This window comes from Taudactylus pleione, unplaced genomic scaffold (assembly GCF_031769625.1).
Source record: "Taudactylus pleione unplaced genomic scaffold, aTauple2 ptg000309l, whole genome shotgun sequence".
NCBI classification, from domain to species: Eukaryota; Metazoa; Chordata; class Amphibia; order Anura; family Myobatrachidae; genus Taudactylus; species Taudactylus pleione.
Window position 1 is genome coordinate 6,239,913 of NW_028284710.1, and position 144,179 is coordinate 6,384,091.

The following is a 144,179-nucleotide window of genomic DNA, read 5'->3' on the forward strand; positions in this document are numbered from 1 at the left end:
TTATACAGACCCAAGTACAGTATACATACGCAGCGCTTCCGGTACCAGATGTTAGGCATCAGCAAGAAACCCCTCAGTCAGCATTCAGCACGAAGACAAAAGACCCAGTGTTGGAGCACACATATTTATACCCCCCCAGAATAGACAGGACAATAGAGAAGTTTGCTGCTGATGTCATTGGTTCCCAGGGGAGAAGCATCTGTTACAAAGCATTTAACAGGCTGGTTCAAATAGACTCTCCCTGCCTCTAACACAGTGTTGGCTAACCTTGACACTCAAGCTGTTGTGGAACTATATATCCCAGCATGCCCTGCCACAGTTTTAGCATGCCCTAATAGCAAAACTGTAGCAGTGCATGCTGGGTTATGTAGTTCCATAACAGCTGGAGTGTCAAGGTTAGCCAACACTGCTCTAACAGCTGGGTGTCTTTCCCTTCTCGTCCCCTGTAACATCCTAACAGTTGTTCATGAAATATACATTTTGTTGCTTGTAGCCTCTGCGATCCATAACTCGAGAATGCATGATGCGACCTCCCCTCCGAAAACACTGCAATACTGTAAAAAGAGTACGCATCAGTACAAAACCAAACACGACTTGTTTAGCATGTATAAAACCTTAGTTATCAAATATCTTTATTTCACAGCGTTTATATTAACTGAATAAACTTAAATCTTATATCTTAAAGCTAATGGAACCTTGTAAGTGAATATGTAATGTGTGAGTGTACGGGGTTTGATATGAAGACACTAGTTAACTGGGGACAGATGCGTGCGCATTTAGCTACTAAACGGTATTTTTATTCGGGGGCTTAAGCATAATGTGTGTATGTAAAATGGTGAAAGATGCAATCGCATGATGCTAATAACTGTGCATTCGCTACTGGGCGTCATGTTAGCAGCTCCATTGTGCGTAATGTGCGGTGTTTATGCATGAGATTCCATCTATGATGGACTTAACATATTTATATATACATACATACATACACACACATATCATTCCTTACTCATAGTTTCAGACTTCAATGCAAATGTGATCTCCAGCTGTGAAACTAAACCATCCTGTCTGGGTATGAAACTAAAACCTGTTTGGATTCAGACAAATCCAATTGTGCAGATCAATGCCTGGATTATATTACAATTGCCAACAGGGATTCCCAATTTGTATGTAAAACACTTACAGTTTCTGGTACATTGTCTATTCTATTTAGATTATCAAAAACATTGCCATTTGTTCTTAGCTCGTGAGTTGTAACTTAAAGTGACGCTTGTCGCAAAATGGCGTCTTGCAGATTTTTGTTTCTAAAATGGAGTCTAGCTGCCATTCGCAAGATGGCGTCACGCACGCTTCAATTTTAAACTGATCTTGTCTCAGCCAATTATCCAGCTTTGACAGTCCACCCTTTGATAGCGAACAACATGCTATCACAATCTGCTATTAGAATTTAATTTAGGCTTACATTTACATATTATTTAGTGTTATTATGGGATGGCACAAGGTGGTTCCTAATCCATCAATAATGTGTCTCTGGGTGGGGACATAAAACTACTATTATACGCTCACCGCGGATCTTGGAAGAAGATGTGAAAGGTGTGGGAATGCACCAGTCTTATAAAAGCAGTCTTGAAGGGGAATTGAGAGTTTACATTATCTGAGGTGTTCTTATATATAACATTTCAATAATACATTCTATGCATGTCTAAATATAATACATCAAACGATAGTATTTCCTAGTTTAGGGTTGTAATGCAGTTCTATATTTACCTCGGTATACATATTGTCATTACTGACCATCATCATAGTTTCATTCTGATGTTTTACTCTGTTTTTACATTTTCCACACTTCAACACAATAGGAACACACCGGACACATATGCCAATTATTATGACAATCAGTATAAGGATTAAGAATTTGCCTATGCTGGCGATCACTTCCTGGACCCATTCCCCTAGGCCTGAGAACCATTTCACTGGGTTCAGCCATGAAACCCATGCTTCTATCTTCTCCCCTACTTCAGCCACTGAAGCGTTTTGGTTCTTACGAAACTCCCATTTTAGCTGCAGAATTTCATCCATCTTTCGGTCTATCACCTCCTTGGGGTCGCTGGTATCATTGGTGACATAGGTGCAACATTTTACTCCAAATTGGGTGGCCAATGTTATGCAATACCCTCCAGTAACAGCAGTTAAATAATTCAGCACTAGCCTGTGTTGCACTAATTCTTTCTTGTACATTTGCAATTCTCTCCCTGTATACCTGAATGTGTCATCGTACATCTCGGTGATATTATCTATCAATTTAGCAAGTTCCTAGATATATCTAAAATTTAATGTACCCCGAGCGATCCTGGTGGGATCCAATGCGACTAGAACTTGAAAGCCAGTTGTCTCACTAATTAACTGAGCGGCTTTATGCACATCACCAGGTATCATGTTTCTTTTGCCTCTGTGTTCATATTGCGTGTGAAGATATGGTGATGGTATGTTTTTTTTCGTATACAAAGCATTTCAACATGTGTGAGGGTCATAACTTCTGGAAGTATTCTTCCCAAATAACATAACAATTACAATACTAAGACTGGTCAGACACTCCCCTGGTTTGGTATAGCACTCCTCCTCCTGACTCCACTCCATCAGCTCTGCCATCAGCTCACATTTCCTTTATCGGTCCTCCATCACAGACACTGGGTATCCCCAAACAGATCATCATGACAGAAACTCTGGAAAAACAGAACTAGGATGACCACAGCAGACCACTCCATTGCTGGAAGCACTGATCTACACATTTTTTTTAGCTCAGATATCTCACTGTCACCTTTTTAATCCTTCCGGTACAAGCTCGCAATCAACAGGTCCACGTTATCGTCCTTGTCTCCGCCTTGTATCTCCACCGATTGGTTAACCTCCCTATAGTGAGTGGAATGGACCCACGTATCTTCCTTGGCCACCCTTTGAGGATGTTGTATCGTCAGATACGGACCTTTCCACCGATCAGTCAAACAACCTGAGCTAAAAACAATTTAGATCATAACAAATTCTCCAGGTTGACATCATGACAGCTTGCATTAAATATGTTAGTTAATAACACTTTGAATTTCTGTTATTCACATTCATCTTCGTGAGACCCTGCACAGTAACCTCATTATCATATTTTCACATGAGGCTGCCTATTTGAACAGTATTTCCAAGGGGGGCAAATAAAGGAAAAGACAGTCTGGGATAATCTTAGTGTTGTTACCCATCACCTTACACATGTTCTTGGAAACGTCACCTGTAAAATAAGTCCCCCCATCATTTTTAATAATTCTAGGGATATAGTATCTGCATACAGGTTCCTGCAATTAAATCTTGTTATTAATAGCTACTGCTCTAAATAATGCCTGGGCCACTGGGTTGGATAATATTCCGAGTCGTCGACCTTAGCCTGGCATGGCTGCCGTTTATCCTAATCAACCTTGTGTCCTGTGAGTGGGAGACAAAGCACAACAGTTTAATATGATTTAAACATGACCTAAATACAACAATAAATCGTCCACATTCTACACTAGAACAGATCCATCGGCAGGTTGAAAAGATTGTAAACAGTCATATAAGGCCTGGGAGAAGATACTGGGGTTGCCTATGAACCCATGGGAAACCCGTGTTCATGTGTGATATTCTTTATTTTGCAGGACTTACTTATGTGTCCCGCTTGGTTGCAGTTAAAACATGTTTTTGAATGGGTTAGATGAAAGGATTGTTGTGGGAGTTGAGCAAGAGGGAAAGGGGGTGGGTATGGGTAAGGATATGGAGGATAAGGGTATGGTAGGAGGTATGAAGTTTGTGGGTAGTATGAGGCCTGTGGTTGTGTATGATATGTGGGGTAAGGATGTGTTTGCTGTGGTGTGGGATTGGTGAGGATGTGTAACCGTTCAGGTGCAGGTGTGTCTGTTGGCTGTGATGTTATTGTCATTCCCTCCATAGCTTGGATACTGACAGCCATTAGTTTTTCACTCTGGGTCTCTCTCTCTTCTTTGTGATATTTTTATCATGCTCTATGTCAGATTCTATGAGTGTATTTATTGTGACTCCCCTTCAGCCAGGTTGTGAGGTCTGAACCCGGGATTTTAAACTCTCCTTCTGCTTAATGGTGAAAATTTTGTTCCAGTTAACTAGTACTGGAAAATATATACCCAATTGAGTTACAATGCGGGAAATGTTACCTTGGTTTACTTGGTTAGTTAAGGGAACGTCACCATCCAATACACAATCCGTGATAAATTTTGTCACGTCGGTATTGCGTGGTAGACAGGCCCTTAACACCACACGCCAATCTTTATTAGTGGGTTCATGTGAACTACCCAAATTTCTCAAAAATCTTTGACATTTGGCTAATTCCTTTTTGGGATCGGGGAAAGCATTTATGATGGAATTTAGTTCTGCTCTTGTCCAAGGACAATGCATTACTACTTCCCTCGTGGGCACTATACCGTTCGCATCTGCATTTCCATTTGGAACAGTTATTGTCCGAATGGGATGCAGACCGGTAGCGCTGCTACCTTTGACCTGGTTACTTGGCTGGGGGTTTAGTCTGCTGCTGCTGCGTATGGTATGAACAACTTCCTGCATTAACATTAACACTTCCCTTGCTGTTACCGATGGAGATGGTGGCACCACTCGTGATTGTGGTGATGCAGCATCTATCATTTGCACAGCATGGGAAATGGCAGACATTACAATAGGCTCATCATCCACATCATAAACATTTTCTTTATGGTCGCTTAAGAGAGGGTACAAATTGCTTGTTACATTTTTATGGGTATTTTTGGTAACTGTACTTGCACCTCCATCCACATAAGGTGGGGGAGGTGAGCGTGAACTGCTGGCAATACTCTCCACGACGCTACCTTGTCGCACGGTTGCGCCATTTTGCGGCTCGCCCGTATTGCAATTTAGCGCTGCGGATGTATTTTCTGGCAATGTCCTCACGACGCTAGTTTACCAATTCTGGGAAACGGTCTAACACTCTTCCTTGTCATATTAAACCATAAATCACAATACCTTATTGCATAAGTACCGTACTTAGTATGCATAATACGACGGGCCGATCTGATCGGCGCCTCCATTAGCAGCACATCATTGTCTAACATCTCTACTGTTTGCGTGGCTCCCATTCTGAGACAACTCCTACGCTTTTCAATAAAGATTTAAACTGGTGAAAGACAATCAAGATACTTTCACTTACCTGTGGACGATTTAAGTCGGCGGCGCCCACACACCTGGATAAGATTTGAAAAAGGCAACTTCCACACCAGAATAAGATTTAGTAAGGCAACTTCCACACCTATGAGAGTTTATATGTCGGCTACTCCCATGCACCTCTCTACAACAAAGACAACATGTACACCTGCTACGGTGTATAGAACGGTAAAGCTACTTACCGAGCGGCTAGACTAACCCTTGCACCTAGCCCTTAAGGATCATACGATACCCTTAACTTTGTTCAACAAATATTCACTGTTACACACTTTTTTCCTGCGCAGAAAAATAAACATTAACCCAGATATTGGTAACAATTGAAAAAATGTAAACCTCAACGGCTTTGTTTAAACACCATGGCAGCACAACCGGAAATACGTATACGCTACTGTGCGACCAGCCACATAAAAAAAAAATGCGACTACCACACAACCGTATAATGACTTTTTAACTGCGTACACAAAAGTGCGTCTTTTCTGTGCGCAAAACTGCAACTCAGCCGCATACTCAATACTGCGGCATCCCTTTAAACGCTAGGTTCTATCAACAAAGGAAAACAAGCTTTTTCCTTTCTTGTCCCTGGATTCTAGTCAGCTTCCTTTGCTCACATGAAAACGGATAGCGATTTTTCAGCACAAAGCGGTTGCAGGAAAACCCTGCATATGGCCACTCCACCCTTTGCTGAGATATTGATAGCCGTATGTGCCATGTGAGTAGGTAAGTGACTTCACTCAATGAGCCCCCATCTGCTGATATTAAAATTGAACCTCTATACACACCTTCCTATATAATATCCTGCCTATACCTTCTAAGGATGACGCTAATTTGCGTTTGTAGTCATACAGTAAATAAAGACTTAGACCTGGAATCTGTGGTTCCAAAGCACAAGTATTATTCAAGTAAAAGTACAGTCAGTTACACGCAATTGATCCAGACACAATTTAGGTGCAAAGGAATTATACAGACCCAAGTACAGTATACATACGCAGCGCTTCCGGTACCAGATGTTAGGCATCAGCAAGAAACCCCTCAGTCAGCATTCAGCAAGAAGACTAAAGACCCAGTGTTGGAGCACACATATTTATACCCCCCCAGAATAGACAGGACGATAGAGAAGTTTGCTGCTGATGTAATTGGTTCCCAGGGGAGAAGCATCTGTTACAAAGCATTTAACAGGCTGGTTCAAATAGACTCTCCCTGCCTCTAACAGTTGGGTGTCTTTCCCTTCCCGCCCCCTGTAACATCCTAACAGTTGTTCATGAAATATACATTTTGTTGCTTGTAGCCTCTGCGATCCATAACTCGAGAATGCATGATGCGACCTCCCCACCGATAACACCGGAATACTGAAAAAGAGTACGCATCAGTACAAATCCAAACACGACTTGTTTAGCATGTATAAAACCTTAGTTATCAAATATCTTTATTTCACAGCGTTTATATAAACTGAATAAACTTATATCTTAAAGCTAATGGAACCTTGTAAGTGAATATGTAATGTGTGAGTGTACGGGGTTTGATGTGAAGATGCTAGTTAACTGGGGACAGATGCGTGCGCATTTAGCTACTAAACTGTATTTTCATTCGGGGTCTTAAGCATAATGGGCCTCATTCAGAGGCGGTCGGAGGATGCAAGCGGTTGCTCAGATACTGGGCGGCCACTTGCATCCTGACCGCCCACCTCTGTTGCGGTCGTTAGGCTGTGGGTTAACACCCACAGCTCTAATGACCGCTCCGGTGATGGTCGCGATGGTCAGAGACCATCGCGACCATCGGGGCTTACGACGAGACCCTAGGGTAGGGTCTCCCTTGTCGTAAGCCCCGGAGAGCTTCTGGCTCTGTCAGAGCCGGAAGCTCTCCACTGACATCACTAATGATGTCAGTGGGGCCGCCCCCAAAGGGTAGGCGTTCCCATGGGAACGCCTCTGTTTGGGCTGCCACCCCCCCGGCCCACCTTCCAAATGGGGCGAGCTGTCAATCAACATTGACAGCTCGCCCCCTTTGGATCGAGACCCGCTATGACCAGCGCTGTCGGTCATAGCGGGTCTCACGCATGCGCACGATGGCGCCGGCACCATCGTGCTCATGCTCTATGGGGGGCCATCGACCCGGTCCGAGCACATCGGCGCTAGCGATTGGGTCTGAATGACCCCCCATGTGTGTATGTAAAATGGTGAAAGTTGCAATCGCATGATGCTAATAATTGTGCATTCGCTACTGGGCGTCATGTTAGCAGCTCAATTGTGCGTAATGTGCGGTGTTTATGCATGAGATTCCATCTATGATGGACTTAACATATTTATATATATATATATATATACACACATACATACACACACATATCATTCCTCACTCACAGTTTCAGACTGCAATGCAAATGTGATCTCCAGCTGTGAAACCAAAACCTGTTTGGATTCAGACAAACCCAATTGTGCAGATCAATGCCTGGATTATATTACAATTGCCAACAGGGATTCCCAATTTATATGTAAAACACTTACAGTTTCTGGTACATTGTCTATTCTATTTAGATTATCAAAAACATTGCCATCTGTTCTTAGCGCGTGAGTTGTAATTTAAAGTGACGCTGGTCACAAAATGGCATCTTGCAGATTCTTGTTTCTAAAATGGAGTCTAGCTGCCATTCGCAAGATGGCGTCGCGCACGCTTCAATTTTAAACTGATCTTGTCTCAGCCAATTATCCAGCTTTGACAGTATTATAAAGGATATATATATTTCAGAAATGGCTTTACAGTATGCCAAAATTGATTGCATTAGATGAATAGAGCAAATGGCTACGTGACAACTAGCTTGTGTAGATAAGCTTCCTGGACAGTGTCTGCCCTCACTACAGGTGGTCTGGCTCGAATACACACCTACATTAGCAGGCTTCCTGCAATGACATGATTTCAAAGACTAGAGTGTCATCTTAGGTCTGTCTCTTGTAGCTGGGCTATTTGCATTTCACACAAGAGACTGGGAGAATAAAGAATTTTTCTTTTGAATCCTGGGACAGGTGGGGAGGACTGCTGACAGAGTAGGCATGTGGAGCTATCTGGCTCAGCATGTCACACTGCTAAGATGTTCACTTAGTGAGAGTTAAGTGCACCCTTCCTCATACACACATTAATACGTCTTTATATGAAACCCCGAATACTCACACATTACATATTCACACATAAGGTTTAATAAGTTTTAAAGTATATGATTTAAGTTGGTTCAGTTAGTTTAAATGCTGTGAAATAAAGATATTTGATAACTAAGGTTCTATACATGTTAAGACAGCCGTGTTTGGTTTCGTACTGATGCGTACTCTTTCAACAGAATTCCGGTACTATCGGTGTGGAGATCGCATCATGCATTCTCAACTTATGGACTGCAGAGACTACAAGCAACAAAATGTATATTTTATGAACAACTGTTAGGATGCAGCATGGGGAGGCGGGAGGGAAAAGACCCTCATTTGTTAGAGGCTGGGCGAGTCTATTTGAACCAGCCTGTTAAATGCACTGTAAAATATGCTTCTCCCCTGGGAACCAATGGCATAAGCAAGAAACTTCTCTATTGTCCTATCTATTCTGGGGGGGTATAAACATGTGTGCTCAAACACTGGGTCTTTAGTTTTCTTGCTGAATGCTGATTGACGGAGGTTTTCTTTCTGAATGCCGGGATCTAGTCCAGACGTGCTGCGTATTATTGATACTGTTTGAACAGCATCGATATTAGAGAGATTTGATTGCACAGACCAGATTGCCCATACCTCCCATTTCAATATAAAATAACTTTGTCACACAGAAACAGTTTGCGGTTCCAACACACACAAAGATACTATATTGTAAAAAGGGTATAATCAGCCTTAATCTATACAATGCAGCTATATACAGGATAAAGACAAAGATACAATTACCAATATTTCGCCATGCGGTCTGGATCCTAGACTAACAGCTGTCCATCAGGATTGCTGTGTGTTTCTTTAGGGTCAGGCAGGGAAAAAGGAAGCAAAGAAAAGGGGCTGGGATCCAGACTGCATGGCAATTTATAGGTGTACAATTACCTTTGAACATAAGCTGAATACTCAGAAGGGTTCCCTATTGGCCCTTTATTACTGAGTCACAATGGTTGTTGCTATTCATTTGTTAGTAAATGGTTGACGTCACTGGAGGTTGAACTGTTAAAAAAATCCCTTTGTACTAACATTTGGCATGCAAATCTACAGGGGAGGTGTACAGTGATTTATACAGTATAGAGTATAATTCTTGGCAGGTCTTCATAACTCGATAGTGATCCCTTCCATATTCATTCTGTTGGTTTCATATTCCTGTTGAGACAGATGGAAATCGGTAGATACTACTCATGACCCATTTATCTTATTCCTAATCCCAGATATCATATAACTGCTATTTAACATGTAACATTCATTGTATACCTTTAAAACACATAGCATTGTGCGTATCTCAGTCAGTTTAGGGTTAAATGGGATATAAGTTTATTGTAAGGAAAGGCTGCTATCCGTCGGGGTAAGGTTTCCGACAATAATACTTAAAAGCTGGCTATGCAATTGAAACGCAAAACAGTATTTAAACAGTATTGCTGTACTAACTTTATGTGTTTATGTAATGTAAAAATGGCGCTTAACTGTTGTGAGCACAGAAGCATGGCTTGCCATTCACAATATGACGAGTTGCGGGGGCATGGGATGCGTGTGCATGTATAGCGAGCATGTGCAATTGCGCGTGCGCAAGTGCATGCGCAAATGCGGCGGGAGCCTGTGTTCGCATAAAATGGCCGTGGACGATCAAATCGTCCAATGGATGTCGTGTTGCGATTCGTGCGCAATTAAGCGATCGTAACCAATTTATACGGTTTCGACAGTGCACCCTTTGATAGCAATTATACGCTATCACCATACGCAAGCAACAATTAATAATTGGTTATCTGATTAGCCATACTATAAGACATTAGTTAATGTTATTGTTATGGGATGGTATGAGTTGTTAATTTACCCATCAATGAAGCGCTCTTGGGGGAAGGGACATAAAACTAGCCTTATGTGCACACCACAGGCCAGACTGAAGAGGTCGTGACCATATGTTAGATGTGGGAATGCACCTAACCCATAAGGATAATTTTGAATTGTGTAGAGACTTCATTTTAAGATGTTTTGAAATAGCATTAATAACACTTTTATGCACTGCTTAACAAATCCAAATCACATCATTACAAGGTACCTGTTCTTATGGGACTTCTACTATCATTCGGATCTTATTTCATGTGGACACTGTATTATAAAGTATTGTTCAATGTTCTTAACGATATGACTCCGTGTGGTCATTTGAATCGTTGAATAATGCGCCCCTGGGGACATAAAGTAGCCCCTCGTACACATACCACGTGGACTCTAAGTCGAGGACCAATGGGGAGCTAGTGTGGGAAAGCACCACTCCATGGAGAGGACAACCTTGGAAGAAAGGGGAGATGAAGACTACATTTAAACTAGGGTGTTCTAAAGAAACATTGACAATACTTTATTATACATGGCAATATGCAAGCAAACATTAGATCATACTCTCTAATTCAGGGTTATAATGTAGGGTATTAGTTACATTAGTATTCACAGCATCATGGGTAACTACCATCATTATTTCATTTTCCTGGTTTCCATTGGAACAACCTTTTGCACACTTTATAGCCGCTGGAACACATCTGATACATATGCCAATTATTAGGATGACCACCAACACTAGGATCAGGAGTTTCCCTATACTCGCAATCAGTCCTTGGACCCACTCTCCTAGACCCGAGAACCATTTCATAGGGTTCAACCAGGAGAACCACTCTTCGACCTGTTCCTCCACTTCAGCGATTGAAGCATTATGGTTCTTCCGAAATTCCCATTTCAACTGCAGAATTTCATCCATTTTCCGGTCTATCACCTCCTTGGGGTCACTAGTGCTATTGGTGATATAAGTACAACATTTAACACCAAACTGGGTGGCTAGGGTTACGCAATATCCAGTGACAGCAGTTAAATAATTCAGCACTAAACGATGTTGGACCAGCTCTTTCTTGTACACTTGCAACTCCTTACCAGTGTACCTAAAGGTGCCATCATATAGCTCGGTGATATTATCTATTAATTTTGCGAGATCTTGAATATACCTAAAATTTAGAGATCCCCGAGCAATCCTGGTGGGATCAAGTGCAACTAAAATCTGGAAGCCAGTCGTCTCACTTATCATTTGAGTGGCTTTATGCACATCACCAGGAATCATGTTTCTCTTATTTCTGTGTTCATAATGCGTATGAAGGTATGGAGAAGGCATGTTCCTATGGACATCAATCATTTCATTATGTGCAAGAGTCATGACTTCAGGGAGTACCTTTCCCAAATAGCATAGTCCACTGGAACTTGGAGAGAGCCATTTATACGCTTTTCTACCACAAATATAATATACATCATCTGGGAGGATGAATGGGATGGAATGTTTCATGATACTGGTACACATCTTTTCTATGAATGATCCCATCCCTATCTCCTCCATTTGGCTAATACAAGTATCAGGTTGTATGATCTTCGCACAGTACCCGGGTGGTACTCTTCCAACCATCACTTTAACATTACTCCGCATATACCTGTACCTATAGAATTTCCCACTTGTAACAATGTTGTATAAAAGTGCTGAGTCTATAGATACATTATCGGCTCTCAGTGAGAAGGTCATTGTCTGATTAATTCCTGTGACTTCCCAATTCCCAGGTTTGTTGGGATTGGTGAAGTTGAAACATAACAGGGATTTATCTACTTGATATTGGTGGAGCTTCAAATTAGGGGAATCGGATATGTTAAATTTTCTGTCCACCGGTTTGCCTCCCTGTAAGTCAATGACTTCAGAGACCTTTAAGGGGAATGGGACTAACCCTACATTATGCTGTCCTTGAGGAACCTGGGAGCATACCCAACATTCGGTTTGGTTCAAAACCTTGCCTACTAGGGAATGGTAGTCCTCTAACGGATGCTCGCCCAAGTATAAATTACTCTGGGTCTGACATCGTAGGATGCATTTATCATTGACTACAGGCCCACAATTTGCGCATATACAATACTCTTCAGACAATAAACCTTCACACTGCTTCCGAGATTCCAAGAGAGCAGATCTTTTAACCATTACAGTGCTAATATTGGTCAGGTACTGGCCTTGTTTTTGCAGCTCTTTCTCTCCCAGCTCCTCTCCACCGACACCACTACCGATCCCTCTCTCCATCCTCCGACCACCAGCACAGAACCAGGACATCCCAAAACACAACAGTATGATATGAACTCTGGGAGGATACACAAAAGCAGTTACAACCTGAAACCCCATCACCATACCAGGTCTTACCAGCCTTGTTCAAGTGCTACTGATACAATTAGTAGCTTTCACGGAACAGGCTTGCAATCGACAGGTCCAGGTTCTCTGTCTCTCCCCTGGTCTGGTTCTCCTCAGGATTTTTGACCTTCCGACAATGGCTGGAATGGACCCAGGTGTCTCTCTCAGCTACTTTCACGGATGTTGTACTTGTCAGTAGCACTTGGTATGGTCCTTCCCAACGGTCAGTCAAACAACCTGAACGTAAAAAGTTTTGGATCATAACATACTCTCCAGGTTCAACATCATGACAGTTCATTTGAGGCATATCAGGTGATAACAGTTTTAGTTTCTGCTGCTGCTGTTGGAGCTGCTTACTCATCCCTTTAAGGTACCTCACAGTAACCTCGTTGTTACTTTTCAAATCTTCCTGAGGACTTATAATTAAATGAGGTTGCCTCCCGAACAGTATTTCGAATGGGGAAAGATTAAGAGGGGATCTAGGGGTGGTCCTGATACTATGGAGCACAAGAGGCAGAGCTTCTGGCCATCCCAAACCAGTTTCAGCCATGATTTTACTCAGCTTGTTTTTAATAGTAACATTTACCCTCTCCACCTTGGCACTGGCCTGCGGTCGATATGGGGTGTGAAGCTTACTATTAATACCCATCAACTTACACATACATTGAAAAACATCTCCGGTAAAATGGGTACCCCTATCACTTTCAATTACTCTAGGGATACCATACCTACATACAAACTCCTGAACTATTTTCTTTGCCGTGAATGCAGCAGTGTTGGTAGCAGCTGGGTATGCCTCTACCCAATTAGAGAATACTTCTATGCAAACCAAAACATACTTCAAGTTCCTGCAGGGTGGTAACTGGATGAAGTCAATTTGTATGACCTGGAAAGGGCCGTCTGCTGGAGGGATGTGAGATGGTTCGGTGGGTACAGTTTTTCCTATATTCTTCCTTAAGCAGGTCAAACAGGACATTGCCCTCTTCTCTGCTTGGGAAGAAAAGCCAGGTGCATACCAGTATGCCTTCACTAACTTACACATACCCTGCTTACCCAGATGGGTCAGACCATGTGCTGCTTCTGCTAAGCTTGGGTAGTATGCCTTAGGAGCTACTGGCTTCCCTTGTCCATTTCTCCAGAGCCCAGAGGACTCTTGCTCACATCCCTTGGATCTCCAGCTTGCCTTTTCCTGATGGGTACACACACCTTGCATTTCAACCAGTTTCTGCATGTCAACCATTTCAAATACCAACACTTTATAGATTTGATTAAGTTTTAAACCTGCTGCCCATTTGGCAGCTTCATCAGCCCTGTTGTTACCCAATGATACTGGATCATCTTCGCAGGTGTGGGCTTTACACTTAATGACAGCTACTGTCTTGGGTAGCTGTATTGCCATCAACAGTCGTTTTATGTGATGTGCATGTGCGATTGGTGTGCCTGCTGCCGTTAGAAAATTTCTTAGACGCCATAGGGCCCCAAAATCGTGCACCACCCCAAAAGCGTACCTGGAGTCTGTGTAAATATTGGCCGTTTTCCTTCGGCCAACTCACACGCTCTCCTTAGTGCCACGAGTTCCGCCACCTGCACTGAATGGGGTGGACCGAGTGGTTCGGCCACTATAACGTCCTTGTCATCAACCACAGCATAACCTGTACATAACTCACCTGTATCAGTACGTTTATGGCAACTCCCATCCGTGTAGAACGTTAAGTCTGCATTTTCTAACGGTGTGTCATGAATGTCAGGCCTAGCTGTAAAATTTTGATTTAAATACTCCATACAGTCATGCCTATTAATTCCTGTACCAAACTCACCTTCTACCACTGGTAACGATTCACCTTTACCTTCCACCCTTTGTGCATCATGAGGCACACTTGGTAAATATGTAGCAGGGTTTAAAGTATTACACCTCTTTATAGTAATGTTGGTCGGTGCAATTAACGCTAGTTCCCATTTAGTGAACCTAGCGGAGGAAACGTGTCTGGTCTGGGCCGAATTTAACAGGGCAGAAACAGCATGTGGTGTATGTACAGTCATGTCATGGCCTAACACTACATCCTCACTCTTTTCCACTAAGAGTGCGGTTGCAGCTACGCTCCTTAAACACGTTGGGAGTGCTCTTGCCACAGCGTCCAACTGGGCACTGTAGTATGCTACTGGTCTATTGGCATCACCATGTTTTTGTGTGAGAACTCCTGCCGCACAACCAGCAGCCTCCGTACAAAATAAATCAAAGGGTTTCCCATAGTCTGGAATCCCCAATGCAGGTGCTCTTATCAGACTGTCCTTAAGATTAAGGAACGCTTGCTCTGACTCTACAGAGTGCAAGACACGGTCTGGTTTTGTGGAAGATACTAACTCCTGCAGTGGTAAAGCCAGAATGGAAAAACCGGGTATCCATGACCTGCAATACCCACACATGCCCAAGAAGTTACGGATCTGGTGCTGGTTCTGCGGTAGTGTCATGGTCTGTATGGCGTGGATTCTGTCCGCTGTCAGATGTCGGAGGCCTTGGGTAAGACAGTGTCCCAAGTATTTAACCCTGGTCTGGCACGGCTGTAACTTGTCCTTAGCAACCTTATGCCCTGTGTGCGAGAGGTGAAGCAACAAAAGTTTAGTATCATTTAAACATGACATAAATGAATCAGAGCATAACAAAAAATCGTCTACATATTGGATTAGTACTGATCCATTGGCAGGTTGAAAAGACTGTAAACAATCATGTAAGGCCTGGGAGAAGATACTGGGGCTGTCAATGAAGCCCTGGGGTAGTCATGTCCATGTGTACTGTATGCCTTTGTATGTGAAGGCAAATAGGTATTGGCAATCAGGGTGAAGGGGGACGGAGAAGAAAGCGGAGCATAAATCTATTACCGTGAAATGGGTTGCGGTTGATGGGATTTGCATAAGGATGACAGCTGGGTTAGGCACTACGGGAAATTGGCTTTCTACCACCTTATTAACCCCTCTAAGGTTCTGTACCAGCCTGTACCCCCTCCCACCACTCTTTTTCACAGGAAAGATGGGACTGTTGGCTACACTGGCTGTACGGACTAAAATTCCCTGTTGTAGTAAACGCTCAATTATGGGGTGAACCCCTAACTCCACTTCTGGCTTTAATGGGTATTGGGGAATTTTAGGAGCGTGTCTACCATTTTTCAAGTTTACCATGACGGGAGCTACATTTGCCATTAACCCAGTGTCCTGTCCATCCTTAGTCCAAAGGAAACTAGGTATTTGTTCTAACATTTCATGTACCTGAGCTGAACCCTTGTCTGATGTTATGGTGTGCAGCATTAACCTTTGGGGATTGTCTAGCACATCCCTTACCTCGTGTGCAAACCTTCCTGGGACATCCATAAATATCCCGTCAGGGGTACAATAGATAATACATCCCATTTTGCACAATAAATCTCTTCCCAGGAGATTAGTAGGGGCCATTGCTGCCAGGAGGAAAGAATGCCTGGCATGCAAAGGCCCAATGGTAATCTCCGTGGGTTTGGTTAAAGGGTAATGCTGTACACTACCTGTTACACCCATTGCTGGTACTGTCTGGTTTGTTATCTGTAGATTTTCAAGAGATTTTAAAACAGACCTGGTCGCCCCTGTGTCTACTAGGAAGGAACGTTCAGTACCAGCTACATTAACCTTTATTACCGGCTCTTCCCTAGTACCTCCCGTTATCCTGACTGCCTGCAGACTACAGGTATGACCTAACCCCTATAGTTGGCTATCCTCCCCCAGCAAGGCATTTGCAGCAACTATGTGGGCAGGATTTATCTGGTAGTTCTTATGGTTACGAGATGCATCAATACGTTGCTGCATGTGGGGTTCTTGAATTATGACTCTACAGTCCTTCCTAAAGTGTCCTACTTGGTTACAGTTAAAACATTTCTTAGCTGATCTGTTGGGGAAATTTTGTTGAAGTCCGGGAGGAGGGGATTTTGAGTGTGGGTATGATGGTTTTGGGTGTGTGTGAAGAGTGTGTTGTGGTCTGGTGTGGTATGTGTGAGGGAATTGTATGGGTTGGGCCTGCGCAGGATGGTAGGTGTTTAAGACTTGTAACTGTGCAGGTGGATATGTGTCTGTTGGCTGTAAGTGCATATCTTCTAGAGCTCGAATGCTAACAGCCATCAATTTCTCGCTCTGAGCTTCACGTTTCCTGGTGATATTTTTGTCATGGTCTATTGCAGTTTCCCTGAGCGCGTCAACTGTTATCCCTCTCCAACCAGGGTGTGAGGTCTGAACTCTGTCTTTTAGACCGTCCATTAGAACAGTGATGACCATTCCCCGATAGTGCGTGCTATCAATGTTTTCGATCCCAGTGTACTGAGTGATCGTCTGTAGCCCACAATTAAAGTAATCTTCTGCAGGTTCACTTTCCTTTTGTTTAATGGAGAATATTTTACTCCAATTAACAACTAACGGGAAAAATATGGCTAGTTGGGCAACTATACGGGCAATGCAATCCTGATTACCTTGATCAGTTAAGGGGATGTCTGCATCCAGAGTACATGCTGTGATAAACTTTTTCACATCTGTACCTTCTGGGAGACATGCTCTTAACACCACTCGCCAATCCTTGTTGGTTGGCTCATGGGCATTGCCTAGATCCTTTATGAAACGCTGACATTTTGCCAGATGTTTCTTGGGGTCAGGAAATTCAGACATAATGGAATGTAGTTCCGCCCGTGTCCAAGGACAGTGCATCGCTACTTCCCTTGTGGGTACGACACCATTCGCATCTGCGTTCCCATTAGGGACAATAATTGTCCTTACAGGGTGGATGCCTCCCACCTCTATACCTTTAAGCCTATTACTGCAGCGAACGGTATTAGTAACCTCCGCTATTGAAACAGTTGGTTCTAATACTTCCTGCACCCTTATTAAAGGAGCCTCCCCCACCATGGGTTCTACTAGGGCCTCCCCCCCATGAGCTAAGGATCCCTCCCCCCCTCTTGATGCTATAGGGGCAGCTACTTGTACTTGCTGGGAAGGGACATTTAATAACTGCACAGCATGGGATACAGCAGACATTGCTACAGGATCACTTTCTGCATCATAGACATTTTCCAAATATTCACTCAGGACCGGGTACAACTTACTTGGTTCAGTTACAACATTTTTATCGTTTTTGTTATGTGGTAATGTATCATCACCGCCCACCACATAAGGTGGCGGAGGTGCGCAAGCGCGATTTGCAATACCTTTGGCAATGCTACCGTGCCGCAAGTTTGCATTTCCCTGTGATGCGTACGCTACGCTGTGTAGCGTTGCGTGCGCATCACCCCTAGGCATCCATGTGGCTCCACGCGGTGCCCCATGCACGCCATTAACCCATGTGCGACTCTCATTCAGCCAGAGTTTCAAAGAATCATCATACTCCACTCTTTTCTTTAGGGATTTCACTCTACATATGTGATCCCTAAGGTTATTTAAAATCTCCATATTAAAGCTTCCAATCTTTGGGAAAGGTTTCTCACTCTTACCCGTCATCTTAACCCACACAGTACAGTGCGTCGTTGCGTACGCACCATATTTAGTGTACATTATATGAAGAGCCGACCCGGTCGGACCTTGCATACACAGCGCATCGTCTACCATCCCTGTTGACTGTTTTGCGCCCATTTTGCGAAAAAAACAACAATGATGAGACCGGTGGAAGAATTAACCGATAGGCTGCCTCCACGCACCTATTCTACAGTTAGCTAATATCTAAAAATAGGGAACACAGCAATACCTACTAAGGCAAGCACAGTACCACCTATAATAGGGAACACAGGAGTTATCTAGCTATAGATAAAACCACAGTAACCACCTATTGTCCTTTTGTCCCCGCAACCAGCCTCAGTCAGAGATGCCACACTCGTATGGTCCGGTCGCAACACTCAAAGGCCCTAACTGACCGATGAATATTACAACTACACTGGAAGCTATATTTTATCGTTAACTCTCTTTAACGATAGGAAACCAGGAGGATCCCCTCTGCCAGTATACCTGTTATGTATACCCTATATTTATTACCTAAAATAGGGACCACGAAGGCACAACCTATTTAACAATCTCAATCATACACCTTACACACTTCTATATTGTGGCCAAATAACAAAAATAAAAAAAAAATACCTTTCTTTTGATTAATAGCCTTTTGGAGATTACAGCCGTATCAATATGACGTATTTCAGTCTTGATGATTTATTTGAATTCTAACAGAAATGCTAGTCACATGCTTCACTTGCTATTGTGCGATCGGTTACAAACAATTAGATGTAATCACTACACATGGCAGGAAGTGGCCGTACATCCGGTCGCACGCACTATGCTGCGACTGTTTGCATGTGGTGTACACTAAAACCTTTGTGGCGTTATTGTGCGATCGGTTGCGCATGCAATGCGCGGCCGTTCTACAACAACGTGGGCAAGCACAAATCTCTCTCCACTATCCCAGATTCTAATCAGCCCTCTCTGAATTCGCAAACTGCGAGTCTCCGTCTCTGAACAAAAATAGGAACGCAGGAAAAAAATCTGCGGGCGCCTTTCCAGTCTTTTGTTCCAAGACGAGGGGAGCAGTTCAAAAACACAGTGATGGGTGATATCCAACTCGGTGAGCCCCCCATTTATTGATACTGTTTGAACAGCATCGATATTAGAGAGATTTGATTGCACAGACCAGATTGCCCATACCTCCCATTTCAATATAAAATAACTTTGTCACACAGAAACAGTTTGCGGTTCCAACACACACAAAGATACTATATTGTAAAAAGGGTATAATCAGCCTTAATCTATACAATGCAGCTATATACAGGATAAAGACAAAGATACAATTACCAATATTTCGCCATGCGGTCTGGATCCTAGACTAACAGCTGTCCATCAGGATTGCTGTGTGTTTCTTTAGGGTCAGGCAGGGAAAAAGGAAGCAAAGAAAAGGGGCTGGGATCCAGACTGCATGGCAATTTATAGGTGTACAATTACCTTTGAACATAAGCTGAATACTCAGAGGGGTTCCCTATTGGCCCTTTATTACTGAGTCACAATGGTTGTTGCTATTCATTTGTTAGTAAATGGTTGACGTCACTGGAGGTTGAACTGTTAAAAAAATCCCTTTGTACTAACATTTGGCATGCAAATCTACAGGGGAGGTGTACAGTGATTTATACAGTATAGAGTATAATTCTTGGCAGGTCTTCATAACTCGATAGTGATCCCTTCCATATTCATTCTGTTGGTTTCATATTCCTGTTGAGACAGATGGAAATCGGTAGATACTACTCATGACCCATTTATCTTATTCCTAATCCCAGATATCATATAACTGCTATTTAACATGTAACATTCACTGTATACCTTTAAAACACATAGCATTGTGCGTATCTCAGTCAGTTTAGGGTTAAATGGGATATAAGTTTATTGTAAGGAAAGGTTGCTGTCCGTCGGGGTAAGGTTTCCGACAATAATACTTAAAAGCTGGCTATGCAATTGAAACGCAAAACAGTATTTAAACAGTATTGCTGTACTAACTTTATGTGTTTATGTAATGTAAAAATGGCACTTAACTGTTGTGAGCACAGAAGCATGGCTTGCCATTCACAATATGACGAGTTGCGGGGGCATGGGATGCGTGTGCATGTATAGCGAGCATGTGCAATTGTGCGTGCGCAAGTGCGTGCGCAAATGTGGCGGGAGCCTGTGTTCGCATAAAATGGCCGTGGACGATCAAATCGTCCAATGGATGTCGTGTTGCGATTCGTGCGCAATTAAGCGATCGCAACCAATTTATACGGTTTCGACAGTATGTATACTGTACTTGGGTCTGTATAGTACCTTTGTGCTAAATTGTACACAGATCATAGCGTGTAACTGACTATACTTTTACTTGAATAATACTTTGTGCTTCGGAACCACATGTTCTGAGTCTGGAGTCTCTACTTATTGTATGACTGCGTACGCAAATTAGCGTCATCCTTAGAGGTTTATAGGAAGGATTTTAGAAGGTACAGGCAGGGGTATATAGAGGTTCATTTTAATATCGTCAGATGGGGGCTCGTCGAGTGAACTCACTTACCTACTCACATGGCACATACGGCTATCGATATCTCAGCAAAGGGTGGAGTGGCCATATGCAGGGTTTTCCTGCAACCGCTTTGTGCTGAAAAATCGCTATCCGTTTTCGTGTAAGCAAAGGAAGCTGACTAGAATCCAGGGACAAGAAAGGAAAAAGTTTGTTTTCCTTTGTTGATAGAACCTAACGTTTAAAAGGGGTGCCGCAGTATTGAATACACGGCTGAGTCGCAGCTTTGCGCACAGCAAAGACGCACTTTTGCGTACACAGTTAAAAAGTAATTATACAGTTGTGTGGTAGTCGCATTATTGTGTATGCGGCTGGTCGCACAATAGTGTATACGTACTTCCGGTTCTACTGCCACGTGTTTAAACTAGGGTTGTGCACCGGCAACTTTTCGTGTTTTGTCCTCATCCTCCTCATTCACCGATTCCTCACCCTCTTCAGTGTTGTGTACATCCTCATCCTCACAGAGTTTTAATTCGTCCCAACTGGAATCCACCACCACAGGTCCCTCTGTACGTTCTGGAGGCTGGTCTCCCTGGAAGAGTTGATAATTCATTTTTATGAACATCATCTTCTCCACATTTTGTGGAAGCAACCTCCTACGCCTTTTGCTGACAAGGTTCCCGGCTGCACTAAACACTCTTTCGGAGTGCACACTGGAGGGGAGGCAACTCAGGTAAAATAGAGACAGTTTGTACAGGGGCCTCCAAATTGCCTCTTTTTCCTGCCAATACATGTACGGACTGACTGACATGCCTACTTGGATGCTGTCACCGATGTAATCCTTTAACAGATAGACGCACGCTTGTCGCTGCTGCTTTGAGGATGCAGGTGCGGCTACAGCCCACACAATTCACAAAGACAGGGAAAAAAAGAATTTTTATTTTTTGTGGAGCGCACTTTGAGAGTTACACCACCCTTTGACAGACAGACGCATGCTTGTCGCTGCTGCTTTGAGGATGCAGGTGCGGCTACAGCCCACACAATTCACAAAGACAGAAAAAAAAAGAATTTTTTTATTGTTTGTGGATCGCACTTTGAGGGTTACACCACCCTTTAACAGACAGATGCACGCTTGTCGCTGCTGCTTTAAGGATGCAGGTACAGCTATAGCCCACACATTTCACAAAGACAGAAAAAAAAGAATTTTTTTGTTTGTGGAGCGCACTTTGAGGGTTACACCACCCTTTGACAGACAGACGCACGCTTGTCGCTGCTGCTTTGAGGATGCAGGTGCGGCTACAGCCCACACAATTCACAAAGACAGAAAAAAAAAGAATTTTTTTATTGTTTGTGGAGCGCACTTTGAGGGTTACACCACCTTTTAACAGACAGACGCACGCTTGTCGCTGCTGCTTTGAGGATGCAGGTGGAATCTAGACGGGATTTGGAACCGGGGACACACTACCTCCATCAATTGTCTAAATCCCACTGCACTAATGGCGGATACCGGACGCACATCTAACACCAACATAGCAGTCAAGGCCTCAGTTATACGTTTTGCTTCAGGATGACTGCTGTCGTACTTCATCCTCCTCGCTAGGGACTGTTGGAGGGTCAATTGTTTAGTAAAATTAGTGGTGTTCCTACTTCCTCTCTGGGATGATGAACAACTCCCAGCAGCAGCAACAGCACTAGGAGGAAGTGGTTCTTGATCTTTCCCTATTTTATTTTTATCGGAGAAAGTTTGGTCCTCCATTTATGTTATATTGACATATACGTGCGGCTAAGGCGCACACAAAAACAGAAAATATTTTTTTTATTTTTGCTGGAGAGTAGTGCACTTTGTGGATTACACCACCCTTTAAGAAATGAGCCAGCTGGCTCTTTACTTATGGGACACAGGCGCACGCTTGGCGCTGCTCCTTTGTTGATGCACGTGCAGCCACAGTGCACACAATTCACAAATACAGAAAATATATATTTTTTTTGTTTGGAGTGTACTTTGGGGGTTACAGTACCCTTTAACGGACAAGCCAGCCGGCCCTTTACTAATGGGACACAGGCGCATGCTTGGTGCTGCTCCTTTGTTGATGCACGTGCAGCCACAGTGCACACAATTCACAAACACAGAAAATATTTTTTTATTTTGTTTGGAGTGTACTTTGGGGGTTACAGCACCCTTTAACGGACAAGCCAGCCGGCCCTTTACTAATGGGACACAGGCGCACGCTTGGCGCTTCTTTGTTGATGCACGTGCAGCCACAGTGCACACAATTCACAAACACAGAAAATATTTTTATTTTGTTTGGAGTGCACTTTGGGGGTTATAGCACCCTTTACCGGTCAAGCCAGACGGCCCTTTACTTATGACACAGGCGCACGCTTGGCACTACTTTGTTGATGCACGTGCGGCTACTGTGCACACAATTCACAAACACAGAAAAAATATATTTTTTTTGCACTTGGGGCAGCACCCCTGATAGACAGAGCACCCCCTGGACAACACTACAGCACACCTTTGGGACTGGGACACTGCACAGGAATTTGGAGTGGACACAGCCCCTATGGACAACTGACTGCACAACACAGTCCAGCCAGCCCCTATGGACTTTGGAGGAGTGGACACAGCCCCTATGGACAACAGCAGCACAGCACAACACTACACTGCACAGCCAGCCCTAACTCCCACCCTCCCTCTTCACTGTCCACAGCCGAGTGAGAAAATGGCGCCGACGCGGATACCTTATATAGAATCCAAAACCCGCGAGATCCGGAAGGCGGGATGATGTTTTGCCTCGATTTCAGATCCGAGTCAGGCGGGAAAAGTCGAGCCTGACTCGGATCGGCCTCGGATCGGGAGGGCTCGGGGGGGTTCGGATTTCAGAAATCTGAACCCGCTCACCCCTAGTTTAAACAAAGCCATCGAGGTTTACCTTTTTCAGCTGAAGACAGTTTAATGCATTCACATAAATTCACTTAACTTCATAATTATTTTAAAAGCAATACAGAAGTATTTTATTTTAAACTTAACAGTCCTCCCTGTTGTTAATTATCTTAACACCATAATTATCAAAATTAAAATACTTCTTTCTTTGTGAGATAGAAAAAGGAAATTAGAGTATCATAGGAGATAGTACTATACTTGAGTGCCTACGCCTGATTCACTCCCGAGTCATTGAGATGGTGAGGGGCACTCCATCTCCCTCAGGTTATAGTAAAAGAATAGAAGCGACAGTGGATGTGACATTTCTTCATTCATCCTCATGGTTCCCAGAGGAGGTGCTACCTTTAGACTAAGTTCCTGGTATGTGTGCGTGCAAGAAATAAGCAGAAAGAGGGGAATAGGAGTATGTATATGTATCCTGGGACTGAAGTTTCACTCATTCTTGTTACTGGGATATATATATGTACCCAGTTTCAAAATCAACTGCTGTGTTGGTGCACTATGGCAGGTTGGCACCTAACCCTGACATGCATTAAGACAAATACTGTTTTAGCCCATCATTACAGTGTAATATATGTATAAACCCTCTGGCAAGAACTTGATTCATCCTACTAAAAGCATTCTAGTCAATACATTTTATTCATACTTTCTGGTGTATCCTAAGATGATTCTATTTCTTTCCAATGTGGTTATAATTGTCAGTAATCTTAAAACAACACATTCCTCCAAGATGTTCACATACACTTCCAACTTTAGTAATAATTTAATCAATAGCTACCCTGTTTTGTAGTATTCCTTCCCTTAGATCCTTAAGTTCTTGAATTACGAGTGATATCAATACTGGTAGCATTTATTATTCTAGCTAATCCACATGCAATGCTCTTGATAACACTGTGGTTGCACACATTGAGACATGGGAACTCTAAATTAAATTTTAAGCAAATATCCTATACTAAACTAAAACAGAAAAAATAAATAAGATCTATAATCCGGAGATAACAACCTTTTACATTGTGTTAAATGTTGTAGAATTATGACCAGTGGCGTAACTAGGGTATTTGGAGCCCAGGGCAAATTTGAAAAGGGAGCCCCCCCCCACACCATCCAGATATGGCGCGCGGGGAAAAAATGGGCGTGGTCACTTAAAAATGGGGCGTGTCAACATGACACACCCCTTTATTTTCACGCTGAACATTCCTATCCATATGCACCTTAACCCCTGTAGTACCCCTTATACAGTACCCCCAGTATGCAGTTGTGGTCCCTCTTATGCAGGCCCATAGTAGTGCCCCTTATACAGTATCCCCAGTAGTGGTCCCCCTTATACAGCCCCCAATTAGTTCCCCTTACTCAGTGCCCCCAGTAGTGGTCCCCCCAAATGCAGTGCCCCCACTAGCAGTCCCCACAATGCAGTGCACCCAGTAGTGGTATCCCCTTATGCAGTGCCCTTTATATAGTGCCCCCAGCAGTAGTCCCCCCATGCAGGTTTCCCAGTAATGGTCCCCCTTATGCAGGCACCCAGTAGTGATCCCCCCTAACTAGTGCCCCCTGTAGTGGTCCCCGCAGTGCACCTAGCAGTAAGCCCCTTATATAGTGCCCCCAGCAGTAGTCCCCCCCTCCCATGCAGTGCCCCCAGTAGTGGTCCCCCTGATGCAGGCTCCCAGTAGTGACCTCCCCTATCCAGTGGTCCCTGTAGTGGTCCTTCCTGTTATTGCCCCCAGTTGTGGTCCCCCCAGTGCAGTGCCCCTAGTAGTAGGCCCCTTTTATAATGCCGCCAGTAGTAGTTCCCCCCCCAAGTAGTGGTCCCCAGTTGAAGTTCCCCCTCCCGATTAAGTGCTCCCTGTAATAGCCCCCCCAGTAGAGGTCCTCCCAATAATGGTGCCCCCAGTAATAGCCCTCCCCAGTAGAGGTCCTCCTAATAATGGTGCCCCCAGTAATAGCCCCCCCAGTAGAGGTCCTCCTAATAATGGTGCCCCCAGTAATAGCCCCCCCTAGTAGAGGTCCTACTAATAATGGTGCCCCCAGTAGTAGCCCCCCCATTGTGCCCCCACCCCAGTAGAGGTCCCTCCAGTGGTAGCCACCCCCGTTGTGCCTCCAGTAGTACTGACAGGTTTTTAAAAATATATATATAAAAACATACCTGAATCCACGCTGCTGCTGCTCCTCCAGTCCACGACGACGCTCCCGCCGCCGCCCGCCAGTCCTCCCGGGCTGGCGCGCTCAGCATAATGGGACAGACGTCATGACGTCTCACCCATTACCCACTGCAGGAGCCGGGCAGTGGGTGCTGCAGCAGTCAATAAGAGTCTATCTGACTCTCATTGGCTGCTGTTTAACACACGCATCGCCGCCAGCGCTGGCGGCAATGCGTGTGTTATGCACAGCCTGAGCCCGCCTCCTGGCGCTATTGGGCAAGCGCTCAGGGGGAGGGAACGGGCTCCGGTGTGCAGCACAGGACCGGCGCTGGAAGCCTAGCGCCGGTCCTGTGTAAATGTGTAGCGCTGACTGCACTCATTGCGGTCGGCGCTACACTGGTGGCTAACTAGGGCGGGCCGGACCGTGGCTGGTGGCGCCCCCCACGCCGCCGGTCCCACAGCGCCCAGGGCACGCACCCTGCCCGACCCCCCTAATTACGCCACTGATTATGACATTGGTGTGAGCTGTAAGAAATGTCAGTTTCCCTAGATAGCAAGCCATATGAATCTATCTTGAACTTCCCCTGTACAATTTTTTTCAGTATTTTCTTTTTTTTCTAGAGGCTGAAACTAATTGCCTCCCAGTAATATTCCACCAATGTTTCTGTTATGCAATTTTGTGTTATATTTTGTTGCAGATATTACATAGGCATTTGAATTTCCTAGTAAGTCATAAAGGTAACTTCATGAAAGTGTTTCTACCATAAGTACCAACTCTAGCACTCTAACTGTTGGATTGTACTGGTTTTCTAAATCTTCATAATCAATTATTGGAGTAATACATTTTAATTTAATATTTACATATACAATAAGGAACTATTGGTAATTATACTGGTTATATCATATATCTATTTTCTATTGTTATGTCCTGGTGAAGTGGAAATGAGCAGTGTCAACAGTCACATAGGAATCATAGGTGGGTGTTGCTACCTGGCTTACCACAGCACTCGACTCCAGATCTCCAGGCATTCGGGCAATTACTACCATCCATGTTACTAAAATCAAGCTTATCATAAAATACGGTCCAATGATCCTTTATCCTATTTCTTCTTTGTGGGGTTCGGGTTGAGCAGGACAGCCTCACCTGCCCCACTCTCCTCTATCACCCCATTACCATACCAGGCCATTTCCTTATTCACTGTTTGAACAGTCCCTCCAAAGCTGGGTCAGATTAGCCTCCTCGTTAGCTTCGTCTTGTAGAGAGCTGACGTGTACAGATTCGGTTACCCTCTTACAGTGCGAAACATGATCCAGGTAGGCTTCTCAGCATCCTTTTCTGCAGTGGAGGTGATCAGGAACACCAGGTACGATCTACAAAGGAATCATACAGAAATTACGTGCTATTAGAATCTCTCCAGGCTTTAAATCATGACAGTTCATCTTCTGGGAGCAATATGTAAGTCATTTCCCAAACAGTACATTAAATGGAGGCCTAGGAGTAACCCGGATGCGGTGCAAGACTATAGATAAGGCATCCACCCACTTCATTCCTGTATCCCTCGTGACTCTTGAAACATGAAATTATTTTATGGTGGCAATGGTTCACCTTATTTTTTCTCGGCTTGGTTCCTGTAGGGACTTTAATTAATTTATTTATTTCATTATCCTAACATATTCTAAAATGCTTACCCTGTAAAAGTGTACTCTAATCAAATGTTATTTTAAGTTCTTGGACAATCTTCCCTGTACACAACATCTAATATATTTCACATATCTATAGGGTGGATGCTGTATAAAGTAAATCTGTATTGCCTGGAAAGGTCCTTGTGAAAGCTGGATACAGATGTATATTGTGTAGTTCACATCCCTTGTGCCTTTCACAAGAATATTTCCTGCTGTGAACAAGACTGGTACGCATGTTCCAGCTTTTCATATGTTACAGATGTGGAAATCTGCAGTGGCACAACATTTACAATTTTACGGACCACATCTTGCTCTGGTGTACGTCTCATAGCGGCCTCTTTAAAATTCATGCATGAGTCTTCATAACTAGTGTGTTTGCACTGGTTCTTTTGGCAGTAGTAGTTTTCACTAGATATTGGGCTATACCTGTAGAGTATAAGAATGATAAACAAATACAAAAAAAATCTATCCTTGACGCTACTTAATCCTATGTTCATCACATTCGATCCCTCTTGGTTTCCATTCTCAAACTCAGACTTTCTCTAGTATCCCAACCTTTGTTCAGACAGGTTTGTCACCTTCCAGATCCCTGTTATCCAGTCATCTCCATTCCATTCCCTACAGTTCATCTATACTTCACATACTTTATCTTTTTTTCATATCCTTCTTGGTTCTCGATTATCCTCGATTATCCTCCTCCACCCCTTGTGACACACGTGGCACACAAACTATAAGGTATTTTTTAGCAGTCATACAAGATCAACAGTAAACTATTCTACTTTATACTTCTACACAGTCCCAATACAATAGGTAGTTTAAACTGTTAATAGATGGTTATATGTCATCATGCAGAAAGCGTTAACATTTACTTCAGTTCTGTGGAAACAAAACAATAATGTTAATGTTTTTGAAAAGGGCATATAACATGTTTTTTCTCTGGCGTAAAGTTGGAAAAAGAAACCTTGATCATGATCATATAAAGGAAAAAGAGAAAAAAAAATAGCGCTTAGGTTTATAACGCTCCATGGAGGCTTTTAAATACATCTTAACTATAGGTACCTTTTAAAACACCTTAAACTTAACTCATATAGGGGCCTATTCATTAAACCTAAAAATTTGATGGAGATAATTAGGTTTAGAACTTGCATGGACTTCTACCTAATTATAGGTGGAATTCATCATTCCACCTCTCCATAAGTATCTATTCCGAAAAGCTGTCATTTTTGCGATGACAGCTTTTCGGGAAATAGATACTTTTCCCTGCCTACACTACCTTATCACATCTGGAAACAGTGCTGCACATGTGCTGTTACATCTGTAAAACCAGCGTATGCGCTGCACTGCCTACAGATGCGTTAAGGTAGTGTACCCTCCGACCTCCCCCTCGACTTACCTGTCCGCGCAGCAGCCTCCGGCTCCGTCCTGCTGGTCTGTCATGTGGTTTCCCAGCAGACCACATGACAGATTAGAAAAAAAAATTTTTTTTTTCTTTTTCTAAACTTTCTTGTGCTCTGCTGGGTAGCACACATACGTCCGACCAGCCTACGGAGCAGAGTGCTGGAGGCACTCCTCGGGGGACCTGCACACATGGATACAGGTAAGTCGTTTCTGCTATTCGCCACCTCACAGTGGCGAATAGTAACTGCACCAAATTCCGAAAATTCATAATTTTCGGAATTTGATGAATACCACAATTTCCACATCCCCATACTAATGTATGGGGAGTGTGTAAATTAACGCAGGGGAACTTAGCAAGGAGTTATCTGTGATATCTCCTGTGCTAAGTCTGTTCATGAATACCAAAATAACGTTATTTAAGGAAAATGTCCTTAAAAACGTTATTTTAGTGTTGATGAATAGGCCCCATAGTAACATAAATAGTGTATGGACATCAAACATATACATATACTATATCTGGGTTCAACAAACTTAAACAAAAGTTTTAGAGGGGTATGATTCTAGTATCTGGCTACATTTCTATATTATTATCATGTGTTATGAATGTAACTCAACAACTCCTTTGGATTGCTTTAATCTAGCCACTAATTGCTGACAATAATCACAATTTAATTGGTCAGGTATGTGGTCAATAACTATATACCAATAAGTTAGAGAATGCAAAATGTTAACAAACCCTGGTGGTATTATAGTCTGAGTGGGCCCTTGAAATGTCACATTATTAACTGTTGTTTCTTTAACAATTGAATTACGTAAATCTGTTCCCCGTGGGGTTTTCCAATGAGCATGACCTATTATTTCAATGAAAGCATAACAGGCAGGTACATGTGGAGATTAATGAAACGGTAAATGTAGATATAAATATAGGCTTTGGCATACCTTGTGTACAATTTCCTGGCATAGTACCTAACCCTACAGCGAGTAATGGAGGGACACAGCTAGGCTGGTCTCTACTTCTAGGCCTACCCGATACTACAGCTAAAGGAATGTGTGGCGCTAATATATGAGTGCACTCAATGTCGAGGCAAGGATGGCATATGTTTATACTTTGGTCAAGTGTTGAAAACAAATTTACATTTAGTGCTGGAAGACAGGTGTGTGCAGTAAATGTAGTAGCATACAAATGTTCATGTTTTGTTCTATACGTCAGAAATCCATTTTTGGATTCCACTACGTAGCAGCAGTACTCGGTGGACCGTGGGGTCCCCTGTTTTGGTACCTTCCTTTAGGGACAATGCCATAGTACCTAGAGATGTGTCTTTGTTCTGTAGTGTTATCACATTTGAGAACATCCAAAGTAGGATTGTGCCCGTTAGGTTGTACTTGGCACTTTTGTAACTTCAATATTTGTAATAGGTCAAAGTGTTGCTGTTCTCTTTGTCTGTGCATATTAGCTATGTATTGCATATTTATTTATTTATTATTTTTTCATCTACAGTGCTCATTTTCCATTGACTTAGTTACCTTTGACACATATCTAATATTTGCAAGTGTTTCTTTGTATACTTATATTTTACTATATACTTATATTTTACTATATCCAGTATCTGATTCTCAAGGTATTTAATAACTAGTGGGTCAAAGCTGCCCATCTCAGGGAAAGGGTGTTCACAGTTCTTTGTGATGGAACTCCATTCTTGCACATTTTTTCACACAATCATCACCATATTTACCAAGCATACAACTAACAGCCATCCTTTCTGGACACTTTGAACATCCAGTCCCCATTGTCACACTTGACACCAAAACAATAATATATCTGATTGCCTCAGCCAGCCGCTATCAGATTATTATACAGTCAGGTGCATAAATATTGGGACATTGACAGAATTTCCATATTTTGGCCTCTATTCACCACCACAATGGCTTTGAAATGAAACAAACAAGATGTGCTTTAACTGCAGACTTTCAGATTTAATTTGAGGGTAATTACATCCAAATCAGGTGAACGGTGTAGGAATTACAACGGTTTCTATATGTGCCTCCCACTTTTTAAAGGGGACAAAAGTAATGGGACAAACTAAACAATCCTATATCTAACTTTCACTTTTTAATACTTTGTTGTAAATCCTTTGCAGGCAATTACAGCCTGAAGTCTGGAACACATAGACATCACCAGATGCTGGGTTTCATCCCTGGTGATGCTCTGCAAGGCCTCTACTGCAAATGTCTTCAGTTCCTGCTTGTTCTTGGGGTATTTTCCCATCAGTTTTGTCTTCATCAAGTGAAATGCATGCTCAATCGGATTCAGGTCAGGGGATTGACTTGGCCATTGCATAACATTCCACTTTTTAGCCTTAAAAAACTCTTTGGTTGCTTTTGCAGTATGCTTCGGGTCATTGTCCATCTGCACTGTGAAGCGCCGTCCAATGAGTTCTGAAGCATTTGACTGAATATGAGCATATATTGCCCGAAACACTTCAGAATTCATTCTGCTGCTTTTGTCAGGAGTCACATCATCAATAAATACAAGGGAACCAGTTCCGTTGACAGCCATACATGCCCACGCCATGACACTACCACCACCATGCTTCACTGATGAGGTGGTATGTTTTGGATCATGAGCAGTTCCTTTCCTTCTCCATATTCTTCTCTTCCCATCATTCTGGTACAAGTTGATCTTTGTCTCATCTGTCTATAGGATGTTGTTCCAGAACTATAATGGCTTTTTTAGATGTTGTTTGGCAAACTCTAATCTGGTCTTCCTGTTTTTGTGGCTCACCAATGGTTTACATCTTGTGGTGAACCCTCTATATTCACTCTTGTGAAGTCTTCTCTTGATTGTTGACTTTGACATATATACACCTACAACCTGGAGAGTGTTCTTGATTTGGTCAACTGTTGTGAAGGGGTTTTTCTTCACCAGGGAAATAATTCTTCTGTCATCCACCACAGTTGTTTTCCGTGGTCTTCCGGGTCTTTTGGTGTTGCTGAGCTCTCCGATGCATTCTTTCTAAGAATGTTCCAAACAGTTGATTTGGCCACACCTAATGTTTTTGCTATCTCACTGATGGGTTTGTTTTGATTTTTCAGCCTAATGATGGCTTGCTTCACTGATAGTGACAGCTCTTTGGATCTCATATTGAGAGTTGACAGCAACTGATTCCAAATGCAAATGTCCAACTCCAGACCTTTTACCTGCTTAATTGATAATGAAATAATGAGGGAATAGCCCACACCTGTCCATGAAATAGCTTTTGAGTTGACAGTCCCATTACTTTTGGCCCCTTAAAAAGTGGGAGGTACATATAGAAACCGTTGTAATTCCTACACCGTTCACCTGATTTGGATGTAATTACCCTCAAATAAAATCTGAAAGTCTGCAGTTAAAGCACATCTTGTTTGTTTCATTTCAAAGCCATTGTGGTGGTGACTAGAGGCCAAAATATGAAAATTCTGTCAATGTCCCAATATTTATGCACCTGACTGTATATATATATATATGACACCCCTCTCCTGCTTGCCCCAGTCGGTGAATCTAACAGGAATCTATATCTGCGCGTCCACAGATCTTATAATCTACAAGTCTTTAAATACCTCACACGTATATGCAGTACTATCTTGACTGTAACAGCAGCATAAATCCAACCTTTTGTACCCATATACCATAAAATCCTCAGTGAATTAATACAGTCACGCACATATCATCACACACAGAACAGTGAAGGAGCTTCCCCTGGCATAATATGTATGAGTCAGAGTAAACAAAGGCACTCTCGTGACATCAGTAACTTTTAAATGTGGAGTATTGTTAAAGCAGTTTTTTTTTTTTTTAAGATAAAACAGATTTTTTTCTTATATACCATATTTATATTACATACATTTGTTGCAGTACAAGCACTCACCCAAAACGGGTTCATTTTTCCTTGCCAGGAACGATACACATATCAAGAGTCTCCCGGTCGGCAGAAAACATAAGACCCAAAACTTACCAAAAGGTTGAATATATGAAAATATATTACCTAAATGCCCGGGCAGGTCCACCCCTTCTGCCGACAGGGAGAGTCAGCTGCGATATGTGGATTGAACCTGGAGAAGATCCCGGACGAGCCCCCACTTGATAAAATCACATAAATTCACTTAACTTCATAATTATTTTAAAAGCAATACAGAAGTATTTTATTTTAAACTTAACATCAACTTGTGGCGTATGGTGTATCTTTGACCGGTATGAGGATGATAGAAACTATCTCCCGGAATCAAATATCTGCAAGTAGTGCACATACATCTTATGCATCCTGTTTTGCTTCTAACATTAATATCTGCCTTGGGAACACTGCTCGACATATCTGTTTTTACCAAAATATCACGGATGCTGCGACCACGTTTATAGCATGACATAATTCTAGTATTTTGCAACTTTAATTCTGGATCTGTTTGAATAATGGGCCAGAGTTTTTTTAGAGATCTTATTGATACATCCACTATTGTGGTTAAACTGGTTAACCCAGGGGGTGAATGGAGATTTATCTTTAGATTGTCCGTTTAAGGGTAGTAGTTCTATCCATACTAAGTACCCATTTTTTAGTATAATCAAGATGCTTACGATCATAACCCCTAGATATAAAGTTAGAGATCATTTCTTCCATAAGGAGTTCTGGTTGTACATCATCTGATGTTATGCGTCTAATTCTCAAAAGTTGAGAGTATGGAAGGACCAGAATCAGAGGTTTTGGGTGGCAACTATTGAAACTTAATAAATAATTTTTATCAGTATCTTTCTGAAACAGGCTAGTACTAATAATACCATTTGTAATAGAGATCTTGACGTCCAAAAAATGTACATAATCATCACTGATATTCATAGTTAATTTAACAGGACTTGAACTCTCATTATGTCTGTCAATAAGATCCATTAGAGCTTGTTTGGACCCTTTCCAAAATAGAAGCAAATCATCTATGTAGCGTGTGTAGAATACAATATTATCAGCGACCTCATGATTATACTAAAAAACGGGTACTTAGTATGGATAGTACTACCCTTAAACAGGGACAACCTAAAGATAAATCTCCATTCATCCCCTGGGTTAACCAGTTTAACCATAATAGTGGATGTATCAATAAGATCTCTAAAAAACTCTGGCCCATTATTCAAACAGATCCAGAATTAAAGTTGCAAAATACTAGAATTATGACATGCTATAAACGTTGTCGCAGCATCCGTGATATTTTGGTAAATACAAATATGTCGAGCAGTGTTCCCAAGGCAGATATTAATGTTAGAAGCAAAACAGGATGCATAAGATATATGTGCACCACTTGCAGATATTTGATTCCGGGAGATAGTTTCTATCATCCTCATACCGGTCAAAGATACACCATACGTCACAAGTTAACATGTAACTCTAGTTTTGTTATCTATCAAATTATTTGCCCTTGCGATCTTTCCTATGTAGGGAAGACCGAGAGGGCATTTAAAGAACAAATGGCTGTACATAGAAGCACCATTAGAGCTGCCATCAATGGTGGCAAGTGTGAACAACCTGTAGCGAAACATTTCGCAAATGAGAGACATACGTTATCTTCACTTAAATACCGCATGATTGATCATATACCGCCATCAATTAAGAGGAGTAATAGATCAAAAAAATTGCTCCAATGTGAGGTACAGTGGATATTTCACTTAGGTACACTAACCCCTAAGGGATTGAATGAACAAATTGGCCTTGGTGTATTTTTGTAATTATTATATTTTTTGTACATTAATCTTTTGAATTATTTCTGGGCCATTCTAAGTATACATTAGTTTGTATCCATGTAGATGAACGATCTGCTGTTTATTAATAACCCTATAAATGTTATGCTGGATTGATTCGTGCTTACTCATTATATGTAAATATCAGTGTGTGAAATAATGTGGATACGATTTTTACTTATGCAGATAGCGTACATATGCCTAATAGTTAACAATGCACTATTGTGTATTTGATACTTTGTCATATGCTTATGCTTTGTCCGTATGTATCTATTCCCGCATTGTAGCGTCCTGTCACTATGGTGCACTGGTAGCGTGACGCGATTACATCATCAGGGATGCGCTGTCGGTCGGGTGCATGGTCCCGCTCCGGCCGCGCATGTGCACTGGGTGTCTTCATCTATATAAGGTAGGATAAACTTGTATATTGTTGTCCTGAGGAAAATGCTATTTTGTGCATTGAAACGTTGATCAAATTTAACCGACTGAGTTGTGTATTTTTTTGCTTGGAGTGCCACACCGTTGGAACTGTGTGTGTGTATATATATATGTATTTATATGTATATATATATATATATATATATATATATATACACATACACAGTCAGGTCCATAAAAATTGGGACATTGACAGAATTTTCATATTTTGGCCTCTATTCACCAACTCAATGGTTTTGAAATGAAACAAACAAGATGTGCTTTAACTGCAGACTTTCAGATTTAATTTGAGGGTAATTACATCCAAATCGGGTGAACGGTGTAGGAATTACAACAGTTTCAATATGTGCCTCCCACTTTTTAAGGGGCCAAAAGTAATGGGACTATCAACTCAAAAGCTATTTCATGGACAGGTGTGGGCTATTTCCTTGTTATTTCATTATCAATTAAGCAGGTAAAAGGTCTGGAGTTGATTCTAGGTGTGACATTTGCATTTGGAATCAGTTGCTGTCAACTCTCAATATGAGATCCAAAGAGCTGTCACTATCAGTGAAGCAAGCCACCATTAGGCTGAAAAATCAAAACAAACCCATCAGAGAGATAGCAAAAATATTAGGTGTGGCCAAATCAACTGTTTGGAACATTCTTAAAAAGAAAGAACGCACCGGAGAGCTCAGCAACACCAAAAGACCCGGAAGACCACGGAAAACAACTGTGGTGGATGACAGAAGAATTATTTCCCTGGTGAAGAAAAACCCCTTCACAACAGTTGGCCAAATCAAGAACACTCTCCAGGAGGTAGATGTATATGTGTCAAAGTCAACAATCAAGAGAAGACTTCACAAGAGTGAATATAGAGGGTTCACCACAAAATGCAAACCATTGGTGAGCCACAAAAACAGGAAGACCAGATTAGAGTTTGCCAAACAACATCTAAAAAAGCCATTACAGTTCTGGAACAACATCCTACTGACAGATGAGACAAAGATCATCTTGTACCAGAGTGATTGGAAGAGAAGGAAAGGAACTGCTCATGATCCAAAACATACCACCTCATCAGTGAAGCATGGTGGTGGTAGTGTCATGGCGTGGGCATGTATGGCTGCCAATGGAAGTGGTTCCCTTGTATTTATTGATGATGTGACTCCTGACAAAAGCAGCAGAATGAATTCTGAAGTGTTTTGGGCAATATTATATGCTCATATTCAGTCAAATGCTTCAGAACTCATTGGACAGCGCTTCACAGTGCAGATGGACAATGACCCGAAGCATACTGCAAAAGCAACCAAAGAGGTTTTTAAGGCTAAAAAGTGGAATGTTATGCAATGGCCAAGTCAATCCCCTGACCTGAATCCGATTGAGCATGCATTTCACTTGATGAAGACAAAACTGAAGGGAAAATGCCCCAAGAACAAGCAGGAACTGAAGACATTTGCAGTAGAGGCCTGGCAGAGCATCACCAGGGATGAAACCCAGCGTCTGGTGATGTCTATGCGTTCCAGACTTCAGGCTGTAAATGCCTGCAAAGGATTTGCAACAAAGTATTAAAAAGTGAAAGTTAGATTTAGGATTGTTTAGTTTGTCCCATTACTTTTGGCCCCTTAAAAAGTGGGAGGCACATATAGAAACCGTTGTAATTCCTACACCGTTCACCTGATTTGGATGTAATTACCCTCAAATTAAATCTGAAAGTCTGCAATCACATCTTGTTTGTTTCATTTCAAAGCCATTGTGGTGGTGAATAGAAGACAAAAATATGAGATATGGTAAGAACTTACTTTGTTATCTCTATTTCTAGGAAGTCCATAGGGTTCCACAGGATACCTTGGGGTATAGGTGATGATGTCAGGCATCGGGCACCATAGAGTTAAGTTTTCAGTCCTCCCAGGATGCACTAGGGTCCCCCTCCTATACCCCGCCCCCGAGCCAAGGCATCTCAGTTAGTTACCAAGCCATAGGCCAGAGGAGGAGAAGGAAGAGAGAGAAGAAAGATCTGGACACACACAAGAATCACATTCTCACCAGAGGGAGACGGAAAAACCGGTGACCAGAGTAAAGCCCATCTGCAGCACAGGTGCGACAGGGCGGGAGTCCTGTGGAACCCTATGGACTTCGTAGAAATAGAGATAACAAAGGTAAGTTCTTACCATATCTCATATTTTCTACTTCAGGGTCCATAGGGTATCCACAGGATACCTTGGGGATGTCCCAAAGCAGTATCCTTTAAGGGTGGGGACGCTCCTGTGCTGAAAGGAGAATCCACCGCCCGAAGGAAGCATCCTGAGAGGCGAAGGTGTCAAACCTGTAATACCTCACGAAGGTATGGACAGAGGACCACGTAGCAGCCTTGCAGATTTGGACTGCAGAGGCACCACGTTGAGCTACCCACGAAGGACCCACAGACCTAGTGGAATGAGCCTTCACAGAAGGAGGAACCGGCAGACCTTCATGAAGATAAGCTTCAGAAATAGCCATACGGATCCAGACTGCCAAAGTTTGCTTTGAAGCAGGCCAACCCTTTTTACGGAAGCCATAGAGGACAAACAAGGCGTCCGACTTCCTAAACGAAGAAGTGCGGTCAACATAAGTCCTTAAGGCCCGCACAACATCCAAAGTGGCCTCACCCACTGAAAGGCCAGGTGAGTTAAAGGCCGGAACAACTATTTCCTCGTTAACATGAAACTGGGAAACAACTTTGGGAAGAAACTCCGGACGAGTGCATAGCACTGCCCTGTTGCCATGAAAAATCAAGAAAGGGGGTCTACAAGAAAGAGCCCCTAAATCAGAAACACGTCTGGCCGAAGCTATGTCCAGAAGGAAAACAGTCTTAGCTGTTAGCCATTTAAGATCCACTGAGCCCAGTGGTTCAAACGGCGGTCCCTGGAGAGCCCTCAGGACCACAGCCAAGTCCCAAGGCGCCACAGGTGGAACAAAGGGTGGCTGAATGCGTAGAACACCTTGCATAAAGGTGCGCACATCCGGGATTGTAGCAATCCTACGATGGAACCAGACAGACAGGGCCGAAACCTGCACCTTCAAAGAAGCAAGGCGAAGCCCATGGTCTAGTCCCGCTTGCAGGAAGGCGAGAATCCGAGACAGACGAAACTCCCGCGGTGCATAACCTCTCGGCCGACACCACTGGAAGAACGTATGCCACACGCGATGGTTTATTCTCGCGGAAGACAGCTGCCGAGCTCTGAGCATGGTACGCACTACAGAGCTGGAAAACCCCCTGGACCTTAACATGGCTGTCTCAACAGCCACGCCGTCAAAGACAGCCAAGTCAGGTCCGGGTGAAGACAAGGACCCTGTGACAGAAGGTCCGGACGTAGCGGCAACCCTGAAGGTCTGAGAACCAGTGCCGTCTGGGCCATGCGGGAGCTATCAACAGGAGCGTCCCTCCTTCCTGTTTGAACTTCCGGATTACCCATAGAAGGGAAACCAGCGGAAAGAGATAAGCAAACCAGAACGTCCACCGGACGGACAGAGCATCCACCAGAGACGCCTCTTCGTCTCTTGTGCGAGACCCGTACACCGGCAACTTGTTGTGCCGGGACGCCATGAGGTCGATCTCTGGAAGACCCCACCTGTCCACCAGCAGTTGAAAAACGTCCAGGTGCAGGGACCATTCTCCCGGATGAATGTCCTGGCGACTGAGAAAGTCCACCTCCCAGTTTAGCACTCCCGGGATGAAGACAGCTGATATGGCCGGAAGATTGCGCTCCGCCCATACCAGGATCCGAGACACCTCCACGAGAGCCGCCCGACTTCAGGTTCCTCCTTGCCGGTTTATGTAGGCCACGGTGGTAGCGTTGTCCGACCGGACCTGCACTGGGTGACCTTGGAGAGCCCGACGTGCCTGCTGAAGAGCGTTGAACACCGCTCGGAGTTCCAAGATGTTTATTGGAAGCTCTGCTTCTGCCGGAGTCCACCTGCCCTGGAACAAGTGTGGACTCAAAACTGCTCCCCAGCCCCGAAGACTGGCGTCCGTCATCAACAGGACCCAATTCGCCACCCAGAACGGACGACCCTTGTTGAGATGGGTCGTGTGCAACCACCAGGTAAGGGACAGGCGAACCTCCGGAGTGAGCACTATCGTCTGGGATTTTAGAGACTGAGGCAGTCCATTCCACTTGGACAGGATCAGGTGCTGCAGAGGTCTGGAGTGAAACTGGGCATATTCCACCATGTCGAATACCGACACCATGGAGCCCAGTAACCTCATCGCCAAGTGTAGAGACACCCAGCGGCTCTGCAGACAACTGCGCACCCTCAACTGTAAGGCAGAGATCTTTTCGCCCGTCACAAAGATCCTTTGCTGTCCCGAGTCCAATAAGGCTCCGAGGTGCAGAATCCACTGAGACGGGACCAGGGTGGACTTCTGCCAGTTTATTAACCAGCCGTGCCGTTGCAGTAGCGCAATGGTCAGGTCCAAGTGGCGCAGAAGGAGCTCCGGAGATCCTGCCACTAATAGAAAGTCGTCCAAGTACGGCAACATGCGGACCCCCTGCAGCCGCAGGGAAGCCGCCATGACCGCCATCACCTTGGTGAAAACACGTGGTGCTGTCGCCAGGCCAAAAGGTAACGCCCGGAACTGAAAGTGGTCGCTGCGGATTGCAAACCTGAGGAACCGCTGATGGCGCAAAAGAATAGGGACATGCAGGTAAGCGTCCTGTATGTCCAATGACACCATGTAATCCCCAGGTTCCAGCGCCAGAATGATGGACCGTAGGGTCTCCATCCAAAACTTCGGCACCCGCAAAGATTTGTTGAGAGCTTTGAGGTTGAGAATCGGACGAAACGACCCATTGGGTTTCTGCTCCAAAAAGAGATTGGAATAGAAACCCTGGCCCTTCTGGGAGAATGGAACAGGCACTATAACTCCAGCCTGGAGCATAGTGTGCAACACTTTCCGCAGCTCCGTGGCTTTGTTCCGGTCTGATGGTAGACCCGTGGTGAAGAATCAAGCCTGAGGTCTGTGCTGGAAGGAGAGGGTATACCCGTGTGAGACCACCTCGAGAACCCAAGTGTCTGTCGTGGTAACCGACCAACACCAGGCGAACTGCAGCAGGCGGCCTCCCACTTTGGGATCCCCCAAAGGGAGGCCCGGACCGTCAGGCCGCAGGCTTGTCATCTGGCTTAGGGGCCGGACGTCTGGTACTCCAGGCCTGCTTCCGGGGCTTGGACGATTTCTTGGGGCCAGCCTGTCGGGGAAAGGACTGTGTCTTAGGCCTACCCTAGGCCCTATAAGACCGAAAGGACGGAGTACCTGAATGAGAAGGAACAGCAGCCGACGGGAGACATGCCGATTTAGCTGCCGCCAGCGTGGCTACAATTTTGTCCAGGTCCGGACCGAAGAGAACTTCTCCGTTAAAAGGCAACGCCTCCAAACCCTTTTTGGAATCAGCGTCCGCCTTCCAGGATCGCAACCACAAGGTGCGACGAGCAGCCACAGTTGCCGAAGAAATTCGAGATGCCAGGGTACTAACATCCAAGGCCGCTTCGTTGATATAAGTGGCCGAATCCCGGAGATTGCCGATCAACTCCGTCTGCTCAGCCGAACAGTCGGAATCGAAGGACGCCTCCAACGTATCAGCCCAGCGCTCCATAGCTCGGGCAACCCAGCAAATGGCCATAGCCGGCCGCGCAGCCCCCCCCGCAAGGGAATAAACGGACTTCAGGCAGATTTCCACCTTGCGGTCCGTAGCATCCTTAAGGGAGGACATGGATGGCATGGGTAATGTGGCACTATGGACAAGGCGTGTCACATGAGAATCCACCTGAGGGGATTCCCACTTTGCAAAATAATTGTCCACAAACGGATACGCCACTGCTAAACGCCTTTGAGGCTGATATCGTTTGCCTGGCTGTTTCCACGCTTCCTCTAGGTGGTCAACTAATTGCCCCGAAAGAGGAAACACTGTGGTATCTCCTTTAACATCTTTGAAAAAGGCGTATTTGGACTTTGATACCGGAGGATCCTCATCCTCAATAACTAAAGCAGTACGGACTGCACGAATAAGGCCAGGTATATACCCTTAGACTTAGCGGCCGACTCTTTAGGGCGGGAAGTTTCCTGGTCAGAAAGATCCAGAATCTCCCCATCATCGGACGTCCCGTCGTCATCCTCATAAGGAGCAGACAGAGAGGCCACCGGCCGCATCACAGACTCCCCTTGTAACACTTCTGACAACTGCTGTACAGAGCTTGTTAACGAATTAACCCACGCAGGCTCATGAGAGACCTGAGGAGGGGAAATAGGGAGACTGTGGGGTACCATCAATTGTCTTGGGAAACCCTGCATGGGTGACGATACCACTGACTGCTGGGACAAACCCATCTGAGGGCAGGCTGCGGAGCTAACTGGCCCACGAGGGTTGTAAGCGCTTTGGCAAAACAAGCCCAGGGCGGCTCCTGTACCGGAGCCATGACCGTAATCGGTGGCGTCAACGAATAACACAGTCGACATAGTCCTTCCGCACTGCCGTCCCCCTCCGCTATAGGTACCTTGCATGTAGTACATAACAGCTGGAGAGGAAAATCACTTTCAGACATAATGGTAAGTATGTGACCCCTCTCACTGATACTCGTTAGTATAGTGTGAGACCACCCTGCAAGCACCGCACCGCAAGGGCTTTAGCAGAAAGAACAGGGACAGTTAAATGCTGACAGATAGAAAATGAAAGTACAGGCAGCAGACGCTAGCATAGGCCACATACAATGCAAAGAAATCAATTCATGCACTATCAGTGCTGATCCTCAACTACACAGACTCAGAGCCTGGTAGGACACAGCGCTGCATACACAGACCTTATCCAACGGAGGAGAGGTATGTAGGGGGACCCAGACCACGATGCCACCGTTCTTCAGCATCCAGCAGCGCTCACCATGCTTCTTCCAAAGATGGCCACCGAGGAGCAGAGAGGAGACCGGCCTGGGGGAGGAGCGCTGACACAGGACCAGTCAGCGTGTGCAGAGAGGGTTGTGTGCAGCAGGGGAGGCGCCGGCTGTGAGACAGGGAAGGCGCGCTCCCCTGGCATTCATTTAACCCCTGGGACGCCACAGCGTTACCGCTCTGCAGCGGTCCTGCTGTCCCAGGGGGGTAGTGGAAGCGCAGGTTAGAACCTGGCTCCACGCTGCAGCCAGTCCCCAGGGAGCCCCCTGCCTGGGGACTCTGGACCATGTGTTTCAGCGGGGACCCACCGCGGGACCCGCTGCTTACCTTTGTCGCCATGGTCCTAAACATCTGGGGTCACCGCTAGCTATGACCCCAGATGTCTAGCAGCATCCCCGGATCAGTACCGGCGTTCTGGTACCGGCGGGGGTGTAGGGAAGACAGCATGGACGTCAGGACTGACTGTCCATGCTGTACTTCCAGATGTGCAGCCACAGCTGTTTGAAGAAAACTTCAGGGGCTCTTCTTAGCCCCCACTCCAACAGGTGCATCCGACTCCGGCCGGGCACCAAACTAAATTGAGATGCCTTGGCACGGGGGCGGGGTATAGGAGGGGGACCCTAGTGCATCCTGGGAGGACTGAAAACTTAACTCTATGGTGCCCGATGCCTGACGTTATCACCTATACCCCAAGGTATCCTGTGGATACCCTATGGACCCTGAAGTAGAAATATGAAAATTCTGTCAAATCTCCCAATATTTATGGACCTGTGTGTGTGTGTATGTATATATATATATATACACACACATTATGTGTCTGTGTATATATATACACACACACATACATAGGTGTCAGACATTACACTGACCTGTGGGAAGGAATGCTGGTAATGCATGCTGATTTCTCCTTACAGCTGGTGAAAGCTGCCTTCCTGTCTTTGCAAGGCAGCTCAACCTCTGCACTCCACTTGATAGACTGACCTTATAGTTTAATTTATGTGCCCAGCTATTGATTAAGTTGCCCAGGGAGGGGGGTAGTGGCCCCTTGGGTAAATGGGCTAGGCTTCAGATGACCAGGGGGACCGGAGCATATGGTGACCGAAGGGACACAACTTCAGAAGGTCAGGGGAACTTTAGTACGACCTGGGGGCGGGCCTTTTTGTGCGGCATGGGGAGACGGGGCCTCGTACTGCAGGGAGAGGATATTCAGACGTGTGGCGGAGCTTCAGACTAGACTTCGGATCTTCCATCACAGCAATGCAGTGTTGTCGGATTCAAAGTAGTGCAGTGTTCACATGGATTTTTTTTTTCCTGTCTGTACTGCATTGAATCCTGTGGACCTGGAGCTGTAGCTCCACCCGCCCCATTAGTAATCTGGCCCTGGAAAAGAATATTGCTTGACTGCACATATGCACACCAAAAGTCAAAGGGGTCAATCCTATTCCGCAACAGCGTTAAAATGCCGGCAACGCACCGGCACATCGCACACTTCGCAGCCCGACTCGACGCTGCAATTTACTAAACTTTGCTCGCTGCCCTATGGGGCTGCGAAAAAAAATTGGCGAATCCGGGCTGCCGTAAAGTGCGGTCTCTGCCGCGATGACTCGACCGGCGAGATCATCGCGTCTAATAGGATTGACCCCAAAGTCTCAGATATTCACTATATTGTGATATATTCACAATTATTACCATAACAAGTTACTAAAGGTGCCACTATCAATTATATAATCAATGGGCTTATATTAACTGCCCTCCAGGGTTGCTGCAAATAGGTATAATTATTGAGTCTTGTCATGATCCAGTTCTGCTACAACATCAGATTCATTATCAGGTCTGTTTCTTACCCCCCATTCATCTTGGCATTTAGAAGACTAAAAAATTTTTTCTTTATAATAAAAACTGTATAATATAACATTATATTGAATATTTTAGACTTTCGGGGGCATATTCAATTGGGCACGAGATTTAGCAAGATAAAAAACATTGCACCAACTTTTGGATAACTGTGGCGTCCAATAAAAAAAAAGTGGACTTAAGGTTTTCAGCTCTGAAAACCCCGTGGCGCGCAAAAAAAATAATTCACACTTACCTGCCCGGGCGTCTCCTGGTGGCCTCCCCTCCATCTCCAAACTCACACTGGGGGGGCCCACACACTCACTCATACGCACACTTACAAACACTGATATACTCACCACTGCTGCAGGAGACCGGATCCCGATGCTGGATGCAGAAGACAGCTCTTCGGAAGGTGAGTAATTAAGGACTAATTAAGATCATTGGAAACGTCCAATTGCTTAATTAGTCCACAGGGGGGGGGGTGCTGCCGGGGTCCCAGAACAAGTCCCGCTGAGTTTTCCTAAAATTAAAAATTTTAGGAAAATCAGACTTGCTCTGTAGGTGCAAGAAAAAACCTCCCGGAGCTCAAAATAGAAAAAACCCTGCACCAAACTGAATTGCAAAAATACTGCACCTGCAGGCAAAACCTCGCAGGTGTGGGAATTTTGCTATTCTTGCACCCAATCGAATATACCCCTTGGTGTGGACATGTGAAATCAAGCAATATTCTCTTCGGAAGAAGAAACAGGAATTTTACAAAGTGGTATGTCCATTTTCACAAACCCATTACCAGTGGTCATTTGAAGAATCTAATCAATGGAGGACAATTCAATTAGGAGAGATGCATGGGCTATGTGCTGGCATTTGAATGCTGGCAATGGTACATCATGCATTTTAATTAGCCGCCCCATTGAGATGCGTAATAAAATGCATGAATTGAGGCTACCACATGGACATGTTTTGTGTGCACTGTACATCATGCTGGAATGAGCAATTTTGTATTGCTCCTAATTCTTTGTTCCATATATACCGCACTCTAAACAAGAGACCAGTAATTAATAGGGAAAAAAGAAACATCTGGTGCAATCTCATTTATACAATGTGCACTTACATTTACATAAATGATAATTGCATCTTATATATAAAATTGATCGGTTGGTTTCTTTGTCTATGCATTTGGATACCCCTGCACTGATTGGGATGAAACCAACTGAATGTAGTCCAGTTGGATCCTGGTCAGGTTTTAGGGGAGTTAGGGTCCCGGTCGGACCTCCCGATGGTATACGCTGGGCAGAGCTTTGACCCAGGGAGCCTGTTCTGAGCTTTCCACTGAATGGATTTGGACGAAAACATCACTGAGTTGTAACATTGGATCCAAGAAGACATACTAGGGGGTTGAGATCCCAGTTAAACCTCCCGTTGGCGTACGCTCCACACAACTTTGACCAGGGGATGCTGGGCAGAACTTTGACCCGGGGCGCCTATTCTGGGCCTTCCACTGGATGGATTTGGATTTGGATGAAAACTTCACAGAGGGGTGGAAATTGGTGTGGGATGCCTAATTGAGTGGTTGGGGTCCCGGTTGGCCCTCACGGCAGAGTGCGCCGGAGAGAACTTTGACCCAGGGAGCCTGCATTGGGCATTTCACTGGATGGATTTGTACGACATCACATAATTTGTACGGAAACTTTAGAGAGAGGTAACATTGAATCCCAGAAAACATACTAATGGGTTGGGTCCTAGTCGGACCTCCCGTTGGTGTACGCTGGGCAGAACTTTGACCTAGAGAGTCTATTCTGGGCCTTACACTGGATGGATTTGGATGAAAATGTCACAGAGGTGTGGCAATTGGTCTGGGACACCTAATGGAGTGGTTGGAGTCCCGGTCGAACCTCACAGCAGAGTGAGCCATACAAAACTTTGACCCAGGGAGCCTGTCCTGGGCATTCCACTGGATGGATTTGGATGACAATACATAATAAAACGTAATAGCTTGAAGATTTAAACCAGGGCAATGCCAGGGACTTCAGCTAGTAAAATATAAAATATGTCCTCCAAAGTTTTTTTTACCCTCACATTGATGCCACAGTTCACATAGTAACAATCTTGTCAGTCCCAGGAAGAAAATGTCCCCTATCAAATACGATGTCATGATGTCACCGAATCAGAAGACTTTCGGCAAGTCAGCTGTCCAGGCTGCAGTTCCAGGCACCGTGTAAGCCAAATACAGGAACCACTGGAGCAGTCATGGAGGTATACTTACTAAAGCGAGTTTTTGGAAGTGGAGATGTTGCCCATAGCAACCAACATTTTGCTAGCACCTTCTAGAAGATAATAGCTAGAATCTGATTGGTTGCTAAAAAAAACTCTCACTTTAGTAAATTTACCCCCTGCTTTGCTTTCTAGGTGGCAGCACTGATCACACATCCTTGCTAGCATGACCATGCCTTTGTGGTGTACATTTCTTGCCGAAGGTCCCACATTCACAATGGCCGTCCCACATCAATGGTCTTGTAAACATCAGTATTTTCAGGTCAATGGGCTTGATTCAGAGATGCACGCAATCTCGTAGCTGCTGCAATCCCGCAGACTTGCAAAAATACGATAATGAATCAGAGCCTGATTCAGAGATGGACGGAATTGCCGGGCCGCACACAAGCGGCTGTGCAATTCAGTCCATATCAAATGCAGCAGGTGTCTGTAGGAAACGGACACCTCCTTGCTGCATCTGCGTGATACCAGCTTAAGATCACCATTGGAACAATTGCAACCATAGGTTGTGATTGTTGTGCCTTTGGTCAGGCTGCATAAGCTGAAGCTTACCGCAGCCTGATTGGGTCCTGGCGGCTTGCGAGGCCAGGAAGTCTGCGTCCATGGACACAGACCCTGGCCTCAGCACTCCCAGAAAATAGAGGCCACATGCAGGTTCTGCACTGTACGAAGTATCGGGGATGTGCACTAACCATCGGGTTAGCGTGCATCTCTGAATCAGGCCCTCAGCCAGTGTCTTGTGCACAGAGACTCCCACATCCACCTCTTACGTACAAAAGCAAAAACATCGGACACACATTGAACCTCTGAGCAAGCCTATGCTGTTTTAGAATGAGCTCCTCACCTAAAATGCTGTGGTGTACGAATTTGCAGAGGCTCACTAAGTCACGTCCAGAAAATGGTCCCAGTTACGTTTTCCTAGCCCCCTTTGCCTCCCCCAAAATCTGACTACCTGTTATTCACTTTGCGAGTCAATCCTCTCTGTGACTATGGTTGCTAAACAATGGCTGTGCATGCACATTGCGGCTTCAGCTCAGTAGCAAAAAATCACTCCACTGCACCGACATCCATCCCTGAATCAGGCCCAATGTCTTCACAACATCAATTGTGTTGTACCAATGTTTATGTTTTACTTTTTAGTTCCTGCTGTATTGTGCAGAAAAGAACATCGATGTTTAGCAAACATGTTACCCAATGTTTTTTCTGTAATAAATGGAGAGGGGTCAGGGTGTCCAACAGATCCCGAATACTGCTTAGGGCCGTGCCACAAGATTTCACAATTAAGTTTCTCCTACATAAAATAATAGTTATAGTTAACTTCAGTCTGGCAACAAGTACTGTAGTTATGGAGACAAAAAACGGCAACAAATAGGGCAAAGGGGCCAAACATTATTATTTGAATGAGGAAGAGATTTTTTTTTCTTTATAAATGATAGCAGTTTGGTTCAAAGCAACAAATGACATGAGACCAGGCAGCAACTGAGCAAAGGGCCTATGGGCCTGATTCAGACCCGGTCGCAAGCGCGGAGAGCTCGCAACCGGGTCGAAGGTGGCCCACAGCGCATGCACACGACGGAGCCTGCTCCGTCATGCGCGAGACCCGGCTAGCGACGGGCAATCCATTGCTCCGGGTCTCGCACCAAAGGGGGCGAGCTGTCGATGCTGAGTGACAGCTCGCCCCCTTTGGTGGGCGGGCCAGGGGGGTGGCTGCCCAAACGGAAGCGTTCCCCTGAGAACGCTTACCGTTTGGTGGCGGCCCCACTGACATCACAAGTGATGTCAGTGGAGAGCTTCCGGCTCTGTCAGAGCGAGCGGCTCTGAATCAGGCCCTATGTGCAGGCGTAGCTGAGGTTCTCAGTGGGGTAGGTGACGGGTCATTGTCAGTGATATCGCAGAACAGGTACCAAAGGGGGAATGGGATTGAAATCCCGACAGGATCAAGATCCCGACAGAATCAGGTAAGTATCCTAACCTCCGCTGCCCTCCCCCTAGTGGTGCCTAACCATAACCTCCCCCATTAGTGCCTAACCCACCCCCAGGGGTGCCTTACCTTAACCCCCCCCTTACCTCTCCCTAGACCTTACCCCTTCTGGGGGGGGGGGGGTACCTAACCCTAACCTCTCCCTGGGGGTGCCTAACCCTAATCTCCCCCCCGAAAACCTAATCCCGCTAGACTCCCTAATGCCAACCCTCCCCCCCTGCGGCTAACGCTAAGGGCATCCCGTACTTACCTTCGTTCGGGATGTCATCCTCAGCGTTCCGGCGCCATGATTATGATAGGTGTTGGTATTTCTACACCTATTATAAATCCCTAGCCAACATTCTGCTGTCGGGATTGTGACCACAAGGCCGCCGGTCACATGACTACATCCCCCCAAGGGGACACCCTGCACACAATACAGCTAAATGCTGCCTCTCCCAACGTAGTTTTGGCCGACACAGTAGCAGGAGATCAGGCACCAGCCTGGGCACGGAATATAATGCAGAAGCCACACAGAGGGACATCGCCCGACTCCTCTCTTCTCAAGCTGCATAATATAATGTTTAGAAAAGGGTGAACAACAACTAAGGTCTCACAGCAAACCTATACCCCCCCCCCCCTTCCCCCTCTCTATGTCCTTGGCCACGTGGATGGTAGGGAAAGAGGCTGAACAAAAACTGATGACGTCATGGTATAGAAACGGAAGGGGATATATTTTCCCTTCAGATTCTGTACCTAGAAGTGACGTAAGTGCACTTTTCTGCCCAAACTCTCCACCAAAAGAAGAAAGTGGGTCAATCTACGTAAGGGTAGCTAGCTATAACTAACCACATGGATACAGGGGCCGGGCCAGGCTCATCCCATGATCTCGCGACATGACGGCCCGTGGGCGGGGAGCAGGTCACATGATATTGCTAGTGTGCCCGTGACGTGTATCATTTTCCTTCTGTCACTCTTTGCTCACACTAATAAAGATTTCAAATAAGGGATCGGGACCGTGACGTGCTACGCGCAGCCGCAGTGTAGAGGCGCTTGACAAGAGCTGGACTAAGAAACATCATGGCGTCACTGAGGGCAGCGGCGTCGCATCTCCTGGGGAAGAGGCTGTTGGCTGGCGCAGGCAGCGGGGTGAGTGCTGGCTTCTATGCTGGGAGCGGGCGGTGGAGGAGGACGGTGCCGCAGCCGCTGGCAGTTTGGTAGCGGTGCTGCTGCTTGTGCAACTTGTGCCGGGGGCGGGGCGGGGCGGGGGGGCAGGTGAAGGTGACCTCCTCTCCTGGCTCCTGCACACCAAGCACTGGCTGCCCACCTGGCCTCCTACCCGGGCCGCTTCTCCCTCATTGGTTGAAAGTGATTGAGGGCGTGTCCGCTTTGTCCCTCAGTCTCCGCTGTGCTGTGTGTGTTATACATAATGATGCTCAGCAGTCTTTCCACTTGCAGGGTTTTTTTTCTCATGTTTACAGGGGAATCTGACAGTGTCAGCCAGGGGTGTATCTAGGGATCCGAGCGCCTCTGGCAATGTAATGGACTGGCGCCCCTCCCCATAATTTCTGAATAATTACACCATACATTAGTACTTCAAATGTTTCCCCAGCTAATCATTGCCCCCAGTAGTAGTCCTGCCCCCCCATCCCATAAAGTCCCCCCAGTAGCGGCCACTCCCTATACAGTGCCAGGCTTACACACACAGAAGAAAAAAAAAAACACAACTTACCTGAATCCCCGCTCCTGACGCGACCGTTGCTGTCTGCTCCAAGTCCCGGCACTTCTCTTGCTACTCGTGTCGGGATATAGACCAGCAACATTTAGTCCGCAGGTCTATAAACTTCATCCCATGTGGTGCGCACTCCCCTTGGGGTCATTGGCCGCATCGTCGGGTCGGCCCTACATGCCGCCCAAAATGACCATGTGATTGACGACCCCATGCCGACATATCGGACGTGCAGGCAAGGGATCGTCTAATGTGCACTGGCCACCAGACAAGTCTGCCCCTTGGCAGAGGGGAGGAACCACCCGTCGGATCGCTGGGTACACACATCGTTTACTGTGTACCCAGCTTTAGTTTTCATGTCAGACATATACCACAGCATTTTAAATACAAATTTTGTCAGAGAATTTGACCAGGAAAAAAACCGGTACAGACCAGTAAAACTAAAAATGTTAAAGTGGAAATGCTGCTTCTCAGTGAGTGGTGTCCTCTGTCCTATAGTGCGGCTCTCACCTCACCCTTATTTCATATTTTTTACAGCCTTGTGCATGTTGTACTAGACCAGGAACAAAATAAAATTGGGTTAGTTCGTAGATATGTTATTTGTTTTCCCTAGAGTGCCCAGCAGGAGAGCTGCAAGCTATTGAGCAGCAATTTGTATGATGCACAGCTAACTGTAAAAAAAACCACCCAGATTTGCTATATAGTACTGCTAACATCCCGATCCTGTGTTATCCCATCGTCACATCACCTTTGTTCTACAGTAGTGAAACTCATAAACACGCACTAATCACACAATTATTCTACTTGATGTGGTGTTTTTTCTCCTATCATTGAGTTCTCTATTTCCTACTCTCCAGGTGCGTTTCACTCCCTTTTACAGCTCAAGGCAGCTCTTGTACACTGTCAGACACTTCATAAAAGGGAAAGTAAACGCGTATCCTTGAAATGGGACATGTAATGTACTAACTTATAATTGGTACATTTTCTCAACCCGTACCAGCAGCATTTTTCCATATTGTAGCTGCAGTTCCAGACAGACTTATCTAACTGTGACCAACATGTGCACGCAATGCCTGACTGTTACTCAGCAAGTACCTACAGCAGAATGTTTCTTTAGCACATATAAAAAGTACCAACCTGAGCTTCTTGTAGCACCCAGCAGCTGCCCACCTGAGGTGCCTGCAGTGCTGGTAGTGCCAGACGCTAGTAACCAAAGCAGTTGTTTTTACTACAAAGTTCCTGCCTGCTGACTGGAGCAGCATAACAGGGCTTATTATTTAGCCACTTGCTATTAGTGGCTGTTGGCACTACAAGCTAACTGAGCTCTGTCCAGGGTGACTTTAGGGTTGGAATAAACCTGTGTTACTTGAGCTCCTGCCTCCCCAGCCAGAAATTGGTCCTAGTACTTGTGTCAGTTGGCTGACCCAACTTTCATGATAATGTAGCCAGTCTATTTTCTGGGACTAAATCATTTACTGGGGCACTTCCTGGCTAATGAAACTGTGGTTGGGTTTTGTTTTTTTTTGGGGGGGGGGAGGGGGGCGGTGTTATAGGCTGCATTCTCATAACTATCGGGAGGCCTATAAAATGGTTTCCTTCATGGTGTGTAGGTGATAGGTACACTGCAGCTGAAGGACATAGTAAGCAGACATTTTCTTTGTGTGTGTTGCGGTTTTTACATGTAGGGCATGTATCGACCAACGATGCGCGTTCCCGCATGTCAGATAACGATCTCTGACATCGACTGTGTTTGCAGTCAGATTTTGCCGATTTCATTCATTTTAATACTGTCAGAAATCGTTCAATCGTTCAAATAATTGTAAAAATCGTTCATCAAATCTGACCGTGTGTATGCACCATTAGCTGTGAGATGATTTCAGTGTCGTCTGCTCCAGAATTTTGTCACTTATTTTTGAGTGTCTCTTTGGTTCTACTTCCCCAAAATGTAAGAAATGCATATCTATGGTTCCCTCCCTATTAGAACCCCACAGTCATAGAATGTGGATTGTTATAAAACGAGGAGTCATATGTGTCTCTAATACGTTCTATCATGTAATTACACTGGATATTTCACCGGGGTTTGTTTTCCAATCACAAACAGCAATTTCACCATAGACATCAATTCCTTTCTAAATCATGTATGAAGCTTAACAGCACAAATCGTATGCTTCTCTCACTTTACGGAAACATTTTACTATCTTCGTATGCAAATGAATAGGGAGTTGTATATAAAACTTACCAGATGCACTTTACTCAAGCATTTAAATACCCCAGGGGAAATTGACATTATGATAACTTCAGTTTGACATTGCTAAAGTAAAATTCACTTATTGTGACCTTGTGTAATACTGACTCGCTTCAAATGGTAAATCTGCAAGAGCACTATTTCTATAAAGAAGTGAGATCATTTGAACACTAGAGTGCTAGTCATGACCGCACTGACATTTGTGTGTGTGTGATGTTTGCGTGTCTATATAGTGACTTTGAGCTAGTAGCAAATGTTTTAAAGTTTTTCACATTCCAATGCTGAGTGCGCAAACATACAAGTTCCTCTGTAGTCTCAAAATAGGTACCCATTTGAAAGATTTTACTCACAATCCCCATTTTTTTTTTTCTTTGAGTCGAAACGATATTGATAATATCCAATTTATAGTGTACACACTACTGAAATGATCTTGATAATATCCTATTTACAGTATGCACACTACTGATTTATCTGTTCTTGTCTGAACGATTACATGTCTTAAAGATCATAAAAGGTAACGGACAGATCATGTGCACGATAATCGCTCTTCATGATCGACAAATGTTGTGCATCAGATCAGATGAGCAGAACCAACAAACTTTTAACAAAATAATTGACCATGGGTGCTAGGAACACACTGTGCAAAAATCAGTCCGGTCAGCTGAAAAATTGGCTGAACTGCCGATTATTGCATAGTGTGTACGTTACTTAAGATTTACTGTACACCTTGGTGCTCTAGATTGCAAATGCAGCCTGCCTCCCAACGGGAAGCAGACGGGCGGAATCCCGACCGCCGGCTTCCTGACTGTTTAAGCCCGGCAAGGGTTAAATGACAGGCGTCGTGATCGAAGGTAAGCTGGGCACGGACAGCCGTGCGGGGGGAGGGTTAAAGGCTCCCGGGGAGGACTTGGGGTTAGGCACCCCCCTGGGAGGGTTAGGTTTAGGCAGCAGGGAAGGGGGGCTTAGCTTTAGGCACTTTGGGGGGGGGGGGTTTGGGAGAAGAGGTCAGGTTTCGGCACCCCTAAGGGAGGGTTAGGGGGGAGAGGGTTAGGGGTACTTACCTTTTTTAGCTGTCGGGATCTTCACCCCTGTCGGGCTTTCGATGTCGGGATTTGAACCCCCGGCCATGTGGCCAGCAGTAACTCATACCGATCCTCTCCCAACTACCAGGCAGAGTCAGCAGATAAGTGAATTCCCTCCTTGCAGATAAACTACTCCACTCTGGGCCTGATTCAGACCCACTCGCGAGCGGCTGTCCGCTCGCAAGTGGGTCGATGTTATGGACTGAGCATGCGCACGACGGAGGGAGCTCCGTCGTGCGCATGCGCCAGACGCGACGAGCGAAGGAAAGTCCTTCGCTCGTTGTGTCCGATCAAAGGGGGCGTGCTGTCAATGTTGATTGACAGCACGCCCCCTTTGGTTGGCGTGCCGGGGGCGTGCCTCCCTGACGGGGGCGTTCCCACGGGAACGCCTTCCGTCAGAAGCCGGCCCATTGACATCACTAGTGATGTCAGTGGGAGTGATTTTGGCTCTGATAGAGCCAAAATCACTCCGGAGCTTGCGGTTGAAAACCTCAACCGCAGGCTCCGGCTCGCAATTTCGATGGTCGCGATGGTCGAGACCATCGCGGCCATCACAAAGCACGCTCGTATAGCCTGTGGGTGGTGACCAACAGCTATACGAGCGTCCAGGAGGACGCTCCATGAAAATGGAGCCCGGCCCTCATTCAGAGCGTGCGCTCTGCTCAGAGCGTACGGCTCTGAATGAGGGCCTCTGTGTCCTCTACTTTGCGCTTTCCCTAGTTATTTGCCATTTAAACTAATAAACATTTTGGGTTTGTAATTCAGTAATGGCAGGTAATTGGCAAGTCCTAACTGAAACGTTAATTTCTCCAGGCATTCTTTTTTATCTATAACAGTAAGCTTGACATTATTTTTCCAAATTCTTGAATTACAACAAATAGATGTTTAACAAGACTGCTATAGTTCTGTACTTCATCCAGGAGGAAGTCTTCCATACTTGTTCAATAACAGAAAAAAAACTGTTTTTGATAAATAATTGTCATTTAGACCACATTTCGGTGTTTAACCAAGAACCATTTTTTTCATAGATTCTTCCCCGTTATTAGTGACATGTTTAGTTAAATATATACAGTATTTTTAAAAGCATTATATAAACAAATTGGAGAACATGTAGTATGTGCATTGCATTTTTTTTTCTCAATTTTATCTGTATAATATAGTACTTCCCTGTCCCCCTTCCGCACATTTAGCTACAAAGATCTTCCTGGGCATTTTTATTTTCTCCTTGTTTAAGTTGAAGGCATAGGTTGAACTATAGTGTGACAAATGTGATATATACAGTGTAGTTATCACTTATATTGAACATCCTCATGTATTAATGCAGTTACTGTAGAGAAAATCACTTCTTTCTACACTACCTGCAAACATGTAACAATTTCGTCATCACCATACCATGCAGCTGTTACTAAAATACAAACGATAAGCACACTTCTGTGGCTTATTGCTCTTTCACATATCATCAGTGCGATTATCTGTCGGAAAAAACACACAACAATAAAGGGCGCTGTGATTATACCAATATTAAATGAATGATCAGTCTGCTGCTCTCTGAGTGGTGACTAACCACTCTAATGGAATAAACCAAAAAATCGAAAGAATGGAAGAAAGCGTAATGGAATATGAAAATTATATATAAAATATTAAATTTAAAAATAGCTATAGCATAAATGACAAGATAGAAAGACTTGGACCATACATAAATGTAAATATAAAAATATAACATTTTAATGGTCAGATAATTAATCTGAATGTATCTCCATGGATCATGTGTCCATATATCTCTATCCGATATTCTTTCTACACCTCTAATATCTGATAGAGGTATATGGACACATGTTCCATGGAGATACAGTCAGATTAATTATCTGACTATTACAATTTTAGATTTTTATGTTTAAATTTCTGTATACAGTATTGTTGAATATATATTATTATACAGTTATTGTACTATTATTGTGGAAACCTATATGATCCAAGTCTGTCTATCTTGTCATTTATGCTATAGCTATTTTTAAATTTAATATTTTATATATATTAAATATATAATTTTCATATTCCATTGCGCTTTCTTCCTTTCTTTCGATTATCTGTCGGTATATGTAGAGTCCAGCGGTACCTGACAGAACAGTGGCTCTGGTATCCTTAGGCCTTGCTAAATGAGATCTCACGCTTGTGCATTTAGCCAAGTCAGGAGGTAAGAATAGGCTGATGCTCTACGGCAGGGATGGGGAACCTCCTGCCCGGGGGCCGTATAAGGCCCTCAGAATCATTTGGCCTGGCCCTCCAAGCTTTTTTATGCTAGCCTCATCTGGCTAGAAGGCTGCCTAGAATGGCTCACTGCAGCCAGAATCTATGCAGCAGTGCCGCCTGGAGCATCCTTAGGATGCTTCAGATGGTCACACAGCTGCCCTTACAGTTCCCCTGAGCATCCTCAGGATACTCAGGGCATTGCTATAATCACTGGCAATTGTTGCTCTGCCCCCATGTGATGTCAAGCGGAGGGGCGTGGCCTGCACCGTGCCCGGGAATAATGTTATATATACAGTATCAAAATGGCCCTCGGCAGAAAAAAGGTTCCCCACCCCTGCTCTACGGGACAAGCAGGAATCACAGTAGGAGGGGAGTTTTCTCTCCCCCACTCTGGTGGCTGAGATGTTTATCCTGGACAGCCACCTGAGATCCGGGAGAGTAGGCAAGTAACTGTTGTATAAATTTGAACAGCAAACATTAAGTAGGTGGAGAGTAGGAAGTGGGGCATGAAATTATAATGTCACTACTCTGCCTTCCTAAATTTCACACCAGATAGCGGTAATCCTCTATGCTAGTTCGTGCCCTACAGCTAGACCTTGCTGCACGCTTGTCCCCATATGCTTTCGCAGTACTGGTTAGACACAGTCTAATAAGTTTCTAACCAGTTAATTAAGATGGAGATACTAGTTTAAATTGCAAAATAATTGTTCATTTGCATTTAAATATGGCAAAGAATAAAGAAGGGCGCGCTGCTGTCTTTTTGAGACAATACACTAACCAATGTATAATCTATTTAAGATATATTCATATATATAAAAACATCTCTTATGCACACATCACAGCAAAGAATAATAAAGCTTCATATGTAACATGAAAATAAATTCTAGCAATTGTATCTCTTCTAGCCATGGTGCTCACAATAAATACCTAAACATTTAAAAGAAACTTAGCGAGTTCTGCATGTATATACCAGCTGGTATTCGATAAATATATTGTAAAACAGGTACTTGAAATGAGGATTCCAGACAAGCAGGTTCTTGGTGAAGCAGTGTCTTTTTAATGGTAGCAGACACTGCACCTTAGCATACGTGAGGTTAGGCCTGGACACACAGGCACACAACATATAAGTAAATGTCTCAGCACTCCTTGTGCTAATGTTTGTGGAACCTCCAAGTCCTGGCACCCTAATGCTAACCACTACGCCGAGCCTATCGCCTAGCTAGCTTATCCAGCATAAGGAGCATTAGGTTTGTGGAAGTTTTAAACCCTTCCTGTGCTCCAGTGATTATTCCAGCTGGGTCTGTGTAAATGTGTGAACCTGGAATTCCACACTTCCACTGCTAATGCAGAATGCACAGATTTCACTCCAGCTTCACTTGGAGGGAGCTGATTCCACCAGAATGTGGACAATCCAGGTGAGAGACAACCCATTTCACCACAATATATATTATATAAAAAAAAGAAAGTCTATCCGGGTATTAACTTGTTAGTATCGTACGCTACTGTATCAGAGTCTCTGAAAGACTCCAGTATAGAGATGTGAGTGTATATCGAATAAACCTACCTACAAGGTTCCAGATCTCATTCCATCCACCCGAAGATCTAGAAATCCTGTAGCCATGACAGTGACTGTATTGTCTCAACAAGACACACTAGCTAAGCCTTCTTTATATTGCAGTGAGGTGGTCAGTTGCCTCTTAATTTGCCAATGCAGCTGTGTCTTTATTCCTATAGATCAGGTGCTAGGTTTTTCTTTGTCATTTTTTTTTTATCATTTAAATATGGTGAGTTTGATTTTAACTTCATTTTTATTAACTGTCTTTGGTTTCACAGTGACAATTGTAGCATTAAGATCATCTCTAAACTAAACAACAAGGTGATCTTATTCTAATTGTTACTGCAGCACTAAATGGTGAGCTTGCTCTAGGGCAGTGGTTCCCAAACTGTGCGCTGCGGCATCCAGAGGTGCCTCGGGATACTTGCAGGAGTACCTCAGGTTGCTGGTCCAGCACCAAATCAATTTCTTTATGGTCAATGTAATGTAAATATGTGGACAAACAGAAGCATAAACCTGTCCACCATCACATAACTGAACCTAAGGATCACAGGTAAGCACAATTTGCTTCACTTTACTACTTCACTACATTACTTTTTGAATTTTTCAAAAACAAAATTTTGGCAATGGGGTGCCGTGAAAACCATACTGAGGCACTAGGGCGTCGTGATTCAAAAAAGTTTGGGAACCACTGCTCTAGAGAGTTAAGCTGGGTACACACTTATACAATCGTTGGATAGATCTTCTAATTCCCAACCTGTCCATGAGATATCTTGTGTGTGTGTGCGCACCTACGATCATGTTGTATCGGAAGAAAACTCATTGCATCTGATGATCTGGTTTTATGGGCGTCCTAATATTTATCAGATACGATGGTAAAATGTCTGGCAAACCTGTAAGTGTGTACGCATTAACGACTGTTTTGTCCGATGTTTCTCCGATGTTCCCCCAGCATCATAGCCAGGTATCTGCATAGTGTTTACAAAGTCACAATCTTTTCAACAAATAATTTGTAGAGAGATGAGGATTGCAAAATATTTTGTTATGGTGTGTTTGCATGCATTTGCACGTTGATCGGGACTTTCCATCATAAGTGGAAGAAAAATTGCAACTGAAGTATGATTGTAGAAGTGTGTACATAGCTTAATTGTGTAAAAATGTGGATGGAGAGATTAGCATTCCTAACTAGCAATCGTGCTTGAGTATATTTGTATTGTCTGTATATATGCTAATATTACTCGCTTATTAATGAAACAGTTATGCAAACATATTATAACAGGGGGCTGCATTAAGCAGCCCAAGCTTTTATTTTATGATTTAATTTATTTCTATTTTATTCCTATAACAGGCGAGCAGCACCAGACTGTCCTCCAGACATCTGTGCTGCCGCCCCATCACCCCTCTGAGGCGCTGTGACTCCAAGCCTGTGCTAGGTTCTCCCAGCGGGGCTCCAAGGGGGGACTAGCTAGCAGGCTCCTTGGACCCCAGACTGCAGCCTGGAATTCAGGGGATGGGTAAGGCGGTACCCCGTTTGTGGGGATCCGCATTGTTGCGCAGTCTTGCCTCCGGTCTCAGGAGACATACCGGAGGAGCTGATGTGAACTCTGGTGCACCCACGACTCCACTAGACCACTGGGGCATATAACATACTGGCGCAGGACATATGTAAGGAGGCCAGGGGACCCGGCGGTTAATATCAGCAAGCGCAGAAGGCACTCTCCCTGCAGCCCCTCCCCCAGTCCAGGGAGCCATTCCACTGCAGTCTTGGTGTTCCTTGGGATGCTCCTCACTTACCCTCTGCCACCCCCCCTCCCGAGATGCTCATCATCCATTTTCTGCAAGCAGGTCTCCGTAAACGCTAGGTCCAGTCTCCCTGTATGCCTCACCCACAGGTCAGGTCATACAGTGCTATATCCTACCAACCACTGTGGTCTGTGTAGTTAGTTTTAGTGCCCATTGTAAACATGTAATGGTATTTATACTTTTGTATGTGACTTGTGTTAGCGCTAATCTCTACTTTCTATACTGTACAGCTTATACCTTTCCCTTTACTCTACTATACCCTGACATACTAAAGTGTAGGGGGTTCATTGTACCTCACATTTTCCAGCTACTTGTGAGTGTTATCACATACTTTATAACACGGTTGCATGCTACACTGTGCCATATTATCCGGGGTGTTCACTGCATTGTATCATACTAAGAGGGGTATTCAATATGAAACGTTAACCTCGCCAGCGAGGTTTTCGCCGCACATCGGAGGTTTTGCCAGCGAAAAAGTATCACGCGCACTCCCGCTTATCCCCGTATTCAATTTGAAATCGTCGAAAATGGGACCCGGCGATACTTGGATCGGCGAAAAAAAACTGGAATTTTATGGAAATAATTGTAGGAGCCCCCTAAAGATGTCCAGACCTCGGGGATCACTATGGGTACTCTCGTTTTTGCCTGCAGAAGAAAGTCGGGGTTTTTAAATAGCCACGCAGGTGTTTTTTTTTTCCCGACATTGAAGAAGTGATGCAGAAGAGCACTTAGGTTTTTTTTTTCGTTTTTTTTAAGTGGTCCCATCAAATTTGGGGTACATGAAAATGGGTACTAGCATATTTTTATGTCCCTAAAGGTAATTTTAAAAAATTCTGCAAAAATGCACCTGCCGCTACTTTGTGCAATGAATAAAACACCTGCCCCATACTTGGGGACCCCACCAGAAATAATTTCGTTAGTTTGGTAATTTTTTACCTAATTTTTTTTTTTTCTTAATGGTGTCCCGATTTTTTTTTTGGGACATTTTTTTTTTTTTAACATTTCCTTGTAAGGGGACATTCCCAAAACTACAGGCTATTTTTTATAAGCCTACACCCCCAAACCCCTATTCTGCATTTTTTTTCACTTGCTATAGTGATTTGAAAAATTATCCCTGTTTTTTTAAAAATGACCCTTGACCCCATTTAAGGAAAAAAACGGGAATTTTCGGGAAATATGCCTGGGACCCCCCTAAAGATGTCCAGACAAGAGGGATCACTATGGGTAACCCCGTTTTTGCCTGCAAAAGAAAGTCGGGTTTTTAAATAGCTTTGCCAGGTGTTTTTTTCCTGCAGCGGCTATTAGAAACTCCGACTTCCTTCAGTAGTTAAATATGGGGGTACCCATAGTGATCCCCCATGTCTAGACATCATTAGGGGGGGTCCCTAGAATATTTCCCAAAAATTCCCGTTTTTGTTAACCTGTAAAACAAATTTGTAAAAATTTTGAAAAAAAATGACATAAGGTCCCCCCCCAATAGCCATACCAGACCCTGGCTTGCCAGCCAGTGGTGGTTTCTAAAAATACGGGGAACAAAATGTGTAGGGTTCCACCGTATTTTAGAAACCAACACCAGGCTGCAGGGACTAGTGCTGGTTTTAAATATAGGGGGCAAAAATGACGTGGGGTACCCCCTATATTTAAGACCAGACTCAACCGACCGGGGTGTAATGCCACAGCCCGGAGACCCAATCACCGGGGCTCCAGGTTCAAAGCATTATACCCCAAGTCAGTCAGCGCAAGCTGGTGATCTCGGGGGGGAGTTGGGGACCCCCTAAAAAAAGGTCCCGCCTCTCCCGAGCACCACAGGCTTACGCTGAAGCCTGGGGCTCATCCCCATACCCCTGGAGCGGTGGGTATGGGGGTAATAGGGGGGCCAAATAATGTAACACTATTGTAGTTCCACTGTAAAGTACAAGTGCGAGCATGCCTGCCATTTTGCACTTGTGGAACTACAAGTGCCAGCAGACATGCAGCACCTGTAATTTCACTGTAAAATAAATAGTTAAAAAAAGACAAAACACACACACCGTGCCCAGTATAACTTTATTACACACACCTACCCATTCACACATACTTGCCTATACCAGAAGTTTCTGTCCCCTTCTCCAGTAGATCCTTACAACTTGGCCCTGCAAGGAAGATTTCATACTCACCTACATCCAGTGCTGGTCTCCGCAGTAATCCATGGGATTTAAAAAAACAAACAAAAAAAAACGAGTTACCCGAGCCACGCAACACAGCTATCTGTATGTGTGTTGTCACACATACAGATAGCTCCCGAATGGACGCAGCCGGCACTTCACGGGACATTGCAGTCCCGTCAGCCAATCAGCGGCAGCGCTGACTGTAGAGCGCCCGCTGATTGGCTCCGGCAACTGACAGGTCCCACGTGGGCTGACTCACCCACGTGGGACCTGTCAGTTGCCGGAGCCAATCAGCGGGCGCTCTACAGTCAGAAAAATAATTGTTTGGTCTCACTTTATAGCATTTAATTAACAAATGAATTATGTTCCTTCCTTCACATGAATTGCAAACAGAAAATATATCACTCGACATATAAGTATACGGCGATGCCTCTTCACACAGCAATATTTGCATAGTTTGGTAACGTAACTCCCTGGAACTAAGCAGTGAACAGGTTAGGCACAGTCATCCAACTATGTGGGGAATCGAGCCATCTTTCCCAAATAGCATAGTATTTCTGCACTGCATTTCTGGCGGTATAAACATACTTTTCATGTGTAGCAAGCGCCCCAACCAAGGATAACCATGTTCCCAGGTTTGGCCCAGAAGTCGCCATCCATTCCCTTGCTATACATACTTTGGCAAGCGTACAGAGGTTATTAGTGTATCGTATGGCATGTTTATCGATTTGTGTCTGCATCATTCACAGCCAAAATGCATGTCATAGGGGTAAGTATATCTTGAGGTATACCCGTAGAAATAATAACAGAGTACCCCCTGCTAAAAGGAATTCACCAGAGGACAAGACCATATTAAATGCCAAAAGTTCCCCTCAGAAGAGTTACATTTAGGACATTTCGAGTCCGACCTGCCCCCTATTCTCATTAATCGGACGGGTGTCATATATACTCTGTGTATTATAAAGTATTGTATCTGCTGGTATCTAACGGACGTGGTAGCAAAACGAGGGCTAGCAAGAGCTGCTCTCCAATCCTCCTCCTCTATTACTCCAACATCATTTTCCCATTGCAGTTTTAAAGATAATAACTCAGACTTATGGTGCTTGTTCAACAAGTTAGAGTAAATCCCAGATGTTAAGCGGCCAGAACCAGCAGATTGCAATAAAGTTTTAATGGGAGATTACTGCAAAGATGGAGGAACTTCAGAGAACTGGGCATTGATAGCATGTCTAAGCTGGAGGTATCTAAAGAAGAAATGGTTGGGGACGTCAAACTCTATACGCAACTGGTGAAAGGACTTTAGCATTTCTGCCTGAAATATCTTCCCAATAGACACTATAACCCACTGGCCCCAGGCCTCACCGACCTGAAGAGCAGAGAGCTCACTGAGACAATTAGCATGAGCAAGAGGAGTGTCTGGATCTATGCCCTCTGCTTGTAATAGACGTGAAACCAGTCTCCAGATAGTGATAGCCTGCCTAATTAAGGGGATATTAACTATATGTATATTATCACTCAGCAATAGTCGCAATGGAGATAGGCCTGTCTTATAGTGAAACAGGACAAGGGAGGGCAAGGAATTATCAGTTTTGTTATTAATCCATTCCCATACATGTGCCAATTGTGCAGCAAAATAATACAATTTAAAAAAGGGTAATGCCAAGCCACCAGAATCACGAGGCCTAGTTAAAGTATCTAATTTGATCTTGACTCTTTTGTTGGCCCATAGTAGAGAGGATAAAAGACCATCAAGGGATGTACACCGGAGAATGACATAGAATGTACAGGATTTTAGGTTGGAGAACCATTTTAACAAGGTTCACTTTTCCCGTTAAAGTTAGTGGCAGTTTACTCCAAATTGGGACACGAGACTTAAGATAAGCAATTTGCGGCAGTAAATTCAGTGACAAATATTGTTGAGGGGTATTAGAGATCCATATTCCTAAATATTTGAATGGGTTCACCCATTTTAAAGGAAGATTTATAACAGGAACATCAGGGCAGGTCCCCCTGAAGGGAAGGATATATGATTTATCCCAATTAATTAATAAGCCAGAATATTTTCCAAATAAGTCAATAACCTCTAAAGCCTTAGGCATAGAGGTATCAAAGTGCGTGACAAAAAGTAGTATGTCATCCGCATACAGCGCAATTTTATCTTCCCTTGATCCTAGCTGAAACCCATGTATGTCAGCGTGAGTTCTAATCATGCAAGCCAAGGGCTCAATGGCCATAGCGAACAGGATGGGTGACGGGACATCCCTGCCTTGTTCCCCTATACAGAGAAAAGGATGTGGAAATAAATCCGTTCACCGACACCCTCACCACGAGGTCCGTATATAAAAGCTTTACCCACTCAATAAAACCTGGGCCAATACCAAAATGTTCCATAGTCTCCCAGAGAAATACCCATTCAATCGAATCGAACGCCTTGGCGGCATCCAGGGACACAATAGTAGACGTTTGTGGGTCCCCACGTTTTATCTGTAAGTGTGTAAATAACAGCCGTAAATTTATTGCCATGGACTTACCGGGCATAAAGCCTGACTGATCAGGGTGAATCAGTTGGTTTATGACCCGGTTAATCCTGGAAGCTAATATTTTTGCAAGGATTTTTACATCTGTAGTGAGGAGAGAAATGGGTCTGTATGATTCAGTCCTGGTAAGATCTTTACCTGATTTAGGTAAGACAACGATCAGTGCCTCCGACATAGACTTTGGCAACATATTGTTTACGTAAATTTGATTAAAAAGCTCCAATAGTTGAGGTACAAATGTTTTGTTATGTTTTTTGTATAACTCCAGGGGGAGCCCATCTAAGCCAGGGGCTTTACCATTTGGGAATGATTTTAGGGCCACCTCTACTTCCTCTAATGTCAATGGGGAGTCAAGAGAATCCCTTGCCTCCGGGGTGAGTGTCGGGAGTGATACAGCACACAGAAATTCACGCACCTCCTGTTGGGAATGGACCAACCTAGATTTATAAAGGTCACAGTAATTAACAAATTCCTCCACAATATCTGGGATGCACACATATTCAACGTTATATGACCCAACTAATTTTATCACTGTATTGGGTGACTTTTGTTCAGTTTGGGCCAAGTTGGCTAGATAAGAACCGGGTCTATCACCTGATGCATATTGCAAGTGTGAATTAAAAAGTAATTTATATTGGGCCCTGTCCATCAAAAAATCCTTCCACAATTTTTGGGCATCCTCCCCCCATGCTTTTTTATTTAATTCTGAACCGTCAGCAATATAGGCTAACTCCAAGGATTTACATGAAGCCTCCAAATCCATTTCAACTTTTTTATAGGAAAGCTTCAAACCAGAGACTCTTCGAATAAGAGAGCCTCTGAGAAATGACTTAAAGGCGTCCCATAAAACTGAAACAGATGCAGTACCACTGTTTAATTCAAAAAATTCTTTCCAATCTGCCTCCAGCTCTGCTCCAGTGCCCATGCGTGACAGCCAAAACTGATTACATTTCCAAAATTGTTGGCCCCTCTGACCCCCCAAGTCTAGACTAATTGTTATTGGATTCTAGGCAACAAATCTGGTGTAGCTAAAGCAAGATCAATCCTGGAAAATGTTGAATGTGTGTATGAGAAGCAGGAATGTTGCCTGGAGGGCGAGATATCCCTCTGTGAGACATCAACTAGGCCCATTCCTCCAACCATATTTGAGAAGCCTGTTCCCCTCCCCTGTGTAGCTGGAGCAGACATTCTATGTCTATCTAACAGAGGGTCTAATATGTTATTAAAGTCCTCCACGCATAGAGCAGGAGTTCCCGGGAATACGGCCAAGAATTCGGCAACCTTTTTGAGAACATCATGGGAGTACGGTGGTGGGATATATACCGCCAATAATAAGGATATAGAAGTAATTTTACATTTTAAGAACACGTATCTACCCCATGCATCACACTGCACCTTTTCCAAAAGGAACTGGACAGATTTCCGCACTAGAATAGACATACCTCGTGACGCAGACGTATGTGAGGAGTGATATGTCCATCCTATCCATGGCTTCTTTAATGACAACAATTTCCCACCCGTCAAATGAGTCTCCGTTCGACAAATTATATCTGAAGCGTATTTTTTTTTACCTGTCTTAACACCAGCGATCTCTTAACCTTATCGTTCAAGCCCCTTACGTTCCAAGTGAGAACATTAATATTGTGTGAAGCTGACATTCAGATAGTTGCAAAAATATTTCAACATCCATGAAACCATATGAAGAATGAGTATGTGGCACCACACAAAATAGAAAGAAACCACTACAATTGAAAAGAATAAAAATATAATAATAAAAATAACCCATACAACTAGCATGGGCCCATCCCCTATAACACCCCCCCACCCTGTATACCAGACCCAACCTAGGCATACCTTGTACCTGAACCCCCCCATCCCACACTACAAAACTAAACTAAGCAATACAGAGCATATTACCTTGCTTATCAAACAATAGATGGAGCAAAAAATATAATGGCTAAAGAACAAAACACATAAAAGCCTCCGAACACGTTCCCCCGGGAATATTAACACGCCTTAAAGAAAATATAATAAATATCATCCGACGTCTAGCCAGCAGAGAACAAAAAAAGGAAAACACATATCAATTTACCCATATGGAAAATAAAGAGTTGCATTTGGCGCTGTCATATAATAGAGGAAAGTCTCTTATATCAATATCAGTCCAAGATGTACCAATCCAGAAAGGTTCCTAATGAAATGTTGTTCCACTTTAATCACATGAGTCTTATTATCTTTCTATAATATAACTCACAAAGGGAAGCAAAAATAGTGCAAGTATTGTTTGATTCAAGTAAACAACAATTTATTACACAATTGCACTCACATTCAAGATAAAACAACAGGCGTATAGCATCGCCAATATGATGCACAATGGATCAGTGGAGTATAGGACACCAATAAGTTCTCAGTTGGTAAAAGGTGGGAGGTAAAAACAGGATTCCGGATACCTGTACCTCCTCACAATGAACACGGTCCCCCACACCACCGCGATCCAAAAGTGTTCTGTCTCACTTTCTTAACGCGTTTCGAATCCTCAGATCCTTCGTCAGAAGCATAGTGAGAAGGTTTCCTATTCTACTATTTATACCCTACCTAATTGCCAAATCACACGTCACCACCGGCATGTAGATTCCCGCTTTCACCGGAGATCACCGTCCCCGGAAGTGACGTATCTCGCACTGTTCATGTGTTCCCGGAAGTGAAGTATTACGCCACAATCATGCGTTCCATTTAGCGGAAATATTGATAGATAAGCGTCCACGTGTTCAAGTCTCAAACTCCCGGTCTCTTAACCGGAAATTGCAAAAGGTCCATCTCCGGAATATTCAACCTTGCGTTCCATTGTAACATATTCCCGGAAGTACTTGGTCATCCATTTCTCAAATTCAGTAATCGCTCTCAATAAATGCGGAACCACAAATATAGAATAAAAAACATAACCATGTATTAAAATGACATCATAAAATACAAATATATTTAGAGATCATATTAAAATATAAAAATTCATAAAAAATTCAAACAGAGAGCTGTAGATCATATAGACATAATCTAAAATTAATAAGTTATATAAAATTACTAAAGAAACCATTTTAGCTCAAACTCCGCATTTAAACCATTTTATGTATCCGTCTCATTTCCGATTTTGACAACCTCACTTCTAAATCCTTCGACCTCCATGTTGGGTTGACTTGTTGTATACCCCAGAAGGATTTGAGGTGACAAGGATTGGATCCATGTGTAATTTTAAAATGTGCAGAAACCGTATGTGTTTCAAGCCCTTTTTTAATATTGTACACATGTTCTGCTAATCTTAATTTGAGATTCCGTGTGGTTTTACCAATATATGTCAAACCACATTGGCATTCTAGTGCATAAACCACATTTTTGGAATTACAAATTATGAATTCTTTTATAGGGTAATTTTCTCCTTTGACCCAAAAATCTTTGATCTTTGGGGGACCCTTCACAGTTTTGCACATGGTACATGACCCACATCTGTGGAAACCTATGCTCCTCACCCCTATTTTTCTATTGACTTCAATGGAGCTTCTTACTAAATTGTCCTTTTAAAGAAGGAGCTTTTCTATATATAAAAGAAGGAATATCCGGAATTTTGTCTCCAATTACAGGATCCTGTTTTAAAATCTTCCAGTTCTCTTTAAATATGGCCTCTATATCTTTATTTTGACAATTTAAAATTTCTTAAAAATGACCATTCAAAACGATTCGTATTGGCACCTTCTTTAATATTTTCTTTACTTTTTAACAGATCAGAACGATATATCACAATACTCTTTTTACAGGCTTGTGTGACCTTCTCTTTATTGTAGCCTTTATTCACAAATCGTTCAGTCATTTCTTTCATTTGTAGATCATACATCTTTCTCAGAGCAGTCTGTTTGCGCAGATTCAGAGTCTTTTTGTGTTTAGATATTGTATTTTACCCATATGGGACAGAATAGTACAATCACAGAAACACATTATCTAAATGTGGATAAATCTGTGGATCTATAATGTTAGCAGCAACAGACCCTTATATGAGTATAACGATTTGTCATCATCATAGCAACATCGCTATAGCATGAACCATAGACACTGCAGCGGGAGTACAATATACAGTAGTCTTGTAACCACATATAATTGGTGAAACTCAAAATAAGATACCAGGATATCAATCATTAGCCAGTGCTTCCCTGGCTGGTCTGCGGCGGTCCAGCCACAGTGCCACTTCCCTCGGAGTCGAGAAGAATTTGGTCTCGCCATCAGCAATGTGTGAAGTGTAATATGCTATATAAATGAAAAATAAATATCACATTACAGCACATTTAGTAAATGTAAAATATATTCAAAGATTTAATATAATTGTAAACCTATAATAAAGCAGCCAATACTATGGTCCAAAATGCACATAGATAAAATTGCGGAATAACAGTGCTGATCCTGGTCCCAAAAACACCTAAATTAATGCAGATATGAGTAAGTAAAGTGTGGAATAAATGAAAATGGCAAGTGCAAAACTTCTGCTTACCCCCATGTGTCATGCAGCCTGAGCCTATAGTACAATCGCCGGGGATTACAGGAATGGCCGGAGCATCCTGGGGAGCTCCAAGGGCAGCGCTGTGACTGTCTGAAGCATCCTAAGGACGCTCCAGGCAGCACTGCTGCATAGATTCAAGCTGCAGTGTGACATTAATAGGTACCCTGCTAGCCAGATGAGGATAGCAGAAAAAAGCTCAGAGGGCCAGATCAAATGATTCCGAGGCCTTATACGGCCCCTAGGCATGAGGTTCCCCATCCCTGCTATAGCACAAGGTCAGAAGGATATAATAGGTAAAGCCTGTATGTGCTTTCAGCCAGGGTATAGTAACCTGTTCAGCTCATGAGAGTATAGTAAAATAAAGAAATTGATAACTGTAGTGTTCTGGGGATCATACAGCTGGAACCAAAGTAAAGGAGGGGGTTCCAGAGTGCGCACTCCAGGATCTCCTGAGCGCTTGACACGCGTTTTGCTGCAACTGGCTTGGTCACTGTTAACTAGCCAGGCAACCTGATCCTCACAATTTAGAGGTATATTCTACAATATCTGTGTGTGAGAGCATTGCATAAAGCTTTATCGGAGCGTTTTCACTGGGCAACCAGCTGGTTTTCAGTTCATAATTTTTTTCAAGATGAAGTTTAAGGTCTCTGCCCACTGCAACACCTGATTGATGCCACCATTCCCCATCAGGGCAGCTTTGGAAAGTTCCTTTCGTCCACATTTGTCATAGGGTCTGCAAAAAGTAAATAAATGGGAATTTGCTCTTTGCTGTTCCATTTTGTGGATGTATAAATATTAGTCTTGATTCTAGCACTCTGTACTTGTCACCCATGCAGTTTCTCTTTCCTGTCTGGAGTGTTGCTTTCTGCTCTGGTGCTTCTAGTACACTCAACTGATGCAACAAATTGCTGAGAATCAGCAGTTTGTGTGCTAGAGCACAAGAGCAAAGCACGAGTTCGCAGGCAGGAAAGAGGAATTGTATGTGTTTTAACAGGTGCAGGGTGCTAGAATGAACACTAAATATAACCTATTGTTGGGAATGGTTAACTAATTGTTTGTGCTATATACAATACTCTTTCAGTTGACTATTTTTTAATCACTAATTTCTATTTCAATATTTTGAAAAGAGACTGGTACAGAAAAGAAAAAGGAAAGGGAGGGGGATCATTGGGGAAGCAAAATGTATACAACAATGAGTTGGTCATATAGTGATATGCCAATAAAAATAAAGTATAGCATTGGACAACAGTGCTTAGGAGAGCGGAAACAGTCGGGAAGCCGATGGACGGAATCCCGACCGCCGGCTTCCCGACTGTATAATCCTGGCAAGGGTTAAATGACAGGTGTCGAAGTCCCGACGCCTGTCATTTTTCCCTACGCTGGGAGACCGACACCTGGCTTACCGATCGAAGGTAAGCCAGGCGATGAGCGCGGACAGCCGCGGGAGGGGGAGGTGGGGGGGGCTGTCTGCCAAGAGAACAACTTGATCAAGGGGGAGGATGCAAAGGTACAGTAAGGGATATTAGCAGTCTAGCAAACTAAGGCCCTCATTCAGAGCCGCACGTTACCAACAGTACGCTCGTTGCGTTCCGATGTTGACTAACCGCGCATGCGTCGGTGTTACACTGCGCATGTGCGTATGGCAGATTGCGAGCTTTTTTTCTGTCGTTCCTAAAATAGCGTACAGGAAGTGACATGTCAAATGTGATTGACAGAACAGGGCGTTTTTGGGTGTTGACGGGGGTGGAGATGGAAAAACGCAGGCGTGGCGAGGCGTTTTTGGGGCGTACATACATTAGCAGATGCGAACGTCAAATGTGTTCGGACCGTCACATACGTCACTGGAACATCCTCTTTCCCTTCAAAATGCTCGCACAGTTTAGGGTCTGGATTACTTGACCACATTGGCGATGGCCTTCTCCTCCGTCCCGGGACTCCATGATGTTGCAGCGATTAATCGTGGGTGGTCACAAAAGCAATTAGTGTTGTATTGAAAACCGGCTTGGTATGTGTTTGGAAAGCAGTTTATTGGGATAGCACAAAACCGTACGCAGGTGGAAATCATACCTGCTAATGTCAGGATTACACAATCAATTGGCGTACATTTTTTGGGTTTTTTTTTGGCCTCAATTTGTTGTTTATGGCCTATTGTGACAATAATGTCATCATGTTTTAATTAGCTCCCCTTTTTTTATTAATGTGGAATTTGCATCGTTATGTGATTTTTTAAACGTTCCTTCAAGAGGCCTTTTTTTAAAAAAAATGAAATGGTTTTTGGTGTCCTTTTTTGCCTTTAGGGCCAGGATTAAATGTAACCCATTTGTACAATAATGTCACAATACAATGTCAGATTTTTAACATAAATTTATTGGTTAAACACAAACCAATTGGCCTAATATTTTGTTTTGTTTTTTTCTGGCAAAGATACTTTTTATCAAAAATAAATAATCAATAACTGCTAACATAAACGTACAAAAATAAATTAAAAACATTTCACAAGAAAGGAGAGGGAAGTTTTGACCAGAAAGGAATATGAGCCAAGCACAGAAGGAGTGTGGGAAAAGTCGCCATTGCTGTCACCGTTTTTTCGCCCGTTTGGATGGGGGAGGGTGGGTTCCAGACCGGGTCCGGGATGCCATCGGGCTGGCCTGTCCAGAGGCAGATGTTGTGGCCTCTGGACTAGGCACAGGGCTAGGCACATTTGGAGGATTGGCTGATGTTGTGCCAGAGGTGTTCCGGCAGGAAGGGAGGTCGGCTCCACCATGTGCTGGCGAACGAGCTGCTCCAGGGCATCGGCGATGCGGATGTTGGCCCTGGTATTTTCCGCCAGGGCCTGACCAATGGTCACGTTGGCCGCAGCATTTTGCTCCAGGGCCTCAGCCACCCGTATCAGACTGGCGTCCATCCTCTGCAGAATCTCCGTATGGAAATCCGATTTTAAATTGAGTTCTGTGAGGATGCCCACTGCCTGCGAGGGGGCACGCCCTGGACTGGCTTCTGCAGGGTCCTCAGCCGGATGTACTGGTTCCTCCCCTGCAGAGCCAGCAGAAATTCTGCGGCCAAGGCTTCCCTCTGGAGCAGACTCATCCGCCTGTGTCTCTGTTGGAAAAATGAGAAAAGAGTCACATTAGAATCTACATATTGGCACAATAGCATTTCAGAGTTGGTGACATCACAATACTTACCTGGGCCAACATGAGGAGCCGCAAAGTCTGGCATGTCCGTATCCATGTTGGACACGCCAAACACCTCCACAGGCTGCACACACCCCTGTGCCAGCTCTTCTAAATCCGTCAACTCCAATGACACAGGGGTGGGACCCCCACCTGTCCCCCTTGCATGCCTAGCCCTGTCCGCGAGTTTTTGCTTTAGGCGATATTTGAAGTCGCCCCATCTGTGGGGAAAAATGGAAGCCATTATCCTTTGGTTTAAAATGGGGTTTGTTTTTAGGGGGGGCAAGGGTTTACTTACCGCCGTTTGACATCCCGGGCTAGACGGACATAATCACCCACTCTATTGACAGCAACGGCTACCTCTTCCCACATTCTCCACTTCTGGCTTAGACTCATATTCCTGTCTGCCTGTGGCAGGATGTCCACACACTTCTGGATCAAAACCTCCATCTCCTTTCTTGTGAAATGTGGCTGCCTTTTTTTTTTGGCCGCTTTGGCCGGAATACTGGGCCCAGCAGCCTCTTCCATGTCATCCTCCTCACCTATTTGTGTAAATTTACAGAATTCACAAAATCACAACTTGCCTAATCTTATGTTTCAAATTAATCGTTGATAGAAAATGCATGAAAGACTTACCGCCTGACTCTTGGCCATTTTTTCCCTGGTCTGTCGCCATGTCTGAGGTCCAAACAAGAAATACACCAGAATTTGAATGTGTTTTCGTGACGTATTTATACATGCGTCCTTATTTTGCGGCCGCATCATTGATTGTGCGGCCCTATGATCCCTCCTTAATTTGTGCGGGAAACGAAACACTATTTATGGCTTGGTGTGTCTCAAGTCGAGGTGGCGTTTTTGGATTGTTGGAGGTTATCTTGGCTGGAGTTTATTGATTGCGTAGAAAGGAGTTGGCGGTTGGAGATTCGTTTGCGTTTTTTTTTCCGTTATCTTTGTTGGTTTATATTTTTGGGACCTCGTTTCTTGATTTGGTAAGTTTTGTGAAGTCTAACTTTTGTTCAGTTGTTGTTTCATTGTGTTTCGTATATTTTGTAATTTTTGGATCCCTAATTTTTTCTATTTTAGATTTTGTTTATTTTCGACCCCAAAGACCTTTTGATTTTGCATCTTAGATATTTGCTCTTGGTAAGTCCATTTTTTATCTTGTATTAGCGAACTAATTAGCGCATTTTTAGTAGTTACTCTTGTGACTTGTATTAGCGAACTAATTAGCGCATTTTTAGTAGTTACTCTTGTGACTTGTATTAGCGAACTAATTAGCGCATTTTAAACAGCTTAATAATCATTCTAACTTTTTGGTGGTTTATCTTTCGCTTTTTGAGCCAACATTTCGACCCGTTTTGATGTACTGTGTTAAATGTCGCTTTGCGGTTTTGCTAAATGGGTGTTTGGCATATTTTAACTTTGGTCTAGCACAAAATTTTTAAATAAAAATGCCCAGAGTGAAATGTGTCAAGTAATTTTGGTGTTTATTTTCAGTTTGGACGTATCATGACAATACCCCGGCATGTAAGCAGCAATGGATGGTATCATCAAGCTAAGTTGTTTTAATATAGTTTTGGGGTGGGTCAAAAGCCTTACTTTGAAATCTTTGAATTTCAGGTTGATCTGGGGCGGATTGTTCTGGCCATGCTCCCGGAAGCCGACCAACCTCAATCTCATCCCAGGCATAGGCATCGTAGGCATGCAAGGCCCCAGATATTTCGAACACGTGTCACCCTTTTTGGAATGCCCGATGATGAGGTTTTAAGACTCTACCGTCTACCTCCCAAAATCATCATAGACACACTCTCATTAATAGAAAGTGATCTTGAGCGGCAAATTGACAGTCCAACAGCAATACCATCACTGACGCAATTTATGGCGGTGTTACATTTCTGTGCCTCAGGATCGTTTCAAACAACGGTGGGAATAGTGGCGGGCATCTCCCAATCCTCCTTTTCCCGGATCCTGAGGGCAGTGATGGAGGCACTTTTCAAGCACCTCCATCATTTTATTCAAATGCCTTTGGATATGGGTGCCCTTAGTGTGGCCAAGGCCAATTTTTACCAAATAGCTGGCTTCCCACACATCATAGGGGTTGTGGATGGTACTCACATACCACTTCAGCCTCCAGCACGGCTGGAGGCCATATTTCGAAACAGGAAACACTATCACTCCCTGAATGTAATGGTGGTATGTGATGCCTCCCTCCAGATCCTGTCCCTGAATGCAAAATTACCAGGAAGTGCACATGACTCCTTCGTCATCCGGCAATCAGGGATATGGCACAAATTAAACAACCTACAAGCTGGTGATGCGTGGCTTCTGGGTAAGTGGAGACCTTTAGTACATAACAATGTTAAGCTTGATACACAGTGTTCCTGATGTTGTCTCTTATTTTTCACAGGAGACAGTGGATACCCTTGCATGTCCTGGCTGCTCACTCCTTATTTGGCTCCCACACCAGGCCCACAAAGTGAGTATAATTCCGCACTTACAGCCACCAGGCAAGTGGTGGAGCGCTGTATCGGCCTTTTAAAAGGCCGATTCAGATGCCTCCACCGCTCTGGTGGCGAGCTCATGTATTTGCCGGATATGGTGTCGAAAATTGTGGTCCTGTGTGGGATATTTCACAACATCGCCATAAGGTGTGGTGTCCCAATGCAGCCAGAGGATGCCTTACCTGAGGATGGCCCCCCCGAGGTTGGTCGGAGGTCAGTATGTGGGGGGGCCATACGCGATGATGTGGTGGCCAGATTTTTTAGGTAAGTTTGACCAAAACTACAGTGTTTATACCTAATGTGTTTGTGTTTGTTTGCGAACATCTAATTTATTTTTATTTTTTTCACCATCTTCTGTTTGTTCACAAAATCTTTGCCACTCCAATGCTCACTACCTGCTACCCTTACCAAACCTGGATCTGGTGATTTTGGGCATATATTCTGGAACCCATATCGCAACGCCATGTTTGTGGAATCATGTTGGCATGGTCCTTCGTCAACCAGTTCTTGATTGGTTTTTTTATTTAAATATTTTATTTGTATGTGTTGTATTTGAGATTATCACTGTTTTTTTTTTTTGGGAGTGACCACTTTGATTTCTCATTTATGTTGTGAATAAATGTTTGGAGAGTGAAATGGTCTTCCTTTTTTTGGACGTTAACAGCAAGTGTAACCAGGTTAACACACCTTACATTTGACTAAGGGGGTAATCCAGTACTGACACCAGTTGATGTAAACTGAAATATGTTTTCAGGTTCCCAACCCACACCAAAAGGAAGCCTGTCCAAACCTTTGGATTTTGAAGATTGGCCTAAGCAGCTTGCACACCAACTAGGAACCTGTAAAATGTCGAAATATCTAATTGACACTACACCCAAAAAGGGAAATGACATTGTTACTGTTATGTGTTTCTTGTGGCTGTTTAACATACAAATACAAAACACAATCTAACTTTTAAAAAAGGGAAATCCTTGCAGGAACAGTCTACTTATGTCAGGGAAAACTATTTTTGTTTTGGAAAAAAAGAATGAGCCAGAACGTATATTAGAACAAAAAAATTTATTTAGAAAACGAAAATAAACAAAAAAAACTACTGGCGAAGGATGCCAGACAGCCGGTCAAGGCCCACAAGAATGCCAATGACATGTTGGCGCATCTGGCCAACACATTCGTCCACCTCTTGTCGACGCCTCTGTTCCTCTGTGGGTGAGAAAAGTGTGTGGATTAATAAAACAATAGGGAATCCACATTAAAAAAACAAAAACACAACGAAATCACTCCTAAACCTAAAAAAAAAAAACCAAAACAAAAAGGGGGTGCTGCCAAAAATACAAGGCCTATGTACAAATTCCCACAGGTGTGATATGTGTATGTTGAAATCAGCAGGAAGAGGTAAAGGCAAACTGCTAAATCACCAAAAGTAAACCAAACAAGCACGAATAAAGGCACGACACATGATTACATACAAACAGTTTGTGGTTAAAAAAAATGTGAAAGAAAAACATACCGGGAGCCAAAACGGGAGCTCCGGAAGTCCCTCCATGTTCTTCCTCGGAGGAGCCTTCATTCCCCAAAGAACGGGGAGGGGTAATGACGGACTCCGGGGAGGGGGTAATTGGAAGAGGGGTGGGTGGAGGAGAGGGGGAAGTGGGACGGAGGGGAAGGAGGCCCGACAGTTCCGGGAGAGGGTCTTGGAAGGCTGGGGAGGAGTGGGGTATAGGGGAAATATTTGGGGTGGAGTGTTGGCTGGTGGTTGGGGATAGTGGCCGGGAACGCCGTCTGGCCGGACGGTGACGGCGTAGTCTTGGCTGTCCTCCTAAAATATGTCAAACAAATTGAGGTTAGTTTCTGGGCAAATCCGGGGCCCAAATAAAAAAAAAAAAAACAACAACAAAAAACATGCAAATAGGAGTAGAATGAAAAAAACAGAAATAGAGGGAAAACATGCACACGCAGATATGAGGACAAATAATAAATAGGACAGACAGGAAAACATGCACACGCAGTTTGCCCCACAAACATGAAAACCACAATACATAACACTTACTTTCCAGGATCTGCATGCGAAAGCATGCCAGCAAGCGGGGCGTTCGCCGTTGCAGGTCTGACCACCTGCGCTCCAGCTGCCCGATGTTGCGGCGTGAACCTAAGGACCGCAGGCGGGACCGTGCCTCCGCATACGCGGAGCGCTTCTGCCGGTTGGTGATGGGTGGAGGCTGGCTGGTGATACGGCGATCCATCACCTCAGCACCAGCAGCTCGCGCCTGGTGAATGCGGAGGCTCTCATGATGGCAATGGAGTTTTTCATACAAAACATTTTTGATAAAGTGTGCAATAAATTTCTGATTGGCTAATGTATTTTGGAAATTAACAGGAGCAATTTTATTGGTTAGTGTATGAGTCATGTGTTCAACAGGGCCAGAAATCTCTGGAGAGTTATGATAGGCTTGATGCAGTGACATGCGTTTGCAAATTTAAGTAAAGAAATGAACCCCGGAAAATATGCGAGGATCCACAGCAATAGAACAATTGTTTAATTGTGGTTCACATGTTTTTTGAACAATAAAAGCGAATGTTCCATCCGTACGTATTCTGCGGGTAAACACAAACGCGGACAAGAGTAAAGTTTCTTGCATTGTGTTGAAACAAAAAAAACAATTAAGCTAATTGATACATTGATTGGCATGATACGATTGAGTGAGGTAGGCAGAATAAAGGAGCAGGTAATCGACATCTGACAAGGCCACTTCCGGTTTCACTTGTGCGTGCGTTCCCTTCAAGCCATTTCGGGGATGTACGCTCGCTATTTCGCACGCTCGTTAGTTAGAGGAGGAGTCGCCTGAGTTTAGGGAGGAATTTTAGATGCGAAAGAAAATACGAGCGAGCCATTGAATTTAAAAAATTTTGTACGTACGCCTAACGTACGTGCGCCCGCTTGCGAGTGGGTCTGAATGAGGGCCTAAATTTTTGTTTTTATGGGTGGAGAGGGTTTTTTTTTCTACAATTGGACCATGGAGGTTTTGGTGATAATCAAGACTTTGCCCAAGAAATACAGTTGACCTTTGTGCTTTTCACATCCAAGGCTTTATTTCAACAGGCAGTTTTTTTTACGTTCTATTGGTCCATACACACGGTCAGATTTGTCAGTTCATCGATTTCATTGAACGATAACAATGAATGATTTCTGACAATATTAAAATGAATGAAATCGTCCAAATCTGTCTGCAAACAGTCCGTCAGATATCGTTATCTGACATGCGGGCACGCGCATCGTTGGTCAATGCATGCCCTAAATGTCAACGATATGAACGATTTTTACAATAGTTATTGTTCATATCTGACAACAAATCTGACCGTGTGTATGCACCATAAGACTGACTGTGCTTTAACAACAACCTGAACATCAGTGCTTACACTGTTTTTTTTACTTCCATATTTAAACATTAATGTAGAAATGAAAGCTTGTGCTCTGTCTGTGTTTATTATTGGCAAGCTGTGAAATAGTAATGTGTTCTAGTCTTTGTTTCAGAAATGGGCTCCAGCTTCCTGTGCAGCACTGAGGGCCTTACACTTTACTGTTCATGGAAAGAAGGACGCTTCTGCTAAAGTTTCTGAATCGGTAAATGCCCCCCACCCCCACATTGTTTACCAATAAAAATCTGATTTCATTTACCCATAACTATGACTCTTAACACAGTAAAACACAGCATATCATTCTGTTGGAGTGGGTATGTAATGCTGGCTGTCGGGATGCCTCCTGTCAGAATACAGACAGCAGCATCCTGCTGGTTGGTATAAGTTGGTAAGTATGCTAACCTAATCCTATCCCTCCCTTCTTGTAACCTATCCCGCACCCTAACCCTCCCCCCTTCGTGCCTAACCCTAACCCCCCCAGTGGTGCCTAACCCTCCCCCCTAGGAGTGCCTAACCCTAGGTATTTCTAACTCCTATCTTAAGTCCCTTGTCAGGATCTCACTGTCGGTATTGAGACTGGCGGCATCACGACCGCCGGTCTCATAACTACATCCCCATTTTGTTTATTTTTGTTTATTTACCTACCTCCTTTATATGTGTTCCAATATCTATTAAAATGTAGTCTGTTTCCATATGTAGAAACCATTTTACTAGTGGTATCATTTTTTTATCACATGACTGTGTGTGTGTATGTATGTGTGTATATGTATATATATATATATATATATATATATATATATGCATCTTATACAAAGTGGACTACATGTGAATAATGATGAGGATGTTATGGATGACTGTGCTAAAATAACTTGCTACAGTACTATGTAGGATTTCTATTCTCCATTTCTTATGTCCGCTTTGTTTTTTTGCAGATATCTACACAATATCCTGTAGTGGACCATGAGTTTGACGCAGTTGTAGTGGGTGCTGGTGGTGCAGGATTGCGGGCAGCATTTGGATTGTCTGAAGCAGGCTTTAATACAGCATGTATATCAAAACTGTTTCCTACCAGATCTCACACGGTAGCAGCACAGGTACTCACTTCAAAGTGGCAGTTATCATTGTTTTGCTTTTTTTTTTTTTTTCTAACATTTGTGTCTATGATTTTTAGTGCATAGAATATAAATGTAATTGTTTTCTTCTGGATATTTGAAGGGCTTACTTTAAATATAGTCATAATGAAACTTATCCCCTTAGCGTGCTTTAACCATTTGAGCTATGTCGGCTCCCTTTCAATTCTTGCCCTCCTGCAATATTCATTGTTCAAGTCTGCTAACTCCCTTCTTCTCATTGTAACTATTTATATGTATATAAGTACAGATGTGTCCTCATACATGCTGCAATTGTGCCAAACAACCCTCTCGGCACGCCAGATCCCGTGTGACTCTGCTAGCTCTAGGTGTCTTCTTTTTTTGCAATTTTAGTTTCACTGCGGTGCGACTAGGATGTGTGATTTTCAACACGTTTATTTGTGCGCGACTGAGTCTCTGCATTTATATGATGTACTACGATGAAGTGGCCGCTGCTTTTTTTTTAAAAATTTTTTCTTTATTTTTAATATGTCAAGTTCCATTGTGCTTTGCATATCATTAATCGGCACAGTCTCCTGGTGCTTCCTAATGCCATCACATTGCGACTAAGACACATGTTCGGCCCAAACATGTGCTCAGTGCTAGCAGTGTTGCACAGGACTTGGCGGCTCACTTACGCCAGGAATCTTGCGCGACGTGGTGTATTGAGGCTTGATGTACACAATGAGGCTAGATGGACACATCTGTAATTTGGATGTTAGAAGTCTGTATTTTAGAGAGTCTAATGATTTTATGCTGCATCTGTCAATACTTACCAGACTGACACTAGAAATCATATTTATGTAGTGTGTTTATACCTTTTTGGTGTTTCATTTTGAAATGCAAATAAATTGTAGAAGAAGCACTGGGCGCACTTAGCTTGAGCTGCCTGAGTGTCCAAACGATGTTGCCCACCAGCCACCAAAAACATGATAAACGGGAAAGGAAGTGTTCAATCACCCTCGGCGCTGCTAAACCAATCTATTTATGTAGATGGTTCAAATCTTCCAAATGAAATAATAATGTTGGCAAAAGTCTTTTCCTCATACAAGTTCTTGAAGCTGCATACAATCCTTCACAGAAATAACCACATAAGAGATTTAGAGGCAAAGTATGGTGTAGTATATCAAAGCAAATGGTATTTATTACCAAATAAAAAGTGCATATATTAGGCTCACAACATTGCCATCACAGAAAGATGCATTTAGTCGAAACAGAGTTTCTACTTCAGGGTCCATAGGGTATCCACAGGATACCTTGGGGTATAGGCGATGGCGGCAGACATCCAGGCACCACAGAGTTACATTTTCAGCCTCCCAGGATGCACTGGGGTCCCTCTCCTATACCCCGCCCCCGAGCCTCAGGCCACTCAGTTTTCGTAGGTGCCTGGCCGGACCAGTCGCACCGTACAGAGGGGGGTCTTTTTAAGGCCCCTGAATATTTCTTCGCAGCTGTGGCTGCACAACTAGAGTGCTCCAGCATAGGACAGTCAGTATTGACGTCCATTCTGTCACTCCTACACCCCGCCGGTACCAGAACGCCGGTACCGATCCGGGGATGCTGGTAGGTAGCTGGGGTCACAGCTAGCGGTGATCCCCGGCTACCTGGACTGTGGCCGGAGGCACGGGGAACAAGGTAAGCGGCGGGGTCCCGCGGTGGGCACCCGCCGGTAACACAGTCCTGTTTGGTCCCCAGGCAGGGGGCTCCCTGGGGACCGGCTGCGCATGGGGCCAGGTACTGATCCTGCGCCTTCCACTAGACCACCAGGGACAGCGGGCCGCAGCATGTGCGGTACAGCGCGGCGTCCCAGGGGTTAATAGCATGCCAGGGGAGAACGCCTTCTCTGTCTCACAGCCGGCGTCTCCCCCGCTGCACAGTGCCATTCCACAGCGGTCTGAGCGGGCTGTGTCAGCGCTCCTCCCTCGGGCCCTGCCTTCTCTCTGCTCCTCGGTGGTCATTTTCTCACTACATGTGCTGGGGATGGCAAACGGTGCTGGAAGCTGATACAGATGCCATTGTGGTCCGGGTCCCCCGCATACCTCTCCTTCAATTAAGGTCAGTGTATGCAGCACTGTTTCCTACCAGGCTCTGGTCTGTGTAGTTGATCGCAGTGCTTGTAATGCAGGATGTTATCTGTGCATTGTATGTGACTTAAATGCTAGCGCTGTTTGCCTGTACTTTCATTTCTGACTGTCAGCCTTTTCCTATCCCTGTTCTTCGGCTACAGCCCTTGCGGTGCGGTGTTGCAGGGTGTTTATTACCTCACAGTAAACGTGGTTTTTCTGTGTGGGAGGTCACATACGCTCCGTTCACACTCCTCATGTCGGAAAGTGAACGAGGATATCCTCTTCCAGCTATAATGTACTGATATCATGTGCAGTTAGCGGAGGGATATGTAGACGCTGAGGGTTTATGGAGGGCATGTTGTATTATATATCACGCCCCATTTCTGTCACTGTGCCTCGGCTGGCTAAGATGCTTACAGCCTTTGTGGGCAACGCCCCCTGCGTTTCCCCATAGGGGTTATCGCAGCCTGTGGTGGTCTCATCACATGCAGGGGTCCCTGGGCAGTTGATGGTACCCCAGTGTATCCTGTTTTTCGCCCCCCCAGGTCTCGCAGGAGCCTGTGTGGGTGAATTTATTGTCCAGATGGTATAGCACCTGATGGACGTTTTACAGGGGGAGTCACCATTTCGGCCTTCTAAACGGCCTTTCGGGTCTCAGACGGGTTAAGACATGACGTCTGATGACGGTGACATTATTGACTTTTTCAGACACGAGCCCCTTAGTGCAAAGGAGGCGTAGTCTGGGTCTAAAGTCTATATACCTGGCCTTCTACGGGCAGTCTGTGCGGCTTTGGTTATTACATATCCCCCGTGGCTAAATCCAAATATGCCTTCTTTAACCATAAGGGTGTTGCCACTGTAATTCCTCTATCTGGTCAGGTGGATCATTTAGAGGAGGCGTGAAAAATCCGGGTAAGCGGTTCCAGCCTCAAAAACGGTTGACCTTTTGCATACCCCTTTTGCGGATAATTACATTTCCGAATGGGAGTTACCTTTACGGGTAGATTCTCATGTTGCACGCCTAGTGAGGAGTGCTACGTTGCCTATGCCCTCCAGGTCCTCTTTGAAGGAGGTTCCAAGGTGCAAATATATCTAAAATCCAATATTCCCTTGCTGGAGGGGCTTCCAGGCCGGCTATGGCCGTGTGCTGGGGGGCCAGAGCCATGGAACACTGAGTAGGTAACTGGATCTCTGCACACTGACTCTCCAGCAGAGCAGGTGGATAGTGGCAAATTCTCAGAGACTTTGCCACGTTCATAATGAGACGGTCTTACATATAGCCTACTCCTTTCCAGAATCTCCTCGGCAGCAGTAGCGGCTTGCCGCTCCCTGTGGTTGCGCTCTTGGAAAGCGGACGCAGATTCCATTTGGAATGCTTTGCCTTTTACAGGACAAGTCCTGTTTGGCACTCGTCTGGACGCAATTGTGGCCCTGCAGGCAGCAGCTACGTCTGCGTGTCTACCATCGGCTACAGTCCCATCAGGGTCTGGGGCTTCGTCTTTTCGGCCCTGTGAGGCCAGGGTAAGTCTAAAATACAGCTTTCCAAGACAGTCAGTAGCCAGGAAATCTGCTCAGCCATAAGAACAGGCTTGGAGTACAAGACGTCCTACTCCCAAGTTGGACTATAAGCCTTCAGCCTCACGGGACGGGCCTCCTCTCGGGAGCCCCCAGAGTTGGAGGCCGGCTTCTCCAGTTCACCCAGTGCTGGTGTCTGACCACCACGGACACTGGGGTAAGAGAAGTATTTTCTTGAAGGTATGTCCTCTCCTCCCGGTAAAAGCCTCCCAGACGGTTTTTCGTTACAGGTCTTCTGTCAATTCAGGACAAGGCCCTGTAATTTTTGAGGGTGTTACACTCTATGCTCCAGGCAGGAGTTATAGTACCTATTCCGTTGCCCCAAAGGGGGAACGAGGTATTACTCCATCCTCTTTCTGGTACAGACACCCAATGGGTCTTACCAGGACATTCTCAACCTCGAATCCTTCAACAAATTCTTAAGGGTTCCTCGGTTCGGGAGGGGGACCCTGCATTCCATCATTCAATGGAGCCTGGGAATTTTGTGGTGTCGTTGGATATATTCAGGGTGACTACCTGAATATCCCTCTTTTCTTAGCACACCACTGTTTTCCTCAGGTTTGCAGTGGTCGATAAGCATTTCCAGTTTCTGGCATTGCCCCTTGGTCTGGCCTCCGCGCCTCACGGTTTACCAGGGTCATGGTAGTTATGGCAGCCTACCTGCGGATGCAGGGGGTCCGCTTGTTACCCTATCCGAGTGACCTCCTGTTGTTACCACGGTCTCCAGAGATACTTCAGTGCCATATGCAACAGACAATATCTGTGTTGCTACGTTAGGGCTGACTGATAAACTGGAAATGGTCCTCTCTGATTCTTCACAGAGGATGCTCCATATCCCAACATCTGAGGATCTTTGTGATTGAGGAAAAGATCTCTGCATTACAGGCAAAGGTACGCAGTTGCCTGCAGAGTCGCCGAGTGTCTATTCACTTGGCAATGTGGTTCCTGGGTTCCAGGATGTCGCTGTTCGACATGGTGGAGAGTACCCAGCTTCACTCTAAAGTACTTGATCCTCTCCGGATGGGATGGGTTGCCCCATAGGATAAAGTCAATAGGCTTTCCCCGGAGGTTTGTTTCTCTCTGGCCTGGTGGCTGCAGAAAGCTCACCTAAACAAGGGACACCCCCTTTGGGATTGCGGACAGGGTCCTTCTGACGACGGACGCCAGTATCCGTGGCTGGGAAGCAGTGACGGGTCCACACTTGTTCCAGGGCAGGTGGACACCAGTTGTTTTTGCGCTTCCCATGAACATCTGAGAACTCTGAGCAGTATTCAAGGTTCTCCAGCATGCAGGACAGGTCCTCCACGGAAATACCGTGCAGGTACAGTCTGACAACGCCATCATGATGGCTTATGTAAACCACCTAGGAGGTTCCCGAAGTCAGGCGACACTAACAGTGGTGTCCCGAATTCTGGCTTGGGTGGAAGGCTATATCCCTGCCGTCATCGGCAGTGTTCATTCAGGAATCCTCAGATGGAAAGCAGGCTTTCTCAGCCGTCAAGACGTGCATTCAGGGAAATGTCCTCTTTATCAGGAGGTGTTCAATCTTCTGGTGAACAAGTGGAGCCTTTCAGAGATGAGACTCTTCTGATAGACGTAGGTAGGTCCAGTGGACCTTCCAAGTTGTGTACCTCGTCCCTCCGTTATCCCTTCTTCCTCCAGTAATAGCAAGAAGGAGGCACGCTCCTGCTGATAGCTCCAGCGTAGGCCAGATGGCACTATTACTCAGATCTTCGGAGCCTCTCAGTTAACACTCCGAAGCTGTTGCCTCTACGCCCGGACCTGTTGTCTCAGGATCCTGGCTGATACCCAGACCTGGGTTGTCTGTCCTTGACGGTGTGGCGGTGGAGACTGCCCTCTTAAGGTCTAGGAGTTTTTCCAGCTTTATAGTTAACAGGGGCTCTGTCCATGCTAAGAGCTCGGAAGTTTTTATCTGCAAGAATTTACCATTAGGTATGGTATACTTTCTTTCAGGTGTCGCCCTAGAGGCTAGGCTCCTCGGGTATTCCGGATATCCAGAGGTTGGCTTTCCTACAGGTGGGCTTAGATAACGGTCTTCGCCTTGCTTACCTGAAGGTGCAGGTTTCTGCCCTGTTAGTATGGTTTCAGTGTAGGATTGCTACTCTTCCTGATGTCTGCACCTTTGTGCAGGGTGTACGTTATATTCAGCATCCCTTTGTTCCACCTGTGGCTTCTTGGGATTTGGCTGTGGTCCTTAGGGCTCTCTGAGGACCGCCATTTGATCCACTGGGCTCAGTGGATTTCAAATGGCTTACGGCTAGGACTGTATTCCTTCTGGCTCTTAATTTGGCCAGTAGGATCTCAGAATGGGAGGCTCGGTCATGTAGACCTCCCTTTTTCTCATCTTTCCTAGGAACAGGGCAGTGCTTGCCTTTACTTCCCCAGTCCTGTCTGCTGGTGAGGCCTATTTGGCTGTAGTACGGGCGCTAAGAATTTAAGTTGACCGTACCAGTCCATTTAGAAAATCAGACTCTCGGTTTTGTCCTTTCTGGTTTCTATAAAAAGGGTTGGCCTGCCACTACGCTAACTTTGGCAGGATGGATTCACAGGTCTTCCTGTTCCATCCTCTATTAAAGCTCTTCCACTAGGTCTGTGGGTCCTTCGTGGGCAGCTCGACGTGGCGCCTCAGCGGTGATTGGCAGCCACGTGGTCATCTGTCCATATTTTTGTAAGGTATTATGCTTTTGATACCTTCGCCTCTCAGGATGCTTCCTTTCGGCGGCGGATTCTCCTTACAGCACAGGAGCGTCCCCACCCTTAAAGGATACTGCTTTGGGACATCCCCAAGGTATCCTGTGGATACCCTATGGACCCTGAAGTAGAAAATATGAGATATGGTAAGAACTTACCCTTGTTATCTCTATTTCTACGAAGTCCATAGGGTTCCACAGGACTCCCGCCCTGTCGCACCTGTACTGCAGATGGGCTTTGATCTGGTCACCGGTTTCTCCGTCTCCTTCTGGTGAGAATGTGATTCTTGTGTGTTCCAGACTGTCTTCTCTCTTTTTTTTTTTTTTTTGCTCCTGCTCCGGCCTATGGCTTGTTACAAAACTGAGTGGCCTGAGGCTCGGGGGCGGGGTATAGGAGAGGGACCCCAGTGCATCCTGGGAGGCTGAAAATTTAACTCTGTGGTGCCTGGATGTCTGCCGCCATCACCTATACCCCAAGGTATCCTGTGGAACCCTATGGACTTCGTAGAAATAGAGATAACAAGGGTAAGTTCTTACCATATCTCATATTATTCCCAGGTTTTCTCATAAGTAATTAGGTGGAACCGTGCCGTATGGAGCACCCAGATAAAACGGAGTTTAAGTAGGGAGTTTCTGGATTCCTCCCTTCTCCCTTGCAGCAAAACTGCCCAGGTGTCCACAGGTGATTCGCAGTCTGTGTAGAAAGATACAAGTCAGTCCAGATCAGCTGCCAAAACGTTTAGAGTCCTAGGACTCTTCCTCAGGGCTGTATCATCATTTTTGCTGGAAGGGAGAGAGGGGAAATACAGAAATTCCCCATTTAAACTCCCTTCTAGCACCTATCTGGGTGCTCCATACGGTACGGTTCCATCTGTCTTTTATTTTACATGAGTAAATGCCTGAAATTAGGTTTTAATAGTAAAAGTGCATGTCCTATAATGATTGAATCTGTCAGCACAAAGGCAGGAATTTAAAAGTGTTAAAATAGTTTATTTAAGGATGTGAAAGCATCTTGCATTTTAAGGCACACTTACATCTCTTACAACCCTTGCAGGCCCTACACACTGATATACCAATTATGGCTCTTTCATCGTTCAGTACATACATCGCAATATTTTATGAATAGGGATCCATTGTGCTTCGAATACATCCATGTCATGGTTCCAACTTATCTCAAATATCTACATTCCTAATATTTTGTAGTAATTCAGCTTTTGCTTTTTAATCTCTTTTTTTTTTACTACTTGTTTCTAATGTTGTACTAGGGAGGGATAAATGCAGCTTTGGGCAACATGGAGGAAGATGACTGGAGGTGGCACTTCTATGACACCGTGAAGGGCTCTGACTGGTTGGGTGATCAAGATGCTATCCACTACATGACAGAGCAAGCACCTGCTTCAGTTATCGAGGTAAGTACTACGTCCCTGTGTCAGTGGCGTAACTAGGGTATTAGGAGCCAAGGCCAATTTTGAAAAGAGAGCCCTCACCCCCCCCCCCCCCCAACATCCCGATATGTGTGCGCTGAAAAAAAGGGCGTGTCCACTTAAAAATGGGGCGTGTCAACATGACACACCCCTTTATTTTCACGCTAAACATTCCTATCCATATGCACCTTAACCCCAGTAGTACCCCTTATACAGTGCCCCCAGTATGCAGTTGTGGTCCATCTTATGCAGGCCCATAGTAGTGCCCCTTATACAGTATCCCCAGTAGTCGTCCCCCTTTTACAGCCCCCTATTAGTTCCCATTACTCAGTGCCCCCAGTAGTGGTCCCCCCAAATGCAGTGCCCTATGTAGTGTTCCCCCTTATGTAGTGCCCCCAGTAGCAGTCCCCACAATGCAGTGCACCCAGTAGTGGTATCCCTTATGCAGTGCCCTTTATATAGTGCCCCCAGTAGTAGACCCCCCCCCCCCCCCATGCAGTGCCCTTTATATAGTGCCCCCATGCAGTTTTCCCAGTAGTGGTCCCCCTTATGCAGGCACCCAGTATAGTGATCCCCCCCCCTATCTAGTGCCCCCTGTAGTGGTCCCCGCAGTGCCCCTAGCAGTAAGCCCCTTATATAGTGCCTCCAGCAGTGGTCCCCCCCCCCCCCCCCATGCAGTGCCCCCAGTAGTGACCCCCCCCTATCCAGTGGTCCCTGTAGTGGTCCTTCCTGTTATTGCCCCCAGTTGTGGTCCCCCCAGTACAGTGCCCCTAGTAGTAGGCCCCTTTTATAATGCCCCCAGTAGTAGTTCCCAACCACCAAGTAGTGGTCCCCAGTTGAGGTTCCCCCTCCCGATTAAGTGCCCCCTGTAATAGAGGTCCTCCCAATAATGGTGCCCCCAGTAGTATAAATATATAAAAACATACTTACCTGAATCCACGCTGCTGCTCCGGACCGCGACACCTCTCCCGACGCCGCCCGCCAGTCCTCCCGGGCTGGCGTGCTCAGCATAATGGGAGAGACGTCTTGATGTCATGACGTCTGTCCCATTACCCACTGCAGGAGCCGGACGGAAGTCCGGCTCTTGCAATGGGTGCTGCAGCAGTCAATGAGAGTCTATCTGACAGCGCTGGCGGCGATGCGTGTGTTATGCACAGCCTGAGCCCGCCTCCTGGCGCTATTGGGCAAGCGCTCATGGGGAGGGAACGGGCTCAGGTGTGCAGCACAGGACCAGCGCTGGAAGCCTAGCGCCGGTCCTGTGTAAATGTGTAGCGCTGACCGCACTCACTGCGGCTTTAAGTAATTCAGTTTAGCCAGGGTTATGAAAGATTTCCCAGAAGATCTGAAGGATGCGATTATCAAAAGATTGGGATTTGCAGGATTCTCACAAAATGGCCTCTTTAGCATGATAATATTGAGGTAAATGCTGAATTCCTTGACTCATAGACGAGAATTGAGGTTACAGTGGGATAAGTAGGGGCAGGGTGGGTGTGAATCTATTCTATTATAAAGTCTGCCTCTATTTTTACCAAAGTGCAATATGCTGCTATAGGCTTACACAGTACAAAATGATTTCAGCAATTTTTTGTAAAAAAGATTCTAGTCACATTTATTGTAAAAAATAAAAAATTGCATAAACACATAATTTTATAAATTATGATGCCATAAGGGTACAAAAAAGCTTCTGGTAAAATAGTGGCAGTGATGTCTATTTTCTTAAATTAGGACCCCTTTTGTATCCAATATACACTATGTTAACAATAAGCCTTTTTTGCCAGCATGGTATCGCTAACGATCTCCCCAGATTAGACTGCAAATTCAGACAACTGGGGAGATTGTTAACGACCCGCAGGAGCATCGTTAACGATATAGCTCGTACAAACTAATGCTTAAACAAAATTGTTGTAAGTATGTGTCGTTATATTGTTTAAAAAATTGTCTAGTGTGTACGCACCTTTAGCCACTTGAGGGCAGCAGGTATTCACTGCTCATTTGCAGATAAAAGTAATGTAACTGTTTTTATGGAGCTGTGCCTGACTTATTAACCAGTAATAGATGAGTGACTGGCTAGCATTCAGTATAAATTTAGTTTAAGAATTATATTGCACAGATGTTTAGGTGTCGGTCTCTGTAATCCCTTTGTTAGTGGTGTCTCAGTTCAAAGTGGTAGAAGTGGGTGAACAATATACTGCAGTACTCAAATTGTAGAGTTGGTAAGGAGTGGCTTATTCAGGCCTTGGCAACAGATGTTTTTAGGGTCCTCCCATTTTTAGCAGGGTTGTTATTTCTGGAGTATCAATCCGATGTTGTTTTCCATGTGCTGCTTATTGCACTCTTAGCAGGTAAATTAACCTTTCCCAATGGGAGGTTACACGCCTTAGTATGGTATGAGAGCTCAGGCTGGGCCCTTTAGATTCTGGAGGTGGTCAGGTAGCTCATGTTGTCCTGAGGATATTATGCAGCTAAAAGATGGGTGAGACCACAGCACGTGGAATGTGTGTTACTCCAAGTAAGTGAAGGCACCTTGGAAGGACGCCAAATCTTTTTATTGTGGAGCAGATCCGGTGCCAGGTTTATAGACGCTCCATCTATGAGCCGCTGCCATAAGTTGGTTCTTCGGCCTGGTGAAGTTGTTTTGGTGCTCTTGGGCTCGAAGTGTGTTGGAAGCTTTCCGGAGTACTTATTTAGTGCTGTTAGTTTTACAGGAGATAGGAGAACTTTGATGGTAGAGGGTTTTGGTATTAGTAAAGCATGTCAACACACCAGGGGAAAAAAAGCATGACATAGGCAAGTAAGGGAAGAGGGTTCAAGTGACACATGTTCTATGAGCAGGGTTAGGCAACGTGAAAGTTGGAACGGCGACTGGCAGTTTACTGTAACAGGGCGCCGGAGCTAGAGAGGGCACTTCGCGCACACCCGGAAAGGGGACGTAGCAATTGAAAAGAGGGAGTGTTTTTAAGACGCATCCCCTTTTCGCCACTCTTGGGGGTGTGCCCGGCACTTATGGACACGCCGGGCAGCCACCAAGCGCTGCTGACAGCTAGAATAGATGCTGGGCGCATGCGCCCAGCGTCTATTCACCGGCGGTGACCGGGTCACCGCACATTTCCCCATCCACGGGACACTGCGATTCGCGGGTGATGACTGCACCCTCAGGCTGTCTTAGCGGTGCGCTGCGTGGTGAGGGCAGGGTGCAGCGCCCCGCCAAAACAGCCTAGCGGGAACGCTAACTGTTCATGGAAAGGTTAGGAGATGAGAATTTATCATATGTACTTTGCAGACTCCTGAGCTAGGCATTTAACTGTGTAACAAGGCAAACCAGCACAAAATGGTGTGAATGTGGGTTATACCAATAAGTTTTTTGTTTTACTTTTCACTGCTCTTTGGGGGCAAATTAATTCAATGCGATGTTGAAAGCTCCTGGAGGGAGCTCACGGAGCTATACAATTCCATTCAATGTTTGGTCGGGCTAAAGGATATTCTTCTCGCACCCCCCTGGGATGTGAGGAATAATCCGACAAAAGTGCCGGCCGCGTGGCTGGTTTCCGGCTTAGCGTGGCACTAACAGTCGTGCGGCTGGCACTTAAGTCACGAGAAACGGCACTCTTTCACTAAACACCCAGGGAAGTAGCGAGAAAAGGCATTCTCTGACAAAACAGCCCGCTGAATTAATAGCTCCGGGAGTTCCTTCCCGAGGCTATTCAACATCGCATTGAATCTCTTTGATATTTAGTATTCATTGAACATTGTTTATTGCATTCGTTTACACTGTACCATTTGTATAAAAAGATAAATGTTGTGTTTCTGTGGCACAGCTGGAGAATTACGGGATGCCTTTCAGCAGGACAGAGCAAGGAAAGATTTATCAGCGTGCTTTTGGAGGGCAGAGCCTGAAGTACGGGAAAGGTGGACAAGCTCACCGTTGCTGCTGTGTGGCAGACAGAACTGGCCATTCACTACTTCATACATTATATGGCAGGGTAAGGATAAAAGCTACTCTGCCATTATCTTTATATTCTACCTGCATTTATGCAGATGTATTGCAATGAAATGTAATAACTAGAAATATTTAGCTCAATATATTTTTAGTTATGAGAATTTGGTTGTGCAATATATTCAATAATGCCATATATACCCTATTCTAACACCTCCTAATATTCTAAATAGGTGCTACAATTATTTTTCCTGCAGTATGAGGACAAAGACTTTGTTTATGATTCACCTCTCCGAGGCTGATCACTGGGAGTAAAGAAAAACAAACTGACCCCTCCTCCCTGTTTTGGGTCTTATAATCCCTTTTTGACTGCTTCTCAATTCTTTTTCAAGTGACCTGCATAATAGGCACATGGCTATTTCACGAGCTTGACTCTCTCTCCAAATGTCTTTTGTCTGCTCCCATCTCATCCACTGATGTGTCCTTGTATCATAACTCAAGTGCTATACAATAAGTATATTATTTTATTATGTTCCTATAGGCTTGGTTTTTTTTAGCTATTTATATTTGATTCTTGAATGACTTTTGGCATATGTTCTATTATTCCATGTATGCTGCTGCAGATTTCCTATGAAGGGAGACCTCTCCAGCGGTCTGATGACTCCCTGGAGAGTTTATTTCCCAGGATGGAGAGTGTTTCTTACTGATGGAATGCACAGTATTGCGTTCCAATTTGAAGAGCAGCTGAACACCTTTTTCTGCCTTTTAAGATGGCATCTGTCAGAAATAGTTGCTACAATGTAATGACAGGACCTGCCGAAGTTGAAGTTTACAGGAGAATCCTGCTTATGCTGGGCATACACTATACAATTATCTGTCAGATATCTGTCCAATCTGGCTGGTTGGAATAAAAACCTGGTAATGCATGGAAGCAAATGACAATAGAAATTTGCTCCCAAACACTAGAAAATGGACCAGATTTTCCTTCCTGCCAGACAGATAATTGTATAGTGTATGCCCAGCATTAGTTTTGTGCTAGTTCAATTGTGTCTCACATGAGACACTGGTCAGCCAGCGGGAGCACTGGGATTACACCTCTGTCAGTCTACATGTTTTCAGTTCTGGTGGATCCTATCTCTTTGCATCCTGTTTCCACACTCTAGACCTGATTCAGCGTGCCACAGTAGTCTATGCAACAACCTATACTTGTACAACTTTGCCAGATTACAGGTTCTAGCCAATGAGGACTTGTGACTGTGCCAGGTAAGGGTTTCAGCCCTTTTGTCAAGGCTGTAGGAGGACACAGACTGACCCACTCAGGAATGCGTTTCTAATTCGCACTACCCTTTTCTTTGTTGCTTTGCTGTGCTAATTGTAAAAGTGAGGAGAAACGTACTCTAGGGAAGAGGAGGAATCTGATTATTTTAATCCACCAGCGCCTTGCTTCCTAGAGGTAAAACTGAACCCACAGTTTGTCTCCCTACAGCATAAGCATTTTATCATTTGCTCTTCATACATGATTTCACAACCTGAAGTTGTTCCATAGATTGTTAATAGCGCCTTCATTCTTGGCCATTGTATGTCATAAGCTGTCCCACTTTCTAAGAACTAAACATGTGATTTTTGTGCTTCCATTAAATCTCTTTCTGGTATTCCATTTGGGGACACTGGATTACCATGGTGTATAGAGTGCAGTTACAGGTAGCCAGGCTCTATATCCCTTGGTAGCAGCAGGTCACCCACCCAGAGTCTGCAATGCCTGCAGCCCACTTGTGTTGCAGCGTGGGCCGGGCTGAGGTGGAGAGAGCTGGCAGGGATCCTCCATTATGCCTGTGAGCACCACCGCACGCCGGTTCCAGCTCCGAGCAGTGTAAGAAAAATCTGTGCAGAGCTCCCAACAAAGACATCCTGGAGATAACTCTGCCTGACCTTGCTAAGAGCTGAGTTTGAAGACCAACCTGTAAAAACTTCAACCGCCAGTCCATGAGAAAATAAGAGGTAGGAAACCTGTTTTACACCAGACTCTGTAAATCTTCCAAACCCTGTGGCAATTCTTGGCTAAAACAGGTTTTCTAACCTTGAGCATGGTAAACTGTGGTGATGAAAGGAGCTTTGACTAAAAAGATCTTGCATAGAGGCAGGTACCACTGTGCATTTTGTCATACTTAGAATGCCTGTGTACCAAACTGTCTGGGCCGGTGCTGAGCTACCAGAATCGACCATCTATTTACCTTTTATGAGAACCGGCAGAAGGTTTGCTGCAGAAAAAGTGTACAGAGAGAAGGTCCAAAGTACATGGTGGCAGTCATAACCCTAAGGAGGTGCATGAACCACATACCTTGCTACTGCAGCTCTGAGGCACAGGGGTCTAAGGGCACCACTTGTGGCTCCTAAGTCCGAACCACCCATAGGCGATTCCATGTCAATGCATTCCTAACTGTAGTTGATCGATGCCAGTGGCAAAGTGTCAACAAAATAATAAAACCTGAAAGGAAAAGAAAGTTGCCATAAAGAGTGTCCAGCTCCAGTGGACCCAAAGCTGATGTTTCCAGGTAGCCAGTGAGGTATAGAGTGTGGCTCCCCAGCACTCTATATCCCATGTTAATCCAGTGCCAACCCCCCTCAATGGATGATCAAAGTAAAGCAACGAATGGTATCCTATGATGAAGGCAAAAACGATGGATGCACACTGACTATTTTCACATGACTTTGCCTATTGATTCTTTATTGTTCATCCCTCTAAAAATATTGCACTACTTCAGATGCACAGTAGGCTGTACTTTGCTAGTTCTGTTTGTTGGTTTTTGTAAAATGACAAGCCTGCAGTAAGAATACATTTATTTTATTTTTTTTTCTTTTAGTCGCTGCGATATGACACCAGCTACTTTGTAGAATATTTTGCTTTGGATCTCTTAATGGAGAATGGAGAATGTCGTGGAGTTATCGCTTTATGCATGGAAGATGGATCCATTCACCGTTTCAAAGCTAAGAACACCGTTATAGCCACTGGGTAATATATTCTTATATAGTATTGTTAACATTTCTTTTAGCATACTAATTTTGAAAGTTAGCTGTAGCAGATATATATTCTAGCATATTGGGCACGCGATGCTAGGCCAATAGATCACTTCTTCATGTACCGTGCAGTGTGGGAGCCGTTGGCAAATGTGTCAGTATAAACCATCCACGATTATGTTAATATTAGCGTAATGTGTGTGTGTGTGTGTGTATACTGCACGTGCTTCATCTGCGACTCAGCCCAGCGTCTCTAGTACACTTGTGTTACGTTGTGTCTGCGATGCGAATAGGACGTAAAATTTTAAGAAAACGTTTCTACACCTTCCGGAGTGACTCTGTTGCGTCTGGCGTTTTGCGCCATAAGGCACATTGATGCTAGGTGTATGAGGACACATCTCTGTGTATACAGTGCCTTGCAAAAGTATTCACCCCTTTTGCATTTTTCATGTTTTGTTGCCTGGAATTAAAATGGATTGTTTGAAGGTGTGCATCATTTCATTCACAGAACATGCCTACAACTGTGAATCAAACAACATTTAGGACAACATAACAGAACATCAGCGTACATAACTATTCACCCCCCTAAAGTCAGTATTTTGTCGAGCCACCCTTTGCTGCAATTACAGCTGCAAGTTGCTTTGGATAAGTCTGTATGAGCTTGCCACATCTTTCCCTGGGATTTTTGCCCATTCCTCAAGGCAAAACTGCTCCAGCTCCTTCATGTTGGATGGTTTCCGCTTGTGAACAGCAATATTCAAGTCTGACCACAGATTCTCAATTGGATTGATCTGGGCTTTTACTAGGCCATTCCAACACATTTAAATGTTTCCCCTTAAACCACTCGAGTGCTGCTTTAGCAGTATGCTTCAGGTCATTGTCCTGCTGGAAGGTGAACCTCCGTCCCAGTCTCAAATCACAGGCAGACTGATACAGGTTTTGCTCAAGAATATCCCTGTATTTAGCACGATCCATCTTTCCCTCGACTTGAATCCGTTTCCCAGTCCCTGCTGCTGAAAAATATCCCCACAGCATGATGCTGCCACCACCTTGTTTCACTGTGGGGATGGTGTTCTTGGGGTGATGGGATGTGTTGGGTTTGCGCCAGACATAGTGTTTTCCTTGGTGGCCGAAAGTTCAATTTTAGTCTAATTTGACCAGAGCACCTTCCTCCATACTTTTGGGGAGTCGACCACATGCCTTTTGGCAAACTCAAATTGTGTCTTATTTTTATCACTAAGTAATGGCTTTTTTCTGGCCACTCTTCCATAAAGCCCAGCTTAATAATAATAATAATAATTATTATTATTATTCTTATGGCTTATTGTAGTCACATGCATATATACACCAGTCTCTGCTGTGGAACTCTGCAGCTCCTTCAGGGTTACCTTTGGTCTCTGTGCTGCCTCTCTGAGTAATGCCCTCCTTGCCCGGTCTGTAAGTTTTGGTGGGTGGCCCTCTCTTGGCAGGTTTGTTGTGGTACCATGTTCTTTCCTTTTGATGATGATGGATTTGATGGTGCTCCGGTTGATCATCAAAGATTTGGATATTTTTTTATAACCCAACCCAGAATTGTACTTCTCAACAACTTTGTCCCTGACTTGTTTGGAGAGCTCCTTGGTCTTCATGGTGTGATGACTCTTGCTTAGTGGTGTTGCAGCCTCTGGGGCCTTTCAGAAAAGGTGTGTTTATACTGACAGATCATGTGACACTTAGATTTCACATGGGTGGACTTCATTTCACTAATTATGTGACTTCGGAAGGTAATTGGTTGCACCAGAACTTTTGAGGGGCTGAACCCCCTTTGCTATGAATAGCAAAGGGGGTGATTACATATGCACATGCCAAGTTTCAGAATTAGATTTATAAAGATTCTTTTTTATATTTTTTTTTCCTCATTTCACTTCCCCAAATTACTCTATTTTGTGCAGATCCCTCACATAAAATTCAGATTAAAAAAATAAATAAATTACAGCTTGTAAAGTAACATAAAGGTAAAAAGCCAGGGCGGTGAATACTTTTGCAAGGCACTGTATGCATATATCTATATATAGGGGTGGTTCAATAAATAAGGTAGCAAGACCTCTCATTGTGTAAATTTATTCAACTCGTACATATGTGTAATCAATAGTATGGTCTTGGTATAGATTATTTTTCCACATAGTCCCCATACTTGTCTAAGCATTTGTTCCAACTGTACACCAAGGTATCTATCCCGGCATAGAAGGAATCTGTGTCAAGCGCCTGAAGCCAGAACATGATGGCTTGCTGAACTTCAGTCTGTTGCGAATCGCCTTCTACCCAGGTGCTTCTTCAATGGTCCAAACAAATGGTAATCACCGTGTGCCAGGTCAGGGCTGTAGGGAGGACTGGATCACAGCTGATCTTGAATGCTTGTCCTGCCATTAAAAAAGGCAGTTCACCAAACCTGTTTCCATGACAGAACGTTATCACCGTACACCTCAACTAGTTGGTGATGAATTTCAGCTGCTGATGTGCCCTTTAGACACAGATATCTGATCACACTACACACCTCAATGTTTGACCATGTTTCAGCCAGCCTCCCCCATCTTACAACTCAGAACATTAGAGGACATTCCACATACGATCAGTCTTATTACCTTACTTATTGAACCACCCTGATATGTGTGTTTGTCTATGTATATACACTATATGGACAAAAGTATTCGGACGCCTGACCATTACATCAAAAGGGACTGTAATGATATTGTATTCAAATACATATACTTTAATATGGAGTTGGTCACCATTTTTGCAGCTAGAACAACTTCCACTCTTCTTGGAAAGCTTTCCACAAGATTTTGGATTATTTCTGTGGGAATTTGTGCCCATTCATTCTGTACAGCATTTATGAGGTCAGGCACTGATGTTGGACGAGAAGGCTTTGCTTGCAATCTCCGTTTCAGTTCATCCCAAAGGTGCTCAATGGGGATGAGGTCATGGCTCTGTGCGGGCCGGTCAAGGTCTACCACTCCGAACTTCTCAAACCATGTTATAGTCCTTGCTTTGTGCACTGGGGCACAGTCAATTGGAATAGAAAAGGGCCTTCCTCAAACTGTTGCCTCTTTGTTGCCACAAAGTTGGAAGCATAGCATTGTCCAAAAAAAAATCTTGGTATGCAGAAGCATTAAGATTGCCCTTCACTGGAGATAAGGGGCCTTGCCCAAACCCTGAAAAACAGTCCCATACCATTATCCCTCCTTCACCAAACTTCACAGTTGGCACAATTCCAAAGTCGGGCAGGTAACGTTCTCCCAGCATCCGCCAAACCCAGAATTGCCCATCTGACTGCCAAACAGAGAAGTGTTTTTCATCACTCCACAGAACACATTTCCACAGTCCTTAGTCAGTGTGCTTTACACCACTCCATCCAACGCTTGGCATTGGACTTGGTGATATGAGGCTTGCATGCAGCTACTCGGCCATGGAGACCCATTCCATTAAGCTCCCGCCGCAAAGTTTTTGTGCTTTCATTAATGCCAGTGGAAGTTTGGAACTCTTCAGCTATGGAAACCACATATAATTGGCGACTTTTACACACCATGCGTCTTAGCAGTTGTTGAAGCCCGCTCTGTGATTTTACGTGGCCTTCCGCTTAGTGGCTCAGTTGCTGCTGTTCCTAAATGCTTCCACTTTCTAATATCCCTTACAGTTGACCGTGCAATATCCATCAGGGATGAAATTTCACAAACAGTCTTATTACAAAGGTGGTACCCTATCACAGTACCACGCTTGAAGTCACTGAGCTCTTTAGAATGGCCCATTTTGTATCACAAATGTTTGCAAATTGAGACTGCATGCTAGGTGCTTGATTTTGCACACCGGTGGCAACTGGTCTGATTGAAACACCTCATTTCAATAATGTAACAGGTCTGGCCAAATACTTTTTTGTATGTGTGTGTGTGTGTGTATATATATGTGTGTATGTGTGTGTGTGTATATGTGTATATATATATATATATATATATATATATATATAATTATGCACTGAGGGCACTCACCAACTTTCCAATTGAAGTGTCAGTTTATTATGGGCTGCGACCACAGTCATGCTTTCTCTGCTGCGGTGACATCCCATTTGACTACTGGCTCTGCTCCTATCATGGCATATTTATGAGCCCGGCTGCCCAGGACACCATCCTCTGTACAAGAGCAAATCCTTTCCTCTTCAGACCAGCTGAGCTGTAATGTCAGTGGTCTCTGACCGCTGATATTACTTGTGCTTCCCAGAATGCCTTGCAGTCAGCATTCTGGTGGCGGAGTTCAAGTACAGCAAAAGTGTTTGGAGGGGAACTGAAGTTCCTCATCACTTGATCGATGCTGTGCACACAGAGCAGGCTGATGTATGATCATCAGCCCCACCGAATGCTGCTGCCTGTCGCATGCTCCGCTGCGTTCTGCTCTGCATAAACTGTATGAGAGGGGGTTCATTGCAGGGGGCTAACATTGTGATTTATAAATCAATGGAGTGGAAGAGTTCTTGTCACCTAGGAATTTATGGCCACTGGGGTGGGGGATGTGGTATACTGCTGGGGCAATCGCACCTGAAGGAATATGCCACAAGGGTAGGGGGATAATATCATAACATTTTCAGGGGGAGGGGGAATAAATTGTTACAGGGTATTCTATAAAAAGTAATTTTAAAAAATGCTAAAGGAATGGGAGAATTAATGCTAAAAATGTCTTCTAGACACGCTAGGCACACACTAGAGGTAATTTTTAGCTAAAATAGTATTACATATGCTTTTAAATGGGTATTTACCTACTTACTTAAATTGACAATTTCTGAGACATTTTTTATCAAAAATATTTTCTAGTTAAGCGGTAAAGCAATTTCAAACCATCTTGTAGTCAATGTTTCAACTCTTAATCGCCTTTGTCAAGACATTTCATACAGAGACATCAAATCAACCGTAACATGCAGGAAATTGCATGCTCTTTTTCCCTATGTGGGCACTTTAGTACAGAGCATTTCATATGGATTTCTGTTGGAGTTATGGTTGGATTTAGTGTAAATCTCAACTGCTGCTAGCTGCAGGAAAAATTCTCTCTGCTTTACACATCAGGGCTTGTGTATATGCTAAACGGGGAAAAGGGATAAGTTATACTGAGAAGCAGTTGACCAAAAGTGGACAGTACGTTTAAATCGTAAAGTTTACTTTTTTTATTTGTTAATATCTATTTACCAAAGTATATTTTGGCTTTTTTTTCCCCAGGGGATATGGTCGCACCTATTTTAGCTGCACTTCGGCGCATACATGCACTGGTGATGGCAATGCCATGGTCACAAGAGCTGGGCTTCCTTGCCAAGACTTGGAGTTTGTACAGTTTCACCCAACAGGTACAATCTAGTTTTGTCTCTGTAATAACTTAATTGCATTAAATGTTTGATCCAAACATTATTGATTTGCCATTAACGCTGGAAACTTACTCTATAAGAATAAATGAAAGGCACATTTTGAAAAGTAAAGCCATAAATGAATGCTATATGTAACCTGTCCTACTAATTTTTATAAGCATTTGTTTAGAATGTGCCAAAACAAGTCTTTGTTTCTTTGTCCCCTTCCCTCTTCTCCTTCCTACGAGAGAATAGACCGAGGGAGGCTGATTTACCAAGTTCATTGTGTTTTCACCACTTCTGAGGTGGGAGGGGGTCCGGGTTTTTTTTTAATTTTTTTTTATTGAGAATAATTGATGTTTAGATCAGGATGTCCCAAAACTGGTCCTCACACTCCCAGCAGCTCATGTTTTCAGGATTTCTGTTTCTGGAAATGGGCAGGAGAATTGACAATATAGTCTAGTAGACTATGGGCCTTATTCAGCATGGATCGCAACAGCTAAAGCGTATACAGATGGCCGGTTGTTGCGTACGGCACATGTGTATGCATCACTGCAATTGCACTGCAATCACGCAAACCACGGGGAGCCATTGCAGCGTGATTGACAGGCAGTGAGACTTTGGGTATGGTGATGCCCCCCATCCCCAGGGGGGTCGGCGAAACGCAGGCATGCCTGGCCGTTTGAACGCCGTTGCATGGGCATGCATAAATTATTCACTGCGATGGCTGTAATCCTACATGAGGGGCCTATGTTACCGATGTATACGCAGGACTGCAAAGTATCACAGATGTGAGATAGAGGTAGTGGGATGCAGTGGGCGACTCTATGCTGTCTGTGCAACGGCATTGCGATAGCATTCATTACGCACGCAGCCCCGCTGCGAAAATATGCTAATCGCAGCGCCAATCATACTAGTGACCCGTAGCAATCAGGCCCTTTACTCACCTTTGCATGATCGGATATCCTGAAAACATTAACTGGAAGGGGGTGCTTGAAGATTGGATTTGGGGAAACACTGCTTTGGCAAGAAACTACTATGAGCGAATACTTTTATTGTCCAAAGTAAAACTAAGTCTTCAACACACTTGTAATATGAAACAAAATTGAAAGGCATTTTTGCCCTACCAATAAACACTGTTTTACTGAACTGTAATAGAAACTTACAGTGGAAATGTGCACAATATATTATGGTTCCTCTTATTAAAGTAATGTCTTTATATATCTTATGTTATGTTGCTGCAGGTATTTATGGTGCTGGTTGCCTAATTACTGAAGGTTGCCGTGGTGAGGGAGGCATTCTAATCAATAGCGAAGGGGAAAGGTTTATGGAAAGATATGCACCTGTAGCTAAGGACTTGGCATCTCGTGATGTTGTATCTCGTTCTATGACCATTGAGCTCCGCGAAGGAAGGTTTGTGTAAAACACCGATATTACATGTATACATACATAAATATACACTTTCATATATGCATACATATATGCATACATACTTAAAAGTACATGCATAATTAATGTGTTAATTTTATACTCTTGTTTTCTCATTATTTTTGAGAACCAATTTTCAATATTGTGAAGTGTTTTTTTTTTTTTTTCTCAATTTCCATTTATCTGTCTCTTTAAAGAGGCTGCGGACCAGACAAAGACCACGTCTATCTACAGCTTCACCACCTTCCACCTCAGCAGTTGGCTACCCGTCTGCCGGGCATCTCAGAAACGGCTATGATATTTGCTGGAGTCGATGTCACCAAGGAACCCATACCAGTCCTACCCACAGTTCATTATAACATGGGGGGAATCCCAACGAACTATAAGGGACAGGTACAGTTACTATTGTGAGTCCATTTCATACAGTGTCATCCCGCACACTTCTTGTGTTCAGATATTAAAGGCCACATATTTAACTTTTTATTTGTCATACATTACACTTGGGGACATGGGCAGCATATAGGCTGTCTCCAAGAGGTTGGACACCAGTTGATGGCTTTCTGCAAGCCATGGCTCTGAATCTTTAGTTGTGCACCTGTGCTAAATTTGACTTCTGATCCTATTCAATTTTTACCCTCTATTTTTAAGCTACACTTTTTTTGTAGGCAGCCACGGTTTATTTTCCTTCTGCAAAAGAATATGCTACCTCCAGCAGTAATATCTATGACCTTCCTAACAAAGATGTCTGGTTTGCTTGCTCTCATCACACACCCAAGTAGCCTATCCACGCTTGGCTAAATACTTAACCTACTTTTCTCAGTATGTTACTTCTGCTGGACTCTATACCAATGCAAGTGCATTTCCTTATGCAAATGTTTTGGCCCAGTCACTCAGAGATCCTTACATCCTCATACACCTAACTTATTCACACTTTAAATGCAAGACGCCTGACCTAATTCCCGTACTTTTTGCATATTAGTTTGCGTATAGTGTACTAGATACTTAGGATTAATATTTTTGGGCACGGCTAACTTGCAATGTCCGTGGGACGCTGAGCTGGGCTATTTGGCTTAATTTGAGGATAGGTGTATTGGGGCACATCTGTATGTCCTGGATTAGCTCTCCAACTCTGACTTCCTTCAATACAGGGGCCTCAATGACCCAGGTTCCTTTCAGTTTGAAAATATATGATGGTCTCATCCACCATCTTCCTGCTCTCTAAAGTACAGTCACACTGCCTTTTTTGGATTGACGGATGTGGTGTTAAAGTTTCATTGCTGTGCCTTCAAATGAGAATTTATAATCTTAAACCTACAGATTTTAATTTGTCATGCACCTTGTCATTAAGTCTCATTGGGATAGAAGTGTGTGCGCTACCACAGGAGGTTTAGCCATTCTACATATGGGGCATAGTTACATATGAAGTGAGTCCTACCCCTTCCTTGTAATATATTTGCTCTCCATCTCCTCTAACACATTTCATATTTCTTCCCTTACATCTGTTGGTAACACAAACTTCTACCACACTCCACTTTGTTGCTAATACTTCTCCACCCATGCCTTAGTAACATCTTCCTATTGAACTCACTTCAGTCATGCTTTCGTTCTGAAGCGCGTATTTAGGTGGTCAATGATTAATCTAATTAATCACTTCTAATCCTATTGGATCTCTCTGCCGCATTTGTCACTGTTGTTCACTGTCTCCTTATACAAACATTTACAATCTCTAGGTCTTCAGCACACAGTCCTATCCTGGTTCTCATCCAACATCTCATCGCTCTTTTAGTGTTCATTTCTCTGCATACACTTCTTCTGAAGGGCAGGGCTCCATTAAGGGTCATTACTCAATTTCTCTATCATCAGGGCTGGGGGACACTGGACCATGGGATTGTCGGTTGGGGCTGGAGCAGGCACTTTATGACACTGTAGCTTTAATCCTAGCTCCTCCCTCCTGCAATCCCATCATGCCAGTCGTCTTTAAATGCCTGAGGGTAGGGCACGTTTGGATGGGCTGCTACGCAGCCCATGTAGGTAGCTATATTTATTTTTATTTTGTAATACTTTTGTTTTTTCTTTCTAATTGAGGTACTGTGCGCTGCTTGCAGCAGCGAACAGTTGGTCTCATTCAGACCCGCTCGCAAGCGCTTGAGCGCTCGCAAGCGGGTCGATGTTGGGCTCTGCGCACGCACAATCCCCGGAGCGAGAGAGAAATTCTCTCGCTACGGGGCTCACTACAAAAGGGGAGGCTGTCGATGGTGATCGTCAGCTCACCCCGTTTTGTAGGTGTGGTGGCTTAACAAATGGAGGAGTTCCCAAACGAACGCCTGCCATTTGTGCGCATCCAGTGATGTCAGTGGGAGAGCTTCCGGCTCTATTAGAGCCGGAAGCTCTCTGGGGCTTGCTACAGACGAGACCCTACCACAAGGGTCTCGTCGCAAGCCCCGATGGTCGCAATGGTCTTGACCCATGTTCCCACTTCGGCCTAACTGTGTGGTGTTTGTATGTTCTCCCTGTGCTGGCATGGGTTTCCTCCGACACTACAATCATCTACTGACCCTGGCGTAGGCAGCTGGGTACTGCGTGGGCAGACGTGCTCAATAGCAGTACTACGTGGGCAGCAGCGCTCAGCGGGTCGGTGCACGCCCTAGTGCGGCTGGTGCAGACCACGGGCAAACTTGGGGTTTTCTCTCATCTCTGCCAAGGGCTTTGTTCCCTCTAGGGGTTTAACTTCCTAGCAAGTTATTTCCCGCTCGGGTTCTGGAGTTGCAGGGTCCTGCATCACAACTATATCATCTATTTGGAGGAATCCTCTGCGGTTCAACGCAGGTGTGGGGGCCCCCATTAGCAACTTCAGTAGGCAAGACCTTGCACGGTCTCGACCAAATAGGACCGCCTGTCTTTTCCACCTGATTGCTGCTGAGCGCCACTCGATTGGTGGGGTTTTTAGTTCTGGATTCCCAGACTGAAGAAACTGGAGACAGACCCAGAACAGCAGACAGGCTTCGACTACGCCGGTTTCACTGGCTTCCACCGGATGTACTACCCAAGGTAAAGAACCTACCATGGTGGTCGAGGTAGTAGCCATTTAGACCGATCAGCATCCGCGGTGGATCCGCTAGCTATTGCAGAGCTGTCTCCGGTTTGGTTTAATAGACTCTGAGGTCGTTATCCGACCTTGGCAAGGTGGCGTGAGGTATGATCAGATTCGCCCTGGGATTCTTTTCTACATTGGGAATATCAGCTTCCGAGTTGTCAGCTGCGGCTGTTTTGGCTATGGGGTACTTTGGCTCTTCCCTTGGCATACGTGTTATTGGCCAGGTTGTTCCTTACACGATCAATGGTTGGTAAGGAATTTCCTCTGTCAGTGGCCATCCCCAAGGATGGGGTCCGCAGGGCCAAAGTTTTCGCTACTTTTTCAGGGCGGTGCGTCCTTGGACGGTCAGGTTTTTTTTTCAAGCAGCTTCTATCCCAGCAAGTGTTAATATTTAGGGAGCCAGAATTCTAGTCACACTCTGTTAGGGGGACTAGCTCCATAGAAGCCTAGGGCCTAACAAAGTGCATCTCTCTATATAGAAACACTTGCGCATGGCAAGAACAGTTGCTCCCGGTCATCAACATATTAGTGATCCAGGTTCTCAGTCCGACTGGCTAATTCCAGCCACTGTTTGCTATTCTTCTCTTGAACACAAGGGGATGGGTAGTTCAGTTTGCACTAACTAGCTTCGTTCCGGGATCCACACGAGGACCTCCTCGCTAGTGGTCGGGAACGTGCGTGTTTCGGCTTCTGTTGGAGGCAGGACGTCCTACTCCCATCAGTTGAGAGGATGTGAGTGCACCAATGGAAACTGATTATTTTTCTTCTTGAAAAAGTTTTCGTCTATACACTCTTATCAGTAGGTGGCACCATCAAATATATGAAAAATAAATCTGAATTATTGTTAATATGTTATATAGCATCCTCACTTTAACATTCTTTATTTAATAATCTTGGTGCAGGAATATTTCTCTATATAATCTACGTTCCCATCAGTAGATACTTGACTCGGTTTCGTGTCTATTCCGGACCCTACTGTTCGGTGAAGACCGGGCTCTGCTTGATTGCACAGTGCTGCCGCGCATTATGTGCACAGCAGGTATCACAAACTGCTATGGTAGGATACCTCTGCTTCAGAGTTACGGATCTTCTCCGGTCGCTTGTCTCAAGTGTTTTCTGATCAGGGCAGTATCCCGATTTAGCGAGGCCTTCCTGGCTTCTGTGTCTGCGCCCTCACTGCTGGGAGTAGTCATCGACACCTTTCTCCAGTGGGGTTGTCCTGCGTCGGACAATGCTGGCCCCTACCGTTCTTGGTCTCAATGGGGTGGTCGAAGCCTCGTCAGGGACCATGTTGTACAGTTGGTGTTTGGGCTGGTTGCTCTCCACCTTGAGACCATTCAGTACACCAGGTTCTACTTATCCCTGTATGTATTTCTCCAATCTTGACAGGATTGCAGGGCATCCTTCTCGTCTCATTCGGTAAGGCAGTACCTGTCGCTCTCCATTGGTAGAGGGTTTACGTTCTCCTCCAGGTCCACTCCTGGGTCCTTACAAATGGGCTCATTGGAGCCACGGCCACGAGTCTACTCTGCCGAGGTGATGGGCAGTTGTTTTCGCCTCTGAGGCCTTAGGGCACCATCCATAGTGGTTCGACTGTTCGATGTGCTCAAGCTCCTAACCATAGTTTTTAGAGGGCCCTGCCAGTCCACACTAGCGGGTCGCAGTCGGTCGCATAACGACTGACTGATGGCGTAGGCAAGTCTTCCGGCAGGGGTGCCGTAGGTTTTCCTGGACGGCACACTTTGATTCCGTCTCTCTGTCAGGGACGTGCCGGAAGTGTGACTTCGGAGGGTGAACTTCCTCAGCAGAACCATGTTTCTCTCAGCGCAGTGGTCTCTCTCTCTCAAATAGAGCAGTATAGTCTTTCGTGCACTTCATGATCCTTACGTATTCAAAGTGTTTCAGCAGGTGCCAGTCTTGAGCACTAGGATCTTCATGCAGCAGTGCACTAGTGTTTCTCTGTTTTAGCTGTCGACTGATCTGCTTTACTTTTCTCACTGTTGGTTTTGTATTAGCCATAAGAAAATTAGATTTGTGTTAGTGGGATACAGGATTTTCCACTCTAATTGGGAATTGTTCCTGCTATTAGATGTTTGTTGATGGTGCTGTCACTTTGCTTCATTGTTTGTTTTTGGGTTTTTTTCTGCTGCTGCTTTGAGAGTTTTTTGACAGCATGTATGGTCCTCTTCTGACAGGTGAACATTTACCACAATCATCATTAAGGAGTAGGTGTGAGAATGAAACAAACCCCCCTTTTATGTTTTTATTTGCAGAGGCAATTTCTGCTCTTGAAGTATCCAAAATGTATTACAACAGCTTAATTGTCGTACACTGAAGTCTGAGTTTAATGGTATAAACTTTCTTGTGTAAAATGCAACACTCAGTGAGCAAAACACCCTATCATTTTATTGATAGACTGGTTGCTTCATATTGGATAACCACGCTGTATCAGACTGTGTATATATGTTTTTGTTTAGTAGAACTGTTGTCTGTGGATCTACAGTATCTGTACTTATCAGTCACATGCCTACAATAATAGTTGTGAAGCTGTGTATATACTAGTCTTTCAAAGCCCTTCATTACTTTAATGCTTTAAAATGTATCCATATTCCTTGTTCATTTTTCTTTTGAGCTATAGAGAACATTTTGTAATCTGTACTAATTTGTGATCCATTTACTTTCAGGCTATTGTTCATGTAAATGGTGAAGACAAAGTGGTTCCTGGGCTGTATGCTTGTGGTGAGGCTGCATCCGCATCTGTGCACGGTGCCAACCGACTTGGTGCAAACTCTCTCCTAGATTTGGTTGTGTTTGGCCGTGCTTGTGCTCTTAGCATAGCTGAGTCCTGTGAGCCTGGTAAGTCTAGAAAAGCGCTATGTGTAATTGGACTTAACCAATTTAAGAAATCATGGAAGAGATAGTTGTGGTTAACGCTCATTGACCAAATAACAATGCTGATTGTTCTGGTTAGAGCCCATTGTTCGCTCTGTGACCTTGTTTACTCATAAGTGTTACTGGATTGATATTCTTGTAGGCTTAATTGAAATCTGTATATTCCTGCAGATAATATTGACATTGTTGAAAGGTTATTGTGCGCTCACACACACACACATCCTTACAGGTTAATAGTACAAGACAATAATCTAAAAGCTTTGAAAGAGCAAAAGTAATAAAATCTATAACTATGTGACAGTTTTTTTTTTTTTTTTTAAAGAAGTGTATACTTGCTACATCAAGCAAATAATTGTCCAAAAACAACACTCACTGTAGTTCCATTTAATCGAAATGTATGAAGTTAATTTTAAGTAATGCTGGGTACACCCTACTAAATATATCATTTGATCGAACGATATATCTGTATTGGATGTGTACACCCGATATGTCATTCAGACTTATCAGGTTGGCCCTGCAGCACAGCCGATGGCAATATATTGTGCAGATATATCTGTGCATCTGCATGGGCGACCCACCGACCGCTCCCTGCATATCAAGTGGCCGGTTGGTAAGTGTGTATAGCTTACTAAATCAGCCGCTCAGTCTGCTTGACAGCCGGTCGGCCGCTCTGTTAATTGTGTACCCAGCATTATGGTTGGTGTTTAGACACAGGAGTTGGATATATTCTATAATAGTGTAAATGTTGAACATTACTATTTGTTCTATGGTTATTTATGTATTTAGTAAAGATTGTGTACTCCTGTTCCCACAACTGGAGTGGTGTTACTTAGTAAGGACATTTGTCTGGATGTGTTAATGGTTTCCTCTGAGCTGTAGACTGAAGGCCGGCCGCTCTATTGCTAGTGACCTGCCAGTATTGTATGGCGCATACATGTGGTCAGGTTAGCCCTGTTGATAGTACTATTTTTATAGCTTCTATACTATTCATAAGATGGGGTTTGGGTTAGTGCTTCCCTCCTTTGGCACCCATCTAATTTTCCCTAATTTTTCAGGCTTTGGTTGATTTAGGTAAAAAGTTCTGTTAGGAACAGAGAATACATTCTGGCCGTGTGAGCTTCCAATGAAATGCTAGTGTCCTTCCTTCAGTGTATACTATAGGCAGACATTTACAGCTACACTTCTTGAGAATATATATATATATATATATATATATATATAATTTGTTTCTATATTTACTTTATTGAAGCATCAAAAGTTTACAATAAATAGATTCAAGTGTGAAACAATAGTATACAAAAGGACAAAGCAGGGTCCATTACAATGTCCTGTGCTTAAACAAAAAACAATAATAAATTCACTGTACCATTTCTTGATGGTTATGACAGCTTGTCATTTGAATAAGGGAGAGAAGGATTGAGCACATAACTTTGGCCTAGACAAGAGGTGGGCAGCTGCTGTAGGGCTACACATCCCAGCACGCCCCACCACAGTTTTGTTATTTGGTCATGCCAAAACTGCTTCAGGGTATGCTGGGATATGTAGTTCAACAGCAGCTGGTGGGCCGCTTATTGCCAACCCCTGGAGCCATTCCAGTCATAACCGTGTGTATGATTTGTCACAGAATGCTCCAGCAGTTCAAATGGGTTATTTTTTTTTCAGAACTAAGTAAATGCCCTGGGGCACTGATTAGTAGGTATACAAGTAATAGAACACAATACATCGCAATGTTATGAAACTGTTAAATTGAGGAGGTGAGAAACTGCAGCCAGCTCAGGAGTTGTAGCCTAATAATGTTAACCTCTTTGATAGACATGCAATATATCCTTTGTATATGTGCCTTTATAAGAAGCACACATTGGGCCTGATTTAGAGATGTAGGCTAATGCCATCACTGCTGCAAATTTGTACACTGCTGCTGTGGAAAAATATGCAAATGTCGCAATCGCTGGGATTTGTATAGAGACGCCCACCGACTGCTTCGCAAATCCAAGGAACTCCATACAAAGATGCAGCATCGGTCGCAGATTAACGTAACTATGTTACTATGGTTACTCAGAATGACCGCCAGAACTGAGATGTATGGAAAAGCGAGAAAAGACTAGTGGGAGAGACAGTTTTGGAGAAAGTGTTGAGGGTAGAGAGCAGGTTGAAGGAGAAGGAGACGAAAGGAAAATAAATAAAAGCCAGGCAATGCTGGGCATTACAGCTAGTCTATAATAAGGGTAAAGCTATATTTGTTTTAGTGACCTCTGTGAGTAGCGCCTTGATTCAGCTGTTGGGATCAACAAAACCATGAGATACAGAAGCCTCTGTTCATTGGTTTACTGTCCCCATTGTAGATCTCTGGATTGCATGTGTTGCCTTAAGGTGCCCATACATCTGCCACGGATCGCCGCGATGCAGGGCTGCGCTCGGAAATTTCAGATCGCCCACCATCGATGTTCAGCGATCCGTCGCCGGATCGCAGACATTTCACATGTTAAATGTCCGCAATTTGACAATTGCGATCATTATTTGATCGCAATCGTCAAATCGCCGAAATCCAACAAGTTGGATTCCTGCGATGCCGGGTTACGGGATCGTGGCGATCCATCTCTGATATATGGGGCCCATTAATTTAAGAGTCTATTTAGTCCTTCACAGATCAGGATGCTTAGGGGGAAGTTTAGAACACTGTATTATCTAGATGTGGGTTGCCCATAGCAACCAATCCCTCTAAGTATGTTGTAATGTATCGTGTAGTTTCTTACATAAATATGTCTGCTTTGCTTATTGAGGCTAATTCCATTTATCTGTATTTAGTGATATCAATAATGTACAATACTATTTAACTTAGAATGCTTTTGTTTGTACCATTTATATGTCCTTTTCATAAGGTTATGTAGTATTTTTATTTTATTTTTTTTAATCTTCTTTAATATATAGTCAACAATTTTTCTTCCCACCTACCCCCATAGTGCTGCTCGATTGTAATAGACAGTAATGTGCACAACCAGACATTGTGGTGATGGGTGGCAACGCATTGCAAGGGATTGAATTCCCCCAATATGTCTTCATTTAAAGAATTCCAGCTTCCATGTTAGAAGATAGACAATTCTAATAAATATAACTTTTTATAGTTAAACAAGATAACATGGAAAAGTATAATTCAAATACGATTACAGGAATAACACTGCCTGAATATACTATGTCGCCTTGGAGTTTTTTGAACTGATAGTCATGGAATATCTATCGGACTTCTGAGAACATATCCCCTACTTGGAAATAAGGATATCTCTATGGTTTGTAACCATTTGGGGTTGTGACATCTGCTAAAACCAGAATTATGCATATACAGTAGTATATTTGAAAAACAGTGAATTACAGCTGATTTACAACTAAAATATAGATCACGAACAAGGAATATTATCAACTTATTTTGAGAATTTTCACCGGTTACTCAGTAACTCTCAAAAATTCTCGGATTATAAAACAAAACAAGAAAAAGTGTCTCCTGTTTCATTGTTTCTGCTAAACAACCATATACATATACTGGCTTTCTCATTTCCTAGGTGAGACCTTGTCTCCAATTCAGGCAAATGCTGGAGAGGAATCTGTTGCGAATCTGGACAAGCTACGTTTTGCCAATGGAGATACAAGAACCTCAGAGCTGAGAATAAACATGCAGAAGGTGAGACATGCGTGTTCCCAATGCTCCTCTCTCGCTTCTGACAATATAGCTAACTGTTAAGCTGCATACACAACGATTTTGTTACCAACGGATTATCTGTCAGATTATCTGTGTAATGAATGATTTTTTTTGAACTACAAACGATTTTTGCACATTCCATTAATGAAAATCATTCATTTGGTCAGTCTGACTGAACTACAAACGTGAACTCGCATGAACGATAATCGTTCATCGTTTTAACTCAGACATTGAATGATTTTTACAACGATTGAACGATAAACGATATTATTAACTATAATCTTTAAAAAAATCGTTGTGTATGTATGCAGCTTTACACATGGTTCACTGTGAGGCACATTCATAGGAACAACACTAAACTTCAAAATGCAAATTGCTTAATGTAATTCACATGCACAGTTGTATATTTGTATGAGCTTTGATTTCATTTAATTTTTGAGGTATTTAAGCAAACATTGTTTCCATATTCTAAAATGTGCTTTTATAAGTAAATCACAATATACAGTACTTAAAATTTTATATTTTAAATAGTAATAAAAATAAATGTGTTACCTTTTTGCACAGACATACATTACTAGTTTGCCACAAATGCACAAAACTCCAGAGTTCATCCATTTGCATTCATTCATTACACCTTTTGTCTGGCTTTAGACTATGCAAGCTCATGCAGCTGTTTTCCGAACGGGATCTGTACTGACTGAAGGCTGTGAGAAATTGAGTGCAGTCAACTCTGCCATGGATGACCTCAAAACCTTTGACAGAGGTAGTGTTTTGTGTGTGACTTATTGCTTACTCCTTTCTGATACTGTCTTGCTGGGTGTAGTATTCTTGGCAATTTCAGTGCTGCGCCATGTATACGTAATTTTATGCAAACCTGAAGATTATACTACGGTGTATGCCCCCATCCCCAACCCCTCCAAAAATAATTATTTTTTAAAAGTGATCAAAAACCCTCTCTCCATATAAATGGATGCTACAGAACTAAATAAGTGAAATGATTGTCGTTCAGAATAACTTGTTCATCTTGGCCCTGAAGAAGATCTTTGTATGGTGTACAGGTAAGGCCCTGACCTCGTGCTAGGGCTACCAAGAATTGAACTAAGGAGCACAGTGGGTAAAATGGTTTACCTATGTAACTAATGAATGGGCTTGTACATGGCACATGATTAAAAAACACCACTATTTATAGGAATAAAAAGATCTATAAACTGTTCTTATTGACGTTTTTTCCACTATAATCTGAGGAAGGAACCTATAGTATAAATGGCAAAGTGAATAGACATGGGTTCTTACCTGTTGCTGGAAGCTCCTCTTGTGCATATGCTATTGGAAGGGGGGACTTCACTGTATGGTATCTATACATAATGTACAGGGCAGTAATGCACACAGTATTATGGATTAGAATTTTGGCATGTTTTGGAGGCTAAATTATAATGTTCTGTGTCCCAACAACACCGGGTTCACCTGGAAGTCATTGACCAAGTGGAATCCACATAGCTACACCATTGCATAATACAGGTAAACTTTGTGTTGTGTATAGTGACAAATGAGCAAAACTTTTTAGTATTCAGGTGTGCATGTCTACAGTACATCTCAGACGAGAGCTTTAAGCACTTTGCTAAGAATAAACGCCCCCATACACTGTGCAATTCACAGTTGGTAAGATGAGTTGTACGATTGCCCTCAAAATTCTTCCCTTGAAATTCTCCATACGATGTGGTTAAATGGTGTACAATTGATCGTTACACTTCAATGCATCTTATCCTATGATCGTATCACATTGTACTCAAAAGATCGTAAATCTCTCTACAAAACCATCTTATCTGCGATCCAACTAGAGGATAGTGGGGACGCGCATCGGGCTCGCAGAACACACAGAAAACACCTATTTTCATACGATTGGTCTGTACAACCTGTTGAAACTGTCCATATCGGGTCAAAAATCATACAGTGTATGGGCACCTTAAGACTGATAAAATGTACTGAGAAGTCTCTGTAATCTTCTGGTTTTCAGGAATTGTTTGGAACTCTGATCTGGTGGAGACACTTGAATTACAAAACCTAATGCTATGTGCTCTCCAGACTATCTATTCAGCTGAAGCTCGCAAAGAAAGCCGAGGTGCTCATGCACGAGAAGACTACAAGGTAAGAATAACACTAATGCAAAGATTTAGAGCCCTGCTATAACCATAGGCAAAGTTAATAATCCATATTTATCAGGTACATTATTTACTCAACTGACCACTTTTATTTTTTTATGTGGTAACTGATACTGTTTAAAATAGAAATTTAATATATATATTTTTTTAAGTTTGTTTATATATTTTGTGTTTATAGTCATCTTGCTATAATGCCATTATAATACCTTGTGTGTAGGCGTAATTTATTTGAAGAGCTTATATTACATGTCAAAGACACAAATTAATGGTCACATCTTCCACATACAAGTTATGCATATTTAGTGAAATCAAACTCTGAAAGGGATATTATCCAGGTGTGTCTCAATCAAAGGTTTTTGGGAAATACTTACATTCTGGGATATGGAGTGCCAATAGATATTTGTAATGAATCCTGTGTACTTTCCCTACATATGGTATGTTCAGTATTCCACATTCAGTTCATTGACTCTGATCCTGTTTGCCCGCCCACTTGTTAGATACAGGATCATTGAGTGGTGACTTGTTTACTACTCCACACCTACAAGCAAATTTTCATTACTTGCTTTCACTCACTATGCCCATTAACTCCTTCATTCTATCGTTGTGTTTATACACTGAAGTGCCAAAAGTCATTGGATAGCAGTATGTAAAGGTAATGGTAGGTGGTGCCACCATTCTCTGACATCTTGGAAATGCCCAGATCTGCATCAGTTGTAATCTGACCTCTCGTGAGTCAGTTTGAACACAGACTACTCATTGCAAGGCAGTGTGAATTATCAGAGTTCAAACAAGGGCATGATAGTGGGCACCCTTCGGATGGGACATTCCATTTCCAAAGTTGTGCGGACAGTCAACATTCCTTGATCTACGGCGTCTCATGTGTACCAGGAATACCTCATGGAAGGCATTACCATCCACTATGGACAGCGCAGTGGCCGACTATGGGTGCTTAATGATCATGACCAGCAGCGTCTGGCCAGAATTCTCCATGGTAATAGACAAGTGACAGAGTGCTTGTTAATATATTGAGGAGTAGTGATTATAGTGAAGAGAATGACAGGGCTGTATCACAAAAGGGAGATAAATCGCCTTTATTGATATTTTTGACATCCAATTGGTTATATAACTTTTTTCCTTCTCCTGTCTGTTGGCCTAAAGACAAATAAAATAGCATTTTATCTTTAAGAATCTTTAAAATTATTTTATGTACTTCCCTACACTATTGTATGGCAGCAAGCTGTGTAAGGCTACTCTAAATGATTCCACAAGGTCTCATTCAGAGCAGAGGTTCAGGAACTGGCTCACAGGGTAGAAGGTTGGTGCTTTGTCATCTGAGGATTGTTTAATTCAAATACTTCACAGTATTTATGTTTAAGGTCGACTAGTTTTAACCTCATCTTAAAAAATTAAGAGCAGAAGAAATAAACCTGTAATAGACTACCTCATGCAGACAAATGTAATTTCAAATTTGTGTTAAATAAGTTTTGGCTTTTTTGCTTTGTAGGTCAGAATTGATGAATATGATTATTCTAAGCCACTGCAAGGACAACAGAAGAAGCCTTTTGAAGAACATTGGCGGAAACACACATTGTCATCTGTTGATAAGAAGGGAAAGGTAAAATCACATTATACAATTACTACTAAAAGCAGCAAAGCTGGCAAGTTCATATATCCACATTTCAAGTTCTAATAGCATTTTGGTTTGCTTATTTGTTTTTCATTCATGATTTACTGCTACATTAATTATAATTTCTCCCTGAAGCCATTTTAGTAGTGTATTTAGATGATGAGTGCTAAATTGCTCATTCTTATTTTAAACCTGATGGAGAAACCTAATTAACAGCAATATATTCCTAGTTCCTAGAAACTGCTCCATGTAATGTAGAGTTTAAAAAAGAAAATAAGAGTTATGGTATGACATACCTTTTGTTAACTCTTTTTGTTCGAGGTCCATGGGGTCCACAGCCATTACGTTGGGGTATGAATCCCGGTCACCAAACAGTTAACGCAAACGAGTTCTCTGCTCCCAGGATGCATCGGGGTTCCTCCTCATATACCCCACCCCCTGCCTCAGGTTACCAAGCTCAAGCAGGCAGAGACAAACAAAGGGTAAGAAAGAAAAAAGACCAATACTCACGAGTCCAGACTCTCAAGAGAAGAACTACAGAAAAAACCTCCCCCAGAACTACAAGTGCGCCTGGGTGGGTGTCCTGTGGACCCCATGGACCTCGAAGAAAAAGAGTTAACAAAAGTATGTCATACCATAACTCTTATTTTCTTCTATGGGGTCCACAGCCATTACGTTGGGGATATCCCAAAGCACTAACCCTACGGGCGGGGACGCTCCTGGCTCTCGGAAGAGAGGAGAATCCTATGCCCGAAGGAGGCATCCTGAGAGGCAAAGGTGTCAAAGGAATAAAATTTGACAAAGGTATGGATGGAAGACCATGTGGCTGCTTTGCATAATTGCTCAGCAGAAGCACCCCGGCGGGCCGCTTATGATGGACCTACCGCCCTAGTAGATGGTGCCGTCACTGAATCCGGCACCCGCATACCAGCCTTTGTATAAGCCAATGAAACTGCCATGCAAATCCACCTGGCCAGTGTCTGTTTACTGACTGGCCAGCCACGCTTATGACAACCATAAAGCACAAAAAGTGAATCAGACTTCCTCCATATGCTCCTGCGTTTAACATAAATTCTCAACGCACGGACCACATCCAGGGAAGCCTCACCTTGTGAGAGACTTGTGCCCTGAAATGCTGGAACTGCTATTTCTTCATTAATATGAAATTTAGACACCACTTTCGGAAGGTAACCCTCCCTAGTACGTAGCACTGCTCTATCTTGATGAATACCAAGAACGGCTCCCGGAAGGAAATCGCAGCTAAATCCGACACTCTACGTGCATATGCCATAGCAAGGAGGAATACAGTCTTTGCTGTTAGCCACTTGATGTCTATTGAATTTAAGGGCTCGAACGGGAGAGCCTGTAAAACCTTCAGAACTAGAGTCAAGTCCCACGGAACAACTGGGGAAACGAAGGGAGGCTGAATCCTGAACACCCCCTGAAAAAAGGTCTTTATATCTGGTCTCAGAGCAATTTTATGTTGGAACCAGACTGAAAGAGCTGACGCCTGTACCCTTAAAGAGACCATGCGGAGCCCTTTTTCCAGACCGCTTTGAAGAAAATCAAGCACTCTTGATATCAGGAATTTCTGTGGTTCATACCCTTTCAGTTCACACCACTGAAAGAAAGTATGCCAAACCCTATAGTATATACTGGCTGAGGATGGTTTCCGTGCCTTCAACATCGTCCGTATAACAAACTCTGAAAACCCCTTCTGCCTCAAGAGCCATGCCGTCAGCGATAGCCGATGAAGATCCGGGTACCCTGTAGCAACAGATCCGGTCTCAATGGCAGAGGCCATGGAGTGTCTATGGAGAGAGACCATTGATCTGTGAACCAGTGCCGTCTCGGCCATGCCGGAGCTATTAATATGACGCTGCTGCCCTCTTGTTTGATCTTTCTGACAACTCTGGGCAGAAGAGCAAATGGGGGAAACAGATATACCAGCTTGTAACGCCACTTTACTGTCAGTGCGTCTACAAACTCGGCTCTCGGATCTCTTGTCCAGGATCCATACATGGGAACCTTGTTGTTCCTTCTTGATGCCATCAGATCTATTTCTGGTAGACCCCACCTGTCCACAAGGTTCGAAAAACCTGTGGATGTAGGACCCATTCTCCTGCATTTATCTCTTGCCGACTGAGAAAATCGGCCTCCCAATTCAGGATTCCTGGAATGAACACTGCAGATATCGTGGGCAGATGAGTCTGCCCATACCAGGATCTTTGATACCTCTGCCAATTCAGCCCGACTCCTTGTGCCCCCTTGATGATTTAGGTAGGCGTCCGCGGTGTGATTGTCCGACTGTATCTGCACCGACCTGCCCTTTAATATTTCCTGAGCCTGCACTAAAGCTTTTGAATATAGCTCTTAGTTCCAGGATGTTTATCGGTAGCCGGCTTTCCGCCACTGACCACTTTCCTTGGAAAGTGTGTGACCCCATCATCGCCTCCAACCTCGAAGACTGGCGTCGGTTTTGACTAATGTCCAATCTGGCACCCAAAAGGGGCGACCCTGCCTGAGATGCTTTGTCTGCAACCACCAGGTCAGGGACAACCGTACCTCTGGAGAGAGACGCAATAGCTGAGACCTGATCGTGCGATGATCCAGCGAGACAGAACTAATTGCTGCTGTGGTCTGGAGTGGAATTGAGCGTATTCCACCATCCTGAAGGTGGCCACCATCGACCCCAGGACCTGCATGGCTACTAGAACGGATATCTGCCTGTTGCGAAGCAACCTGCATATTCGTGATTGTAGGGCAAGGATCTTCTCCTCCGGCAGATATAATTTTTGCACCACTGGGTCCAATCTCGCTCCCAAATGACACATCTGTTGTACCGGACAGGGTGACGACTTTTGCCAGTTTATGATCCAGCCGTGACTGTACAGACATGATACTGTCAGCCTCAAATGATCCTGTACCTGCTGTGGGGATTGCCCCAGCAACAGGAGGTCGTCCAAGTAAGGCAAAATCCTGACGCCTTGGCGTCTGAGGCATTCCATCATCACCGCCATCACCTTAGTGAATACCCGAGGGGCTGTGTACAGGCCAAACGGCAGGGCCTGGAACTGAAAATGTTCCTCCCCTACCGTAAAACGAAGACCTTTTTGATGAGCCTGTGTGATTGGGATGTGAAGGTAGGCATCCTGTATATCTAGGGATACCATATAGTCCCCCTGTTCCATTGCCAACACAATCGACCGCAATGTTTCCATCCTGAACCCGGGGGCTCGAACAAATTTGTTGAGCTCTCTCAGATTCAGAATAGGCTGGTGTGACCCATTCGGTTTCTCAACCAAGAACAGATTGGAGTAAAACCCCTCTCAGAACTGGCACCGGAATCACTACTTCTGATGCTAGCAAGGCAAGAATAGCCTTCTGAAGGGCCAAAGCTCTTTCTGAACCCACCTGCGGGTTCACACAAAAAGAACCTTTGCGGAGGAGTCCTCCAAAACGTCAGGGCGTACCCTCGGGAAACAACTCCTCGAACCCAGGCATCCTACGTCGTGAGGTGCCAGGGTTCTGAGAACCGAAGTAGTTGGCCCCCCACCCTGGGATCCCCCAGCGGGAGGCCCGTCCCATCAGGCCACTGGTTTATCCTGGACCCTAGATCCTGGACGTTTGTTCTGCCAGGGCTTCCTGGGTCCTTCCTTTTTTTGGTGGAAATCTCGCTGAGGGCTGACCTTTGGCCTTGCCCTGCGGCCGAAACCCCCGAAAGGACGCCCTCCTCAATTTAGACGAGGTTGCTGATGGCAAACCTGCCGTCTTTGAGGCTGCCATGGAGGATACAATTTTGTCCAATTCTGGACCAAAGAGAACACCACCTGTGAATGGAAGGAATTCTAGGGCCTTTTTGGACCCGGCATCTGCCTTCCATTCCTTCAACCAGAGGATCCTACGTGCCACCACGGACTCTGCTGAAACCTTAGAGGAAAGGATCCCTGCATCCAAGGCGGCATCTCCCAAATAAGAGGCCCCTTCTCTAATAAAGGAGATCATATCCAGTTGCTCCTTTGAGGCATCTGGTAAAGACTCCGTTAGAGTTTTGGCCCACTCCTCAATAGCTCTTGCTACCCAGGCAGTGGCCATAGCTGGGCGGGTGGCCATTCCTGCCAGCGAAAAAATTGATTTGAGACAAGCCTCCAGTCTCCTATCCGTGGTTTCCTTCAGCGAAACTGCTGGGATTAGCAGAGTGGTACGTTTAATCAGCTGTGCCACATGTGCATCAACTGACGGTGGATTCTCCCACTTAGCACAGTCCTCTGCTGGAAAAGGATATAGAAGCGCCATTCTTTTAGAAGAATGGCTTATCTTATCCGGACGTACCCAGGCTTCCTCTATAAGTTCTGATAAATGTTCAGACTTTGGGAATTCTGCCTTAACCACTTTCTGGCGCTTAAACGGGGGCTTTCCTAGGCGGAAGATCCCCTTCCTCGATATTTAACACTGATTTTACAGCCCTTATCAGAAAGGGGACATCGGCTACTGGGAAATGATCATCACCCTCCTCGGAGCTAGACTCCTGTGAAGAATCCTGTGCCTGTTCCTCAGAGGAGGCGGCACTGGAGTACTCACCCATATGAGGTGATACATGGCGTCTAGATTTAGGCTGCTTTGGCTTGACAGCCTGAGGCTGAAAAACCCCCGAGGATGATGCCATAATCCTTACCAGCACCAGGGTCCATCCAAGGCGGCCACATCATGGGCATAGGATGCATCTGCTGAGACAAACCCCAAACCGATGGTACCGGGGAAGCCAGCCGTTCCGCCACCTGAGCCATAACCTGAGAAAATGACGCCCAAGGAGGCTCAGGGCCTGAAACAGGCAAACTTAATTGGTGTGGTGGCTGTCTGAAACAGTTCCCACAAAGCCCATTTTGTAGAAAGTCCTGTGGGGACCATCCTGCCTTGCAGGCTACACAGGATATCAGCAACGGGGCTCCCGCCACCTGACCCTCAGACTCCTTAGGCATAACACTATGCCACTGGTTCTGAGTGTATATGTGCTGCTTTCTACTCTCAACCCACACACCTGTAGCAAGGGAAGGGGAGAGACAGTGACAGTATACAGGAATCTTTTACAGAAGAAACAGTGGGCCTGATTCAGAGCCGGACGCTCTGACCAGAGCGCTCGCTCTGAATCAGTGCCCTCCTACCTGAAAATGGAGCGGCCTCCTGGCCACTCGCATAGCTGTGGGAGACCACCCACAGGATATGCGAGCGGCCAAAAAGATGGTCGCGATGGTCAAGACCATCACGACCATCGGGCTTGCGACGAGACCCTGCGGTAGGGTCTCGTTGCCGCAAGCCCTGGAGTGATTTTGGCTCTATCAGAGCCAAAATCGCTCCCACTAACATCACTAGTGATGTCAGTGGGGCCGGACCCGTCTGGCAGCCACGCCCCCGGCACGCCCACCAGAGGGGGCGTGCTGTCAGTCACCATCGACAGCACGCCCCCTTTGGTGCGAGACCCGGAGCGTCAGCTTGGCTGTCGCTGTCCGGGTCTCGCGCATGCGCACGACGGAGCTCCCTCCGTCGTGCGCATGCGCATTGGGGTAACATCGACCCGCTTGCGAGCGTCCTGCGCTCGCGAGCGGGTCTGAATGACCCTCAGTATCCATAAACAACAATCACATGTCATGCATAAATACTCCGCGACCCATATGCATATAAGCTCTCACTACCACAATCAGCCTAAGCTTAGGTAGGATAGAACCTTGTAAACACCTAAACCAGCAGTAGGCAAGGTATACAGGGAGACTGCCCAGCGTCCTGTAGGAGCAGTGTTCAGAGAGCAACTGACATACACTCTGGCTGCCCTATATGGAGGCTGGGAGGAGCAATCCACATTCACTGCGCCAGAGGACTGAACTAGCGTGTGGATTGGGGAAGGGGCCGCCGGGGAAGCGTACTTCCCCTATGCTGATTGGACCTGCCCGGTAAACTGACCTGGCTGCCGCCACAAGCCCCGGCTGGTCAGGAACATCATATCCCGGCGGTGTAGGCTAGGAGACGAGCTGTATGCCTCCTGACTGCAGCGCGCCTCCGGCCAGTCTCACCGCCGGAGGCCGTACCACCATGTGGTCCCGGTGTTAGTGGCTGCCGCAACCACCTGCTTACCTGCCATCTCCTTGATCCGGTTGCGGTGCAGGGCCTGAGAGTCCCTGCCGAATCCCCTGCCATGGACCAAGGCTAGCGGTGCGGCGCTGGAGGAGGTATATGCAGCGCGTGGCCGGTGCGCCTCCAATCAGGCGCGAGGCTGCTTCCAGGACAGCTCAGACCACCCGCTGAGATAGAGAGTAAAACTCTCCTTTTTTTTTTTTTTTTTTACACGCATGCAGGACTGCTCCAGCAGTCCCACTGTCTATGTGGTGAACACACCAAACAGGAACAATTGGCTACCTGAGGCAGGGGGTGGGGTATATGAGGAGGAACCCCGGTGCATCCTGGGAGCAGAGAACTTGTTTGCGTTAACTGTTTGGTGACCGGGATTCATACCCCAACGTAATGGCTGTGGACCCCATGGACCCCGAAGAAGGAAGTGAAGTTTAAGATTTAACATTAACTGTTATTTATTCTTTTTTTAGGTTACTTTGGAATACAGACCTGTCATTGACACAACTTTGGATGAAGAAGACTGTGTAACAGTCCCTCCTGCTATTCGTTCTTATTAATTATTCCTCAATTGTTCACCGTTAATGACCTCAGACCTGCATAATAGTAGTGTTTCCTGGTGGTATATTTGCACATTATTCTGCTGCTTGGCAACCTGCGTTTCTATTGACATCAGTACTATGTAAACCGTCATTTGCCATTAAATTTCTTTTTACTTCAGAAATCATTATCATTGATTATTTGTAAGGCGCCACAAAACTTTGCAGACCTGGAGTAATATCAAGTGGGGTTAGTATTACATATAGTGAAGATACTGCTTTTGAGAAAGTGCTCGACAAGTTATAAGTTAGGGAAGAGGCTGCTTAAGTGTGATGGAGTTCATTTAAGGGAGCATCCTATGCATTAGTCAATACAGGTAATGACAGAATGCTATTACAGGTTGAGTCTCCCATATCCAAAATGCTTGGGACAAGGGGTATGTTGGATAACGGAATATTCTGTATTTTGTAATATTTGCATATCATAATGAAATATCTTGGGAAAGGGACCCCAATATACACACAGAATGCATTTGTGTTATATACATCTTATACACACAGCCTGCAGGTAATTGTATACAATATTTTCAATAATTTTGTGGCTCAAAGTATGTGTACAGAAATTAAATTCATTTGTTTCATAAACACCTTATACACACAGCCTGAAGGTAATTTTATACAATATTTTTAATGATTTGTGCCTTAGACAAAGTTTGTGTACATTGAACCATCAAAAAACAAAGGTTTCACTTTCTCAGTCAAGCCAAAATTATTCCCTAATTCAGAATATTTGGATATGGGAGACTCAACCTGTATCACTTAATGTTTATATTATCCAATGTGAAAAAATATGATTTGAAGCATTTTGAAAGATGTCTATGGTGTGTTTGTTTTTTTTTGTTTTTTGTTTAATAGATGATGGAAATAAATATAAAAAAAAATAAAAATATAAAAATATATATATATATATTTATTATTATAAGGGCACTGTCGTGCCCTTATATTAAGGCTGCATCTAAAGAAAAAACTTTTCTCCATAGAGAATTCCTGAGGGGGGGCATGGTGTTTAAGGGGCTACACCTCAAAAGCTATAGAAGGTACCCAGCTAAAATTTGGCATGGCCGGGTAGACCTGTCGCTTGGTGCTGCATGCCAAATTTCAGGGCGAAAACATAAAAAATTAGTATTTGGGAGTAATCTAAAGCTCCAACTGTCACTTTTTGCTGACATTCTCAATTAGAACCAATTTTCTGCTGTTCTCTATGGGTTTTTTTTGGGGAAGGCATAACTCAGGGTAGGGGGCGAATTTAGACTTTGGGTTTGTTTTATAATGTAGCTATTGTTCCAGGGTAGGGCCTTTCGGGGTTCAGGTAAATTAGAAAGTGACAGTTTTTAAACTATTACCTCAAGAATTCGCCAGTGAATAGATAGGATATTTCAACTTGTTGCGCAGCCGCAGTAGGAGCCTTCAGCAGGTGTATTCACTGTGGCTTCACTTGGGTGCAGCAAGATGGCTGCCTTTTGTGGGCGGTAGCGGGGACCGGGTGCGGCGGGAAGGGAGCCGGCTTTTGCTGCGGCTATGATGCGGGGGAGAGGGGGTAGGGGTTAGCTGCGGTCGGGAACCGGGGGCGTTAGCGGCAGCAGTGCGGGTGGCGGTGTAGCAGGCGTTAGGACCCGGGGGAGGTAGCAGCACACAGATGCAGGCTAGGATCTGGAATTCGTAATACCTGCATCTGTGTTAAATAAAACAAACACAGAAACAGGGACGGGTCAGTGAGATCAGTCTGTGTTTAATGAAAAAACAAAAAACAAAACCTGTGTTTTAAAAAAATAAATAAATGGGGTGGCACCCTCCCCAAAAACAATAACCAGCACCGGGCTTTGGAAAGCCAGTACTGGTTGTGCTAAATACAGGGGACAAGTGACGTAGGGGTCCCCCGTATGAAGCACAACCAGCACCAGGCTTTTCAGAACCAGTCCTGGTTGCCAAAATACGGGCAACCAGTGCTTGGCTCTGAGCTGGTTCTGGAAATACAGGGGAAAAAATGCATAGGGTCCCCCTGTATTTACCAGAAGCAGCACCGGACTCTTCCCCACGGGAAGGGGGGGTGGTGATGCCACAGCCAGGGGAGCCCTTTCACCGGGCCACCCAGCTGAAGCATCACCCCTGACCGCTAGTCAGCCGGGGAGCTGGGGACCCCCCCCCCCCCCGATAAAGGGGTCCCCCTCTCAGGGCACCCCAGGCTGATAGCACCGGGCTATGCCCGGCAGCCCTGGGCGGTGGGTTCCGGGTTGATTGTGTAGTGTTGTGCTTAAAATATTGTCTTTTGCTGTGGAACTACAGTTCCCAGCAAGCCTCCCACGCATGCTGGTGCTTGGAGAACCACAGGTATCAGCATGTTGGGCATTACGGGCCTGCTGGTACCTGTAGTTCCACAGCAAAAGCATTATTAAAAAAAACAGAACACACCATTGAAAAGTACAATTTTATTAAAACATACATGTGTACACACATGTACTCACACATGCGTACACAGACTATCTCACATACTCGCCTAGTATCCCTGAAGCCACATTCAAATTTTAACATGGATGCATAGATGGATCTTGCTGCTGCGTTCGTGCATCTGTGACTTATTGATTTTATTTTCTCAGGTGCATGCGCACTACCAGTGAGTCCTCTGTCGCCCACTGATGCCCCCTTTGCACTGCACCGCTGCTACTGCTCTACACCACCGCTGCTGCCGCTACCCCACATGCCTGCAGCCGTCTCTCATTCTGCACCTCCCAAACCACCTCCTATGTGCTGTCTCCTCTTCCACCTGCGCTAGTGTACCATTTTATAGCCCTTCTCCCCTGCTGGTGGCCCGGTTTGCTCATGCAAACCCTGATAGTTAATACATTTTAAAAAGCTATGAAATTCCATAGACAAAAAACTTTACGGTTTCACTTGTCTCATTAAGGCTGCTTAGACATGATCTGAAAATTGACAAAACCTACTGAATTTCTGCCACTCGAACTACAAAAAGCAATGAAATTACGATCATTAAGGCTGACGTCTTAATGGACGTGTTCCTTGTGTAATACAGATATGGTATGCCATGACACCATGTGGTTAACTGCAGATTCAGAACTCTCATAGAATGAGATTGCTGTCACTCACAAAATGGTGGAGCTGCTAATTCACAGAATTGTGTGCTCATTGGAATACACACATGCAGTCTATACAACTGAGGTCTGAGCAGTTATGTGGCACACACATCCCACTCATTGCCCACTATCTTCCCATTCAGTCACCACAAAAATTTCACTGAGTTCCAACATCCTTCTCACTCCATACATCCGTTTGACCCCCAAAGCTTTGATTAAAACCTTTAACAGATTACTGGAGGAGGCTATTAAGGAGGATACAGGCCCCATATACCATAATCTGCACGTAGAAGAAAAAAAGAGCATTAGATTCCTTGAGATAAAGAAAAGACATCATCATCCGGAGTGCTGATAAAGGCGGCTCGATTGTGATACAGGATACCACTGCATACATAGAATGTGAAAGCCAGTTGGGCGATTTGAACACATATGAACTATTGAGGGGGGATCCCACAGAGACGTACAGAAAATAACTGGATTTACTACTTGAAGGAGCAGTACATGAGGGACTGATTTCTAGGTCTATTAAAACTAAATTGAAAGTGACACATCCCATAGTACCTATATTCTATACATTGCCTAACATACATAAGGACGCACAGAGGACCCCTGGGAGACCTATCATCTCGGCCCGGGGGTCTCTGTGTGAACCTGTGGCTGTATTCCTGGATGCTTATTTACAACTATGCATTCAGGGTATGTTTACACACCTGAAAGATTCTAGCATGTTGCTTAATAAATTGGAGGAATTGACACTTGTACCTGATGAGATAACTTTGGCCACATTAGATGTATCTAGCCTTTTATACATGTTTCCCACGTGAAGCGGGCATAACGGCAGTGAGACATCTGCTAAAGGGAGATGTGCAATATCTTGGACCTGACATAGAGCTGTTTTTAAATCTTCTGAAGTTTACATTAACACATAATTATTTCCTTTTTAATGGCAAATTCTGTAGACAACGGAATGGTTGCGCAATGGGCTCTGCTGTGGCACCATCGTTTGCCAATAGTTTTATGTGGGAAATAGAGAAGTATTTATTTTTTTCAGATCCTGAAATTACCAATGCCATCAAGATGTACTATCGCTATATTGATGACTTATTCATCATATGGCAGGATGATATACAAGATTTGATTAACCTAGTAGCACGACAAAATGCATCTGAAAGCCCCATCAAATTCGCCTTGAATTTTGATAGAAAACAAATATGTTTTCTGGATATTCTCAATAAGTTGGAGGAAGGAAAGGTGTGCACATCATAATATTCTAAACCGACTGACCGGAACACGCTGCTACATTTCTCAAGCTTTCACCCCTCAGGGGCGGTCAGAGGGTTACCATATTCTCAATGTAGAAGAGTATGTAGATGTAATAATGACCATGATGAGACACTTAGACAGCTAGATCTTATGATGCAAACATTTCTTGCAAGAGGTTATCCCCTGAAAGACATAATTAAAGCTAAATATAAGGCGCTGTGTATGGACAGGAATCAGATTTTAACCCCAAAAACAACGGGTAGACCTGACAAAATGGTACCATGGGTACATGAATATGACACTAAAAGTAACCATACCAGTAAAAAAGCTAAAACCTTGTGGCTCATTGTAACATCAGTCCCAGACCTGAAATGTCTACTTAAGACTAGACTAATGCCTAGTTATAAAAGGGGAAGAAACATAAAAGATATGGTGGTCAAAACAGATGTGACCGGATTAGACTGAGAGAAATCACATAACTTCTTAAGCCGCAAAAATGGGTGTTATAGATGTCTAGGCTGTACAACCTGGACATAGGAGACCCGATTTTACAACCATATTCTGGGAGACTATTTAAGATTAATTGGCCCCTAATGTGTAGCTCCAGTTTTGTAATTTATGCCATTATGTGCCCCTGTGGCCTTTATTATATTGGCAAAATGGAATGCCAATTTAAGGTGAGAATGGCGCAGCATCGTTCAGCCATAAAAGCTGACTGGCAACAGTGAGCATCCGGTGGCTCGACATTTTGCTATTTCTAAACATAATATGGCTTTGCTGAGATACAAAATCATCTATCATGTGCCTAAAACATTAAGAGGTGGCGATAGAGGTAAAAAGCTACTCCGACTAGAGACTAAATGGATATTTAGATTGGAGACACTGCTCCCACGTGGTCTAAATCATGCTCTGGGATTGATTAATTTTGTGTAAAATTAATGTTAGATTATGACAGATGATTGAAAGACAGGTTGTTTTGTTAATGAATGAACCTGAATTTCTATATACATACATAAAGTGTTAGTATTGTTCCCAATACACGTTTGATTCACTGTTCATAACATGTATTTTCACATTTTCCCCATTAGATGGCACTGTTGCATCAAAATAGTGAGTATGAGGGGTAAATTTACTAAAGTGAGAGTTTTTAGAAGTGAGTTTTAAAAGTGGTGTTGCCCATAGCATCCAATCAGATTCCAGCTATTATCTTCAAGAAGGTGCTATTTAAATGTTAAGTAGAATCTGATTGGTTGTTATGGGCAACATCACTTTTAAAACTCACTTCTAAAAACTCTCACTTTAGTAAATTTACCCCTTACTATTTACATTTTCATGAAGCGCAGATTGGAAGTATAGTTCAGGTATTGTTGTTTCTAAGATACAGTTATTACTATTAGATATCTGTTATTGTTTTTATGTTCCACGGACTTATGCCTCAGTGGGCGGTCATTTATATCACTGGTTTTTTATGTCACTGTTTTATAGACATTCAACGCAGGTTGATCCAGCACATCAAGGTTTTTTGTAATGGCTACACAGATGCCAGTCATAAATGTTTGTAATATATATGCTGATATAACCATGCAATTGTCCACTATGTCTGATGTTTTTAGATATCACATGAGGTGTTTACAGGTTTCCATGACAGTGCTGACAGCCCAGATGACGTCACTTCCGGTTTTGCGGAGATGCTGAAACCGTAAGTGTTGAATCTGGATCACTGACAGGCTGGCATGGTCTGAGAAGGAGGGATGGGGGTAAGTTTTGATTACACTTAGTTTATTTAAGTATGTATTGTTACACAGTTTGTGTTATATTGTCCTGAGGAAGGGGTGTAAGACCCCGAAACGTTGACTTGCACTAATAAATCCCTCTGGTGAGGGTTTATGTATTTAAAATCTGAGTGCCGCCTGTTATTGTGGAATATATCTCTATCTATCTATCTATCTATCTATCTATCTATCTATCTTGATAAAAGAGCTGAGACTCTGAAACGTTGACAATCGAGCGCTTGTCCCAGAGTGTTCACTTAAATACAGCCGGGAGTGCTGTCCATCTGTGGTTGCTATAAATGAAAAAATAGGAGAGGCACAAGGCAGAGTTGAGCTGTTATACACAGGAGTGCCAAACAATTTGGTTGGATGGGTGTGTGTGTGTGTGTGTGTGTGTGTGTGTGTGTGTGTGTATATATATGTATGTGTAATATATAAATATATATTAATTATTTTTTTCATTATATCTGAAGTCTGTCATAATGGTTGTGTGCTGCACTGTGCCTTATTGTGGCAACAGGTTCCTGCAGCTTGCATAAGACAGGACCAGTATATTGCTCCCTGTTAGTATCTATACTTGTGGTTGCTTTGTACACAGTGCGCTATTGTTCGTCATTTACACCGCAGACATGTCTGTGACATAAGTACAGGAATGTGTCAATTACCTTTTGTCAATCTTACAGATTATGTACTGCAGTTTTCAGTAAGGAGGATGTGGTTTAGGATGGGCTATGTATGAGGTATTATAACCCGCCATGTTCCTCGAACCCCTTGACATCAGTACAGAAGCCCCTTGGGTGGTTTTCCCTTAGATGCTGGACTCCATTGTAGACCGCCTGGCGGTCCTGGCTGTTGTTCCTCCTATCGGGGTACTACAGCAGCCCGTCCCTCACTCGCAGGGACTACCACTGAATATGCAGACCCCTACTGTACCTCAGCAGGCGGTCATGCCCACAGTGGGATTGCTACAGGGCCCTCCACCATGGGTGGATGTCTTCTCTAACTCCAATACAGAGTCTGGCAGCAATCTCTACTGCGCTTCAGACCATGTTACAGAGTGAAAAGCCCTTTAGACCAGCTAAGCGTCTTATGTTGTCATCTCAATCCACACGGAGGCTCATTGTAAAAAATGGGAAACCCCCCCCCCCTCCTGCGGTGGATTCACACGTTACACGGGTAATATTAAAAGTGCAATGTTACCTATGCCTTCCATTTCATCCTTAAAGGATCCTACGGATAGGAAGGTGGAAACTTGCCTGAAGTCTATTTACGCTCTTTCAGTAGCTGTTGCCCGCCCATCCATGGCTATCTCCAGGGTAGTTAAGGCTATAGAGAGTTGGGCCTATACACTTGAGAACTCCTCGTAAGTTCCAGAGGTTACGCTATTGGAGTGCAGATGCTGGAGGCCTTACCCAATAATGGGGAGATTTTGTTTGGTCCAGACCTAGACAAGACTGTGGACACATTACATGGTATCGCTGGACATTCAGGATGCATAACTTCATGTTCCCATAACTCCTTCTCACCAGCATTATCTGCGGTTTGCTATACTGCAACAGCACTTCCAGTTTCAGGCCCTGCCCTTTGAGCTATCCACGGCTCCAAGGGTATTTATCAAAATTATGGCTGCATGGCAGCCCACCTGCGGAGTCAGGGTATCTGGACGACCTCCTCTTGTTGGCGAGTTCTCCAGAAGTACTTCACCACCACCACCTGCAACTAACAGTTGCTTGCCTACACACACACGGGTGGTTGATCAATTGGAAAAAGTCCTCCCTAATTCCCTCACAGAGGATGGTTCATTTGGGAGCCCTTCTAGACTCTCACCAGTAGAGAATCTTTCTAACTCCAGAAAAGATCTGCATGCTGCAGCTGTGAGTACGCAGATGTCACCGCAGTCGCCGGGTGTCAGTCCACTCGGCGATGCAGATTCTGCGATCCATGGTGGAATATGCTCAGTTCCATTCCAGGCCCCTGCAGGGGCTGATCCTCCCCAGGTACAGATGTGTCCAGCTAGTTTGTTGCTCCATACAGCCATGTAGCGCGCCATGCATCTTGCGCCACTCAGAAGCCTTGAGTCGCGCCACACAGATATGTTTCTTAACAGAATGTAGTGTAGAACTGGAAAAAAGTAATATCGTGTAATACAACATTTTGTCCACCAGGTGTCACTTTTCCTAAACTACACAGCACATGCATCAGAGTTCCAATGCATTTGCTGTATCCCCACCCGATAATTGACTGAAGCTGTGATTGGGTATACTATAGTATAGCATTTTGGTAATGGAATCAGAGCTGTAGAAGAATGTGTAATAAAGTATTAAATAATAACAGTATGTGTGTGAGTCCTGTACCGTTAAAAAAAATAATAATAAAATATATATATATATATATCTATCCACGCTAAATGGATGGCACTCTAGGTCTCATGTGTGCTGAAAAAAATCCGCCAGAGCCTGGAGTACAGATCGACGTTTCAGGGCGCAAACCCTTTTATCAAGACCGTCTTGATAAAAGGGTTTGCGCCCTGAAACGTCGATCTGTACTCCAGGCTCTGGGGGATTTTTTTCAGCACACATGAGACCTAGAGTGCCATCCATTTAGCGTGGATATATGATTTCTTTAGGATAGGCACCGGGCTAGCTGAATTATATTACTGGAGGAGTGCCGGACACCACCATTGTTGAGATATATATATATATATATATATATATATCATTTGTCTCATGGGCTCAGACAGGGGTCACAGGCATGCACAGCTTTCACTAAAACATGACTCTTTAGCATGAGCGTCTTTTATGTGACTTTTTACCTTCAAATGCATCTTAATCATATAGCAAATCGAATTGATAGCACAAGCAACTTCTGAAGATTAAAACGCTATGCCGCATGCCTATATTCTATGAGCCAGTTCTGGTGTATATGCATGCGAAATGTTACGTTACACTAATAGCGACTAGAACACTTTAATGTAGTGATTTGCTTGCAGATACACCCGTACTGGCTTACAGAACATAGGCATGCTGCATATCATTTTAATCAGCAGAAGCTGCCTGTGCTAATAAGATGCATTTTAGGGTAAAAAGACTCATAAAAGACGCTCGGCGCTACCGAGTCACACAGCACTTCCTTGACCTTAGACTCAAAACATTTCTCTCGACATCCCACCACTTGGCATTTCTGCTATACAGTAGACATTGTATTGTAACGGCAAGTTTTTCATAAAGAGAGATCATGTCGGGTTCAATACTTTTAAAATACACTACTTTGCATTTTACTTCTACCTTCCTCTCTGTGTATGGCCACCCAAGTTCCTTCACCACCTCCCCCCACCATCACACAATTACTATTCAGCTCCATTGAGCTCATTGTATGGCTCACCACCACCCCCACCATTATTTGCTTCTATTCAATGCTGCCGCATGCTGAGCCTACTATTGACATTGAACACATTGCCTGCTTTAATTTGCACACTTCACATCACATACACAACAGGTGCACCTTGCATCTTGGGGTCTGGGGTTTGAATCATAGAAGGGCAGTTTTATTTTTTCTTCTTTTGAATCTTCATTACTAGATTAAAAATAAATCACTTGGTGTGTATGAATTCTGTTATGGCATGGCGTGACTCGGTAGCGCGAGCTTCTTTTATGCGACTTTTTACCTTCAAATGCATCTGAGTCATATAGTGAATCAATTTGATAGCACAAGCAGCTTCTGCTGATTAAAATGATATGCAGCATGCCTATATTCTATGAGCCAGTTCTGGTGTATCTGCATGCGAAACGTTACGTTACACTAATAGCGACTAGAACACTTTAATGTAGTGATTTGCTTGCAGATACACCCGTACTGGCTCATAGAACTTAGGCATGCTGCATATCATTTATTCAGCAGAAGCTGCTTGTGCTAATAAGATGCATTTTAGGGTAAAAAGACGCATAAAAGACGCTCAGCGCTTCCGAGTCACACAGCACTCCTGTGTGGAGCAACTTGTACCGCACAGAGGATAGATATATGTGGACACATCTCTATTACTGTGCTGCAAAGTACTTTTCCCCAAAAGTGACCCTACAGTAGATGCATATTACTGTACTGAGTCCCAATAAAGCAGCCGTAAAGTAGCTAATATTGACCATAAGACGCACACTAAGCATTACATAATGACAGAGCAACTGAAGTTCAGTTAATTTAAAGAACTCTATTGAACTGAAAGCTTTTCTCTCAACATCCCACAGCAGTACAAATTTTATCAGTGGAGCACTCGCCACCTAGAGGTTAAGCAGTGTATTACATGCCATGGCTTCTCTTTCATTGTAGAATACCACGGTACGCCACAGTACAGCCCTCACGTAACGTTTCAAGGCGCGACACAGGAGGCCTGAATGGCGTGCTATGAGCAACAAACTAGCTGGGCACATCTGTACTCTCTCCGGAGGTGCGTCTGTCCCTCTCTTGGTGGCTACAGACATCTCATCTAACCAAGGGTCACCCCTTTTGGATACCAGACTGCATACTCCTAACAACGGATGCCAGTGCAGGTTCAGTCTGACAACGCCACCACAGTGGCGTACATCAACCATCAAGGAGGCACTCAAGTCTGGCAGCAATGACAGAAGTGTCACGCATTCTGACATGGGCAGAGTCTCATCTCCCGGCCGTTTTGGAAATTCTCAATTGGGAAGCGGACTTCCTCAGCGATGTGCATCCAGGGTAATGGCCTCTTCACCAAGAGGTATTTCAACTCCTAGTGGACAAATGGGGTCTTTCAGAGGTGCGCCTCAAGTTACCAGTGTATGGGTCCAGAACAAGAGAAGTCGAAGCTAGCCTGGTGAATGCTCTGTCAGTAAAATGGACCTTCCGGTTTGCGTACCTATTTCCTCCAGTCTCCCTGCTTCCTCGAATTCTTCAGAAGTTCAAGCAAGACGGAAGCACTGTCCTGCTGGTGGCTCCAGCTTGGCCCAGACGTCATTGGTACTCAGATCTTCGGAGTCTGTCCATCGACACTCCGTTCCTGCTGCCTCAACGTCTGGATCTGTTGTCTCAGGGTCCTTGCCATTACCCGGACTTGGATCGTCTGTCTTTGACGGCGTGGCTCTTGACACATCCCTCCTAAGGTCCAAAGGATTCTCTAGCTCAGTCATTAACACGATGCTTAGAGCGTGTAAACCTGCCTCCGCCAGGATTTACGAGTGTGTGGCATACATATTTCCAGTGGTGTCGTACAAGAGCTTACGACCCTCGGGTGTACCGCATTTCCAGAATACTGGCATTCCTTCAAGCTGGGTTGAACCTTGGACTGTGCCTGATCTCGTAGAATTGCTCCGCTTCTGGATATCCGCACTCTTCCTCCAGGGTGTCTTTTGGATTCAACCTTCCTTTGTCCCACCAGTGGCTCCTTGGGATTTGGCAGTAGTTTTTCGGGCCCTCCAGGGTCCTCCATTTGAACCACTAGATTCAGTTGATCTTAAGTGGTTAACAGCTAAGAATCTTTTTCTACTGGCCAGTGCATCTGCCAGAAGGGTGTCGGAATTGGGAGCGCTATCCTGTCGTCCCCCCTTTCTGATATTTCCCCAGGACAGGGCGGTGCTTCGTACTCGCCCTGAGTTCCTTCCTAAGGTGGTTTCTAGTTTCCATATTTATCAGGAAATTATTGTACCGGCCTTTCTATCACCAGACCTCTTGGCAGGTGACGCCTCATTGGATGTGGTCCGCGCCCTCAAGATTTATGTGGACCATACCAGTTCTCTTCAGAAATCAGACTCCTTGTTTGTACTCTATGGATTCTGTCCAGACCTTTCTAAGGTTCTATGCATTTGATACATTTGCCTCTCAGGATGCTTCCTTTCAGGTGCCGGATTCTCCTCTCAGCGCAGGAGCATCCCCACCCTTAAAAGGACTGCTTTGGGACATCCCCAAGGTGTCCCTGTTGAGCCTATGGACCCTGAAGAAAAAAATGAGAATTATGGTAAGAACTTACCTTTGTTAACTCTTTCTTCGAAGTCCATAGGGTCCACAGGGCACCCGCCCTGACGCACCTGGCTTCTTATGTGCGATATTGCTGGTCACCAGTTTCCCATCTCCTTTTCTGTGAGAGTGTTTTACTTGAGTGTACCAGTCTTCCTTCTCTCTTATCCTCCTCAGGCCTTTGGCTTATTACCAACTGAGGTGCCTCTTGTTCGGGGCGAGGTATAAGGAGAGTGGACCCAATGCATCCTGGGAGCTAAAGCTTTAACTGCATGGTGTCTGGATTGGTTCCCATCACCTACACCCCAAGGTCTTCCTGTGGGTATTTCTATGGTACTTAGGAAATTGTGGTGGGTAGAATTGTAATAGCCCAACCTCTGAATCGGGGGGAGATGTCACTATTAAAAATCTTTACAAATTTATCAACCTCTAAAGGTTGAATTAATAGTGACAGATTTCCTACTTCAGTGCAATTGTGAGAGTGACATATTTTATAATTTATCCAGTGTAAGGTGAAGCCAGTACAATAGTTTGACCTGCATTTTGTTATGGCTCAAACATTTAGACATACTGTAGGCTGTAGTATACTTAAAGTCCCACTGAGTGTCAGTAAGTGGTCTATCGAGATTAAGTTCTCACCGTAGCTCTGAGGGAGATTTTGGAACGAGTCAAATTTAAGAGTTGATGCATTTGGTAAAGATCTGTCTTCTTCAGGGTCCATAGGGATCCACAGGGATACCATGGGGATAATGTGGTTGGAGAGATCCAGGCACCAAACAGTTAAAGCTTTCAGCTCCCAGGATGCCTTGGGTCCTCCATATATACCCCACCCCTAGCCACAGGCCTTCAGTTGTTTGTTTGGTGCGGCAGGATTCAGACGCACCTTTGTAACAGGGGACTGCTCAAGCTTTTATTTTTAGGTTTTATTTAATTTTCTATGTTTTTCGGTTGGCAGTACTGTCTGAATTAAGACTCCTATACTGCGACTCCTTCTATCTCTGCCTGGTCGCAACACCAGTAATAGAGCTGGTGATTCCGGCATGTCTCCACTGAGCGTGCTAGCAGCAATGCTGGGAACCGGACTGCAACCGGATGCATGGAGATGTCGGGTAAGGTGAGTCCTTGCTTATGGGTAATCGCGAGCGGCAGTCCTTGCTTCCGGCGTAGGACACGCACCGTAAGCCGCTGCAGTCAGGAACTGGAGCGTACGCGTCCTCACTAGACCACCGGGTCCATATCGTCTGACGCCGGGGATCGGCAGCAGACGCTTTTGCTGCTATGAGGCCAGCATACCCGGTCGGTTGACGCAGCTTAGGGGAGGCAGGCGCTCCCCCGGTAGCTCCTCCCCCAACCCAGACGTGGTCCCATCATAGATTTTCGCGCATCTGGGTCGCTCCTCCTACCCTCCTCGTGTATATGAGACGTTCACAGTCCACAATCAGTGCGCTGCTGTAGCTGGTGGGCTCAGGAGGTTTTGGGTCAGTTTCCATGTATACCTTTCCCGTGGGTCAGGTATATACTGCTCTATATCCTACCAAGCATTGTGTTTTGAGTAGTTGAAGCATAGCCCATTGCAACTAATGGTGTATACACACGGTCAGATTTTTCCTTCAGATCTGAACGATAACTATTTAAAAATCATTCAGTCGTTTATATCTGAAGGAAAATCTGACATATCAGACATGCCTGAACGATGAACGATGCGCGTTCCCGTTTGTCAGATAACGATATCTGACATCTGATGTGTTTGCAGTCAGACTTGGACGATTCCATTCATTTTAATGCAGTCAAAAATCGTTCAAATCGTTCAGTCGTTCATCTGACAAATCTGACCGTGTGTATGCTCCATTACTTACATATGCATTGTATGTGACTGTTTGCTAGCTGTTACTAGCTGCTAGCTTGTCTACAGGCTTGGTCACCTGATCGCCGTAAAGGCGAAACGTGCGTCCTACCCATGGGCTGTTTGCACGCTGACAGTCCTTGATGATACACCGCGAGCAGCTGATTTCTGCAGCCACATGCAAACTGGCCAACTGAGTATTACCATCTTACAGCCGAATTTGTGACCGCTATCATACAAGGTATCTTTCCTTCCTCTATCACTCTAAAGCTGGCCACACACTAGACCAACTTACATCCAACCAGCCAACTTGTTGATTGGTTGGAATGAAAATCTGGTAAGGAATTAAAGCAAATGACAATCAGCACTTTGCTCCCAAAGCCGGAAAATGAACAAAAACTGTTTGAACAAATTGTTTAGATCAAACATTTAACAAACTTGTCTGACGACCATTTTCATCTGTTTTCTGGCAATTAGGAGCAAATTGCTGATCATCATTTACTCCCATACCTTACCAGATTTTCATTCCAACCAATCAACAAGTTGGCTGGTTGGATGTAAGTTGGTCTAGTGTGTGGCCAGCTTAACGCTCTCTCATCCAAGCCGGACTGACTCTACCTCTGCAATGCTTTAACAGCAACAGTCAGGAGCGGGGACAGTAGAAGCGTTTAACCTGTTGTTTCCCGGAGGATCTGATTTGCCCCTCTCATCCCTTATCTGATATCTTTAAGATAATGGAAAGCAGAAGGTGTATAACACAGCGTATCCTTAGGCTTTTCTATTATTTCTGTGGCAGTTGAACTCTCTTTAAGGGTACATAAATGGTTAATAGATATCACTCATACCAGACTGTGATCACTTGTTAATGTTTTACCAACAGGTATTAAATATTTGCTATTTAAATTTATTTATAGCTATGATAATAATGTTGAAGGTGAGATATTATCAATACAAATTATTGTGATCAATGAACTGTGGAATTGACATAAACTGATAATAAATTATGATGGTTTTTATAGTGCAATCTAGGCAGGGTGTGCACTATTCATTCATTCATTGTGTCAATTTTTGAGCCCAGTTCAACTGTATACCTTGTTTTCTTATTTCTGGGAAACTATTTTAGATTTAACAGCTATGTGATAGTGTTAATATGTATATACATGTATGACTAGGGACATTAGTGGTAATTATCTATCAGTGGCTATTATTGATTTATACATGCCCTAATTGATTGAATTACAGCAGCTCAGACCATTTGATGTATTATAATCAACATATAAAATCTCTTATGTGTACTTTATGAGGTTATACACAATTTTGCATCATACAAGGTGGTGTATCTACTCGAGTTCTCTGACAATATTTGTTTATATGATTACATAAGGGGACTTTGAGAGATTAATATTTTCGCCATAATTTTATAATCATATACTTTGAAGGATATAATACTGTTGGTGATCCTGGACAGTAAGAAGTGTATCTGTAATACTCTTTGAGGACTATTTTAATAATTACTATTAAAGGTTAAGTATTATTGAGTATAATAATTTTTCTATTTCTTTCCGGTTATTTTTCCTTTTCTTATACTCTAAGAGTGCACCAGAAAGACTTTGGGCCTGATTCAGAGCTGAACGCTCTGACCAGAGCGCTCGCTCTGAATCAGGGCCCTCCTACCTGTTTTAGGAGCGTCCTCATGGTTGCTCGCATAGCTGTGGGTTACCACCCACAGCTTATGCGAGCGTCCATGATGATGGTCGTGATGGTCTTCACCATCGCGACCATCGGGCTTGCGACGGAGACCCTGCGGTAGGGTCTCGCTGCCGCAAGCCCTGGAGTGATTTTGGCTCTATCAGAGCCAAAATCACTCCCACTGACATCACTAGTGATGTCAGTGGGGCCGGCTTCAGATGGCAGGTGTTCCCATGGGAACGCCTCCGTCTGGCAGGCACGCCCACCAAAGGGGGCGTGCTGTCAATCAACATCGACAGCACGCCCCCTTTGGTGCGAGACCCGGAGCGATGGAGAGCCCGTCGCTCGCCGGGTCTCGCGCATGTGCACGACGGAGCTCCCTCCGTCGTGCGCATGCGCAGTGGGGGAACATCGACCCGCTTGCGAGCGTACTGCCGCTCACGAGCGGGTCTGAATGACCCCCTTTATTTGTTCTTTTGCTCCTTCGCAAATAGTTAAAATTGTGACTTTCACAAATATTATCTGGTGCACCACCAACCAATAAGTCTTATTTCAATTGTGGATAGTTAAGACTATAATGTTGGTTTTCATAATTATAATTACAACTATAATTTCATCTCTTATAATGTGTATTTATGGTTTGGATTGACTAGTGCGGATCCTACCCAACTTTTGTTTAATGTCTGTTCTATCCGCAATGCAGGTCCTGGGATCAATGGTATCCACTTTCGACATGGTGGGGTATGCTCAGTTTCATTCCAGTCCTCTGCAAAAACTGATTCTTTTCAAGTGGAAGTTAGTATCATGTAATAAGGTCCAAGAGGATCCTTCTCACTCCAGAGGTTTGTCACTCCATCCTGTGATTGCTGAAAAAGGACCATTTGAACAAAGGGCGCCCATTCTGGATTCCAAATTGAGTGCTTCTCACCACGGATGCCAGTCTTCGCGTATGGGGGGCAGGGACCGGTCATCACACCTTTCAGGGAAGATGGACAAAACAAGAAAGTCATCTGCCAATAAACATTCTGGAACTGCGAGCAGTATACAAAGCACTTATCATGGCACAGGACCTGCTCCAGAGCAGGCCGGTCCAGATCCAGTCTGACAACGCGACTACAGTGGCCTATCTTAACCATCAGAAGTTATGCAGCCATGAAAGAGGTGACAAAGGTTCTGATTTGGGCAAAACGTCATCTTCCGGCCATCTCTGCAATATTCATACCGGGAGTACTCAATTGGGAAGCAGATTTCCTAAGTCGCCAGGACATACACGCCACAGAGTGGTCTCTCCATTCAGGAGTGTTTTAGCTCCTGGTAAACAAATGGGGTCTACCAGAAATAGATCTCATGGCATCACATCACAACCACAAGGTCCCCAGGTATGGGTCCAGTTCGAGAGACCCATCAGCAGCCTTCGTGGATGCGCTGGCAGTAAGATGGGACTTCAAGCTGGCATATCTCTTCCCTCCGATATCCCTCCTCCAAAGAGTACTTAGGAAATTTAAGCAGGAAGGCAGAAGAGTAACACTGGTGGCTGCGGCTTGGCCCAGACATCATTCGTTCACCGACATACAGAATCTATCCATAGACAGTCCGTATCCTCTTGCTCTATGGCAGGATTTGCGAACGTATGGTCCCGGCCGGCATCCAGATTTACCTTGTCTGGCTTTGATGGCATGGCTCTTGAATCTTCCATCTTAAGAGCAAAAGTTTTTTCCAGTTCTGTAATTCAAACGGTGCTTAGGGCACAAAATTCTGCCTCTGCTCGCATCTATTATAGGATTTGGCATTCTTCTGGTCAATGGTGTTCCCACAAAAACTATGGCCCTGATTCAGACCAGGACGCAAGTGGCCGTTCGTACGTTCGGCGTACGTGCCGAAATATGTTAATTTAAGCGCTCGCTTGTAATTTCGTACGCAGCTAAACTTCCTCCCCAAAGTCTCCCAACCCCTCCTCTAGCTAACGAGCGAGCCAAATAGCGAGCGTACATCCCCAATGTGGCTTGCAGGGAACGCTCGCACAAGTACAAACCGGAAGTGGGCCTGTCAGATTTCGATTAGCTGCTCGTTCATTCTGCCTACCTACTTCAATCGTATCATGGCAATCAATATATCAATTAGGTTAATTGCTCTTCACATGTGTTCAAAACCTTTTTTTTTTTTCATTTTCAATAAACTTTACTCTTGTCCGTGTTTTTGTTTACCCGCAGAATACGTACGGTTTAAACAATTTTTTATCCAAAATACATGTTTGTTCCAATTATCAAATTGTTTTCCGTGTTTTTACCCACGCATATTTTACTGGTTTCATTTCTTTATTTAAATTAGCTTACGCATGTCACTGCATCAAGCCTATCATAACTCACAATAGATTTTTTGGCCTGTAGAACACATGACTCATACACTAACCAATAGAATGGTTCCTGTTAATTTCCCAACTACATTAGCCAATCAAAATTATTTTCTGGTCTTTATTAAAACTTTTATTAAAAATACACCATTGCCATCATGAGAGCCTCTGCATTCACCAAGCGGGAGCTTATTGTCCTGACAGAGGTGATGGACCGGCGTATAACCAGCCAGCCTCCCCCATCAGCAATCGGGAGAAGCGTGCCGCCTATGCGGAGGTTCGCCGCCGCCGCCTGCGTTCCTTCGGCTCACGCCGACAGATCGGCCAGCTGGAGCGCAGGTGGTCCGACCTTCAACGGCGGACGCCTCGCTTGCTGGCATGTTTTCGCCAGCGTATAGCGGAAAGTAAGTTTTATGTTTTGTTTGGTTTTCATGTTTTTATTTGCGGCCCTATCTGCGTGTGCATGTTTTCTTGTTTGGCCTGTTTCTTGTTTTCACACATCTGCGTGTGCATGTTTTCTTGTTTGGCCTGTTTCTTGTTTTCACACATCTGCGTGTGCATGTTTTCTTGCTTGGCCTGTTTCTTGTTTTCACACATCTGCGTGTGCATGTTTTCTTGTTTGGCCTGTTTCTTGTTTTCACACATCTGCGTGTGCATGTTTTCTTGCTTGGCCTGTTTCTTGTTTTCACACATCTGCATGTGCATGTTTTCCTTTTTGTTTGTTAACCAATTAGCGTTTAGAAAGGTGGATTTAAAAACTAACCTCAATTTGTTATCCATCATTTAGGGGCCGAGCGAAGACTACGGCGTCATCGCCTGCGAAGACGTCGCCCTCTCCCCAACTCCGAGCCAAACTCCTCTCCCCAAAATTCCCCAAATTCCCCCTCCACCCCAGCCTGCCCAGACCCTGACGCCGCTCCCTCTTGGAGAATTCCCATCCCTCCAAATTCCCCCTCCCCTCAACCCACCCCTCTCTTGACCACCCCATCACCACAGTCAGAAATAACCCCGCCGACCTCCTTAGTAAATTGTCCCACCTCCGAGGAGGACGATGGTGTGGTTCCTGGTCCAGGCGTCATTCTGAACGATATGTTTCCATTTTAACCTTTTTTTTTTTTTCAATGTGTTGATGTAATCCTTTATCTGTGCCTTTTCCTTTTTTTATTTTTTTTAAAAGGTTGGTTATATATCTCTTTGTTTATAAATTTCTCAGATGATTTCCCCATACACATATCACACATGTCAAAACACTCACAATACTTGTATCTCTTGTTTACGGTAGCAAGAATGGTTTTCTTTTTTATTTTTTTAAAAAATTTTTTATTATTTTTGGGGGTTTTTTTTTTAGTTTTTGATTTGAAAAATGAATTGGTGTTTTTTTGGTTTTTGAAAAACAATTGTCACTTTTTGCTAAGTCGATTTTGCTTTTGAAGTTTTTTAGAATCATAAATTAAGGATTCATTTTAGTAAGCACCACAATTTTATAACCCACAGAGGACCAGAGGCGGTTGGCGGAGCTAGCCGGGTGTGTCCAAATGTTGAGGGGGCATGTTATCGGCCTGCTGGTGGTCCTGGATAGAATGACGGGGATCCTGCGCCACTAATTTTTTTTTTTTTTTCAAAAATATTTTTAAACATTTACATTTTGAATACAGTCTCATTCCTTGTCTGAAAATCTTAGATTGTTTAAACTTACATAAGTAGACTATTGCAGCAAGTATTTGAAACTAATGTAACTAAGATTGTGTAAAGCTGTTTTTTTTAAGCAGGCACATGAAACACCTAACACTAACAATAGGTTTGGAGAGTTACCAGCATTTGTGTTTTTTAATTTTTGTTGGGTTTGGTAAATATTTTTTTAAACCTGCTTAGGCCGAGATTCTAAAACATACTGATTCTACATAATACCTTTTGGTGTTGGTTTTAACCCACAAAGCATAGTAAAATAATGAGCAATTTGAGACATTACAGGATTAGCCATTAAGCAACTTTTCCTTGGGTGAACCAGCTTACACTTGCTTGTAATGTCGAAAAGAAATGATTTTTTTTAAAAATAAGCGAAAATTTATTACATATAAATAAAAAACACAAAGTGTTGGGTCACAATCAATACACACAGTGATAACAAACACCAAAAATCCAGCCTACACCATAATAAAAAAGCCAAAAAACAATCAAGAACTGGTTGACGAATGAGCATGCCAACATGATTCCACAAATGTGGCGTTGCAAAATTGGGTCCAGAAGATATATCCAATGTGGCCACATGAAGTCATTTTTTGGGAGCAGGAAGTAGTCATCGTTTCATTCCAAAATATTATGAAAAAAAACACAAGATGGGAAATAAAAAAAGATTAATTTGATTTAAAAATAATTACGTTTCTACATTGTGTCAAATAACTTATTTTGTGTCAATAATTACCTAAAGAATCTGGCCACCACATCATCGCGCATGGCCCCCCCACATACTGACCTCCGACCAACCTCGGGGGGGCCATCCTCAGGCAAGGCATCCTCTGGCTGCATTGGGACACCACTCCTCATGGCGATGTTGTGATATATCCCACACAGGACCACAATTTTCGACACCATATCCGGCAAATACATGAGCTCGCCACCAGAGCGGTGGAGGCATCTGAATCGGCCTTTTAAAAGGCCGATACAGCGCTCCACCACTTGCCTGGTGGCTGTAAGTGCGGAATTAAAATCACTTTGTGGGCCTGGTGTGGGAGCCAAATGAGTGAGCAGCCAGGGCGTGCAAGGGTAGCCACTGTCTCCTGTGAAAAAGAAGTGACAACATCAGGATCACTGTGTATCAAGCTTTGCATTGGTATCTACTAAAGGTCTCCACTTACCCAGAAGCCACGCATCACCAGCTTGTAGGTTGTTTAATTTTTGCCAAATCCCTGATTGCCGGATGACGAATGAGTCATGTGCACTCCCGGGTAATTTTGCATTCAGGGACAGGATCTGGAGGGAGGCATCACATACCACCATTACATTCAGTGAGTGATAGTGTTTTCGGTTCCTAAAAATGGCCTCCAGCCGTGCTGGAGGCTGAAGTGGTATGTGAGTACCATCCACAACCCCTATGATGTGTGGGAAGCCAGCTATTTGGTAAAAATTGGCCTTGGCCACACTAAGGGAACCCATATCCAAAGGCATTTTAATAAAATGATGGAGGTGCTTGAAAAGGGCCTCCATCACTGCCCTCAGGATCCTTGAAAAGGAGGATTGGGAGATTCCCGCAACTATTCCCACCGTGGTTTGAAAGGATCCTGAGGCACAGAAATGTAACACCGCCATAAATTGCGTAAGTGGTGGTATTGCTGTAGGACTGTCAATTTGCCGCTCCAGATCACTCTCTATTAATGAGAGAGTGTCTATGATGATTTGGGGCGGAAGACGGTAGCGCCTTAACACCTCATCATCGGGCATTCCAAAAAGGGTGACACGTGTTCTATATATCTGGGGCCTTGCACGCCTACGATGCCTACGCCTGGGACGAGATTGAGGTTGGTTGGCTTCCGGTAGCATGGCCACAATAATACGACCAACATCAACCTGAAATGGTAAGAATTGTAGTTAAGGTATGTTGCCCCCTAAAAAGACTGAAAAATACTTATCTTTACGATACAATCCAAAGATGCTTACATGCCGGGGTATTGACATGATTTCCAAAACCTGCATTTCAACAGACCATAAAAAGGAAAGATTTTGTGTTGTCCATTTTGTAAGCTTGATTTTTGAAAAGGCACAAAAATAAAGGGGGTAAACACATTTCTACAAAGAGCAAACCGACATTGCGACGACTTCCACAATTTGGCCCTCAAAAAACAACCCAGATTGTGAACGCTAAATAGTTTGCATTTTAGCAAGAGAAATCAAGCCTACAAAAGTGCGCTAAATAGTTTGCATTTTAGCAAGAGAAATCAAGCCTACAAAAGTGAGCTAAATAGTTCGCATTTTAACAAGATAAATCAAGCCTACAAAAGTGCGCTAAATAGTTCGCAGTTTTCACATCTCCAAAAACCCAGACGAAATCCGTAATGTCACCAAAAGATGCGAAAAACAAGTCATGAACATTTAACAAACAAGTTAAAATCCAAACTTACCAATACACGATAAAGAAGCCACAGAACAAAAAGGTCGTTGGGGCAGAGCCAAAATAAACCTACAAAAGGAATAAAAAAAAAAATATATTTTTGGGCCAAAACCAAACAAAAAGGAGAGCCATATTTTACAAAAGGATGACGGGAAAAAACTTACACAAAAAATACACCACAACTAAAAGAGCCACACCAAAAAATGCGAACGGAAAGTTAAACACAAAAAAAGGCCTCTAACAAATTCCAAAACATCTCCAAACACAACTACCGCCAACAAACCACTCCGACCAACGTAACCTCCAACAAACAACAACCGCCACCTCGACTCGAGTCGCCAAAAGCAATAAATAGTGTTTCTTTTCCCGCTCAAATTAAGGACGGATCATAGGAACGCACAATCAATGATGCGGCCGAATAATAAGGACGCATGTATAAATACGTCACGGCAAAAAACAAACGGTCTGGTGTAGTTCTTGTTTTGGCTTCAAAAATGGCTACAGACCAGCCAAACAATGGCCAAGAGGCAGCTGGTAAGTATTTCTCACATTTCTAATCAAGGCTTATTTAGAAGCAGAATATAGTGAAAGATTGACATCTAACTTAACAATAATTTAATGTAAATAGGTGTTGAGGATGACATGGAAGAGGCTGCTGGGCCCAGTATTCCGGCCAAAGCTGGCAAAAAGAAAAGGCAGCCACAATTCACAAGAAAGGAGATGGAGGTTTTGGTTCAGAAGTGTGTGGACATCCTGCCACAGGCAGACAGGAATATGGGTGTAAGCCAGAAGTGGAGAATGTGGGAGGAGATAGCCAGTGCTGTCAATAGGGTGGGTGATTATGTCCGTCTAGCCCGGGATGTCAAACGCCGGTAAGTAAAAACTTGACCAACAAAAATACAAAGGGTCAAATAATGCAGGAATAATGCCAACTTTTTCACCCACAGATGGCAAGACTTCAAATATCGCCTGAAGCAAAAAATGGCTGACAGGGCTAGGCATGCAAGGGGGACAGGTGGGGGTCCCATCCCTGTGTCATTGGAGTTTGATGATTTGGAAGAGCTGGCACAGGGGTGTGTGCAGGATGTGGAGGTGTTTGGCGTGTCCAACATGGATACGGACATGCCAGACTTTGCGGCTCATCATGTTGTCCCAGGTAAATGTTGTGCTGTAACCAACTCTGAAATGTTATTGTGACAATATGTAGATTTTAATGTTCCTCTTTTCTCTTTTTTTCTCACAGAGACACAGGCGGATGAGTCTGCTCCAGAGGGGAGCCTTGGCCGCAGAATTTCTGCTGGCTCTGCAGGGGAGGAACCAGTACATCCAGCTGAGGACCCTGCAGAAGCCAGTCCTGGGCAATCCCCCTCGCAGGCAGTGGCACTCCTCACAGATCTCAATTTTAAATCGGATTCCCATACAGAGATTCTGCAGAGGATGGACGCCAGTCTGCTACGGGTGGCTGAGGCCCTGGAGCAAATGCTACGGCCAACGTGACCATTGGTCAGGCCCTGGCTGAAAATACCAGGGCCAACATCCGAATCGCCAATGCCCTGGAGCAGCTCGTTCGCCAGCACATGGTGGAGCCGACCTCCCTTCCTGCCGGAACATCTGGATCCTCCACCTCTGGCACAACAATGGCCATTCCTCCAAATGTGCCTAGCCCTGTGCCTAGACCAGAGGCCACAACATCTGCCTCTTGACAGGCCAGCCAGAGGACATCCCAGACCCGGTCTGGTGCCCACCCTACCCCAGCCAAACAGGGAAAGAAACGATGACAGCACTGGCTACTTTTCCCACACTCCTTCTGTGCTTGCCCCATATTCCTTAAGGGCCAAAACTTCCCTCTCCTTTCTTGTGAATTGTTTTTAATTTGTTGTTTATTTTGGGCCAAAATTGGCTTTTTTTTATAGACAAATGTAAAAAATATTAGTGGGTAACAATGACCCCAAACTTTTAAGGCAAAATGCACATGATTTGTTCAAAAATGTGTTGAGAAAATAAAAAATAAAAAAATGTTATCAACTGTATTGTGACATTATTTGAAAAATGGTTTAGAGTTAATCCTGTACCACAAGGCAAAAACAAAATCTTAGCTTTAAAAAAAAAACATAAAAAAAAGGGTTAAAAAAAAATGTTTCTTTAAGGAACACTTTGTTAAAAAAAAAACAAAATCTCCTGGCCAATGCAAAAGGTTACAATACACACAAACATGATGACAATATTGTTACAATATCACAAAACACTAACAAAATTGTAAAAAACATTCCTTCAAAAATACGCTAATTGATTGTGTAATCCTGAAATTAGCAGCTGAGATTTTCAGCTGCGTACGGTTTTGTGCTATCCCAAAGAAAAAAAAAAAA

The 144,179-nt window shown here is 44.2% G+C and overlaps 1 protein-coding gene across 2 annotated transcripts; it reads left to right on the top strand.

The window, feature by feature from the left end:
* The first annotated feature begins 48,902 nt into the window (after nt 1-48,902).
* SDHA (succinate dehydrogenase complex flavoprotein subunit A) lies at nt 48,903-119,860 on the top strand. Of its 2 annotated transcripts, none has more exons than XM_088442330.1 (15): nt 48,903-49,084; nt 77,015-77,116; nt 77,844-78,005; nt 85,659-85,802; nt 89,633-89,797; nt 92,613-92,761; nt 98,004-98,128; nt 99,370-99,538; nt 99,751-99,946; nt 105,332-105,503; nt 109,094-109,212; nt 109,882-109,993; nt 111,245-111,375; nt 112,894-113,004; nt 119,610-119,860. In XM_088442330.1, the coding sequence occupies exons 1-15, from the start codon at nt 49,016-49,018 to the stop codon at nt 119,694-119,696; spliced, it is 2,013 nt and encodes a 670-aa protein (XP_088298456.1). In that variant the 5' UTR covers nt 48,903-49,015; the 3' UTR covers nt 119,697-119,860. The 2 variants fall into 2 exon arrangements, with proteins under 2 accessions (XP_088298456.1, XP_088298457.1); XM_088442331.1 differs by having other exon boundaries at nt 48,905-49,084; nt 77,027-77,116.
* Nucleotides 119,861-144,179: the final 24,319 nt, after the last annotated feature.

What these genes read in the sequence shown, in the direction of transcription:
- SDHA (XM_088442330.1), top strand. Translation starts at nt 49,016, where the DNA reads ATGGCGTCACTGAGGGCAGCGGCGTCGCATCTCCTGGGGAAGAGGCTG. An exon ending in AACACCGTTATAGCCACTGG is followed by an intron (nt 92,762 to 98,003) that starts GTAATATATTCT and finishes TTTTTTCCCCAG; the next exon opens with GGGATATGGTCGCACCTATT. An exon ending in ATGCACGAGAAGACTACAAG is followed by an intron (nt 111,376 to 112,893) that starts GTAAGAATAACA and finishes TTTGCTTTGTAG; the next exon opens with GTCAGAATTGATGAATATGA.